The 121896-nt window shown below is 48.3% G+C and overlaps 16 protein-coding genes across 18 annotated transcripts; 10 read left to right on the plus strand and 6 right to left on the minus strand.

Annotated features, from left to right (window-relative positions):
- Positions 1-1980: 1980 nt before the first annotated feature.
- On the plus strand, positions 1981-5327 carry LOC112884034 (squamosa promoter-binding-like protein 4). Its single transcript, XM_025949339.1, has 4 exons — positions 1981-2408; positions 3016-3152; positions 3482-3712; positions 4667-5327. Exons 1-4 carry the CDS (start codon positions 2089-2091, stop codon positions 4972-4974), a joined length of 996 nt encoding a protein of 331 aa, XP_025805124.1. The 5' UTR covers positions 1981-2088; the 3' UTR covers positions 4975-5327.
- A 544-nt stretch (positions 5328-5871) lies between these two features.
- Positions 5872-8718, minus strand: LOC112884026 (serine/threonine-protein kinase STY13-like). Its single transcript, XM_025949326.1, has 3 exons — positions 8559-8718; positions 7293-8313; positions 5872-6512 (listed from the first exon to the last, which is right to left on the minus strand). Exons 2-3 carry the CDS (start codon positions 8219-8221, stop codon positions 6173-6175), a joined length of 1269 nt encoding a protein of 422 aa, XP_025805111.1. The 5' UTR covers positions 8222-8313; positions 8559-8718; the 3' UTR covers positions 5872-6172.
- A 2489-nt stretch (positions 8719-11207) lies between these two features.
- LOC112901580 (trihelix transcription factor ASR3) lies at positions 11208-14621 on the plus strand. Of its 2 annotated transcripts, none has more exons than XM_025970524.1 (2): positions 11208-12216; positions 13958-14621. In XM_025970524.1, the coding sequence occupies exons 1-2, from the start codon at positions 11334-11336 to the stop codon at positions 14254-14256; spliced, it is 1182 nt and encodes a 393-aa protein (XP_025826309.1). In that variant the 5' UTR covers positions 11208-11333; the 3' UTR covers positions 14257-14621. The 2 variants fall into 2 exon arrangements, with proteins under 2 accessions (XP_025826309.1, XP_025826318.1); XM_025970533.1 differs by having other exon boundaries at positions 13961-14621.
- A 596-nt stretch (positions 14622-15217) lies between these two features.
- On the plus strand, positions 15218-17347 carry LOC112884863 (pollen receptor-like kinase 4; the record flags this gene model as incomplete). Its single annotated transcript, XM_025950479.1, has 4 exons — positions 15218-15702; positions 15766-15845; positions 15963-16631; positions 16734-17347. Coding segments are annotated over 4 exons (1848 nt in total), but the record flags the coding sequence as incomplete, so codon positions are not given.
- Positions 17348-40266: 22919 nt separating this feature from the next.
- Positions 40267-53351, plus strand: LOC112884871 (pumilio homolog 3-like). The gene is made up of 9 exons (XM_025950491.1): positions 40267-40399; positions 45314-45642; positions 49954-49984; positions 51584-51638; positions 51754-51895; positions 52039-52146; positions 52374-52592; positions 52706-53017; positions 53139-53351. The coding sequence occupies exons 1-9, from the start codon at positions 40267-40269 to the stop codon at positions 53349-53351; spliced, it is 1542 nt and encodes a 513-aa protein (XP_025806276.1).
- A 3625-nt stretch (positions 53352-56976) lies between these two features.
- On the plus strand, positions 56977-58765 carry LOC112894243. Its single transcript, XM_025961887.1, has 2 exons — positions 56977-57721; positions 58358-58765. Exons 1-2 carry the CDS (start codon positions 57243-57245, stop codon positions 58515-58517), a joined length of 639 nt encoding a protein of 212 aa, XP_025817672.1. The 5' UTR covers positions 56977-57242; the 3' UTR covers positions 58518-58765.
- A 3348-nt stretch (positions 58766-62113) lies between these two features.
- Positions 62114-64230, plus strand: LOC112894233 (probable cation transporter HKT6). Its single transcript, XM_025961875.1, has 3 exons — positions 62114-63313; positions 63589-63807; positions 63883-64230. Exons 1-3 carry the CDS (start codon positions 62262-62264, stop codon positions 64079-64081), a joined length of 1470 nt encoding a protein of 489 aa, XP_025817660.1. The 5' UTR covers positions 62114-62261; the 3' UTR covers positions 64082-64230.
- Positions 64231-68328: 4098 nt separating this feature from the next.
- On the plus strand, positions 68329-71086 carry LOC112873446 (bZIP transcription factor RISBZ4-like). Of its 2 annotated transcripts, none has more exons than XM_025936401.1 (6): positions 68329-68688; positions 69240-69342; positions 69725-69881; positions 70052-70127; positions 70258-70383; positions 70515-71086. In XM_025936401.1, the coding sequence occupies exons 1-6, from the start codon at positions 68533-68535 to the stop codon at positions 70815-70817; spliced, it is 921 nt and encodes a 306-aa protein (XP_025792186.1). In that variant the 5' UTR covers positions 68329-68532; the 3' UTR covers positions 70818-71086. The 2 variants fall into 2 exon arrangements, with proteins under 2 accessions (XP_025792186.1, XP_025792179.1); XM_025936394.1 differs by having other exon boundaries at positions 68332-68688; positions 69722-69881; positions 70515-71083.
- A 483-nt stretch (positions 71087-71569) lies between these two features.
- LOC112884902 lies at positions 71570-74063 on the minus strand. Its single transcript, XM_025950535.1, has 5 exons — positions 72913-74063; positions 72619-72761; positions 72314-72537; positions 72064-72206; positions 71570-72021 (listed from the first exon to the last, which is right to left on the minus strand). Exons 1-5 carry the CDS (start codon positions 73796-73798, stop codon positions 71570-71572), a joined length of 1848 nt encoding a protein of 615 aa, XP_025806320.1. The 5' UTR covers positions 73799-74063.
- A 4399-nt stretch (positions 74064-78462) lies between these two features.
- LOC112893092 (V-type proton ATPase catalytic subunit A) lies at positions 78463-84399 on the plus strand. The gene is made up of 19 exons (XM_025960256.1): positions 78463-78655; positions 79372-79498; positions 79616-79671; positions 79758-79814; positions 79895-80006; positions 80125-80162; positions 80286-80387; positions 80596-80652; positions 80735-80806; positions 80958-81059; positions 81153-81348; positions 81595-81701; positions 82245-82439; positions 82548-82634; positions 82918-83022; positions 83303-83400; positions 83486-83564; positions 83833-83921; positions 83996-84399. The coding sequence occupies exons 1-19, from the start codon at positions 78584-78586 to the stop codon at positions 84108-84110; spliced, it is 1866 nt and encodes a 621-aa protein (XP_025816041.1). The 5' UTR covers positions 78463-78583; the 3' UTR covers positions 84111-84399.
- Positions 84400-88659: 4260 nt separating this feature from the next.
- LOC112876596 lies at positions 88660-93969 on the plus strand. Its single transcript, XM_025940742.1, has 11 exons — positions 88660-88858; positions 89513-90016; positions 90139-90237; positions 91223-91323; positions 91406-91477; positions 91843-91933; positions 92119-92199; positions 92697-92753; positions 92847-92969; positions 93059-93097; positions 93463-93969. Exons 2-11 carry the CDS (start codon positions 89642-89644, stop codon positions 93589-93591), a joined length of 1167 nt encoding a protein of 388 aa, XP_025796527.1. The 5' UTR covers positions 88660-88858; positions 89513-89641; the 3' UTR covers positions 93592-93969.
- A 181-nt stretch (positions 93970-94150) lies between these two features.
- On the minus strand, positions 94151-97984 carry LOC112872689 (putative clathrin assembly protein At5g57200). Its single transcript, XM_025935764.1, has 15 exons — positions 97888-97984; positions 97451-97520; positions 97240-97337; positions 96983-97121; positions 96745-96872; positions 96563-96655; positions 96419-96469; positions 96255-96320; positions 96100-96165; positions 95923-96003; positions 95672-95743; positions 95437-95595; positions 95259-95337; positions 95060-95178; positions 94151-94707 (listed from the first exon to the last, which is right to left on the minus strand). The coding sequence occupies exons 1-15, from the start codon at positions 97966-97968 to the stop codon at positions 94288-94290; spliced, it is 1722 nt and encodes a 573-aa protein (XP_025791549.1). The 5' UTR covers positions 97969-97984; the 3' UTR covers positions 94151-94287.
- Positions 97985-98382: 398 nt separating this feature from the next.
- On the plus strand, positions 98383-100649 carry LOC112878805. The gene is made up of 2 exons (XM_025943024.1): positions 98383-98797; positions 100423-100649. Exon 1 carries the CDS (start codon positions 98487-98489, stop codon positions 98760-98762), a length of 276 nt encoding a protein of 91 aa, XP_025798809.1. The 5' UTR covers positions 98383-98486; the 3' UTR covers positions 98763-98797; positions 100423-100649.
- A 505-nt stretch (positions 100650-101154) lies between these two features.
- Positions 101155-104381, minus strand: LOC112878829 (proline-rich protein PRCC). Its single transcript, XM_025943059.1, has 2 exons — positions 102765-104381; positions 101155-101455 (listed from the first exon to the last, which is right to left on the minus strand). Exons 1-2 carry the CDS (start codon positions 104052-104054, stop codon positions 101294-101296), a joined length of 1452 nt encoding a protein of 483 aa, XP_025798844.1. The 5' UTR covers positions 104055-104381; the 3' UTR covers positions 101155-101293.
- Positions 104382-106525: 2144 nt separating this feature from the next.
- On the minus strand, positions 106526-107789 carry LOC112878940 (B-box zinc finger protein 32-like). Its single transcript, XM_025943220.1, has one exon. The coding sequence runs from the start codon at positions 107478-107480 to the stop codon at positions 106824-106826; it is 657 nt and encodes a 218-aa protein (XP_025799005.1). The 5' UTR covers positions 107481-107789; the 3' UTR covers positions 106526-106823.
- Positions 107790-113441: 5652 nt separating this feature from the next.
- On the minus strand, positions 113442-120468 carry LOC112892191 (protein STRUBBELIG-RECEPTOR FAMILY 3-like). Its single transcript, XM_025959321.1, has 17 exons — positions 119813-120468; positions 118701-118830; positions 118553-118621; positions 118331-118396; positions 118182-118253; positions 118016-118087; positions 117867-117938; positions 117724-117789; positions 116986-117051; positions 116413-116819; positions 116264-116320; positions 115777-116156; positions 115428-115696; positions 115177-115315; positions 114621-114760; positions 114342-114498; positions 113442-113882 (listed from the first exon to the last, which is right to left on the minus strand). The coding sequence occupies exons 1-17, from the start codon at positions 119928-119930 to the stop codon at positions 113796-113798; spliced, it is 2367 nt and encodes a 788-aa protein (XP_025815106.1). The 5' UTR covers positions 119931-120468; the 3' UTR covers positions 113442-113795.
- Between the last annotated feature and the right edge of the window lie 1428 nt (positions 120469-121896).

The raw sequence follows: 121896 nt of genomic DNA on the forward strand, positions 1-121896 counted from the left end.
CTCCCCCATCATCATCCAATAGAACTCAATCGACGGCCATAAATTAAACAGCTGTCCGGTTGCTGGATGCTCGCGTTGAGGCATGGGCCCCAGCACAGTTTTTTTGTTCGTCAGTTCTTCATCATGCATGCCCTGGCCTACCGATTTTGCTGGCCTCCTCTTCCTCACCTACCCGTTTCATTTTGATGTGGCTTTGGCAGCTGGTATGCTTGGTTCGGTAATTTCCAGGCAAACCCCTTGCATGGATCGTGTGATTAATTGTCGGCATGCTTGTGTTGAAATTATAAGTAGCAGTGTAGCACTAGAGCTTGGGAGACAGGTTTGGGGCAGCACACATCGTCAGATTCTTTTTTTTCACGACCGTGCCTGAACATGTTTTTCATTAGAGTACGACCATAAAAACTTTTAGCACGAATCATGTGATTAACAAGCCTGTTCCCCGTGTAACAAATAATTATTCTTGTTTACTCCGTGAAAGATTATTGCTTGGGACTTTCAAGTTTCAGGGGTTGTGATATATGTTATACCCATGGCAGCATATATATCACTTCGCTATATTCTTAACACCTTCACGTATTGAATATTTTCAATTCTCCCCTATGCTTGTTGACCATTCAATATGCAGATAAACGTGAATTAACGATGTAACATTTGGGGATCATAATAACAACCAAGTAATATCTACTCTCTTTTCTTGTAAATCAATGTCTCTGCTTGTAAATAGAAGTCGTTTTGGATGATGATATGATCTCTAACGCATAACTTTTGACCTTTCCCATCCTAGAGCAACGCAACGCGACATTTTGTCTCCTTTTGAACGTTAAAATTAATAAAAGTTTTTCTTTACTTCATATACTAAGAGTCCGTTGAGGAGAATTCTAGCCGGCTCCGGCTTCTCTGATAAAATACTGTTTACTGGAGCTCAGAAGGAGGCGGAGCTAGCCAGAGCTCCCCCGAACGGGCTCTAATTTTTTCATGTAAATTTCTTGCACTCCAAAAGACCCCACATGGCCCACATGCCAGAACATCACTCCACAACTGTATGTCTGAGATCGAAGCTGCACACTCCGATCGTGCAGCACCATTAGTGAGAAGGCCACGTTGACTTTTCACAAAACCGCATGAAAAAAAGACAAGAAGATAACGCAGGCAGCAATTGCCAGCTCGTGAACAAAATGGGGGTTCAGGACGCAGGGTCGGAGTCACAGCCACCTCACCACCGCCGCATCGCATCACTCATCTTTCCTTTCCATGTCCATCAACCAAAAAGGAGGGCAAAATTTTTATTTTTTTTGAAGGAGGGAAATGAAGGGGCCAGCAGGAAAACGACCTCTGACCTCCCCCACTTCTTTATGCTAAAAAAATGCCGCAGAAGGGAAGATGCACAGCTAGCTCCCACAGCACCTCACGTCTCAACTAAGCATAGTTAACTAAAGTTTAATTAAGGGGGCCATTAGCAGCTTATTAGCACACTGATTAGCATTATTACCCCAGCAACCATTTTTAAAATTATCACAAGAAAAGGATGTGCAGTGTTCATGAAATGAAAGACCTGAGCTTCTGTTGGGCCTCCCCATTTTTGGTTGCTTCTTTACTTATTTGTATACGTATATACACAGTTTTGTCTCACATCCACGAATCTGCTTCTAATTTTTAATCTTCATGAATGGTGGCAATTTTATGTCATTTGATTATCTCGGTTCTTGCCCAAAAATAGTAGTTTAGGTGTTTAGCACCGGTGAGTTTTGAGCAAATTCATTTGGAATGGTTTGCAAAAATTTACGCTTTCAATTACTTTTGAATTAGCACCTTGTTTGATTACCCATTTTTATGTGAACCCTACCGCCAAAATAGAATTTTTTTTCTGGACAAAAGCACACACGAAAAAGAGAAAAGACATTACTCCTATGCAAGGAAAGGAAAGCGAGAAAAAGAAAAGGAGGTCCAAATATAAAAAAGACTTGCCTTTTTCTATTCCAAATTCTCTTTCCCCCATCTCTTCTTCTCCACAGTCCACACTGTTCACCTCGTCTCCCCCCTCTCCTCGATCCCAAATCCCGAATTGACCAGCCCAAATCGGCGCCCCGCATGGAGTGGACGGCCCGGAAGCCCGCCGCTTCGCCCTCCTCGCCTCCCCTGCTCTGGGACTGGGGCGACCACGCCGCCGCGGGCTCAGGCTCCTCCGGCGACGCGCCGGCGCGGCGCGGCGGGAAGGAGCGGGAGGCGAAGCGTACCAAGGGCGAGGAGGGCGGGGGAGCGGAAGTTAGGTGCCAAGTTGAGGGGTGCGGGCTGGAGCTCGGCACGGCCAAGGACTACCACCGGAAGCACCGCGTCTGCGAGGCCCACACCAAGTGCCCCCGCGTCGTCGTCGCCGGCCAGGAGCGCCGCTTCTGCCAGCAGTGCAGCCGGTCAGTGGTGTTCTTGCTTCCGATTGCTCCCCGGAGCTTTTGCTCTGCTCTCGCTTGCTCTGGTTGACCTCTGCGGAGCCGCAAGATTGCGGCTCTCTGCGATTGCCCTCCTTCCTTCTTTGATGATTACTTCCTGCGAGGATGGGTCGCGCTGTTACGCTGCAATAATCGCGTGATTAGTTGATTGATTTGCGCAAGCATGTGTTTTACGTGCTCTTTAGTTTTGCGGCTATGCTGTGCGCGCACGGCGTGTAAAGACTGCGTGTGCTGTTGTGCGTTTTTTTTGGTACGGAGCTGTGTGTTTCCTGATCTGACAACGGAAGATGCTGCCTTTCCACTATTAGTACTGCTGTACGTGTGGAGAATCGTACGCATGGGTAAAATGGCTGTGCAGCAATGCTTGTTTCCCCTTTCCAGTTTTGGTATGGCTCTCGATATATGTGTATGCTTTTGGGATGAGCTTTTTGGTGGCCTGTGTCTATTTTGATTCTGTTACTGTATCTAAATTGCAGGCATATCTTCTGTTTGCGCTTTTACATGGCAATTAACCATATGTCCTAGAATGTATGTTTGGTTTTTGCTGATTGCTTGGGTTTTGGTAATCCAGGTTTCATGCTCTGTCAGAGTTTGATCAGAAGAAGAGGAGCTGCAGGAGGCGTCTGTCTGATCACAATGCCCGTCGGCGGAAGCCTCAGCCAGATGCGTACGCCTTTGCCTCTGCAAGGCTGCCTTCATCATTGTTTGGTAATTCTTCACGTCTTAATAGTGTTTGGCATTTGCCATCTGTGGACACCGGCTGAGTTTCATCTGCAAGTACAACTTTGCAACTAGATGTGTGAAACTTGTGCAAATGGAAAGCTTTCTATCTTTGATATTTGATAATAAGTTCTCTGACTGTTGTGCTTCTTAATGGAATTGAATACAAATTGGGCATGAGACTTGAGAGAACCATGATTCATAATGTATATCGTGTATTATATAACTCAGATTGTCAGGTTTCAGCTAATTCTACCTTCTTACCTCCTGTTTATAAAACTAAATGTTCTAATCCCTGAATTTTTCTGCCACTGCAGATGATAGGCGGCAAATAAGTTTTGTCTGGAATAAAGCTCCTCTTAGCCATATAAGACCTTTCACTTCTCCATGGGACAGCTCATCTGACTTCAAGCTCCCACATGCCAAGGAAATAAGAGAGCTATCAACAAAAGTTGGGACAATAACTGGACAAGTTCATTTCGATAAATCTCACCTGTCCAATGCCATTCCAACACTTAGCCATGGCAAAGAGCTGTTGCCAATGAAAGGTTTGGTTTTCCAGACATTATCCTTACCTAAGGCAGAAATGTGTTCGTCAATGAAGAAGCTGCTGTTTGCTTTGTCAAGTGGTTCACCGCATTTGTTTACAAGATGTAAAAAAAATATCTGGCTTAGTGGGACCTTACTTAAAACATCTAGGACAATTGACACATAAAAGGAACTATTTGAGCGTTCCCTCATCACTTCTAAGTCTTGCAGAGATAGTGGTGAATTTTCGTTTCCAAAGTTTGTGAATTAAAAGTCAATATATTTGTAGCTGATCATATGATTTAGCCTACCTAGAACAGTTGGTGGAACAAAGAATGCTCAACGTGTTGCCATAACTCTACTCATGCTGGGCTATTGGATGTTTTATTGTTGATTACAGTATTCTTTAGTCCGTAAATGTACTCCCAGAAAAAGAACATATTAAAATTATTGAATTATCAAGTGTATTATCCAAACACTTGATTGAGTTAGACTTAAGGAAAATAGAATATCAATATCATTTTCTCTGAAACCGTATTGGGACTTGATTATTAGTGACGATGAAGTTTGAACGTCAAGAAAAAGAGTAGTCCATTTTTCACCAATACCATATTTGGTAATATAATTTTGTTTGTTCAGTTTCCTATGTCATATGTTACTGAAGCTCTTGATCACTATTGATATAAGCTAGTCCTTGTTCTGCATATGTATAATGTAGAAACTTCATTCTGCATTTGCAGGTCTTTCATTGGAGCCTCTTTCACCTACATTTTTCTGGGATGCTAGTGTTTAGTGTAGCAATATTGAGCATTAAAATTAGAAATCCTAATTGACCTGAGTTCTGCTTAATATCCATGCTAGTTTGGTGAACCATATGATTTCATTTGCCATTCCAGAGACTACTGCATCCTAATGTTCTTTGTTGTCCTGATTTCAATGGGAGAATAACATGGATTGAACAATTGGTTGTGCAGGTCCGGACACATCAATAACTGCTTCAAAATTCGATGGAGCACCGGATCTTCAGCGTGCTCTCTCTCTTCTGTCAGCTGGCTCTTGTGGATTCCCGGATCCTGTACCGCAAGCATCTTGCCTTATCCAGTTCACTGGTGCCAGCGAGAACAGCAGTGACCTTCATTTATCACATGGAGGGAACTCTGGTCCAGCTTCATGTGCTGATGAACAGCATATAGCACCTCAGCCTCAGCTGGTTCGTTTTACCATGGATGCCAGTAGCAATGTCTATGAGCCCACTTTCTTCGGTGTAAACCAGATAAACTAAGGCGTGAAAGACGCACACCACCTGATCATTTGGATAAATTGCCACAAAGATGGCCTGGGGTCTTGCAAGTTCTTCAACCAGCTGCTGGAGATCAAGATCCTCTGTTAATGTTATCTACATATTTATTGGCCATCCCTGAACTAAGTTGAACTGAGCGTAGGCCAGCTTATGTTGAATATGCAGTTCCAACCTGTGATTGACCCATTTTTTTCTGTTCCTTTTTGCCCCCAGTGATGTGACTACTTAAAACTTTTAAGTGTGATATTGTAATTTTACACTTGTATAATCCTACTGTCAACTGTTGGATATTTTTTAAGATGTCCTTGATGAATCTGGACATGTATTTTCGCGTGTATAGTTTCTACATCTTTTTTCTATTAAAAATTAGCTGTTGCTTCAATACTGGCTTGATTCAAATATTAGAGTGACTTCAACCCCAGCCGCAGATACTTGTTTTTTTAATTAATATCATCGACGAACAAATTATCGTAGTCCAAGCAAAGAAATCAATCTTGTCCCCTCGAATCGAACAGCTATTTTGATATCAGGAAAAGAAAAATCGTATTGGACATGTTTGCAGAACCTAGTCACGATCACAGTTGTCTCCATACAAGCCTGCTTGTCCCACATGAGTATGTGGCTGAGATCTGATGTCTCAGTGCAACTAGCCAGACTAGCCACAAGACAACTTGGCATGTTCTGGTTTCCAAACAGGAATCACCAACCGAATTGCTCAGAAATAAAATTTCTCCATGGCCGGCACACGATGCACACAGGTATGGACCAAGTCCATGTTTGACTTCGGCAACATATGACGACGCAGACACATGATAACCAAACCAAAGTCAATGTCATTCGGAAGCGCAGAGAATAGCAAAATTGTAATAAACGCAGGTCAACACCGAAGAAGGGTGCTGAAACTTGAAATCAGGCAACTTGTTCGAGTACAAGAACAAGCAGATGTTATTAACATAGGAAAGCTCCATTAGATCTTTGTTAACATACAAGGCAACATCACCTATACTTTCAGAAGAGAACTTCAGCTGTGCAGCATACACAGGATATAATGCAACAACACAGAAGCTCAAATCCTAGGGGCTTCAGCGCAGACCCCTAGCACCGATGCGGTGAACACATTGAGATAGGCTCCTCCTCCTTTCTTCCATCAATTCTCCTCATCTAGCCACCAGTTTCCACTTCAATCGGTTGTCATGGGCTGAGACATACAGCAGCGGAAGCGTGCTTTACGCACATTGCTCACAATCTCCATCTCAGCACTCTCAAGCATGCAGACGATCTCAGTAAATGGTGGGCGAACTTCAGGGTTCGCATCCCAGCAGCGAGTCATGATGTGGGTCAGAGAAGGCAGGCAGTCTTGAGGGATTACTGGACGAGCACCCTTATTTACAACAGCGAAAGCTGCCTGAACAGCTGTCATGTTTGTGAAGGGAAGCATGCCGGTTATAAGTTCCCACAAGACAATCCCAAAACTATAGACATCAACTTTATGATCATAGGGCCTGTGCTGGATCATTTCCCTGCAAATAGGAAAAAAAAAAAGCCAAACACCAAATCATTTACTATACACACAGTATAACACTGAATTATTGCCAAAAAAATCCAAATTACAGAAGCAACAGTCTGCTAGAGAGGCAATGGTAAGCTGAATGCTCATCTCCAGTTTTTTTATGTAAGCAATAACATTTAGACCACATATACAAAAGAAAAACAACTTTCTGCTATTATTGTTGCTCACCCTCCCCCTGCTGTGGACAAAATATATGCATGTGTGCAACGTCAGCAATAGTTTAGCATTAAATAAGATGACACACACTCTGTACAGAAAAAGATGGAAACTGGGCACACCAGTCTCACCGCATTGATAGCTATGAAGTTAGTCTGTCTACGTTAGTCTGTCTACTGTGTCATGCGTAAGCATGCAAGTCAATGGCACAAATATTATTCAATTGATTGGATATGCAACAACATATTGATGATCTAATGAAAAAATTGGACAGTGTTGCATAATTGATAGATAAATAATACAGTTCAAGTGACCCAGAAGGCTGCTATGAAGCATATATAATTGAGTGCAATCAGTCAGACTATCCACGTAAACACACGTCAGGAATTGTAATTGCGACTATACGACTTAAACAGATTATCAATCTACAGTGATGTTCTAGAGTGAAGGCCTGGTTTCCTGGCAACTTATGAGCTACGAAAGGTTGTGTATGGAAATAATCAAATAATGATAGACAGATATCAACAAAATTCTCAATAGGAAAATCTTCAGTAAGGGAGATTTTATAACTTACGGTGCCATCCAGCGGTAGGTTCCTGTCTCTGGTGTCATCCCTTCAGTTTTCACCTCAATACGAGCAACTCCAAAGTCAGCAATCTTAATGGATTTGTCTGCTGCAATCAGAAGGTTATCTGACTTTAGGTCTCTGTGAATAAATCCCAATGCATGAACATAAGCCATTCCCCGGGCTACATCAAGCGCCTGTTTCACAGCCAACCTCAAAGGCACCGACTTGTTCTGCCTTCTCGCCAGGAACTGCCGGACTGAGCCGCCCTTGGCATACTCTGTAATAATGCACCATACAATCGATTTCCTACATGCCCCTATGAACCTTACAATATTTGGGTGACTCAGCCTTGACAACATCATAACTTCTTGCACAAATTGCTGCTCCATCAAATGGGCTCTTTCCGGGTCATTCTCAGGCTTCTCCAGCAGCTTAATGGCAACATCTTCTCCATTGTATGTTCCCCGGTACAGCTTCCCAAAGGCTCCTTGAGCAAAAGGATCCCCCATGTCCAACCTCCCCAGATCAATAGTCCACTGCTCATAGTTGTTTAGTATCTCTGTAGGATTATTCGGGTCCATCAAGACACGAGCCAATGCATCCTCACTCAGCGTGTGCGCAGCCACACGGTTGGGGCGGAAGACACTATTGCCAACTGAGTAGCTTGCCGTCGGGGCATCACGAAGGCCTGGGTGCTTCAGTATGACCGTGCGGGACTCATTCGAGCCCACACTGCTGTTGTCCACAGACATGGCGACAGAACCGCCGGCGCAGTTGGCCAGGTTGAAGCCATCGGCGCTGTCCACAGACATGTGGGAGCCCTCCCCAAACTTCTGGTAATAAGGCATGTTGTAGAAGCCATTGATCTCATTGTCTTGCATCCCCTTGCCTCCGCCACCGCCAATCATACCATGAAACCTCGCCCCCTCAGCCATGTCCAAGGATCAAATCCTAATAGTAGAGCTGCAGCTGCTGCAGATTGCCCATACTCACACGAGAAACGCCCTCCCCTGCTCCCTCGCCAGCTCTGCAACAAGAAGAAATTAATGAGATGAGCTGGCAGACACTAAACAGCATGAAATTCTAGCTTAAAACAGCAGCACAGCATAGGACAAGGGTGTACACATGTATACCCGATAACTTTTGCAAACGAAATCGCAGTTAGTAGGTGATATATCGTAACTGGGTCAGATCCGAATACAAATAGCTTGTGTTAGGGTTTGGGGTGCTCCGTTTCGCGCAGCAGGGAGGGAAGAGAAGGGGCGGGCATACCTGGCGGACGGATGCTCGTCGCCGGCAAAGGGCCGGGCGAAGACGAGGCGAATGGCGCCGCCGCTCGCCCAGTCGTCGCCGGCAGGAAGGGAAGACCAAGGGAGGAGACTGAGAGAAGGGAAAGGGGGGAAGAAACACAGATGACCCTGAAGGCTGAAGGGGAGGGGTGAACCGTGAACAAACTGAACACCCAGCAGGCAGCTAGCCGCGACCGCGACCGCGACGCGCTCAGGCTTCTCGATGGCAGCCAATTGCTGGTTCTCTTGACTGTTATTTCTTTTCTTTCTGTTTTACCGATCATCCTTCGTACCGCTCTCCTATTTATTTATTTTAAAATTATATGGTATAAATTAGATACTTATAATGCACGCTCACTTATTTCTATAAACACACGTACGCAAATTCTAATATAATAGCTGAATAATAAAATTGGTTCTTCATCCCTTTAATTTAAACAACTAAACCCATTCTGAATTTTTAAATGCTTTGGTGAGTTTTCTTCTAAAAATCTAGTATTCTTCTTATTTTTATTTTTCCTTAATTCCTTGGAAAGGAGATAAAAAAGAAAAAAACTATTTATTTACTCTTATAATAGGAAGCATGCATGTTTTTCTAATCTATAGAAGAAAATCTAGAAGGAACGACAAGATCTGATACCGAAAGAAGGATGAAAAGATGGGAAAAGAGCCAAAGAGAAGATAAGGAATTATAGAGGATGCACAAACCGGTATACACGCTTTCTCAATCTATTGCAGACTCTACTCACTTCTTTAAGGTTGCTTGGTTCCATACATCAATCTCTTAATTATCTTTTCCAAATCTAAATATTAAAAACATAAACAAACAATTTGTTCAACACATTAATCATAGAGAAACGCAAATATTTTTTTACAAAGCCAAACGGTAAATTTTATGAATAAATACATAGTTTTTAAAAGTGTTTGTAACATTGTTATTGGATCGAACTAGGCTATGCCTTGAAAAAGATAAGGAGAAGTGTTGGATATGATAGCCGATTGATTAATATCAAATGTACATCCACGACTTCAACCCACAAAATTAGAGGACTCATTGCTTGTATTGCTAGTTTGCGTAAATTAACATAGCTGAATAAAGAAGATTGAAATGGGGAGTAGAATTTTATATCTCTTTCAAAATTATGCGTTCAAACGCACTCTGTCTTAAAAAATTACGCATATATGCTCAACAGTTTATGAAAAGACCATCTAGCAATATTTATGGCAAAAAAACATCTACCTGATAAATAATCAAGCGGAATCATATAGTTACTGATCCATAGGGGCTTAGAGTTCGTCATTAGATGAGGTCAAACTTACTTGATTTGAAATAGCGAGTTGATGGAAGCGTGGTGGTGAAAAAAAAAAGGCATAGTTGTGGTTGAAAAGCCCAAGGCAAAGGTGGAGAAGAACTTCTTAGCATGTAAATTTCAGATCTCTTCTCTTGGTGTTCTGCTTGGAGAACGAAGAGAAGACGAGACTTAAGATCAAGACAGAGAAGGATGAAGGCGGAGGTAGGAAAGAGGCAAAGAGAAGGTAATAAACTAGAAAAGATACGAAAACCGTCGTGAAAACATTTTTGTCAATCTATTGCAGACTCTACCCTATTCTTTAATCTTTAGATATCCTTAATTGCAGACAGCAATATCTTGATTATTCTTTTTTCATCTACAGAGATTAACATAAATCTATACAAAAGATCTGCCTAGTATATAGAAAATGATCAAGGAGCATTAATCATTAGAGAAGGGGATTTTACATAACTAAAAGAGCCGGTAACTTTTAGGAAAACTAAAGCCCTATCTATTTTCCCATAAGATTATATAATTCAGCTTAAAACCTAAAAAAATAATCTAACAAGGAAACAAACACTCTAGCTTATTTATCAGATTATATAATCTACACCCTTTAGACTATAATAATCTATAAGCTGCTGAAAATATGCTTATTTGGGATTATATAATTCATCACCAATAAGCTAGATAATATAATCTTGCTTGTAAACAAACAGGATCTAAGTAAATATTATTTTCTCCCTAAACCATAAAACCAAGTAAGATCGTTTGCGCGAGGTAGACGCGTCTTGAAATCAAAGGACGACGGCTAATTTGAACTCTGAAGGTGTTTCCACTCCACCATGTGTTTCACAGTCTGTGATCAGGAAAGAGAGAGAGCCGCGCCTGCCGTCCCTTTCCCTTGTTCTGTTCATAGACAAGCCGGGGGCAGTCGGCTCGGCCACCCAGTCAACGGAAGCGCTCAGTTGGCACGTTCGCAAGATCCCAAGCCAGTCTCTGTCAGGGAGGCTGTCGTCTGACACCGTCGCAGCAGCACGTTTTTTTGCTAGGGGCAGAAAAGGAAAACTGGACGCAGCGGCACGCGACCGCGACTCGGCGCGGTCGTGCACACGCGCGGTGGATGTGGTGATGGGGCCGATTGAGGATGAGGGTCTCGACGACTTGCTGGTGCCCCCGGCCCAAACGCCCGCCTAGGCCCAAGATGGCAACAGATGGGCTGGACCCATGCGGAAGAGGGAAACCGGGCCGGGCCCAGGGGACGGCGGATGGTGGAAGTGGAACTGGCTGGAACTGCTGCCTGTCTGCCTCTGCCTGCCACTGACCGCGCCGGGCTCCACGACAACACACGCGCACCAGCGAGTACACTCACTCGGGTCTCGAGCTCGCGTGTCGCCTCACGGGCACCGGCGCGCCGCCCTCGACGGCCTCAGCCTCACGGGCACCGACTCACCGTCCCCAGCCCGATGGATCCCGCCGCGGCCGACCTGCAGTGCGTCATCCAGGCGCTCCCGGCGCACTCCAAGGCCGTCCAGCCGCCGCCACTGGTCCAGGCGCTCCCCGCCCACCACTCCCCGGCCAAAACCCACCCGCCGCCCGCCCCCGCCTCCTCTCCCGCCGGCCCCAAGCGCCGCCCCCCGCCCACCCCGCCGGGACCGGCGCCCCCGAGCCCGCGCCGCACCCGCTCGGGCGGCGCGCCGGAGTGGACGCCCGCCGAGACGCTCGCGCTCGTCGCCGAGGTGGCCGCCGTGGACGACGGCTGGTCCCGCTCCGTCTCCGCGTTCCAGAAGTGGGCCATGGTCGCCGAGAATCTCGCAGCCTCCGAGGCCCTCGCCTCCTCGGGAACCGCGAGGCGGCGGGGGAGCAAGAGGGCGGCGGCGGAGTGCCGCCGGCGGTGGGAGGCGCTGGCGGCGGAGTATGGGGCCGTGCGGCGGTGGGAGGTGCGCACGGGCGGGAGGTACTGGGAGATGGGCGCCGCGGCGCGGAGGAAGGCCGGGCTGCCGGTGGAGTTTGATCTGGAGTTGTATGGGGCCATGGACGCGCTCATTCGGGTCGAGGAGGCGCTGCTCGCGGGCGCGGCTGGCGGTGGCGGGGGAGGGGAAGAGGTGGAGGGATTGGTTGGCAGCGGTGCCGGCGTTGAGGTGGGTGAGCATGACGGCGGTGACGACCATGAGGTTGGAGAAGACGAGGTGCAGGAGGATGAAACGGTGGAGGAGGTGAAAGAGGAGGGAGAGGCGGAAGAGGAGGGGGAGGAGGAAGAAGAAGAAGATGATGATGACGACGACGAAAGTGAGGAACATGAGGAAATGCAGGTGGATGATGGCAATGCCGATGCTTCAAATGACTTGGGTACATGCAACTCATTGCCTCCTTTCGCATGTTCCGATTTGGCGGTTGTGTGCTTATGATCATAGTAAGTTGGTGATACTTGAAACTTGATTGTGATGTTTTCTGGTAGTGAAACTTATGTCACAACTAGATGCTTCTACAAGTCTGCAGTGATGTGGCATTCTATGGATGCAAAATGTGTGCACGAATCCTGGAAATGGGTGAACATGTGGCACAGAAAATCAAGGGGATTTTTGCGGTGCATTTGCTATGCGGTGATTGACCAAATATGGTTTTGTTCACCCAGCTATAGGCTTCAGAGTTAGGTGTCAATAATAATGTTAGGAAACAATCATAAGGTGACAGACTTCTGAGAAATTCAGAGATGGCATTCCTGTTTTGCTAGTTATTGAGGAAATGAGGAGTCTCATAATCTTCATTTCTCTTGATCCATTACAGTGCCTGATTGGCGATTACAATAGGTGTTTCTGTCTTGTTAGGTTCACTCCATAGCTGTTCATCAGGCTTAACTCAGGCTATAGATCCTGCATTGCAACTTCTTCACCTAATATAGTTTTTCGAAATTTTATATAGGGGAAATATGTAGAGGAACCAGCTGAATGTTGACAAACCATGAAAATGAGGGATGAGAGTTCTTGAAAATTCTAAAAAAATTTACAGACTATCTGTAAGGGAGGGCATGTTCTGTATCTGCGCAAAATTCAAGTTCAAACTAAAAAAACATTGGCTAGAGATGAAAACTTACCTCCTGTTTTTTACCCAATGTTTAGCCGATTTTCACTAGAATTTCTACCTTTCATGTATTTTGATATTGAGATACCATCCTTTAGTTATTTGTGTCTTGTCTTGTCATCTTGGGCCTGTTTGGATACGATTATAATCGGCTTTTGGGTGAGAAAAATCGAGAATCGAAATTAATCGCGCCAAACGGTCCGCGCTTACTTCGATTTCCTCTGCCGCTGCTTCAGTTGGCCGGCCTCCTTTGCACGTAAAATTGAAAATCAGAAAACGCGGTCGCAATCACGATTCTGGAGGCCGCCGATTCGCTGCGCAGCAATTCCGCATGCCGCGGAGACAAACAGGCCCCTTAGCCACCAAGCAATTTTCTGTAGTCAGTTCATAATGTTGCCTGAAGAATGTTGTTGTTTTAATGGCATGATGAGGTGATTTCTAACTGAAAATGATCTGTTCTGATTAAGAATATTATTTATATCTCTGTAAAGTTGATTGGACTACCATTTCTCGCTTACGCTTAGAAGAGCTAGAACTATCTATATTACATTTATAGCTATCAAGTTTTTAAGTATCTCCATGAATTTCTATCTGATGGAATTTTTAGCATGAGTATCATTTCATACGCAGACAACAAGATATCATCTATGAAGAATAATACTACTTTTCCATTTTCTCATGAGATAATAATTAATATGCAGTAAAATCTAGCAACGTTGGTGGAAAATTAGAGTCAACCATCAAGCAAGACAGAAATGCACTATGGTGTCAGACAGATAGTTTGCTCTAGGACCTGATTTTATGTTCATTGAGTGTACATAGTAACCTTGATATCGAGCAGGTTGATAGTTTTTTGGGCAGTGAATAGGATGATAATAGACGTTGCAATGAGCCATTGCCTAAATTTGCAGTTCTGATTGATCCTTTATACTGCCAGCTTGTATTCGTGTTTCTTTTGTCTTGTCATATTCTGCTGCTGCCTTACTTTCTTTGTAATCTGTTTTGGCAGAAGGCCATGAGGTGGGAACAAACAGCAAACCCGAGAAAAGCCAAAACAATGCATGGGACCTGGCCAACAAGTTACAAGAGAACGCGCAGCATATTCACACCATACTGAATGACGAGACTGATGAAGATGCTGGCCAAAACCATGCTCTTGCTGGTTTAGTTTCACCTGATGCCATGGCGACCACCCGCCAAAAGGCTGATGAGCTCATCAAATCGCTCGGCGGGCTTGTCAGCTACCTGAACCAGTTCACTGAGCTGGTCAAGGAAAGCGGGTTCGAGAACATCGTCGGAATGACCTGATGCATGGGATGCAGGTTTCCTTTGGAGGATTAGATCACGTAGCTTAAGATTTCAGCACTGTAGTTTCTGTGTCCATCTTTGTGAATATTGGGGCACTGTATGACCTTGTAACCCAGGGGATTTGTAGCGGAGATTGTTAGGTGCATTGGCATCGCTCAGGGCCATTGGTTAGATCAGATGCTCACGTCTGTTGTCTGAGGGTTATCTTCCCCCTCCGGCCCCCAATCCCAGATGGTGAGAGATCAGTCGCCTTGCATTTGGAAGTAAATAGTAGCTGTGTATTAGTCCCATGATGTTGCCAGATCCATCGCGTTAGCGATGAAGTGTTGCTTGTGATAATGTTATCAGGCTTCATCTGAATATCATTGACGTGCTGCAGCCCAGCCATGGTGTTTTCTGAAGCGCCATCCAACCTTTCGAGGTTCAGGCAAGAATGCTGTTGTTGTTGGTAGGTATCTTGGGACCTGGCATTTCTTGATGGCAAGGCATCCCATGGCTCAAAATTAGAGCACCATGAACCTGACCTTAAAACCTCCTCTCGCATCCAACCGCGAATGGCACAGAGAAACTGCAGCAACAGACGTCTGAGCTGGGAGAGGCGCTGCTGCGTCTTCTCCCGGCTATTCTTAGCGCCCCCTTCCCCGACCCGGCGTCGCGACCCCTCACCGCATTTCCTCCCCGCCACCTCCTCCCTCCCTTCCATTTCTTCACCCATGCACACGCGGTGCGCCTAGCTTCGCCCTCGCCTCCTCCCACGACGACGCGCCCGGGCGTGCGTGCGTGCATGCTGCGCGCGGCCACAGCCCCGACTCCGACAAGTCGACCACCGCGCGCGTGAACGACCAGCCCCGCCGGACGACGAGCTCGGCCCGGCCCGACCGCGCGCTTCCCCATGGCGCGGCCGCGGCCGCCCGGCCACATCCGCGTTGCCCTCGCCGTCGCCGTCGCCGCCGCCCTCTTGTCGCCGCGCCCCGCCGCGACCCAGGGCGGCGGCGTCACGGAGGCCGACGTGCTGATCGCGTTCCGGAACACGCTGCGCGGGCCGGACGGCGCGCCCCCGGGCCCGCTGCGGAGCTGGGGCACCCCGGGCCCGTGCCAGGGCAACAGCTCATCGTGGTACGGCGTGTCGTGCCACGGCAACGGCAGCGTGCAGGGCCTGCAGCTGGAGCGGCTCGGCCTGGCCGGCGCCGCGCCCGACCTGGCCGCGCTCGCCGTGCTCCCGGGCCTCCGCGCGCTCAGCCTCTCCGACAACGCGCTCACCGGCGCGTTCCCCAACGTGTCCGCGCTCGGCGTGCTCAAGATGCTCTACCTGTCGCGGAACCGCCTCTCCGGCGTCATACCGGAGGGCACGTTCAGGCCCATGCGCGGCCTCCGCAAGCTGCACCTCGCCTTCAACGAGTTCTCCGGGCCCGTGCCGGGATCCATCACCTCGCCACGGCTGCTGGAGCTCTCGCTCGCCAACAACCGCTTCGAAGGCTGCCTGCCGGACTTCTCCCAGCCGGAACTCAGGTTCGTCGACGTCTCCAACAACAACCTTTCCGGCCCGATCCCGGCAGGGCTCAGCCGCTTCAATTCGAGCATGTTCTCAGGTACCCTACCATTCTCTCCGTCGTGCTCGTAGCGATCGATCCTTGCCTCATATCCTGCTGCATGCATGAGATTTCCCGGCGTGACATGAAATCCTCCGCGTTCTTGGCGACGTGCAGGCAACAAGTTCCTCTGCGGCAAACCGCTGGACGCCGAGTGCAACGGCTTGGGGGTGCCGACCTCCGGCATGTCGACCATGATGAAGATCGCCATCGCGCTCATCGTCCTCGGCCTGCTCCTCTGCGCCGTTGGCATCGCCACGGGCGTCCTCGGCCGCCGGAGAAGAAAGCCGAGGCGCGCGGCCGCCGAGTCTCTCGGCGGCGGCGACCAGACGCCCTCCAACCCGAAGCTCAACACCGCGCCGGCCGTCAACATCGAGAGCGCCGCCAGCACGAACCAGCCGCGGGCCGGCGCCGCGACCACGGCCGGGGGCGCCGCCGCGGCGAAGCGCCAGCGGCGGGACGAGCACGGACGGCTGGTGTTCATCCAGGAGGGCCGCACCCGGTTCGAGATCGAGGACCTGCTCCGGGCGTCGGCCGAGGTGCTGGGCAGCGGCAACTTCGGGTCCTCGTACAAGGCGACGCTCTGCGAGGGCCCCGCCGTGGTGGTGAAGCGGTTCAAGGACATGAACGGCGTCGGCCGGGAGGACTTCTCGGAGCACATGCGCCGCCTCGGCCGCCTCGCCCACCCCAACCTCCTCCCCCTCGTCGCCTACCTCTACAAGAAGGAGGAGAAGCTCCTCGTCACCGACTACATCGTCAATGGCAGCCTCGCCCAACTCCTCCATGGTAAACACACAGTATAATCTCAAAATTAAATCTCTCTTCTTGCATTGCATGCGATCTTGCTGCAGGCTGATTAATCGATCGATGTGCTTGGAATTCGATCAGGTAACCGAGGGTCGTTGTTGGATTGGGGGAAGCGTCTGCGGATCATCAAGGGCGCGGCGCGGGGGCTGGCGCACCTGTACGACGAGCTGCCGATGCTGACGGTGCCGCACGGGCACCTCAAGTCGTCGAACGTGCTGCTCGACGGCACGTTCGAGGCGGTGCTGTCGGACTACGCGCTGGTGCCGGTGGTGACGTCGCAGATCGCCGCGCAGGTGATGGTGGCGTACAAGGCGCCCGAGTGCATCGCGCCGCAGGGGAAGCCGTCCAAGAAGAGCGACGTGTGGAGCCTGGGCATCCTCATCCTCGAGGTGCTCACCGGCAAGTTCCCGGCGAACTACCTCCAAAAGGGGCGGCAGGGCGGTGACCTGGCCAGCTGGGTGCAGTCCGTCGTCACGGAGGAGCGCACCGACGAGGTGTTCGACAAGGACATCACGGGGGCCCGGGGCTACGAGGCCGACATGGTCAAGCTGCTCCAGGTCGGCCTGGGCTGCTGCGACGCCGACGTCGACCGGAGGTTGGAGCTCAAGACGGTCATCGCGCGCATCGACGAGATCCGGGAGCCCGAACCCGCCGCCGCCGCCGCCGCCGCTGACTCGACGTCGTCGTCATCCTAGGCGAGCACCACCGCTCCTGATCGCATCGTCACATACACCCGCGTAATTAACCAAGAAAATCCCAGTGATCGATCAGCGCAGTGCATGTATGCAATGCACGAGATGCAACAGAGACGAGGATTTACATGGCAAGCATGGACATGCATGGCTGGATTCTTGGTTCGTGAACTAAATTTGGATGCGTTGTCGACCGATCGATTTGATGAACAAATACAGTTGAGATGGGATAGATCATGGTGATGCGGTTTCTGATATGGTTCATGGGGAATTTCGAGCGTGTAAATTGGCTTAGCTTAATTTGTCAAAAGGGATAAAAGGTGCTAGTGTGTAAGGTACTTTTTATACGTTTTGTTCTATTTTGTGCCCCTTATTCGTACAAATCTTTACATGTCATACCGGAAAATGATGTTAGATTAGCGTGTAGATTGTTTTGTTGTATAATCTCAAAGGCATTATCAGCTGGATTTCATGTGCGGCACGTGTCTTTTCGAAAAGAGTGTATGTTTACGAGCTGTATTTTAACTTTCATTTTTTAAACACGATATTGATGCACGTACACTCAACCCTGTAGACATTCCTGCACAGACTTAATTTTAAAAGCACATCCGATAGACTGGTTGGCAGATCTTGAAATGAAGTACTCAACGGTATTTCAAATTTCAACGTTTTTTAACGTGGTACAAACGCACGCACATTCACTGAATCACCTCTACTAAGGTAGATTGACGAAATTGTCACATGCATCTTGCTATTTTAGGGCACATCGTCTATTGTTGAAAAAAATTATTGTTAATTCCTATGTTAGTCTAGTAAAATGCTAGAAAAATATATATAGTAGAAACCACATCTTCGATGGAAGTATAAAAACCAGTTCAAAAATTATATTTCAATTGCTCAAAAACATATGAAAAGATGCACATCACTACAATAGCACAATATTTCAAAAGATTTATGACCCACTAGCAAGCTATCCTTTCAAGCTATTTTGTTGCGTTCGGCCCAGATTGTGTCAAGGCCAATGACATACTAGCAAAACTTCCCTCCCAAGATGGATATCCTATAGTATTTGGCCTAGATGCCCTCAAGTCCAGTTTCAGTTTAGATCAAAATTACGTTAGTATAGGATAGACCCAACTAATACAAACCTTAGCCCAAGCATAGATATGGCAAAAAATGCTTAACTCAATACTACGTACTACCTTAAATAAATAAGATTTTTTCTATATAAACAACTCCCTACTCATCCATCAATCACATCGGCCCCCTTTCTCCGCCGACACCCCTACCTACTCCCAAGGCACCGCTCGTCGTTGCCCTCCTCCTCTTAGAACATGGCTAAGAGCAAGTATAATGGGTTCAGTCAGCCGGCGAATACAACCCACCACGTCAGCTCAATCCGAGTTGGAGGAGCGAGAAACGCTGGACGGGCGGCTCGCAACTCGCTCGCTCGAAGCGGTAGACCCGAGACGGAATCGCCCGCTCCCAGACCGTCGTCGGCGATTCTGCTGGCGATTCGTTCCTCCTCTCGATCTCCTGCTCCGCCCGCCTCCCTCACGCCAATCTCCCTACCAAAACTAGCTCACGCACGCCAAATCGATTCCCTTCGCGCCAAATTGTTCCCGCACGCACTGAATCGATGGATCTAAGTCCCCCAATTCCGCCAAGCTCATCCTAAATCGTCATATCCAAACCCTAGATAGCCATCGCTCCTCTTCCCTGCAAGATGCCTCCGTCCAAGACGACCTCTGCGCCGGTGCCAATGGAGATCCCGCCGGCGTCTAGGACTCAGTCCGTTCCTCCCCCTAATCGGTGCCCAACTTGTTCCACCGACGACCACCCCTTCTATGTTCGCCTCTGGTACTTGGTGTCCTCCGTATCCACAGCAATCCATGGCGCCCTCCTCCACTCCGTACTGGATTCCCGGGCTACAGCATCCATGCATGGCTAGTTCATCGGCTCAAGGCCCTTGGTGGGCACCTCCTTCATCCATAGATATAGAAGACTCTGAGCTACAAGTTTGGTAAGTGTTCAATGTACTCTTAGTTGGTTGAACATTGATGAGTAATCAAGTTTTTGGTGTTGTTGTCGGTACATACAGATAGGGGTACCTCCTGCTAGGGTGTCCAGGCCCTGGTACTTCTCATAATCCACGCTCCCCCTCGCCTCTGGGCCACGTGGCATACGGCCTCCGGGCCTGACTGCTGGGACCACGGTCTCCGGACCCTCCCCGAGCTCCGTGAGGTCCGGGGCCTTTGCACACCCACGTGGGTGGGAGAGCTCTCGGGTAACCCCTGCGGACCCGGCCACCCCTGGGAGGTCCGGGGCCGCCACGTGTGATGGCCAGACCATCACAGGTCAGCCCGCTCCGGCCGGCCACGGGGGCCCCGGACCCCTCTTTCCCCCGGGAAGGGGTCCGGTGCCGCCATGTGCTGCCCGGCGGGAGGAGCGGGGCTGACCCCGCCGCGTGCCTGCGGCCGGAGGCCCCTTACGGGTCGCCTCTCCACCTACCAGCATTCAATGCGGTAGGTGAGTTGGGCGCGCCAAGGTCAAAAGGTGCGGCCTGCCACTGACACACGGGGCAGGTAAGCTGACACCACGGTAAGCCCGCCTGATCTGAAGGCGGCGCGTCGTATCACCGCGCACAGTGCGCGGACTGTGTGCAGTCCCGTCACGGCGCTGCGCGTGTGATGATGGTCTATAATAGGCGTGCTAAGGCTTGCGCTGTAACAGTGCGCATGGCACGAGTCAGCGCTGGCTCGCCCCCTGACTGGAGGTTCGATCCCAACAGTGACAGCACGGCTTCACTGTTGGGCAACGCTGACACCGAACACTGTACAAGACAAGGCTGTACACGGCCGTATCCCGACTGTGGATACGCACATCAACTCCCCGATCGAGAGGACTACGGAGAGGAGCTCGAGGAGATGACCTCCATATCTCTCGTAGAACAAGCTCCTGTTGGCCGAACCCACATGTCGGGGTCCCGCTCAGTGTAAGCATCCCCCTTGGACTATAAAAGGGAGAATGCACTCGTTAGAACACGGGATCAAAAACACTCACGCTAGACGTTCTAAGTTCAAGGTTGCATAAGCACAAGCTGTATGCTAGGCTTCACCCAGGCTTCTTCAAGCAAAACAACACCAAAGTGGACGTAGGGTGTTACGCTTCGGCGGCCCGAACCACTCTAAATCTCTGTGGCCTTCCTGCGTTCATCTGTTCGCCGATCGAGCGCTCCTAAGTCTCCTCCAAACCCATCCTTAACTAGGATTAGGCGGGTGCTTTCCGCCACCCGGCTGGAGAATTCCTCCGACATTTGGCGCGCCAGGTAGGGGACTTAGGTTTGGTTTGCGCTCGGTCGACCTTCGCGACTTCAATGGCGCAGGAAAATGGTCACCATGACCTCCTGATCGGTGAAGAAGTGGCGTCGACAGCGCCACACGCCTCGCGCCGTCACGCCTCTAGGGTGGCTCCGCGTGCTGCTCCACCACGCGCAGCGGAGCGGGACTCCGTGGCCCAATCGGTGCTCCCACCGAGCGGGCCCCTCATGGCAGCCAGGGAGTTGCTCCGCAACCCCCCTGGCGAGGCGGCGTCGCCAGACGCGCACAGACAATGGCGTGACGACGTCGACCGCCTCCTCAACCTGGCACAGGCTTCCCCAGGCTCAGCGGGGAGATCTGTGTCCAGGCAGCGCCGTCGTCAAGGCGGCGCATCCGGTTCTGTGCACTCACCATCAGTGAGGAGTGCACGGACCGAGGATCTCCGGGCGGAGCTCAACCGCAGGCATGCGGGAGAGGATGCCAGGATCTCCATCGAGCGAGCACGTAACCGACGGCTCAACATTGAGGGTCGGAACCTTGCCCCTGAGCTCGATGCGGCTACGGTGAGGCCGCAAGGACTCACCCAGGTACCGGTATCGGGCATGGGCTGTGCAGCGCTCGCAGACCACCTTCGTGTGGTCGCTTGGCCGTCCAAGTTTCGGCCTCACCTGCCGGAAAAATATGACGGGTCCTCCAACCCGTCAGAGTTCCTGCAGGTCTACATCACCGCCATCACGGCGGCTGGAGGTAACGAAGCCGTCATGGCAAGTTACTTTCATGTAGCCTTGACCGGGCCGGCCCGGACCTGGCTCATGAACCTTACCCCGGGATCCATCCAGTCCTGGGGTGAACTCTGCGCACAGTTCACGGCGAACTTCGCCAGTGCGTACCAGCAGCATGGCGTGGAGGCCCACCTCCACGCCGTGAGGCAACAACCCGGGGAAACCCTCCGGGCCTTCATCTCCCGCTTCACTAAGGTACGTGGAACCATCCCACGTATCTCCGATGCATCTATTATCACGGCCTTCCGGCAGGGGGTCCGAGACGAGAAGATGCTAGAGAAGCTGGCGACCCACCAGGTGGAAGCCGTCACCACCCTGTTCGCTCTGGCGGACAAGTGCGCCCGGGCTGCAGAAGGCCGTGCATGGCACTCTGCAACCCAGGCGGGACCTGCTCAAACGAGTGGGCCCAGTGTCGCTGCGCCGGGCAGCGGCAAAAAGAAGAACAAGAAGAACCGTGGCTTCGACAAGTCACGGATTGGGGGTCCGGCCGTTGCAGCCGCGACGACCGGGGGCCAGAACTCCCGTGGCAAGCGCCCACGACAACAGCGCACCGACCCAGGGTCGTGCCCTGTCCATCTTGGGGCTCGCCACAGCGCCGCTGAGTGCCGCGAGATCCAGAAGCTCGCGGAGCGTCTCAGCAAGAGGCGTGACCAAACCTCTAAGGAAGGCTCCTCCCCTCCGCGGCGGTCCGGCAAGGAGAAAGCCTCTGATGCCGACGCAGCTGCGACTGAGAGGGAGTTGGGGTATCAAACCCCCAATAAAGACCTCAAGGGACTGTTCCAGCAGTCCGATTCCGAGTCCGGCGGGGATGAGCGCCGCAAAAAGTTGTACGTTATGTACGGTGGCAGTTCGGAGCTCGTCTCCCGACGGGACGTGAAGGCCCTTCGCCGGGAGGTCCTCTCGGTGAAACCAGGGGTGCCGAGGGCGGCGCCCCACCAGCGGTGGAAGGGCATCACCATCTCCTTTGGGCCATCCGACTGCCCAGAGAACATGGCGGGTGCAGGGGTGCTGCCGCTCATCACGGCACCCACCATCGCCAATGTACGCCTTCACCATGTGCTGATCGACGGAGGCGCCGGCCTCAACGTCATCAGCTATGCGGCGTTCAAGCACCTGCAGATCCCGGAGTCCAAGCTGGCTCCATCACGCCCATTCTCAGGAGTGGGCCCCGATCCCGTGTACCCGGTAGGGACCATCACCTTACCGGTTACATTCGGGACGGAGGACAATTTCCGTACCGAGAACGTGCAGTTCGAGGTCGCGGAAGTTAACCTCCCCTTCAACGCTATCATCGGCAGACCGGCCCTGTACCGGTTCATGGCCGTTGCCCACTACGGGTACCTGGTCCTAAAGATGCCCTCTCCGGCGGGCGTCCTCACCGTCCAAAGCGATCGGGCCGCCGCTGTTGTAGCGGTCGAAAAGCTCCATACGCTGGCTACGGGGCTTACCCCTGCAGCTAGCACCCAGGGGTCCGACCCCTCGACCTCACGTGCCAAGGCCCTGGCCAAAGCACCGAAGGTCCGTCCGTCCGACACGGATGATGTCCCTGTGAAGACCGTCCAGGTCGGAGCGGAGACCTCCCAGACCACCCGCATCGGTGGCAACCTGGGAGAGAAATAGGAAAGCGCGCTCATCGCCTTCCTCCGGGCAAATGTTGACGTGTTCGCTTGGGAACCGTCACAGATGCCCGGGATCCCTAGGGAGGTGATTGAGCATCATCTGAGGATCCACCCTGACGCCAGGCCGGTCCGGCAGAAGCCACGCAAGCAGTCCATCGAGCGGCAAAACTTCATCCGTGAGGAGGTCCGCAAGCTGCTGCAGGCTGGCTTCATCGAGGAGGTCTACCATCCTGTATGGTTGGCCAACCCGGTTGTAGTCCCAAAGGCCAACGGGAAGCTTCGGATGTGCATCGACTACACCAATCTTAACAAGGCATGTCCAAAAGACCCTTATCCACTCCCGCGTATAGATCAGAATGTGGACTCCACCTCCGGGTGTGATTTGCTGTCCTTCATAGATGCCTATTCTGGTTTTCATCAAATCAAGATGGCTAGTGATGATAGGAAGCATACAGCTTTTGTAACAGTGGATGGTCTTTATTGTTATATAGTGATGCCTTATGGGTTGCTTAATGCTCTACCCACCTTTGCTCGAGCGATGAACATCACTCTAGGTGATTTGGTTAGAGATATAGTCGAGGTGTATGTTGATGACATCGTTGTCAAGACTAGAGAGTCGAATTCCCTCTTAGAAAACTTAGCTCAAGTCTTCGACAAGTTACGGGCGACTTCCACCAAGCTTAACCCCGAGAAGTGCGTCTTCGGCGTATCGGCGGGAAGGCTCCTTGGTTTCCTGGTCTCCCACCGGGGGATCGAGGCCAACCCGGATAAGGTCCGGGCGATCGAGGCAATGAGGCCTCCTGCACGCCTCAAAGATGTGCAGAGGTTGGCGGGGTCCCTTGCAGCCCTCAGCCGTTTCATTTCGAGGCTGGCGGAGAGGGCGCTTCCCTTCTTCAAGTTGATGAGGGGGTCCGGCCCGTTTGTATGGACTGAAGAGGCAGAACGTGCCTTCCAAGAGATGAAGCAGTACCTTACCTCCTTGCCGGTCCTGGTCGCTCCGGACCCAGGTGAGACACTGTTTCTTTATCTTGCAGCAACGACCGAAGTGATCAGCATGGTGCTGGTCACCGAGAGGTCCGAGTTTCTCTCGCAGGGGGCCCCTGTGGACCCCCCTGCGGGAGAAGGAGGTCCGGCCTCCTCCACTCCAGTAACCGGCTCTGCTTCGGAGGGTCCGGCCGGGTTCCGACCCGGAGAAGCACTGAGCAGCTTGGGGGCCGAGGGGTCCCCAGCCCAAATTGAAGGATCCAGTCCACCTGGCAGAGTCAGGACCGTCCAGAAGCCGCTCTACTACGTCAGTGAGGTCCTTCATGAGACAAAGGCCAGGTATCCTGAAACGCATAAGCTCCTTTATGCTATACTTGTTGCGTCCAGGAAACTCCGCCACTACTTTCAGGCCCACAAGATTGTGGTGGTGACCGCCTATCCATTGAGGGCCATCCTCCACAACTCCAACGCCACAGGCAACATTGCCAAGTGGGCTGCAGAGCTCGCGGGGTTCCAGCTCGACTTCCAGCCGCGTCACGCCGTCAAGAGCCAGATCCTGGCTGACTTCATCGCGGAATGGACGCCGGCACCAAGCGCCTCCAGGGGTCCGGACCAAGGGACGGACCCCCCGCGTCCGGAGGACAGGGCTCCGGTCTTCACCAGGCCTCACTGGACCCTCTTCTTTGACGGGTCCGCCCGCAGCAAGAGGGCCGGGGCTGGTGTGGTCCTCATCGACCCACGTGGCGAGCAGCTAAAGTACATGGTGCACCTTGATTTTGAGGCCACCAACAACATGGCGGAGTATGAGGCCTTAATCTTCGGACTTACGGCGGCTCTGTCCCTGGGGGTCCGAGAGCTCCTGGTCAAAGGGGACTCCCAACTCATCATCAGGCAAGTCCGGGGGAGTGTTGCTGCAACAACCCCCAGCTCGCGGCCTACCTCATTCATGTGAAGAGGCTCGAGAAGGACTTCGTTGTGCTGGAACTGCAACATGTTCCACGCGAAGGCAACACAGCAGCTGATGCACTCTCCGCGAGCGCATCGACCCAGGCACCCGTGCCTGAGGGCGTCTTCCAGAGACGTCTGCTGAAGCCTTCCGCCCAGCCTGCCGACCTGGGCGAAGGGGGTCGGACTAGCACCTCGAAGCTGGCGGTCCCGGCGGCGCTCCATCCGTGGAGCCCGCCAAGGGTCGTATGCTCCCTTGAGGGTCCCGGAGACCTCGGGGAGCCACGCCCAGTTTCTCAGAAAGGTCCCGATGCATGGATCTCTAAGGTCCGGGACTACCTGAAAGATAATTACCTTCCTGAAGATCAAGCATCTGCTGAGCGCATTGTCCGGATGGCTAAGCGATACACAGTGGTAGAAGGGGATCTCTACCGCCGTGGCGCCAACGGCGTCCTCATGCGGTGCATCACCCAGTAAGAGGGCCGCGACTTGCTTGCGGAGATCCATGGAGGCGAGTGCGGAAGTCATTCTTCATCCCGCACGCTGGTTGGTAAAGCTTTCCGGCATGGCTTTTACTGGCCGACAGCACTCCAGGATGCAGCTGAGTTGGTAAGGTCCTGCAAAGCGTGTCAGTTCCACGCAAAGCAAATACACACTCCAGCTCAGGCTCTGCAGATGATTCCTCCCTCTTGGCCCTTTGCGGTATGGGGGTTGGATATCTTGGGACCTTTCCCTAGGGCCGTTGGCGGGTACCGGTACCACTATGTTGCCATTGACAAATTCACTAAGTGGCCGGAGGCAACCCCAGTGGTCAACATCACCAAGGCGTCAGCAACTGCTTTTCTGAAGCGTCCCCCCCATCAGGGAGACTTAAAAGTGTCGAATTATCAGTCCCAGGAGGCTGATAACACTTTTATTACATCAGATGGTACATCACCGTACAACTCTTCGCGGTAATGGGCAGTGAAGCGCCACTATCGCGAGGATTACAACAAAAACCCACACAACTACACTAGCTACGAACAAAGGATCATCAGAGTCTTGCGCCATGCGGAGCTCCAACGGTGACCTCACCCACAGGCAAGACTGGGTGCAGGACGGGACCCTACTCGTCGTTCTCGGGGTTGTAGTCGGGATCCTCCACTGTAAAGTAAGAACGGGGTGAGTACAAACATACTCAGCAAGTCCAATCACACCCACGGGGGGGGTTATAACAGAATTAGATGCACGGAATAATCCAAGGATAAAGTTACGGTTCTTTTGCGGAAGCACAATTATATGCAAGGGTTCGTTTTAAAAGCATTTTTCAAAACAAGTTTTCAAGTGTCTAAGAACGCACAATGCCGATCCTCACGGATCCAAGTTTCAAGCCGCTACCGGACTCCCCGTCCGTCGTAGCACACAGCACTATTGCCGGATACTTTTCAAACAACTCACACCAGATCAACCATTTCCCAGAGAGAAACACTAGTTATGTGACCACACCGTAACTTGCCCAATACCGTGGGCACGGCTATTCGAATAGATTTTCAACTCTGCAGAGGTGTGCAACTTTACCCACAGGTGGGGTACCACAGCACGAACACCTTAGTGCCGGTGCAGATCCCAACAAAGCCATTACCCACCTTAGCTAGACCTGACTAGCCACCACGGGATCCATCAAGGGGTCATTCGACCTATCACCGAGGTTTAACCGGGGCATAAGTCACACAGAGCTTATCCCGTCTCCTTGATCACCCGTTGCTCTCAGCTCTCCTGATGGCTATCAGGCTAACTAGTGGGATTTATGCTAAGCCGTTGCCCATACAACGGTCAAGTGGTTCGCACGACAAGAAGCTAGGTGAGATGTCACATCAACTCGGTCCTTAGGGGTGACAGGACGGACATCTCCCTTCCTCGCTCAACCACACAGGTACGAGCACACCAACGGCAATTCACACAGAAATGCCATCCATCCCGTCCGACTCGTTTCTCAAATCCACACTTTACCCTTTCCCACACACACGCATTTTTCTTTATAAAATCAGGTATTCAAGGTATGGCTATCACGGCAAGGGTGGCTATCCTACCATGTTTTCATCACGCAAAACAATGCAATTTTATAAAACAGGCCACTGGGTTGTGTTTATAAAAACTAGGACAGAAACATGCATCAAAGGGCGGAATTGAACTTGCCATCGTCAAACCCTTGCGGGAAGTCCTGATCGAAGCACTGTCCTTCGGGTTCGGGGTCGCAGTACTAGTCCTCAGTTGCTTGGTCACGGCCGGGAACCTCGTCGTTCACTCCGTGTCCTACGACGCAAACAAACAGACACACAATCAAGCGAAAGAACTAAAAGCTTTCACCGATAGGCTTGAATCGGAAATAATTTGGTTACGGAGTTAGGGGCAATATCTCTGGGTGGTTTCTTAATGGCATGGCTAAAACTATACTAGAAAGGGCGTGGTAAAGTTTCGGGTCAATCGGAGGTCGTTTCACACATAAAATGACGCGCTAAAGGTGGTTTCAGGGCTTAAACAGGGGTCCAGGGGCTTGCTCGTAAACTTTCTAGAAACAGAAGGGCCTTTTTGTAAATCTTGGAAATATAAGAGGCATAACATAAAGTGCGAGGGATCTACTTGAAATTAAATTTATATCATGGGGGGTCTAGTTTTGGAAATAGCAAAAGGAATAGGTTCTTTTCGCAAAGGTGTCAAAGGGTGGAGGGTTTTTAACCAGATAGAGGAGAAAGGGGGGGGGGGTTTGGGCAAAACTGCCCTTCTTCTTCCTCCCCTCACCACGTGAAACAGAGGAGGGATGGGGGGCTCGGCCGGCCCCAAATCCGGCGGCCCTAGGGCCTAATCGGCTCGGGCGTGTGGGGGAAAAGGGGGAGGAGGAAGAGGGGGTCCCTTTTTGGGGTTCACCTCGGGCGGGGGCTGCGCGAGGCGGCGGGCCGGCGTGGGGCAGGCGGCGGCGGCCGTGCGGCTCGGCGGGGGCGGCGGTGGAAGCTTGGGGAAGGGAGCTGGTGGTGATGGCGCGATGGTGGGGGTGCCGAGGTGCGGGGAAGGCTATTTATAGGCCGGGGGAAGGGCGGTGGAGGGGGTCTCGGCCGGCGGCTCCGCGGGCGCCATTAATGGCGGCTTGTCCGTTCGTCCGTGTCGCGACGCGGTGTGCAGTGCGTGTCCAGGACGGCGGCGGTGTGCGGCAGCAGCGGGCGGCGCGGCACGCGGAGGAACAGGGCGTGCTCGTGCGCGCGGGGCGCGGTGGAGAGCAGCGGCGGGCGGCACGGCTTGACGACGGGCGGCGCGGCCGCGTTCCGGGGGCGGGCACGCGCGTGCGCGAGCGGCGCGGTACGGCGCGGCCAGGGCGAGGGCGGGGCTGGCGCACGGGCACGCACGCAGGGGGGGAAAGGGGCTGGCGTGGCTGGTGCGGCGAGCAGCCAAGGCCGGCGGTGTTCAGGAGCAGGAGGAAAACAGGGAGGAAGGGAGGAGGAAGAAAAGGGAGGGGAGGGAGAAAAGAAAGAAAGGAAAAGGAGAGAAAAGGAAAAAGGGAAAAAGAAATAAAGGGAAAGAAAGAAAAGAAAAAGAGAGAGGGAGAGGGGCCGGCGCCGGTCGCGGCGGTGACCGCGGCCGGTCGGCCACGCGGGGAAGCGCGCGGTGCGAGGGGGAACGGCGAGGGGAAAAGAAAACGCGTCAGCGCCAATCGCGGCCGCAGCCGCGGCCGATCGGCCACGCGCGCGCGGGATTCGCGCGCTGCGCGAGAAATGACTTGCGCCGGCGCTATTCGCGGCGGTGACCGCGCGCAGACGGCAGGCTTCCGAGCGGCGCGGGATGGGATGGCGATACGGTCAGGGGTTAGGGCTATGGTCTGGCGACGAGTGGTCTTTAATCGAAACGTTCTAACGCGTGATTTGATTTTGGTAAATTTTTAGGGCGTCACAAACCTACCCCACTTAAATGAATCTCGTCCTCGAGATTCGGCTGGCCCCTAAATAGATGGGGAAACTCCTTCTTTAGCGCCTCTTCGCGTTCCCAAGTCGCTTCCTCCACCCCATGTCTGCTCCATTGAACTCTGCATATTCGTACTTCGGAGTTTCTCGTTCTCCTAGTGACGGTGTCCAGGATTCTGACCGGCACTTCTTGATATCGCAGATCCGGTTGCAGGTCTATTGTTTCTACCGGCACGTGTTCTCCTTCGGGTACTCTCAAACATCTCCTTAATTGCGAGACGTGAAACACTGGATGTATATCTGACATTTCTTCCGGTAACTCCAGTTGGTATGCCACTGCTCCTACCTTCTTTAGAACCCGATACGGCCCAATGTATCGAGGGGCTAATTTTCCTTGTACCTGAAATCTTCGTGTCCCTCGAATGGGTGAGACTTTGAGATAGACAAAATCTCCCGGATTGAAGCTTATCTCCCGTCTCTTCTTGTCCGCATAGCTCTTTTGTCGGGACTGAGCCGCTTTTAATTTCTCGCGGATTTCCGCTACTTTTTCTTCTGCTTCTTTTATGAGCGCGGGTCCTACTAGTGCACGCTCTCCAACTTCCGACCACATCAAGGGAGTTTTGCACTTTCTTCCGTAGAGGGCTTCGAATGGCGACATACCCAGGCTGGCTTGGTAACTATTGTTGTACGAGAATTCTGCATAGGGCAGACTCTGTTCCCAATCGTTTCCATAGGTCAGGACACATGCTCTCAGCATATCTTCCATGATCTGATTCACCCTCTCGGTTTGACCATCCGTCTGTGGGTGGTATGCGGAGCTAAAATCTAACTGAGTGCCCATGGCTTTATGTAGGCTTTTCCAAAACCTAGATGTAAATTGGGTCCCTCTATCCGAGACGATTCTGCTGGGCACTCCATGTAGCTTCACTATATTTTCCACGTAAAGTTTTGCCAGCTTTTCTCCGCCATAAGTGGTCCTTACGGGTATGAAATGTGCCGATTTAGTGAGTCGATCCACAATTACCCATATGGAATCGTGTCCCTTCTGTGTTCGGGGTAGTCCCACTACAAAGTCCATTCCTATCTCATCCCACTTCCACACCGGAATAGGCAAGGGTTGCAATAATCCTGCCGGCTTTTGATGCTCGGCCTTTACCCTTTGACAAGTGTCACAATGAGCCACGAATCTTGCAATATCCGCCTTCATTCCGTTCCACCAATATTTTTGCTTTATGTCCATATACATTTTGGTGGATCCCGGGTGGATAGAGTAGGCCGAGTTATGGGCTTCGTCCATGATCAATTGCCGGAAATCTCCATTCTGGGGTACACAAATCCTATTCTCGTACCATAATGTTCCCTTATCGTCCACTCTGAAGCCCGGTGCTTTGTTTTCTCCAGTTTGTTTGCGAATTTTTACTAACTCTTGATCCGAGCTTTGGGCTTCTCTAATCTTATTCTCTAATGTTGATTGGACGTTTAGCACTTGGCTGGAACCTTGAGGTATAATGTGCACATTTAATCGTGCCATTTCCTCTCGCAGATGGTCATTCGTGGGCCCATAGGATTTCCGACTTAAGGCATCGGCTACCACGTTCGCCTTTCCGGGGTGATACTGAATTTCCAGATTATAGTCCTTGACCAACTCCAACCATCTTCTCTGCCTTAAATTTAAATCTGGCTGAGTAAAGATGTACTTTAGACTCTTGTGGTCGGTGTAAACCTCACACTTATTTCCGATCAGGTAGTGTCTCCAAATTTTAAGGGCATGTACTACGGCCGCTAGTTCCAAATCATGGGTCGGATAGTTCTGCTCATGAGTCTTGAGTTGGCGGGAGGCATATGCAATGACTTTCCCGTCTTGCATCAGTACGCACCCTAATCCTTGTCGGGATGCATCACAATAAATGACAAAGTCCCGATGAATGTCCGGTAGGGTCAGCACTGGGGCGGTTGTCAGTCTTCGCTTCAATTCTTGAAAACTCCTCTCACAGGATTCTGTCCAAGCGAACTTTTTCTCCTTCTTAAGAAGTTCCGTCATGGGTCGGGCTATCTTAGAGAATCCTTCAATAAATCTCCGATAGTATCCGGCTAATCCAAGAAAACTCCTGATCTCACTAACGTTAGTCGGTTGCTGCCAATTGGATACGGCTTCAACCTTCTCTGGGTCCACTGCTACTCCTTCCGCGGTCAGAATGTGACCAAGGAAAGCTACTCTCTCCAGCCAGAATTCGCATTTGCTAAATTTTGCATATAGTTTGTGTATCCTTAATTTTTCCAATACTACCCGCAGATGTTGTTCATGTTCTTGAACACTCTTGGAGTAAATAAGTATGTCGTCGATAAAGACTACGACAAACTTATCCAGCTCATCCATAAATACTTTGTTCATGAGGTTCATAAAGTAAGCAGGGGCATTGGTTAGTCCGAAGGACATTACGGTGAACTCAAACTGCCCGTAGCGGGTGACAAAAGCTGTCTTAGGGATGTCGCTTTCCCTAATCTTGAGCTGAAAATATCCTGACCTTAGATCGATCTTGGAGAAGTACTTGGCTCCCTTTAGCTGATCGAACAGGTCATCAATCCTGGGAAGAGGGTACTTGTTCTTAATGGTAACCTCATTCAGTGCCCGGTAATCTACACATAGCCTCATACTCCCATCTTTCTTTTTGACAAACAGAACTGGGGCTCCCCATGGTGACGAGCTTGGTCTGATGAAACCAATTCGTTGCAGTTCTTCTAGTTGTTTCTTTAATTCTGTCAATTCGGATGCCGCCATCCTATAGGGTCTTTTGGCTATAGGGGAGGTTCCAGGGATAAGGTCAATGACGAACTCTATATCCCTATCCGGTGGCATACAGGGAAGCTCTTCGGGGAAGACATCTGGGTATTCGTTTACTACCGGGACTCCTTCTAAGGGCTTGGCTTCCATGCTAAACACCATTGGGTCAAACTTACTATCCCGGGTATGACAGATCACTTGTATTCCTTCGGGGTTTGTTAGGTGTACCACTTTGTCGGTGCAACCTATGAGTCCATTGTGTCGACTTAACCAGTCCATTCCAAGGATTACGTCTATTCCCCCAGACTTAAGTACTACCAAATCTGCTAGAAATTCTACCCCACTTAAATTGATCCTTACCGGGGACACCCTAACTGACAATTGATGTCGCCCCCAGGCGTCCGGGTTAATAGGGGTGTTTTTAGTAGTACTGTAGGTATTTTGTGTTTCTCCACATAGCTCGAGGATATAAACGAGTGTGATGCTCCAGAATCAAATAATACTGTCGCCAGAGCTGAGTCGACTAAGTACTCACCGAGCACTACGCCCTGAGCTTCTTGAGCCTCCTGCGCGTCCGATGTGGTTGACGCGGGCTCGTCCAAATGATTGCTGCTTCACCTGCTGGTTGCCGTCGTTGTTGCGGACGGGCACTCGGTTGGCACCGGTCAGGGCTGGTCTGGGTCCATTCACCGAGTTGGAGAAGGCCGATGTTGCCGGCTTATTCTTGGCGTAAGGGCAGTTGGCGATGAAGTGCCCTGTCTCCCGGCAGTTGAAACAGGCCCTAACATTGCTGTTGTCGGAGGCGGCCAGACTGGTGTTGCTCTGCGGGGCCCTCATGGTGTTTTGACTCTTGGGCTGTGCTTCAGAGGCTCGTGACCCGGTCACTTGGGGCTGAGTCCTATACTGCATTGGGGCCTGGGATCTTGGTGCAGTGTAGTTGGAGTTCCTCGACTTTTGGAAGCGGTCCTGCTGGCGAGCCTTACTTTCCAAGAATTTGCGTTTGTTGTCCTTTCTTTCTTCGGCCTTGGCCCTTTCTGTGAGGATGGCCTTGTTCATCAGGGTGTTGAAGTCCGGATAGATCTGGGGAGTAAGCAAGGTCCGGAGCTCTGGGCTTAACCCTTTCTTGAACATGTCTTGCTTTTTATCGTCGTCATTCACCTCTTCCGGCGCATATCGGGCCAATTCTATGAACCGGTGGGTGTATTCTTCCACCGTCATACTCCCCTGTTGCAGTGCGCGGAATTCATCCGCCTTGCGCTTCATAGTGGCTGAGGGGATGTGGTAGCGGCGGAACTCTCTTACAAATTCTCCCCAGGTGATGGTAGAGGCGTCTTCGGCTGCAGCACAATAGTTTTCCCACCAGGATAATGCCGTTCCGGTGAGCTGGTGGGCCGCCAGAAGGACTTTATCCCGGTCCTGGCATTCGAATGGTTCGAGCTTTCTCTGAATTACTCGCAACCAGTCGTCAGCATCCAACGGGTTGCAGGATCCGGCGAAGGTTGGTGGCTTGGTCCTTAGGAAGGCCGTCAGCTTGTCGTTCATATTCTGCCCTCGTGGCTGCCGGTTAATGAGGGCATTCGCCAGTGTCTCCAGTATGAGGGTCTGGTTATGGATGATCTGCGCCAGGTCTCCGAGGGGTGGGGGTGGTGGTAGTTGTTCTCCTTCTTGACTTCCCCTCGGTTCTGGCTTACTTCTTGTTCTCCTTGGGGAAGATCTTGTTCAAAGGGATGTGCTCCGACACTAGCGGCTACGGGGTTCCGGCCACGGGAGGCCCTCGCGACGTTCCGGGGGTCACCTGTTGATGGGTAAACGGGTTACGATTATGTGATGTTTAAGTTGTTTAATTTGTATATATAAGGCAGAATCTACCTTCTGCCGGTAGCTATATAAACAGCAGCATACAACAACACAGCACACAACATTACAAGCAAGAGCACAAACATTTTATTACTACAGGAGGTACAACTTAGGGTGAGACTAGGTCTCGTGCTACTCGTCCAGGGTCATGTAAGGCACGACTTAAACAAAAGGCTGGGTGACACCGCTAGGGTGGCGTCGGTCATTCTACTCGCGGGGCAGGCCTTCTTCTGGGGCGGAAAGCGTGAGTGATCCCTGCTCGCCTTCCTCTGGATTTCCATTGGTCGAGGGTTGCGCCGCAGCGTCTCCCTCGACGGCGGCAGCAGAGCTTTCAGGGTTCTCGGGTGGTGTTGGTGTGCTTCCAAAGAGCGTTCCCCATCCTATGACGGGTGTCCCGAGTAAAACATGGTCTTCTCCAATTGCCGGGACTGGCGTTCCGCTACGGGTCCAATCTTGCATACGCCGGTCTCGAGCTTGCCTGAGGCTTTCTTGGGCTACGGCTTCACTGCTAACCGCGGCTGCGGCTCTTGCCTCAGCATGGGCGGCTCGAATCTGCTGCAGTCTCACTGCGAGCTCTGCTTGCTCGGCTCGATGGGTCTGCTCCCTCAGAAGGTTGGCTTGCTCATCAAAGAGATGGTCCAGGGCGGCTAGATAAGTAGCCACTTGGTACAGGGGACTTTCTTCGTGGCGGCGTCGTTCCAGGTTTCTCATGCGTGCTTCCCAAACCGGGGTTCTGATGGCCGGCGGGAAGAACTTCGCTGGCGTGGGGGCGAGGTGTTCTTCAAAAATCCGGCACAAATAACGGAGTGCTTTTCTGATGGCCAGGGGGTAGGTATCTTGGTGTCTAAATCCTGTGGCGGTCGCTCGCCAGGGCTGGATGTCGGTGTAGCGGTTGCTCCTGGCGATGACCAGGATCACCCTGCAGCGGAGGGTACCATGGTGCTCGTACTCTCGGCTGTAGTACCTTGGGCGCTCCGTAACGCCAAGGCCTTCCAGGGTGTCGATCAAAAGGCTGGGGAAGCCAGGTGCAGCTTGGCAGTCGCCCTGGGTCCATCCTTCCTCAGCCATCTGAAACAGAAGCAGGGTAAACAATCTGGTACAGGTGCAAAAGGGAGTAGATGATATTTATTATTACAACGAGGGTGGTACAGTTCTCATGGATACGTGGTCAATAGGGTAGGGTTCTAGCTCGGGTGCTAATCCTATCATGGGGATTCTTCTTCGGTCCTGATAGAGCGCTTCTTTATCGGAAGGAACCGATCCATCTCATCTTCGGTCTGAGTACCCTTATCCCAATGGGTTTCCATAGGTTCTTCTTCTTCTTCTTCTTCTATCCATCCACCTATTCCGTTGCGGCTCTCGTACTCTTGCATCTGGGTTTGGAGGGCGGCTAAGGAATACTCGGCGTTTGCAGCTCTTGTCCGTTGTTCCTCCAGCTCCTGGGTTATCTTTTCAATCCCCTGGATTAGCTTCTTCAGTTGTGCCGACTGTTCGCGGCAGAGTGCATCCAAGCCAGTAAGGTAGATGGATAGGTGGGAGACCGCATCTTCTAAGTCTTCTTCTTCTCGTCCGAGTCCTCTCATTCGGGCAATCCAAGTGCGGCCTCTTCCTCTAGTGGGTGGGAAAAATCCCATAGGGGTCCGCTGAAGGTGGTGCTTGTAGAGCACACGCAGCCGTGGCAGGGCTTTACGGGCGGCTTTTCGGTACGTGTCGGGGAAGCGAAAGCCAGTGGTGGAGACGAACCAAGGGTCCACATCAGGGTAGCGGGTGCTTCTCTCCACAAAGATCATCGTGTCGCACCGAAGGGTGCCACCGGAGATGTATTCTCGGTAGGCGTACTCCGGCGTTTCCATAACCCCAACGCGTTCCAGGCTGAGCAACAATAACTTAGGGAGGCCAGGCTCTGCGTAGCAGACTCCGTTGACCCATCCGTTGTCAGCCATCTGGAACAGGGTAAAAACCAGTGGTGAGTGTCAGTGTAGAAAAATATCTAAGTCCGAACAAATCCTAGGGCTTGAAAAGGAGTTTCGTTCCTAGGGTCACGTCCTACGGCCTGCCTACGGCTCTGATACCACCTGAAGCGTCCCCCCCATCAGGGAGACTTAAAAGTGTCGAATTATCAGTCCCAGGAGGCTGATAACACTTTTATTACATCAGATGGTACATCACCGTACAACTCTTCGCGGTAATGGGCAGTGAAGCGCCACTATCGCGAGGATTACAACAAAAACCCACACAACTACACTAGCTACGAACAAAGGATCATCAGAGTCTTGCGCCATGCGGAGCTCCAACGGTGACCTCACCCACAGGCAAGACTGGGTGCAGGACGGGACCCTACTCGTCGTTCTCGGGGTTGTAGTCGGGATCCTCCACTGTAAAGTAAGAACGGGGTGAGTACAAACATACTCAGCAAGTCCAATCACACCCACGGGGGGGGTTATAACAGAATTAGATGCACGGAATAATCCAAGGATAAAGTTACGGTTCTTTTGCGGAAGCACAATTATATGCAAGGGTTCGTTTTAAAAGCATTTTTCAAAACAAGTTTTCAAGTGTCTAAGAACGCACAATGCCGATCCTCACGGATCCAAGTTTCAAGCCGCTACCGGACTCCCCGTCCGTCGTAGCACACAGCACTATTGCCGGATACTTTTCAAACAACTCACACCAGATCAACCATTTCCCAGAGAGAAACACTAGTTATGTGACCACACCGTAACTTGCCCAATACCGTGGGCACGGCTATTCGAATAGATTTTCAACTCTGCAGAGGTGTGCAACTTTACCCACAGGTGGGGTACCACAGCACGAACACCTTAGTGCCGGTGCAGATCCCAACAAAGCCATTACCCACCTTAGCTAGACCTGACTAGCCACCACGGGATCCATCAAGGGGTCATTCGACCTATCACCGAGGTTTAACCGGGGCATAAGTCACACAGAGCTTATCCCGTCTCCTTGATCACCCGTTGCTCTCAGCTCTCCTGATGGCTATCAGGCTAACTAGTGGGATTTATGCTAAGCCGTTGCCCATACAACGGTCAAGTGGTTCGCACGACAAGAAGCTAGGTGAGATGTCACATCAACTCGGTCCTTAGGGGTGACAGGACGGACATCTCCCTTCCTCGCTCAACCACACAGGTACGAGCACACCAACGGCAATTCACACAGAAATGCCATCCATCCCGTCCGACTCGTTTCTCAAATCCACACTTTACCCTTTCCCACACACACGCATTTTTCTTTATAAAATCAGGTATTCAAGGTATGGCTATCACGGCAAGGGTGGCTATCCTACCATGTTTTCATCACGCAAAACAATGCAATTTTATAAAACAGGCCACTGGGTTGTGTTTATAAAAACTAGGACAGAAACATGCATCAAAGGGCGGAATTGAACTTGCCATCGTCAAACCCTTGCGGGAAGTCCTGATCGAAGCACTGTCCTTCGGGTTCGGGGTCGCAGTACTAGTCCTCAGTTGCTTGGTCACGGCCGGGAACCTCGTCGTTCACTCCGTGTCCTACGACGCAAACAAACAGACACACAATCAAGCGAAAGAACTAAAAGCTTTCACCGATAGGCTTGAATCGGAAATAATTTGGTTACGGAGTTAGGGGCAATATCTCTGGGTGGTTTCTTAATGGCATGGCTAAAACTATACTAGAAAGGGCGTGGTAAAGTTTCGGGTCAATCGGAGGTCGTTTCACACATAAAATGACGCGCTAAAGGTGGTTTCAGGGCTTAAACAGGGGTCCAGGGGCTTGCTCGTAAACTTTCTAGAAACAGAAGGGCCTTTTTGTAAATCTTGGAAATATAAGAGGCATAACATAAAGTGCGAGGGATCTACTTGAAATTAAATTTATATCATGGGGGGGGTCTAGTTTTGGAAATAGCAAAAGGAATAGGTTCTTTTCGCAAAGGTGTCAAAGGGTGGAGGGTTTTTAACCAGATAGAGGAGAAAGGGGGGGGGGTTTGGGCAAAACTGCCCTTCTTCTTCCTCCCCTCACCACGTGAAACAGAGGAGGGATGGGGGGCTCGGCCGGCCCCAAATCCGGCGGCCCTAGGGCCTAATCGGCTCGGGCGTGTGGGGGAAAAGGGGGAGGAGGAAGAGGGGGTCCCTTTTTGGGGTTCACCTCGGGCGGGGGCTGCGCGAGGCGGCGGGCCGGCGTGGGGCAGGCGGCGGCGGCCGTGCGGCTCGGCGGGGGCGGCGGTGGAAGCTTGGGGAAGGGAGCTGGTGGTGATGGCGCGATGGTGGGGGTGCCGAGGTGCGGGGAAGGCTATTTATAGGCCGGGGGAAGGGCGGTGGAGGGGGTCTCGGCCGGCGGCTCCGCGGGCGCCATTAATGGCGGCTTGTCCGTTCGTCCGTGTCGCGACGCGGTGTGCAGTGCGTGTCCAGGACGGCGGCGGTGTGCGGCAGCAGCGGGCGGCGCGGCACGCGGAGGAACAGGGCGTGCTCGTGCGCGCGGGGCGCGGTGGAGAGCAGCGGCGGGCGGCACGGCTTGACGACGGGCGGCGCGGCCGCGTTCCGGGGGCGGGCACGCGCGTGCGCGAGCGGCGCGGTACGGCGCGGCCAGGGCGAGGGCGGGGCTGGCGCACGGGCACGCACGCAGGGGGGGAAAGGGGCTGGCGTGGCTGGTGCGGCGAGCAGCCAAGGCCGGCGGTGTTCAGGAGCAGGAGGAAAACAGGGAGGAAGGGAGGAGGAAGAAAAGGGAGGGGAGGGAGAAAAGAAAGAAAGGAAAAGGAGAGAAAAGGAAAAAGGGAAAAAGAAATAAAGGGAAAGAAAGAAAAGAAAAAGAGAGAGGGAGAGGGGCCGGCGCCGGTCGCGGCGGTGACCGCGGCCGGTCGGCCACGCGGGGAAGCGCGCGGTGCGAGGGGGAACGGCGAGGGGAAAAGAAAACGCGTCAGCGCCAATCGCGGCCGCAGCCGCGGCCGATCGGCCACGCGCGCGCGGGATTCGCGCGCTGCGCGAGAAATGACTTGCGCCGGCGCTATTCGCGGCGGTGACCGCGCGCAGACGGCAGGCTTCCGAGCGGCGCGGGATGGGATGGCGATACGGTCAGGGGTTAGGGCTATGGTCTGGCGACGAGTGGTCTTTAATCGAAACGTTCTAACGCGTGATTTGATTTTGGTAAATTTTTAGGGCGTCACATTTTCTCAGGTCAATTGTGTGCCGGTTCGGGGTCCCGAACCGCGTCATCACAGACAATGGGACCCAATTCACGAGCCAGTACTTTCAGGAGTACTGTGAGGATATGGGCATTCAGCTCTGTTTCGCCTCAGTGGCGCACCCCAGGAGTAATGGCCAGGTTGAGCGGGCCAACGCTGAGATCCTCAGAGGGCTCAAGATCCGGACCTACTGTGACCTTGAGAAGCATGGCGCAAGGTGGATTGAAGAACTCCCAAGTGTGTTATGGGGGAACCGGACCACACCTAGCCGGGCAACAGGGGAAACCCCTTTCTTCTTGGTTTACGGGGCCGAGGCGTGCCTTCCCCCGGAGATCACCATGGGCTCTCTGCGAGTCTGGTCTTTTGATGAGGGAATGCAGGAACAGGAGCGTCGTCAAGATGTGGACCTCGTCGACGAGCGCAGATGGCGAGCAGCAGTCCGAAACGCACGGTACAACCAAGCGCTCCGGCGCTACCACCAACGGTTCGTGCGTAGTAGGGAGCTCCGGGTCGGGGACCTAGTCCTAAGGCGGATCCTGAACCGAGAGGGCATGCACAAGCTTTCCCCCAGCTGGGAGGGGCCCTTTAAGGTGACAAAGGTGTGCCGACCCGGATCTGTTCGTTTGGCTGCGGAGGATGGAATGCAACTGCCCAACCCGTGGAACATTGAGCACCTCCGTAAGTTCTATCCCTAGGACCTGATTGAGTGGGAATTTTCCCTTTGTAATTGGTAGCATCAACGTGCGGACCGGGGCGGTGGAGGTCCGCCCTCGTAAACCCGGCCCCTGGCGTACATCGCACAACGCTCCTGTACCAATTCATTAAGGGAAAGTTTGTTCTCGAATACGTCCTTGGAGTCTACATTTTTTCGCTTCTTGATTACACTAACCCCCCACATGTTCTCCGCGTCTGTGTCATAGCCGAGGCCTTTCTTAAGTTGTGTAGCTACGTCCCTGCCCCGGACCTCTGTTTCAAAGGAAAAAAGGAACCGGACCCCTGTTAACTGGCTCCAGGGAAACGCGCTCGCCCTTTGCTAGGGTCCAGGGCTGTGTAGCCGCTTAGCCTGGTTCCGCACCCTAAGCCTACACGCCCTGCCCTCCTAGGGTGAGCGCCGTTGCACCTTGAACCATGTACCAGGGGACCGGGACCCCTTCTAGCCCTTAAACATGGGTCCTAGAGCTCTGACTCGCTTCGCAACTTAGGAGGCCTCTGCTCGCCAGACCGAGAACCTGTGGGGATGTCTACTAAACGTCGATCGTAAGTTATGTGCAGGACCTCGGTTCTATGGCAGCTAGTCCCATCCTATCGCGACTACCTCCCAGGGGGCCACACGGGACCTCGGTATGCACAAGAATACCTTACAAACCGACAACAGGAAAACAGCTAAGTTTTTCACAAAAATTACGTTGAATACGCGTAATATTATAAGGTTATCTTACAATAACAAAAGTTATATTACAAAAGAAATAACTAAAAAATACTAGCACTACTGTTCTGGCGGTCCGGAGGCACTTCCACTCTCTGAAGGTTCGGGATGTCGTCGGAGGCGGGCCGCGACCATGTCCACCGCTTCCTGGACCCCTTCTCGCGCGGCGGCCGCTGTCGCCCGGAGGGGTCCGACCAGGACGGGCGTCGGCTGGACGGCAGGATCATGGCTCCGGAAGCTGGTGAGGATGTACTCCGCCACCCCCCGAGCGACTGCTCGTCCCTCTGTCTCCAGGAGGTCCTGGAGGCCGGCCTTCGCATCCTGTAGCCGCCTGGCGGTGGTGTCCAGCAGCTGGAGTGCGGCGCCGAATGGTGAAGGAGCCTCCGGTACCCAGATGGGGTTGACCCCGAGCGCCTCTAGCAGAGGGTTCACCGCGCCAACCCATCTTGTTAATCGGTTGGCGCCGGCGTGCTGCTCTGCCAGGAGCCCCTCCACCTTGGCCTCCCTCTCCTGGAGCGCTGCCTCGCGCTCCTGGAGCCTCTGGTACCCGGCTGCCAGCTCCTTCTCTACGGCCTCTTCCCGCTTCTGGAGCTCCTGCAGCCGGGCCACCTCCTCTGCCTCTCGGGCGGCCAGCTCTTCTTCTTTCTTCGCTGCCGCCGCCACCTGTTCTGCGAGGGAGGCCTGTTGCGCCTCGGCCGTTGTAAACGCCTCCCTCGCCGCCTCCGCCAGCTCCCGGGCAGCCCGCTCCCTGGCCGTCGCCGCCTCCTTCAGCCTCTCCGCGACGATTTGCGCCTCGAGGGCCTCCTTTTCCCGCCGGTTGGCTGCTTTCTCCCGCTCGAGCGCTGCTGCCTCTCGATAGCGCGCCTGCTCCAGCTCCTCCCGCAGGAGCTCGTGTCCCTGTGCGAGCTTGGCGCGCTCTTCAACGTAGCGGGCGGAGACAGTGTTGATGCGGTCCCCCAGGCGGACCTCCCAGTCGGAGAGCCGCTGGCGCTCCGCCTCCAGCTTCTCCCACTCCCGTCGCATGCCAGCCTCTAGCTCCAGTTGAGCTTGTTGGCATTTGGCTATGAGCCGGGGGAGTGGGACCTCCGCTGTGCTCGGGAGGAGAGGCCTCCCCAGCACCACCTCCGGTTCCTCCTCCTCCGCTGGTGGGGCGGCGCTACTGGCGACTTCGGCGGCCTCCGGAGCCGCAGCCTCTGCTGCCTCCGGAGCCGCCACCTCCGCTGCCTCCGGTGCCGCCGTCGCCGCTGCCTCTGGCCTAGCAGCCTCCGCCGTAGCAGCGACCCCCTCAGCTACCGGTTCGGCTGGGGAAGGCCCGACCTCGGCGCCCGGCGCTGTGGCCGGGGCCTCTGCCGTCGCAGTGGGCCTGATCGCCTCCTCCTGGGGGGCGGCTTCTGGACATGGCGGCATGGTAGCCTCCAGCTCCGGACCACTGGGTCCGGAGGCTTCTGGGGCTGCTCCTGGCGGAGGCCCTGCTGGAGCCGATGCCGAGGACTCCGGCGCTGGCTGGGGGCCGGGTCCCCCAGTTGAAGCATTTGAAGGTTGCGGCCTGCCGTACCACCTGTTTGGTTAAGCACCAGAAGCTGAGGAAGAAAATGAAAAACCTTGATAAGACCACTTACGGGAAGTCGTACCACTCCCATCTGCCCCGGGCGGCCGGGGGGACCTTCCTCCCTGCCGAGGACCCCCCGGACCTTTGGGGGCCGTCCCCGGCCTTCGAACCTCCTGGCGGCAGCGTTGGGGACGGAGGTCTGTTCTCGGGCGGCCGCGGTGGTGTCGCTGGACGCGGCCCTGGTGGTGGTGGCGGTGGAGTCTGTCGTCCCGGTGGAGGCCGGTGCTGTGGGAGAGGAGGAACAGCACCGCTCTGCTCCTCCACTCCCGTGGTTTTCTGGCGCTTGGGCGCCGGCTCCCCCACCAAGGAGCCGTCGCCTCGCTGGAGCCTCCGGGACTTGCTCCCTTCGGATTGGCTGCGCCGCTCGGGTGCCGCCCCCTGAGCCTCGCCGTTCCTTTGGGCCGGGGCAGCACCCGCACAGTCTTTCTGCCGGTGCTCTGGCACCGGCGCTTTCTCTTTTCCCTTCCCGCCGGGGGCCGGACCTCTGGGTCCCGGCTCCCCGGCACCTCCGCTGGGGCGTTGCTGGCGGTCCGGTGTGGCGCCAGGGATCTGGAGCCCGCGGTTGGGGTCCCCCCCCCCAGTTGCCGGACCGCCAGGCCGCCCTCGTCCAGGGTCGGCATCGACGCCAGGACCGTTGACCGCAGAGCCTGGTCCTCGCACAGGGCCTTCACCCCGCTCGGGAGGACCAGGGACTCTGGAACGAACGCCTCGCCGGTCATCGCCCGGATCGCCGCCTCCAGCTCCGCCCGGGTGAAGTCGCCGCCGGGCCCCCGCGCGATCCTGCAGCAGTCGTTTAGCCCCGTGTACACGTAGGCCATCCGGGACCGATGCTGCAGGGGGGCGATTCGTCGCTTCAGGAAGTCGCCCAGCACCATCATAGAAGTCAGGCCGCTCCTTGCCAGCTTCTTGATCCGGTTCAGGACTGGGTCGAGCTCTACCGGAATTGACGGCCTGGCCTTCCAGGTGCTCCGGTCGCTCTGGGGGCCCCCTTCCGGCAGTTCTAGGCGGTCGTGGGGGTCCGTCACCGCAATGACCCAGCCTTCACGCCAGTCCTCCCACTTGGAGCTGGAGAAGGCGGCGATGTAGGCGCCCGACATCCCGTGCCGGAGTTGGAAGTAGTAAGCGCCGATCTCGCCACGCTTCTTCCCGGTCCCGACCAGGGAGTAGAAGTGCTTGAAGATGGTGGTGCAGGGGCGCACCCCCACGAACATCTCCATGAAATGGGCGAAGACCGCCGCGAGGAGAACGGAGTGGGGGGTGAGATGATGAAGTTGGAGGCCGAACTCCTCCAGGAGCAGGAGGAAGAAGGAGGAGATCGGAGGAACCAACCCGCACATAATGTACGAGTTGAAGAGGACGAACTCCCCCGCGGCAAGCTCGCGGAGGGGGACCTCGCCGGCCTTGACCTTCCCGACATTCGCCGGCGCGGTCCACCCTAGAAGGCGCCGCACCGCGTCCAGCTGATCCTGGGTCTGGAAGCGGCGCGGGAAAGGAAGTGAAGCCATGGAAATTGTTGGGGTGGATCGCGAAGGAGCAAGGTAGAGAGAGGTGCCGGGCGCAAGGAAGCTGATCGCGAGAAAGGATGCGGAGACGAAGGGGCGCTACGGCGTCTGTTGTTGGCGAGAGCGAAAAGATAGCCGTTCCCTTCGGCGCATACCTTTTATGCAAAAGACTGCTCCTCCCTTTGTGTCCCGCGGCGACCGAGGGGAAGCCGAGCGGTCGCCAGCGCCGCCTTCCCCTACCCTCACACTCAATGACCGGTGGGCTCGGGTCCACCAGTCATTGGCGTGGGCGCTGGAGGATCGTGGGAAGGGCGGAATCCGAACCGCCCGAGCCGCGCGGCGGGCTCGAATGAGACAAGAATCTGAACCGTCTGACGCGCACGGTGCGCGCGGAGGACGGGTCCCTCGGGGTTCCCGCTACGGGCGAAAGGACATCCGTGCCCTCGCCTGGCGGGAACGAGCTGTACACCCGGCGCGATGCTGGGATTTGGCCCCACCTGCGGGTTCATCCCTCTCCCGAGGTGGGCCCGGGGGCCTCTGTCGGTACATACAGATAGGGGTACCTCCTGCTAGGGTGTCCAGGCCCTGGTACTTCTCATAATCCACGCTCCCCCTCGCCTCTGGGCCACGTGGCATACGGCCTCCGGGCCTGACTGCTGGGACCACGGTCTCCGGACCCTCCCCGAGCTCCGTGAGGTCCGGGGCCTTTGCACACCCACGTGGGCGGGAGAGCTCTCGGGTAACCCCTGCGGACCCGGCCACCCCTGGGAGGTCCGGGGCCGCCACGTGTGATGGCCAGACCATCACAGGTCAGCCCGCTCCGGCCGGCCACGGGGGCCCCGGACCCCTCTTTCCCCCGGGAAGGGGTCCGGTGCCGCCATGTGCTGCCCGGCGGGAGGAGCGGGGCTGACCCCGCCGCGTGCCTGCGGCCGGAGGCCCCTTACGGGTCGCCTCTCCACCTACCAGCATTCAATGCGGTAGGTGAGTTGGGCGCGCCAAGGTCAAAAGGTGCGGCCTGCCACTGACACACGGGGCAGGTAAGCTGACACCACGGTAAGCCCGCCTGATCTGAAGGCGGCGCGTCGTATCACCGCGCACAGTGCGCGGACTGTGTGCAGTCCCGTCACGGCGCTGCGCGTGTGATGATGGTCTGTAATAGGCGTGCTAAGGCTTGCGCTGTAACAGTGCGCATGGCACGAGTCAGCGCTGGCTCGCCCCCTGACTGGAGGTTCGATCCCAACAGTGACAGCACGGCTTCACTGTTGGGCAACGCTGACACCGAACACTGTACAAGACAAGGCTGTACACGGCCGTATCCCGACTGTGGATACGCACATCAACTCCCCGATCGAGAGGACTACGGAGAGGAGCTCGAGGAGATGACCTCCATATCTCTCGTAGAACAAGCTCCTGTTGGCCGAACCCACATGTCGGGGTCCCGCTCAGTGTAAGCATCCCCCTTGGACTATAAAAGGGAGAATGCACTCGTTAGAACACGGGATCAAAAACACTCACGCTAGACGTTCTAAGTTCAAGGTTGCATAAGCACAAGCTGTATGCTAGGCTTCACCCAGGCTTCTTCAAGCAAAACAACACCAAAGTGGACGTAGGGTGTTACGCTTCGGCGGCCCGAACCACTCTAAATCTCTGTGGCCTTCCTGCGTTCATCTGTTCGCCGATCGAGCGCTCCTAAGTCTCCTCCAAACCCATCCTTAACTAGGATTAGGCGGGTGCTTTCCGCCACCCGGCTGGAGAATTCCTCCGACAGTTGTAATGATAACAAGTTAAAGACCTAAGCAAGTTTTTGATCTTTTTGGATATCTGGAATGCTTGGATGTCCTCCAGCATTTTTTCTAAACATTGATGTCCTACTGCATTTTTTTCTAAACATTGATGTCCTCCTACAATTTTTGTTCTAATAATTTAATGTTATAAAGATAGGGGAGTGGATTCTATCCCACCTGGTGGCATGTTTAATTTTTTTGACTAAAAGGAGAAGCCCCTCAAGTTTATTTTTCAATCAATGGTAATGAGTATAACACAGGTTACTATTTTGCTGATGATATATACCTGGAATGGGATGCCTTTATGAAAACTATACTGGTTCCTCAAGCTGAGAAGCATAAGGTTTTTGCCAAGCAGCAGGAAGGGGCTAGGAAAGATGTGGAGCGTGCTTTCGGGGTACTGCAGTCACGTTTTACCATTGTTCGTCAGCCTGTACAATTGTGGAAGCGCAAGAGCGTTGGGAGAATCATGTTAGCTTGTGTGATTCTCCACAATATGATAGTGGAAGATGAAAAAGAAGAGGCGACCATCCAGACTGACTTGAATGAGAGTCCAGGGGCATCATTTGCTCTACCCCCTGAAGTGAATGTTGGTGGCAATTTATGCTTCGGTGATGTGCTGCGTAGAAAAGCTGCTCTCCATTCACATCCGCAGCATACCCAACTGAAAAATGATCACATCGAGCACATATGGCATAAGTTTAGAAATAGGCATCATAATTAATCATGGTATAATACTACTGCACATTTCTATGTTTTCCAATTAACATTTCGTCAACATATTTTCTTACAAACATCTGTTATTTCAGAACCTTGCCATGATATGGTCATTGCTGGTGGTGCTACTGGTGTTCCTTGTTCTGTTCATTAAGTGAAATTTTTTATTTCAGGTTTATTCATTTTTCCACTTTTCAACTTGCAGTGTTGCTATTGAACTGCTGATACAAAACAACTTGGCTGCTCCTTTCTACGGAAGATCCAAGCATGGTTGTGCCTTTATTGTCGTCATTTAGATCAATAACCAGTGTCTTGTGTTGCCTAAGAACTTATTTAGTATCACTGTTGTTTAATTATATTTCCCAAGGCTTTTGTATTGCTTATTGTCAGTGTCATGGTGATATCTGTCATCATATTATCTACTAGTTAATATGAATTATATTTTCGTTGATGTGTTTGGTATATCCCAATGGTCCCTAGATAAGCATGTGTGGTTTCTGTATTGTGTTGATTCATACATGGCCACAAAGTCTTGATCACATCAGATTGTATGTACATATCTGCATTACGTGCTTGCTCTTAAATGCTATGACTCTCTTAGCCAACCTAATAGCCAACTCTATTATACGGACCGGCTGTGCTGAAGGCTCAATGTGACGTAGCTTGCGCCGCCATCGACTGATTTGTTTCTTGTTTGAGGTAACCATCACCTGATTTATTACTTTCTTATTATCATAGTTGGTGTTTCCTATCGTATATGTGTAATCTTGCTCTTTTCCTTGCTAGCGCCTCTCCACTAGATCTATGGTCTGCGCTACAACGAGCACATCATCCTATCCGTACAGCTTAACACCACTACATGTTGAAGATTATCATAAGGTAAATCACTATCTTCTAAATCGGCATCCTCAAGGTTGAGCCTCGAATTTTCAAGTACTTTTTCTGACGAGTGGTGATCTCTAATCTTGCTTGTTTAGGGCCAATAGGTGCCCTAGGTTTCCCATTGGCTATTGGCAATATGATTTAGGTCCCGTATACTCCTAAATTTTTCCTACCCTGAGGATCATAGATTTATTCATGAGGTGGAGGAGCTAACAACCCCACTGGACTTTAGATCTAAAATGTGGTACGGTATGCCTACAAGATTTTTTTATTTCTAAGAATGTGGAAAAGAGATTTCCTGTTTCTCAAAGGTTTAGCGGTTGACACTAGGCCTAAGAACATCTAGCTCGTCTTGGGCCCATTGGGCTAAGCCCAGCCCACATGGTTATCGAGCATGGTGCTGGTTTTGCTGGCTCGAAGACAAACCGAACTGGGTGAGCCTGTCCTAACTATTTATTTTTATTTATTTTACATGCAAAAATGTGTGGCGGCCCCACGCGTTAGGTCTGAAACACCTTGGACATTTTATCAGTCCGCCTGCATTTTCCTTAGGTTTAGTTGATACACCTCTAAGGTTCTCCCATACCACAAGGATCTTAGTGCTAGCTAGCTAGGTAATGGAGGTAACCCAATTTGGGGTCGGTTAGGGAGGAGCGGTGTGGGCTATGGCGAGTTTCACATTAGACCCAGAGGAACAGTGTGCGATGCGGAGAAGCCATGACCGCTAGCAGCCTCCAAGGAGGAGTGACATCACGATGAGCAACACAAAGGGCGAGCGGCCGCCAGCAAGCTACTCGTATTTAAAGTTTATCTTTTTCCCTTAAAATTTTTCTTTTATCCCAAAAGTTGTTAAATAATTTTTTATAAAACCTTTTCATTTTAGGAAATTTTATTTGGAAAAGCTATTACCAAACACTTTTCTGGAAAAATATTAGAAGTTTTTGAAAAAAATATTCTAGCATTTTTTTGGAAAAATATTAGAATACTTTGGGTAAATTTTGTTGTTAGAAAAAAATCAACTGAAAGGTCATTTCAGTAAATTTTCTAGTTGAAGCTTTTTCCACAATATTTTGTCCTAAAAGTTATTTTATTAACGTTTTCGGTAAATGTATGTTCAAACCTTTTTATAGTAACTGTGCTAATTATATTTTTGTAAAAAATAGAATAACTTTTGTATGTAAAGTTATTTAAATATATTTTTTCAGATAACTTTATTATTGCTTGTGAGTTGTGAGCGAAGCTTTGAGATTGGGGGTGGGAGGCAGGTGGGACCTCATTTGTCTTGTAGCACAGAAGGCAGGCGCCAGACGCTTACCAAAGAGACTGCCGGAAATCGTGCATTGTGTCCGTAGGGAGCAGCCATAACAAAAATGCTCATTAGAGTTTACATACAAATTTTACTCTGATGCTTAGAGTTTACAAACAACGATATTATTGTCTCTTAAAAGAAAATGCTATTTTTATAATAGGGTAAATTACTTACTATGGGCATTGCACTTTGATTTGCATGATACAATTCTTAAGCAAGGATTTACCTTTGTTCCATTATCGGTAGATCTGTAGAAAAAATTTACTTTGAGAAGCTTTCCTTTGACGCAGCACTAGCTATGACTCATTGTCCATTTAACCTGTGCGTGGTAATGCACAAGAAGTATCCATGTTTTTTTTTTGAAATAAGGTATCCATGTTAGTATGCTCATTTTTTGTTTTCTAGGAACTATTCTGTTGCACTTGCTGCTAGTACTTGCTCTTCATTAAGAAGTAATTCTCTCTATGTTACTGAGCCTTGCTGTTTCCTCCTCAGGTGGATCCAATCGGTGGTGACCTTTTGACTCCAGGTCATCTAAAGGAGTCTAGCAGTATAACTGCAACTCTCTATTCAGGCAAGGAGACACCAACAGCCTATGTGTACCTGCTACAGGGACTGGGAGATGTACAATTTGACCTCTTCTTCATAAGCAATGGATCATCAGGACAACAACGAAAAAGAAACTACTATTGCTCAGGTCAAGATGAGCAATGGAGAAAGCACCGTGTGTGATTCTGGTGGTCTTTTCTCAGGGGCTCAGTCTTTCGGTGCTCCAGGAAAAGTTGTGCAAGACTTCGAAGCTACACTGCTGAGACAGCATGCCAGCATGAAGAGAAATGGACATTTATTTGCGTTCCAGGTGGCATATCATCGTGCACGCAATGATCATAACCAGGCCAATTGTGGGAGAGTCCTTCAGCATGATATGAAGTGTCATTGTGCTACGGTTGCTCCAGTTGCATATTATAGGGACAATTCAACAAATACAGATACTTCGGTTATTCAGAAACAAAGAGTTTCTTATGGTTCCTCTCAAGTTCAGCAGTTTGGAGCAGGGGCGAAGCCAGGAAATTTTATCAGCGCAATGTAATTAATCCATACTTTTGAAACTATAATTTTATGGATAACACAATGAAACCTAAATGATGACATTTTATTTTTTTAGTCAACGGGGGGGAGAGCATCCCCACCTGAATCATTTTATTATGGCCCCTAACAGCCCGCATGATAATCAAAGTTTTACAATATTTGCCTAGCATAAGGCGATTTGTGGCATGACCACGTATAACAACACGTCCTAGCTCAAGGACTCAAACATGGCATAACCACTGATAGAAGAACTACAACTCACGACATCGGGCATCGAGTTTGGAAGCGGCGAGCCTGCAATTAACTTGATGTGCGGAGGTGGGCACCTCCCTGCGCACCGGGCGCAATGCTTTTGCTGCACATCAGGCGTCGCTTTCGAAGCACCGGCCAAGTGTAGGAGGGATAGAACCGCAGCAACGAGTCGTCGTCAAAACCGGCTAGATTCCGGCAAGGCTTTCGCTAGCGACTCCATCGACCATGTACCTCGTTGCTTGAGCCCTCAACGGCTAGTGTGATGTAGCGAGGCACACTACCATTGACCATTGTCGGCATGACGAGCAGGGTCGCCCTTGTGCTGTTGAGAGCTCACAAAGACCAACGCCGTTGTCGCGCCGCCCCACGGAAGCCTCTTCAGAGGGGCATCGATGCACCGGTTGCACGTGATAGCCGCAAAGCTGTGTCGGCCACCCCCTCCAACCAGGCAGCATATGGGGCCGGACCTAGCTGCACCGCTCATGTTACACCGCCGCACCTCGAGGCTGTCGCCGACCACCGCCGCCGCCGTACCTTGTTGCTTTGAGCCCTCAGCGGCTTGCACTATGCAACGTGGCACACCACCATGGGCCAATGTCGCGCCCAGATGTGCACCCTGTTATATGAATCCTTGATGATTCGTACGAACAGCAAGGCACGTCATCGCCAATGGTTGCCGTCTGTTGCTGACCATATCGTCGTCGAAGAGCAGCACGCATCGAGCACCACGGGGACGTCCTGCAGCAGCCCCTCGGTGCGCTTCCAGAGGCAACCCCAACAGGCCTTAAGGCGCTGCAACGCGTTCCTCGCCACGGCGCGCACGCCGCTGGCCTGCGCCGTGGACGGGCGCGGCACTAGGGTTAGGCTACGCCCGAGTCGCTCGCGCGGGCCCGGGGGTGCCGGATCCGGCCACCACGGGCACCCGCCTGCACGCTGCCCGTGTAGATCCGGCCCAGGGGACGCCGAATCCGACCCCCAAGACGCCAGATCTACTGCCCCAAGGCGTTGCCGCCGCCATGTCCAGCACCGGCGCCCGACGCGCATAGGTCTAGGGCGCATTCGCGCAGTGACCCCTGCACCGGCAGCGACGTGGTGCAGGAGGAGGGGCAGGGTGCGGCAGGAGGGGCAGCGCCTGCGGCAGCGTGGAGGGCGGTGGTCGCGGCGGAGTGGAGGGGCAGCGGCCACGGTGCTGAGGTAGAAAAAGGGCCCAGCCGTCGCCATCCTAGCAGCCGCGCGAACTTCCGGCGGCGGCGAGGGGGCAGAGGGGGCCGGGAGGGGCCGCGGCGGCGGCGGGATGCGGGTCCGCCTGAGTCGCCCCTGGAGGACGACGGGGGGGGGGGAGGGGGAGGGAGGGGGATGATGACATATTATGAAATTGTTAAAGTTTACAATAATAATTATGCTTTACAATTGCAATTCCTCACTACCACTATGGCCATCCATCTTATAAAAAGCGAACACTAAGGCCAGTCTCGGTGGGGGTTTCATAAGAAGTTTTATGGACATTAAATATTTTTTCACATTAGGAAATTTGCTAACATGATAGGGTAATTATGAGGAGAGAGGAGGGAGAGTTTCATAGGATGAGAGAGAAGTTTCATCACCGTTACAGTCTTCTAGCACAGTTACCAAGTTCTCAATCTTGGTAACTATATAATGAAACTATGCACTGCAGTCAGTCTCGATGGGGGTTTCATAAGGAGTTTCATGGGTATTAAATATTATCCATATCAGCAAATGTGCTGACATGGCAGGGTAATGACATGGCAGGGTAATTATAAGGAGAGGAAAGGGAGAGTTTCATATGATGAGTGAGGAGTTTCGTCACCATTACAGTCTTCTGTCACAGTTATGAAGTTCTCAGTCTTGGTAACTATGCAATAAAACTATGCACTGCGGTCAGTCTTAACGGGGATTTCATAAGAAGTTTTATGGATATTAAATATTATGCCATATCAGCAAAATTTGCTGATATAGCAGGATAATTATGAGAGAAAAGGGAGAGTTTTATGGGATGAGAGAGAAGTTTATCACCAGAACACTCCTCTAGCACGGTTACCAAGTTCTCAGTCTTGGTAACGTGCACTAAAATAAAACCATGTACTGAGACTGACCTAGCATCATCATTTGGAATATTACGCAAGAACCACTATCATGAGTTATCAAAACAATTAGTCGCTTACTTGACATTTTGCATTTGCTAAAAAAAATAGGTTTGGAGGCCCACCGGACAATGACCATGCTTATGTTCAGCTCCTTCAGCAGAAGATGGGGACTCCAGTGCACACTGCTTCCCTCAGGCTCAAGCACATTAGGGGCCAAGTAGTTGCTTTCTGGTACGCAAACCATTTAAAATTTAAAAACCCTTGATTATATTTGCAGCTAATATCAACTTGTGATTAATGAAAAATTATGCATATGCAAGGCTCCTTACTGTAATTTTTCATACAGTGCTAATGCCAAGGGGAGCCGCTTTATACAGCGGGCAGTTGACGGGGCAACAACAGAAGAGATCATTATGGTCTATAAGGAAATCATGCCTTATGTTCGCACGCTCGCTGTTGACATGTTTGGAAATCATGCAGTCCAGAAGGTTAGAAGGTTAAGTTTCTCCAACTCTGATCCAATATGTGCATGCTTATTTTTTTTTCTTCTTTTACTAGAATTCTGAAGCAGCAGGGCATAAATTGATCTTGAACTCCCATAGTAACTACTAACCTGTCAATTTTCCATCAGATTCTTAACCATGGCCAACGATCCTACAAGAGGATATTCATCCGCCATCTGATGGGTGATGTGTTAGGTCTGAGCCTTCATATGTACGGTTGCCGGGTCATACAAAAGGTAAACTCAAGAATAGAATTTCCCTTTATTTAATAGCAGCTCAGATTGAGAAATGCTTTAGATGGCCTATAGCCTCTGTTGTTTTTACTGTTCATCATATATATGTTTTTGCTAAGTTTGTGCTTGATATTCAGATAACTGATAGCTCTGTAATTTCCTTTCCTAGTTAGTCTGTCAAGTGATCGACCCAACGTTCTCTTTTTTTATGGATTTGCTGTCTTGTTTAGGCTTTTGAAGTAGCAGAACACGACCAGAAATTGGTCATGGCCATGGAGCTCGATCGGAAGGTGCTGAGATGTGTTCGCGACCAGTACGCGAACTACGTGATCCAGAAATGCATCGAGTGTGTGCCATCCAAGCATATCCAGTTCATCTTCCGGAGCCTCTACGGCGTCGGCAAGGCCAAGATGCTATCCACCCATCCTTATGGGTGCCATGTTGTTCAGGTTGCTCATTGCTTATTCTGTCAGTTCCAGTTTCTGCCATCTTCATTACTACTTATCATCAGCTCATCACTCGCTGCTTCGTGTTCGTTTGTGTTTGCTGATCATGTTCCCAGAAAGTGCTGGCCTACTGCAACCCGGAGATCCATCACGCCATGACGGCAGAGATCATCGAGTCCGTTCAGATGCTATCTGCAGACCGATTCGGAAACTACGTGGTGCAGCACCTGCTGGAGCACGGAGGCGCCGCTAGGAGGTCAACGATGGTGGAGAAATTTGCCACGCAGATCGTGGCCATGAGCTACCACAAGTATGCCTCGAATGTGATCGAGAAGTGCCTGACCTTCGGCTGCCACCATGACCGGCAGCTCATCACGAGCGAGATCATCGCCGCTGGCGGCGGCCAGCACTTGGACGACCACTTCATGGTTGGTGATGGTGACCTCTGATCCATCCATCGATTTCCCTTTGCTTGCTTGTACTGCTAATAGGAATTGCAGCATCAGAAAATGACCAAAATGTGATGTGAATGTCGTGATGAACTTGCAGGACATGATGATCGACCCGTACGCCAGCTCGGTGATCCAGAAGATGGTGGTGACGGCGGAGGAGCGGCAGGTGCGCGTGCTGGTGGGTGTGGCCAGGAGCAACGCGGCCAAGCTGATGAGGTACACGCACGGGAGGCGCGTCATCGCCGCCATTGAGAGGTTCCTCGCAGCCAGGGGTACGCACGCCATGCCTTGTCCTGGTTACCGTTGCTGATGAGGAGGTTCGTGGGTCCTGCTGTCTGCTGACTGCTGCTGCTATTGTTGTTGTTGAAGCGAGGGCCCAGTGCAAACTCCAACCCGTGGCCCAGTGAAAGAAGGCCCACCAGTCAAGTTGGCTGGTGCCTGGTGGTCGGTGAAGAAGAGGTGGGCTGCCAGTAGGGAATTCTTATGTGAACAAAGCTTCGTCGATGAAAATTCTTTGTGGTGGAGCCTTAGATTCAAGTCTTAGACTTAGTTTGGCTCCTTGCATTTTCGGCTATTTGCTCAGTAAGTGGTGACTTCATTCAGTGAGATACTTATAACGAGATACTTACAGTGACTTCGTTAATCTCAAGATCAACTAGCTCATGTGTCGTAGGTCTTCATAGATGTGTTTGCCTGCGGGGGTGTGGGTGAGACAGCATATGTACCTGTATTTTGTTTTCTTATTAGAAAAAAGAGAAAAGTCTTTAAGCTACTGTTGTTGCCGTTCATCAGTACCTAGCAGGTCCTCCGCAATTGCGCAGCTAGAATGCGATCCATCGTAGTGCAATTTAGCATGTACTTTCCTCACCCTATTCTCTCCCTTCCCTGATCTCGAATCCATATTTTTCATCAGTTCTTTGTCGCTAGAAGTAGCTGTTCTACCATCAGAGATCTGCGAGCTATGTCTTGCTTCACTGCTTGTTCACGCCATAGCCTCGAGCTACCGAGTTCAAACCTGCTGCAGCAGCTCATTCACTTACGTGTCCTGCTTCGGGATCAAGAGATTGGTCAGTTGGTCACTGTTCCTTGTCGCTCCGGGCAGTGGGGACACACTTCCTTTCCTGTCAAGGACAACATATTAGTGAAATAAAAGGTCCCTTTGCAGGGGTTCAACAGCGGCAAAGAAAAAAAATCTGATTAATACGAAAAACACATTTATAAGTGCAAAGGAAGTTGGTTACATACTTTGCTCATGTGAGAGGCGGTGAAAAGATTCCTGTAGTACGTATCAGATTTCACATGACAGAATCGGCTGTACCCTGCGGCACTTTTTTTTGGTTTCTTGAGAAGTGAGTGCTCGATCCATTGACTGTCGTATTGCATTGGTGCGTGCATGCACTACACCTATCCTGCAGAAAGACACAAACTGCCAAGGCGAAGTTGGATTGAGCAGGCGAAATTCATCATCATCTATGTCACACCACAAATAATAAAGTGTGGAACCATTATTTGGCGTAAAAAAATCGCCATCACTTTGTTAAGTGCAATATGCACGGACCATGCGTATGGAGACACGTCCCAAGATGGAGCATCACCTGTCAACTGTCATATCTGACCATCATGCCAAGTGTAGGATATGTTTCTTATAAGTTATGTATAATACCAAAATAATTGGTCTACAACGAGTATCATTGTAATTGAAAAAGATCAATTATTGGTGAATATTCCACACTATCTACACTCTCAAGCCTTTATTCGAGCACCAATTAACACGCGCATATATAGGTATAGGCTCCGGCATGTGGATTTTTATAAATCCTAATGCTATACATGTATACCAGTACAATTATTTATAAATACGATAAATAGTTGTACTAGTCAAGCCTTTTTATTGTAAGGTTGAGCACTGTGCACCGTCACCTTTTTTTTGTTCCTAATTCTATTGTAGCTAGGAGCGAGCCTAGGAAACCTTTTCTGCCCATAGGCAAACGCATGCACATATGTGGCTGTCGACGTCGTGTACCTTGTCTGATCGACAGGGAAAAGGGGGGGGGGGGGGGGGGGGGGGGGTTCGTTCTTGATGGTTGGTTAGGAGTGACCTGCGTCCCAGGAAACCTTTCTCAACCATAGACCTTCAAGTGTATTGGGCATGCACGATACGGGCGTGTATTAATTTGTTCGGTATGCCGGCCATGAGAAGTTCGTGGCAGACAGCGGAAAATGATTTTTAAAAGTGTCCAATGGTATAGCCAGTAATAGTTGTTTCTTTGCTAAAACTGTGAATTTATCACCGTAGAAAGTGGGGTTTGATTTTGAGTTTTGAGGGGGAAAAAAGAGAAAGTGGGTGGTCTTTCAGGATTTCCTATTCCCGAGGCTACACAAAAGAGAACGATGTGCATATATGATCGACCTTTTTCCCATGTAAAAGTCTGTGTTAAGAGTAAAGGCTTGATCATGGCTGGAAACAGGTGCAGCTAAGCTCATCTAGATTGGTCCAAAAGGGTATAATAGTCATTTCACTAGTGTTACAATTGATTAAAACATGAGGGTATAAAGAAAGTAAAATGGCCAAATGATATAGTGGCAGCAAATCGTCAATTGCGCTGGCACGGCTAGGATCCTTAAATGCCACTCTTTTATCAAGACTCTTTTCCATAGTACTCTATTATTTTCAAATTATAGTTCGTTCTACCTTTGTCAAAGTTAAACTTGTATAACTTTGATCAAGTTTATAAAAAGAGAATCAACATTGACAACTCGAATTAGTTTCATTGAATCCACCATATATACGAAATGTCTTATGCATTTATTTGGTATCATAGATGTTATTATACCGTTCTATATACTATATACTTGGCCAAAATTATACAAGGTACTTTGACTTAGGGTAAAAATAAAGTGAACTATAATTTGATGAAACGAGGGAGTAGATAAAATTTACAGCATTGCAAAGAGTTCACTCGTAAAAACATTATGGTACGCATTGCCTTTTGGTTTTAGTGCATATTGGCATATATATTACGATGATGGGGACTTTAAGCATTGGGTTCCGGTTGTGGATACATCCAATACTTTTTCTCCCAGCTGGGTTGATGATAACATCTGCAAGTGACATGAATAGAAATTTGCCTCTATTCTTTTCATGGCGATCGTGACACAGAAATTGAGACCCGTCCACATTGGATCGATCACAAGAAGATATCCTTTCTTAATCTCTCCAAGTGGTTTCAGAAAGTTTGCCAGTCCTTTATCTAAAGAACAAAGAAACAGTACGGTACTAGCGGTAGAGTACCAAGAAAAGGAGTGGTCATTTTGTTTCAAACCCATAAATTAAATGGGAGGTGATTGGGGACTTGCCTTTTCTTTGTGCGCTTCAAGTTTAATCACTTCATGCTAAGTGGCTAACCATATGAAAAGTAGATGCCGCCAAAGATGGAACAAGTACTGTAGTCTCCATTCCACAAACATGCAACCAGACGAAAGTTTAGAGGAACGGCCTAAAAGCATGTTTGGAAGTAATCTCTTGCACATCACATTCAAGCATCCATATATGCTTAGCTGAACACGGTAGCAAAGGCTGAGCAAACAGTAGCTATGCATAACACTTTCTTGCACATCACATTTAAGCATCCACATATGCACATAGCCACACAATCTGTTCAAAAATTCATAAAGGAACCAACCTTGCCAACCATTGGTAGATATGGAGACAGGAGAGTTATGTTCCCTAGCTAACAAAAAGACAACTATCAACTGACCTTTTTTTTAACCATTAGCATCTTTAAAAATTCTCCAAAATAATAAACAAGGACAAGCCTTGATCTCATTCTATTACAAAATGTTACGGAATATTCTGCAATTATGAAGAAATGAGCTAGCTCCCACATGCGAAACCCCACTACTATTACTAATCTCTCATAAAACCATTTCTTCCTAACTCCCCCACTTCCCGTTTCCCCCTTTATAGTCTTCCCACCATCACCACCATCATCTCTCTCTCCATTCCTCTCTAGGCCTCACCCATATTAGCGTTATTGCAAAAGAGAGGGGGAGTAGAGAGCAGAGACGAGGGAGTGAAGAACAGCTCTCGCTCTCCCTCTCTCTCTCGCTCTCTCTCTCTCTCTCTGCGTCCCGTTCAACTCTGTACAGTTCACTCACAGAACCACATCGACGCGCTTGTTGAACTGAATTTGGTAAGAGGATGATGTGGTCTCATGAGCCGGCAACCGAGCAGAAGGCCTCGCCGACTCGGCGGAGCTCCGTCGCCAAGCTGACGACGACCTCCTCGTCCTTGGTCAACCTCCTCTCCGTCTTCCTGGGAGCCAACTCCCCGGAGCCCAGGCCGAGGCGGAGCTTCGACGCCGGCGGGGTCGGGCTCGGCATCGTTGCAGACATGAGCCGAGCCTGTCTGACCGGGGCCGAGCCGATCGCCATCGGCCCCGCGGCCAGGCGCCGCGCGCGCGAGGAGGACGAGCTCTCCGAGAGCTACACTTGCGTCATCACGCACGTGGCCGGCGCTGGCGGCGGCAGCGTCCGCAAGCGGGTGTACCGCGGGTTCGGGGACGGCGACGGCTGGCTTGTGGAAGCCGATGATGAGGTGCCTGCGCAGGCGGCCGACTTCCTGAGCCGCTGCTGCCTGTGTGACAAGAGGCTTGATGGGCTCGACATCTACATGTACAGGTGAGTAAAGTTTCATTGTTAATTTCTTGCAAGAACTAGACATACGGTTGACGGGAACATGAGTGCCCATTTATTATATCTATCTCTTAAAAATCATGAGTAGTTCAGCATTCATTAGCTCCTAGAACTCAAAGAACTGTAAAAATCGCTGTTATTTGTTGCGAGTTGGATAACGTGTCATCTGACTGTTAAGTACTACATCCAGTCATGAATACATGATGTTTTGGACAAACAAAACATCATGTATAATCAGATACAACTAGGGGAGTTTGCCGTGCAGCTTTATTTAAACTTTCCCCATTTTATTTAGCAAAGATGACCAAATATATTTTATCTAGGTGCTGTGTCATATAAGATAGCTAAGCTGCGATATAGGTACATAATATGTCAATTTATCTAACAAACTAGATAAATTTGTAATCCTCAGTGCTCACAACTATTGTCTGAAAATATATTCCCCCCTTTTAGCTCAACTCACCAAGAATGTAAATTATAAACTTTTTTGTACCACAAATATAGTTCCAGTCATCTTACTTTTAGAAATCTCAATTTTTAGGTTTTTTATCACAAGCAGCAGTTGAAAAGATCAGTTCCTTAAATACTGATTACCTGCTTGTTCTTGGCCTGGAACTGCAGGGGTGAGAAAGCTTTCTGCAGCTCGGAGTGTCGATGCCATCAGATGCTAATGGACGATCGTGCTGAGAACTGCAGATCTGAAGCGCTCAGGGCTACTGATTACTCAGTATCGCCGCACTCTGCCCCGATGGCCTTATCACCAAGCGTAGCAGCGGCATAGTTGACCTACTCCATGATGCTGCTAAGCTGCTCCCCAATCAACAAAGAGTATAGAGATGAAACAGCCCATTTAAACGAATAGAACATATAGAGTAATTTCTTAAAGTGCTTCTTAATCATGACATGAATAAAAGAGAGGAAGAAAATTTTGAGATACTGCTCACTCTTTTCTGTATGAAGTGGAAGTGATTAGCAAAGAAATTTGATACCCTGTCTCAAATGATATCATGCTTCAAGAACTTTGTTTTATACCGTGTCCTCTGAAGTTCAAGAAAGATAGTTTTGCCGCTGGAAATATGGTTAACTGCTCAGTTATATTCCTGATTCTCAATTAAACTTTCTTGAAATATTGCAAATTGCCATATAAACTGTTTTTTCTGGCAAAATTTCGAACTGCACACACTTGTATATTGAAGTGGCTCATTTGAAGAGTACAGTTCGCAATCTATCCAGATAATAAGTGGTCATAACTACGATATATACATATGAATCCCAGCACATTGGATGTTTAAATTTGAATCTTTGTTTCTTGATGATGACATTCTTTGGTGACTATCCAGTTACAAAGCATGATAAGCATGAAATAAAGCTCATCAAGTTGTCAAACCTGAATATTTTTCTCTATGTTCAATTTTCCATTTTTCCCACTGAGGTTTCCAGTGGTGTTTACTATTTTACCATGCACAGTGTCAATTTAAAGTGGCCATGGTAACAGTGGTGCCCTAAACTGTCTAATGTCTGAGCAGAAGGTTACTAATTCTAGATAGGCTGATTTCATACTGACTAGCAATAAAATGTGCATAGGTTATATTATTAGATGGATCAAATATATCACTTCCCAACCTTACTATCTCGCTCTGAATCTTGACCTATGTCAATTGGCAAACAAAAGCTTAGTGCCGACAGGAGAGCAGGGTATGGTAGTGGTACAATGTGCTTCAGTTCCATGGTCACTAATTTTCTTTGCATCTAGGAGGATGAATATCTGAAAAAAAATCAGGATTGTTGTCATTTCTGCAGGTAATGAAATTCAACAAGAATAAAGTAGAGTAATATAGCTCATGAGGTCCATAAGTAAATTACATGCAATATGTACAGGATCTGATAGGTTAAACTTTTCTACGTGACTTGCTGTAAAATGAAATTAATGCCGCAATAGAACCACAGACACATCAATTCACTTATGGGGTTGATTATCAGATGAAGGGAAGCCATTATGGTATCATATCTCTGAAGGCTCAGTAAATTCATCATCCTTCACGCATGGAAGGTCTGCCAATGATACTTTCTTTTGGGACATATCAACTGATGGATATGGCCCACCCAAAAATGGATATATCAAAGTTTATCACTTGAAGCTGTAAATTAAAAGAAGCATCCACTTTCTATTGTTTGAATGTTGAATGAAACCAAACAATATTGAGCAAAGTAAATGAGCCCCAAGTTGAAGAATTCCAACTTCTAAGTGCTCTTGAAAATAAAAACTGTAAAGTAGCAAGATAAGTCTGCACGATCTTGCATGAAAGGTACACATCACCCTGAATGCCATTCTGTGATTTTGTTCAACATATGTATGTGTTTGTACGTTGGCATGTTACCACATATGCACTTACATATCTCCAGCTTTCAATGTGTTCTATCCAGGGACGAAACAAGGACTATAGGATATGGCATCCTGGCAACAACAGATAATGACATCTGTTTTCCTAAGAACCCAGTCTCTTTGCATCACAAGTCCGTTTTGGTAATTCGGGTTGAAAGACAGAATTTAGGTAAATAGTTTTATGTATTCCTTGAGAATGATGCCTCAAATCTTTTCTTTTGCTATGCATAATAAACATAGAATATCAAAAGTGAATAGTCATGGGAATTAAGTTATTATTGTCATGCTAAAAAAATGGTGTGTGGAATTTGTTCCCTGTTATCAGGCATAAGAGAAAAGTGGTACAGATTGATGGCACTTGAACATTAATTGCATGCAGAAATGCACAAAACGTTTAGTTAGAATCTGTGAAAGACTGGCATGGAGATGTTATTGCTTGAATAAGTCAAGCAAAGCCAATGAGCCAATTGGCAGCAGAGTATCCAGAAATTGAGTATGAATTTATACCACTCATTCAATTGAACTGTATGCAACAGGAATGATGGGTAAAACAAGTCATTCAATTAAAATAGTATATTTAACCTAGCCCTCATAAAAAGTATATGCTCCGGTGGAGCATCTGCATAAAGTATTCCAAAGAATTTATTCCATATCTAGCTCAAAGAATTAATTCTACTAGAGTCTTGTCCACAGAACAAGAAGTGATTCACTTACACTGAATGTTGTTACTGTTCTGACAAATTACCTCATTATCATTGTGGACTATGGAGATTGCCCATGAAACCATATGAAAAGAAAGTACATGATGTTACACAGTATAGTCAGATAGATATATCCAGTATAATACAAGAACGAATCAGTACATCTAGATGAAAATGAAAAGAACAAGTAGGAATCATAAAGATTTAATACTTTATATGTATTGAAATTGTGGGTGAAATTCCCATTATCTGTTTGTCAATTAGTTTTGTTCATAATTTGCAAGCTGTGTGTGAACAATGTGAAACTCCTACTTTTACAGTATTCATATTTTCATGGGGGAAAGGAGATCACAAGATTATAAAATCACTACTTATCATGTTTCATAATCTACCCCCACCCGCTAACAGAAAGGAAATATCAACTTCACCCACAACAACTGGCATAACAGCTACTGAGCCTTCCCATCTGTTCGTCTCAAGAATTTAGTTCAAAGGTACTCAACATAAACCACCTCAACCAATAACTTATCAAAGTTGCATAACTGGTATTTGCACAGTGCTGGTAAAACCGTATATGTGTAAACAGACTTAGCAATGAGAATGGAAAAGGTATTGTTTATGGCATTGACATTTAAGTCCCAAATTTTTCCTGAAATCCTAAAATTTTGCTTAGATTAACCGCAAAGATACACATCATATAGCTTGGTCCTAAGGACATCTTTAATTTTAATGCTTCAGTTCTACCAAAAAGTATCTTATGCCAGCAACCTTTGTGTTCCTCTAGAAACAGACAGAGATAAATTTTGATAAGAGGACATCAATCGCTGTCTGTACTAGTATTACACACCACAAGCAAAACTGACTCCAGTAATAGCTGCAGCGAATGCAGACGGCATATCAAATACCCATGTCTCATAAGACCAGTTCGTACTTGTGATTTGTAAATACATTAGTTATAGTCATTAAGATGAAAGTACATTTGATGCTTAAATGAAGAACATGGTCTGGAACTGGAGAAGAAAGCATGTTTCACATGAAGAGCACATTGCAGTTGCAGGGCACAAAATGTAAATTCTCCGGTGTGTGAACATATATTGTCATAAATCCTGTAGAGAATATAATCTCTTGGCATGTTGCCTTATAATACACTCTAACAAGCTATGGAATTTGTGAAGTGATCATGATTCTTCAGTCATCGTGGCCCACATCATATGCCGAGAAGTTTTAGATAGATACGTACGGGCACGTTGAAGCGGGGAATGTTTTTCTATATAAATGTGCGCTTATCAGCCAAGAGCCCCCTGAAAGCATTCGACTTGGCTCCAGACACAACCCAAACAGATGGTTCGTAGTCCTTTAGTGATCCTAAAAAAAACTCCAAACCTATTGTACTTTTTCAGCCAGCAAGTTGATTTCTTTTACAAAATCTGCACCGCAGACCATGAAACGCTCCAGGCAGTTCATCTGTCCAAATAATCCACTATTTGTCCAGGTCATTTATTTCACAGCAATTTCATTTGCTGGATATGCAGTTCTCAAGATCCTGAAGCCGCATGCTCTTAGAGACTTGGATTTATTATTTACTTCTGTATCTGCATCAACTGTCTCAAGCATGGGTACTGTTGAAATGGAGGATTTCTCAAGCACTCAGCTCTGGGTGTTGACTATTTTAATGCTGATTGGTAGCGAGGTATTCACTTCAATGCTTGGTCTTCACTTCATGAAGGCCAAATTTGATACAAAAGGGTCAGTCAACAAAACGGATCACTCATTTTATGTTGATGTTGAGTCTATTAATTCAGAAAACCCTGGTTCCAACAGCAACCAGGGAACCAAGGTTATCTGCTTGGAAGACAAAGATCATGTTGAGCCCAAGACAATTGAAACTTTAGGTTATGCATTGATGGTCTATCTTCTTGTGACAAATTTAGGCAGCTCACTAGCTATTTACATTTACCTTAGACTCGTACCAGATGCACAAGAAGTTCTGAAGAGAAAGGGGATTGGGTATGTCATATTCTCTATATTTACAGCCATCTCCTCAGTTGGGAATTGTGGCTTCACTCCAGTAAATGAGAACATGATCATCTTTCAGAAGAACACCATTCTGTTACTACTAATTATTCCACAGATTCTATCAGGAAATACATTATTTGCCCCATGTTTGAGATTCATGATGTGGTCACTTAAGAAGATTACTGGAAAAGAAGAATACCATTTCATTCTTCAACATCCAGAGGCAGTTGGATACAAACATATTATGAATAGTAAGGAGTGTGCCTACTTGATGGCAACTGTTATCAGCTTCATCATCACACAAACCATACTGTTTTGCTCTTTAGAATGGAACTCAGAGGCACTGCAGGAAATGAACAGCTACCAAAAGATAGTGGGAGCTCTTTTTCAGTCAGTCAATGCAAGGCATGCTGGTGAATCCATTGTTGATCTGTCAAGCCTATCTTCATCAGTCCTAGTACTATACACCACCATGATGTAAGTTCATTGCTTGACAAGCCCCCCACGCACACATAAAAATCATAATTAAGAAATCTCTCAGATTTACTAACATATTAACATATGGAAATAGCATGGTCCAGTTGTGATTCTTATTTACTATGTTCACTGACCTCCAAATTATACAATAAAACTAAAGCCCAGAGCTCATATGGTAGGACCTTAACCTACAGATACATCAGATGATCATGTCATTTTGTACTCATTTTTTTAAAGCTGTTCAGTCACTCCATATATATGCCAACTTGTTGTAGGTACCTCCCTGGTTACACTTCATTGTTACCTAAAGATGATGAGCAGCATTCTAATGTGGGGATGAAAGACAAAAGGAGAAGTGTGTGTGAGAATTGGATCCTCTCCCAGCTGTCTTATTTGGCTATCGTTGTGGTGCTAATTTGCATCACTGAGAGAGAAGCAATGACCACAGATCCACTCAATTTCAATGTTTTCAGCATAACCTTTGAAGTTATCAGGCAAGTCTCAAAAGTAACTGTATTATTCAGTGCGTCCAATGATTATAATTGCTAACTAGTCGCTGATCGCTGCAGTGCATATGCAAATGTGGGTTTCTCACTTGGTTACAGCTGCCAGAGGTTACTGAATCACAATGTAAACTGCAAGGATGCTTCATATGGGTTTGTAGGAAGATGGAGTGACAAGGGGAAAGTGATTCTGATTATTGTCATGGTTTTTGGTAGGCTTAAAGCATTGAATATGAAGGGAGGAAGAGCTTGGAAGCTTAGATAGCATCGGTTGTGTGTTTTCCTAAACTTCCAGCACTCTATAGTCCATAATATGGTTTTGAGTATGTTACATACAACTTTACTAGCAATCTAGCATAGCATACAACTGCGTATGTGCATAAGAAAGATGACCTTGACAGACCATTGTCAGCATTGTTGGGGTGAATTATATTTCCATAAGCAGCTTAAAACTATGTTTATCACCATGGTTTTATATAAAGAACGCCAATCATCTTAGCTCTACATTATGTTTACTAACCAGAACAGGGTGCCACCGTGCCAGGAAAAAAAAAAGCCCTTCACAGCTCATTCAGGCAAACAAGACTATTCGAAACAGCGAGCATTGTTACGAGACTTGAGGACATCAAGGATGTGAGTCTGAATATCGCCACTAAAAGGTAGCAAAAACATGACCACGGGGTCGGAGAGGCCGAACCGGAAATGGAATGGCTCAGTTCAGCTATGTGATCAACCGACGCATGCGCCTAGATGACAAAAACCAGCCATCATCCTGAGATAAACTAGATCAATGCGCTCCCGCTCAGAAACCTAGCCAGTCTCTTCCAATCGAACAACCACGCCCGGTGGCCACCGGGCAAACACCGATACGAGATCGAGACGATTAGCCGTCCACTAAATCAATCCATGACGAGTTCAGGGGACGTACGTATACATTTCGCGAGGTGGATGAGCGGGCGTCGACAAAGCTGGCAGAGGCAGGCACCCAAGCGGCCGGGGACGGAGCAATCGCAGCGAGTCGCCGCCAGGCCTGCGTCGGGATTTTTGTTTTTCTTTTTTCCTTTGGATTGGCACGGCGGCGCGGCGGCGGGGGGACGGGGCAATCGCCGGCGAGTCGCCCCCAGGCCCACGTTTTTTTTTCTTTTGGGAAAACGAACCTGCCGTCCAGCGTAATGCTTGGGTTTATTGGGCTGATGGGCTCTTAGGCCGACTTGGTTCCTCGGCCCATCTTCCTGGCATTAATGGCCCATCCGCTAGTTTCTTTCGGCCGACAAGCGGCAAGTTTCCAACGGGAGATTGTTTTAGCCAAGACGAAGAGAGCCCTACAAAGGCTATCTTTTTTGAAATTCCTAACCATTTCTGTCAAAAGATGATGGTCAAAGCGCCACTAATTTTCCTTGCCATATTGTTTATCGGCACGCGCGCAAGCGGACAACGCCGCCGACTCGGCCAAGTGCGTCACCTGACGCGGACCGTCCCGGGGGCGCAACCCCTCGTCGCACCGGATCCTCTGCGGCCACTGCCCACGGCTCCCACCGCGCCTCCGTCTCGCAGCTCGCAGCGCGTGCGGCGGCGGCCACTTGGGGCGCGACACGTACCGGTCCGCAGAAGCGGGGCCCGTCCCGCGGGCACCGCAGGGGATCCCCGGTACGCTGACGCGGACGCGGCTTTTCCAGTGGGTGGCGGCCACACGACGGCGAGACACGTCCCGTCTCGCCTTGGTCCCATCGGGCCCACTGACGCGGCTGCCCCACGGGTGCTCGGCCCCACGCGTCGGTGGCGCGGGAGGTGGAGGATCCCGGGGTTGGAGGGCGTTGCCCACGTGTTGCCCGCGCTGCGTTCCAGAGGTCAGTGCGGATCCGAATCAGTTGCCATTAGTGTGAGACTGAGAGAGCGGCGAGTTGACAGAAATGCCCTCGCGGGACGGGCTCTTTTGAGAAAATTACGTGTGTGCCATTGAAACCTGTAACAATCCGAGCCACCAATTCTAATTTAGATTCCCTTTATCTAACATTACCGTCACATGGCAGTCAAGCTGCTGTTAAGTGGATCGTCGAAAAACAAAACTAACCCTAAAACATTTTTATAGTCTCTCATCCGTCTCATACCATTATACTAAAGAGCAACACAGTATAATAATAGAACACAGTATAATAATAGCAGTTCCATCCAGTATCGGAGAGAGGTCAGTGCATGACTTTTAGAGAACATCACTTTGCTGCATAAGTGAAATAAACACACTTTTGCTGCTGCCTGCGCACCCCTATTCGCCATCAGCAATCGTCGAACACCACGGCGACCCACCTCCACCGTCGCGGCTGCTGCTAAGTCCGTGCTCACTTCCCTCCTCTTCTGATGACGGTAGCCGACAGCCACCTCCTATTCACGCTCCTCCCCGCCGATAACGCCGGTGCCACTGGGTGCCGCAGGTACATGAGCGAGTGTCTACCGGCGATGACAAGCTGGGAGTCATCGGCGAAGCATGCCTTGACCACCACGGTTACGTCCTGTATGGTTGTTGTCAGGCAGATGTTTACGCACATGGTCATCCTGGTCTTTCGGTTTGAAAGATACACGAGAGTTGAAATTAGCTGCTGCTAATGACAACGCGACTAAGCCGAGCGGGAAGGCGACGAATGGAGATTGGTTGCGGCCGCTTCATCTCACGCAGGCCTTTGCCATCGTCCTGTGCCACAGGGGCGCTACAAAATAGGTGGGCGGGCACGGCGGGCGCTCCCCCCGAGCCGCTCGTGTGCCTACTCGCCCACTCGAGCGCCGCTCCGAGCCCGCGCGCTAGCTGTGGCTGCGCGCATGCTCTGCTGCCGTCCAGGGTTGCCCCCTCTTCCGACGGCTGCAAGCAGGCTAGAGCTACGGTTTGGAATTGAGTGATTTGGGGAAAGAGGAAGTAATCAGATGACCAGTGTGTCCGGCGATACAAACAAGGTTGGGGTAAAATCGGGATAACGGAGAAATTTATATGCATTTTAACGGCGTGATGGTGTGATTTGTGCTAAAAGTAACAGTAACAGCAGATAAGGGAATAAAAATTAGAATTGATAACAATGAAGGAAACTTCTAATTTTAGATGGTAATAAAGAAATTATTATAGATTTTAATGGCATAGAATGAATTTTCTCCTCCTCCTTCCGGTGGCTCCGCTGGAGTGCTGGTGGCGCGAGGTGGTTTCGGGAACGGCGTACCCCCTCCTCGGTCCTCGCCCTCGCGCTGTCAGTTTCGCGCCGGCCTCGTCTCCCGTTGGGCGGGGCCCCGGCGATGCGAGGCCGCGAAATGCGATTGCATACGTGGGGTCGAGGGGTGATGCATGTTCTCGGAAATGCCCCCCGCATCTTTGATTCCCGAGATGGATGCTTCCAGAGATGCCCTCCGTGTGTCGCGCCCGGATTAGAGCATGACGATCGCTTCAGATTTCTGCAGCTGCTTCGGCTGGCTTCACAGCTGAGGCGCTCGGCTGCAGGCTTCCAGCCGCTGCAGTCTGAGCCAATTTTACACGGTGAAAGGAACAATCTTGCAGCTGCTATAAACACGCCACCAGCCACGACACAGGATGCAAATTTGCTAATAGACGGGCTCAGAATTAACTCCACCCATTGAAAATCGTTTTCTTTCTGGCTCGTCTTCAACTCTTGATTAAACTCAAATTAGACGAATGGATCCTTTTTTTATTTATTACCCCTATATATATAGTGGCGACTTATCTATCTAGAATATCAATTATATTTCCACATAACCTGCAAAAAAATATCTTTCCACATATGTCACTGCAATGTTATCAAGACATGAGTCATCGAGTTTTGCCACTGTGATCAAGGACCAATGATGTAAAATAAGGCCTATATTTAACCTTTCAAAGAATAAAGCATGAGTCATCCAGTTTTCCACATATTTAACCTTTCAAAGAATAAGGCATGAGTCATCGAATTTTGCCACTGTGATCAAGGACCAATGATGTAAAATAGTTTGCTCATTTTCTAATGCTTGGCTGTATGAGTACCAAGATAAACTGGTATTGTTTCCCATTTTTCCACCAAAGTGAAAACCAAAAAATATGCAATCTCTTTTAAGTTTAGATACATCAGTACCAAAGCTCTTGATGTTTTCTGCAAAGCTGATAGGAAAAGTTCGAACTGCCAAGAATTTTCAGTTTTTCTGGTAGTGCATATGTACCTTTAGCACATGACTTCTCATTCATTTGCAGTATGTGAGAATTCACCAACAAGCTGAACTTTCTGTGGTGTCGTAAGTTTTGTACCTCATAATATAACTGAAAAAAAATCCATTAGTGTAGATGCCTCCGATCTCTGTCTGCCTCTGTGTCGCCGCATAGGCCTGCAGCGCCGGCCGGGCCTCCTCTCTCCTACGCAACCAGCACGGACCGCACTACGGCGGCGACACGGCGGCGCCGCGGAGTGGCAAACTCGTAGATACCCCGCGAAAGCAGGCCCGGAAGAAACCGCAATCTGCTTTCCACGCCGGACTCCGTTCGCAGCCGGCCACCTTTCCTCCCTCCTTCCTCTGCTTTCGCTTCCGATCACCAAAAAAGACCTTTCTTTCCCGTCGCCCCTCGGTGCTCACTGCGGCGCCCGTGTCTAAAAGCAAGGCCTTGTGGGCGCCGACGCGGACGCAGCAGCAATTTCGGGAGTAGAGGATCCGAGTAAGATCGGTCGATCGCTAGCTACCTGCCGGGGGGACGACGGGATGAAGAAGTGCGCGTCGGAGCTGGAGCTGGAGGCCTTCATCGACGCGGCGGCGGCGGCCGAGCACAAGCCCGGGCACGACATCGCCGCGCAGGCGGCGTTCGCTGCGGGCGTGTTCTCCCCAGGCGACCTCTCCGGCTTCAGCTTCGCCGACTCGGTGAGTACACAGCAGATGAATTTGATGTTGTGTCTGGATTATAAGCGAACTGGTGACCAAGAGGAGTGTTGAATTCTGTGGGTTGTGATTAGAATTTTCTTTTGTAGTTTTATTTTGTTTGTATTGTTAGAATTTCGTCTTTTTGTGACATGAAAATGAGATCTTGTTAAGCTAGGGTGAATTTTTCACACTGGTACATCCCTTCTTCCACTGATTTTGCTATAGTGACATGCTTAGCGTTTTTAATAATTGATTAATTTGATCACAATTGAGTCTTGAACCACAAACGAGTTAAAGCAAAGCCGGAGGCTTAACATAAATACATACTTATCATGCCAAGGTTCTAAGAACTAATTATGAGTTTTGTTCTAAAATTTGCATGGAAAATCGGTTTTAGATCTTCAAAGACTTTAGGCAACAAAAGTTCTAGGTTTCTCCAAACCTAAAACAGTCACATAGCAGAGTATTATTGTATTTTTCATTGTTGTAGACCTTGACATGTGTGGATGAAGATGACTCCATTAAGTTTGCCTTTTGTTTTGTCCGAGCAGAACACCCTCAACGGAAGCATTCCTAATCACCTATGGTCCCATAACCACAACGTGAGGCATCCTGCAGTCTCCACGACAATCGAGTCGCAGTCATCAATCTGTGGTATATATTGCCGCACATGGTTCCTCTTCAACATTTTCAATCTCTTCACTAACGAATGCAATTAGTAGTCCAAAGCAAGAAAATCATCCAGAACTGTGCACAGTGCTTTTGTGCTACATTTTTGCTACCTGATAAAATCAGCTGCAGTTACTACTTACTAGGTAACTAGTTAAAATAGATAGAATTTGGGCACTTGAATTGGATCTTTTGACAATTTACTAGTTAAATAGATAAAATTTTGGCAATCGGAGATTTGATTAATAAGCTAGTGATAGAAATAAGGTGTTGTAACATACAAATTGAGCTTAAATAATTGTAAGGCATAATATTCAATTCTTTCGCGTTTTAGCTAGCTCACACCAAATTCAATCATTTGCAGCAGCAGCAAGTCCAACATCAGCGACCAACCTATATCTGAAAGAGAGCCAAACTCTGGGGGGCACAAGCGGTTCAGATTCCGATAGCGAATCACTGTTGGATATCGAAGGTGGTCCATGCGAGCAAAGCACAAACCCACAGGATGTGAAGAGAATGCGACGGTATACCATGAGCAAGAACAATGCTCTGTCCGACCTTTTTTATTCAATTATTTTCATCCCATAATTGTATCATCAAGAAGAACTGGAAGTTGATTTTTTGCAATGAACGTTGAGCAAAGATGCTTATATAGGAGTCCAGTATAACCTAAACTGATTGCCTCAAATCACAGGATGGTGTCGAACCGTGAATCTGCTCGACGGTCGAGGAAGAGAAAGCAAGCCCACTTAGCTGATCTTGAGACACAGGTAAACACTACTACACTGTATTGCTAATTTACTACATGTGTTAGTTTTTCATAATGCTGATGCAGATGTTAAAATTGTGGTACGTTCCTTGAGTTTCATTCTGACTTACAAGTTATGTCCTTGGAAACAGGTTGACCAGCTGCGAGGCGAAAATGCTTCACTCTTCAAGCAGCTGACAGACGCCAACCAGCAATTCACAACTGCAGTCACGGACAACAGGATCCTGAAGTCAGATGTCGAGGCCCTCAGAGTCAAGGTGATCGTTGTTCACTGCAGAAATTATCATATTATTTGTTCGAAAAAAAATATCATATTGTTCATCACAAAACCGCACTGAATATTCAGTTCCAGATCTCTGAAACCATTCCGTTTCTGGCCGCCGTGCAGGTGAAGCTGGCGGAGGACATGGTGGCCCGCGGCGCTCTGTCGTGCGGGCTGGGCAGCCTCGGGCTGTCGCCAGTCCTGAACCCGCGGCAGGCGTGCCGGGGCCCCGACGTGCTGTCCGGCCTGGACTTCGCCGGCGACGGCGCGTGCTTCGCGGGGCTGTCCCCGACGGAGCAGGTCCAGAACTCGCCGCTGCAGAGCATCGCCAGCCTCGAGAGCCTCGAGAACCGGATGAACAGCGAGGTGACGAGCTGCGGCGGCCCCGGCGTGGACGTCTGGCCGTGGGACGGCGGCCTGTCCAAGTGAAGAGAAGCCGAAGCGTGGAATGCGCACGCCGATGGCAGCTGCTGCCCTGTACGCGTATCGATATGCATGCTACTATGAACTGCAAGTGTATGTCAGCTGCCATTGCTATGTCAGCTGGAGTGGTGAACTGAACGGACTTGAGTTTTTCAGAGTCCTCGTCTCGGTCGGTATATTGCCTAGTTCTGTAATACACTAATACTAGAATTGAGTGGCTAACTAGCTACTCATATATAATTATATATGCTAAGAGACTGAACTCCGCAGCATAATTAGTACTGTGATGTGTGATATTATTTGTTTCTAATCTGATTGAAGTAGGCAGGGGCGGAGCCAGGGCCCGTGGGCGTGCTGCAGCACGGGTCTGGCCTAGCTTCTTCCATGTAAATCTGCAATAATTAGATCCCAAAATAATAGAATTTAATTCGATTTTAGTTAGCCTAGATTTTGTCCACTGATCAGCCTCGGGTGGAAACTCTTTCTGGCTCCGCCCCTGGAAGTAGGTGTTCTGAATTCTGATGGATTGCATTACCCTGTTACCTTCTGATCCATCTGATGAACACAGAGGCACATCCATGGAAGTTCAGGTAAGTGACCACAGTTCTCTGGCATGGCATCACAGTAATATCTCTAATTAGCAGGCTTCTAATTCTTCAAGTAATGGTGATTTATGAATGGTGAGATCTGTACGCATACATTTACAGTTACAGTCTTACAGATGATTGTCACGGCTTGCAGGTTCACAACCGCAGGTTTTAGTTTTGGATTGATTCGTCGTCCCTTCCCGCCAACTCTCTATCCCGTTCCCCCCTCGCTTCCATCTCCATCTCCAGCAGCAGCTCGTCGTACGCCAAGACGGCCCAGCCGCCGGCCTCGGCGATGGCCGCCAGCGCGGTGGTGAGCCCGAGGCAGACCTTCTTCTTGGCCTCTTCCTCGTTGAACCACTCCTCGCTGCCGCGCTGCCGTTTCGCCGCGGACGCGATGGCGGCCGCCTCCGCCGCGACGGCGTCCACGGCCCTGGTCGCCGCGTCCACGTCCACGGACTCCACCGCGCGCGCCCAGCCCACGATCAGGCGCGGCATGTCCTCGCCGTCCTTGACGCAGCTCCGCGCCCAGCCCCAGAGCGCGGCCGCGTACGAGCGCTGCGACTCGGCCCAGGCCTCCAGCGCCGCGCGCCAGCCACGGAGCTCCGCGCCGAGCGCGCCCGCGCCGGCGGCCGCGCGCGTCGAGCTCGGAGGCGGCGGCGGGCCCCTGATACCTCCTTCGCCTACCAGAGCCGGCCGCGCGGCTGCTGCGGCGGCCGCTGAGGACGTGAGCAGCGCGGTCGCCTCGTCGGCCGTGCGCTTCATCACTCGGTGCGCGTCGGCGATCACCCTCCACATCCTTGCCAACCTGAGCAACGAACAGAGATGAAACAGAGGTTCTTCCATGATTTCGTCTTTCCCCTGCCAAAATTCGTTCAGATGGCCCTGTTCTTGCGAGATCGAGCACGTACGTACCCTCGGACGAGCTGCATGAGCTGCGGCAGGAGCTCGTCGTCGCGCACCGCGGTGATTCTCTTCGACACGGCGTCGACGGAGGTGAGGGAGATGTCCAGCTTTGTCCGGAGGTCCCTGATGGCCACTCTCGTCTTCTCGATGGCGAACGGCTCGGCGCCATTGGCGTCCTGGCTCCTCAGCAGCGCGCACTTCTTCTCGTACGCCAGACGGACTCGCTCCCCTGCCTTCCGTTCATGTCAGGAGACTGTCAGTTCAACAATTCCAGAGCAGGAATTGAATCGATGGAGAAGAATATAGGCACGTACCCTGACTTCCTCGTACAGCCTCTTCTCCCACTCGTAGAGCCTGTCAAGGCTCTCCTTGTGGCTCTGGAACAGCTCGAACGGCTCCGGCGGGATCTCGGGGGCGCCCTGCTCGTCGCCGTCATCCCTCGGGGCAGGTGGTTGAACTGTCTAGAAGAGAGCAATGGTCAATGCAATCGTTCTCCATGACAGAAACTCCGTACAATTCAATGAGACACTGACATAAACTCTGTACAGTTCACTAACAGAAACTGAATTTCTCAAGAGAGATTTGCAATGCAGAGAAATAGCACGTACCTCTCCTATGGTAGGGAACAACCTCCAGCAACACGGACACCTCACTGGCAGTGTCAACGATCTTCAAGAAATGACCCTGGATGTCCTTCATGGCCTCCGCCATGCTCGTCGGAGGCCGGTCGACGTACACGGTGAAGCCGGGGGTGCCACGCTGCTCAGCATCAGCACTGGCCATCACTCGCAGCTCATTGTTCACATGACCCACCTTTCTCTCCTCCTCCTTACGCGGCGCCACCTCCGGTGGCGCTGCATCCGCCTGTTCACCCTTCTCTTCCTCCTCCTCCTCCTCCTCCTCCTCTGTTTCGCCTTCTGGGTGATCATCGCCATCGTCGTCATCGCTCTCCTCCTCCAGCTCCGGTATATGCTCGTCTTCCGCCTGACCAACCTTTATGCCTTCGACGCCGTAATCCGCATACAGGGGATGATCGTTCAGCGAAGAGAAAGGGTCCCAAGGGAGTTCCCATCTTGGCGGCCGCGGCGATATCGGTGTGTCGTTCATCGAATCAATGGATGAAGGATGGATGAACTGGTGATCCAGCCCGAAGAATCTGTCGATCGTGGCGGTCTCGACGGCTTCGGGGTCCCACTGTTCCACCACCGGGTGCACCGGAGCCCTCGCCGGCCTCAGGCAGTTGATGACAAGAACCTTCTCAGGCGAGCTCGGGTGGTGTAGACACGACGATTGCTCCTGCAGGAAGTAGAGGTGCTCGTCCTCGGCGAAGTAGTAGAAGAGGGCCATGGAGACGCGGCGGAGCGACTGGACGTAGGCGACGTGGGAGGAGGCCAGGAGGCCCCGCTGCGCGATCGCCTTCTTGACGAAGCTCTTCCGGTCGTGGCAGGTCTTCACGGCCGCCTCCTCGTCCAGCTTCGATGAGGAGCAGCCCATTGTTGCCTCCTGCTCCTGAATTGGAGCAAGAACAGGGGGAGATTCTGGGAGTAGTAGTGGTTTCCTTTTCGTATCGAATGCATGTGGATCAGGTATTGGGCCATTGGGAGAGGGTTAAGATGCTTGGTTGTTTTGAGCTATGAAGAAAAGAACATTTCTTGGGCGAGGTAACTGAGAGTGCTTGCTTATCAAGACCTCTTTTCTGACTTGTGGATCACGAACAATTGAGTATGAAGTTTTATCAGATTCTGGACTTCACCGATGAGGTAGGGAAACAAGAAGAGCTCTCAAGCTGCAAGGAATCTTGGCATTACTGCCTTCACATTCTTTCTTTATATGCTCCGTGCAGTAGTATGAAGATAATCAAGAAAAGAAAGCCGTTCAGATCAGATACTTTTGGTGAGTTTCAATTTGTTTGCCTGCTACAGACTACAGAGTAAGGAGGCCAAGTTATCATGCCGAAAGGGAAAATTTAGTTTTATCGGTTTGATATAATCAATGTTTTGTATAAAAAATCCGAATCAAATACTTCAGCATGAATCAAAATGCTTGTTTTTTAGCAACCGAAATGCGCTTGTTTTTAAAAACTTAGTCTCCTGAAAAAGCTAAGATCAAATTTAACCATGAATTATATGCTTCTCCTTTGTTTATCTAAAAAGAAAGATTGGTCATGCCATGGGGCGACGACCGTTGCTCATGTCGAATGGCCATGATGCTCTCAGGCTCTCAGGTAAATGAAATCTGTTGGGTCCACCAATACTTCTAGTCAATGTGGGATAACAACTAAAAGAATGCAATTCAACGTTATGCGCGGATTGTTCTTGTTTGGAATATTGACCCGTTGCAACTCATACACGTAGCTTAGGGTGTGTTTAGTTTTTTGGCTAAACTTTAATCCCGTCGTATCAAATGTTTGGACATCTATTAGAAATATTAAATATAGACTAATTACAAAATCTATTGTATAAATAGAGGTTAATTCACGAGACGAATCCATTAAACCTAATTAGTCCATAATTTGATAATATTGTACTACAGTAAATATGTGCTAATGATGGATTAATCAGAGCTTAATAGATTTATCTTGTAAATTAGTCTTCATTTATGCAATTGGTTTTGCACTTAGCTCATGTTTAGTTCCCTAATTGATATCCAAATGTTCGATGTGATTCAGACTAAAAATTAGTCTCCGAATCCAAACACCTCCTTATTGTATTTGGCATGGTGGCTGGTGCATATGAAAAATGCTTATATATACCAAAGATAATTAATGTAAGAAATTACTTGCCACACAGTCCGATCGCCTTAGCGAAAATTGGCATTGGAATTCAGAATCTTGCAGTTGGAGGAAACCAAATGGAACTTTGGTGATAACAAGTTGAGACCGTTCTACTATTCCAATCAGGTACGCTTTAGCCATATTCTTACAAAATGCGCACCTTTTGTCTTTGTCACTGCTAAAGTCAAATCGAACTTTGAGGTAATGTCTCGTACAAGCATCCTCATGTCAATGTAAAACATAATCTCTCACGAATGCATCATCTTTAAAAAAGTTGGCAGCAAAGAAAATAAATAGAACTTGAAAGTAAAATGAGGCGAGAATATTATATTCTCATGGGGGCATACACATATATACTGCCAACAAAAGCTTAACCACTCATGTTGTCATGCAGAAGAAACTAGAAAAGGTAAAAGTACAAGTTAAATAAAATACTCGTTCCGTTCCAATTTGTAGGTTATTTTGGCAAATTTTAATTTATAAATTTTGCTATGCATCCAGATAATATTATATCTACATACATAGTAAAATTTATATATTTTAATTTGCCAAAACGATCTGCAATTTGAAACGGAGGGAATAGCTAAATAAGGCCACCATGCCCATCCACTATCCACATAGAGATCTACTTATATTGTGCTTATATATATACACAGAGAGAAGACATCATCTTCTTTGGCCACAGAAGAAACTTTTTGTTCCTAAGCTCGCTCAATGGCAAGCTTGGTTGGCCTTTGCTGCCGCTGGTACCGAGCAGCTGCTGAGCTCTGAGAACTAAGGACCGTCCGTGGATGATGGCCGTGTGTGAAATGAGGCGGGGAGCGAAATGCAGCCAAGGATGACTTGCCAGGACTCCGCCGGCGGCCGGCCGGCAAGCGCGCGTTACACACAGTTTATTTTATCGAGTGTATATGTGTCTGGTGTTGATCCCGGCAAGTTTGTCCATGGCTACTTTTCGCTCTCCTCCTCTTACGCCAAGCTTTTTTTTTCATGTGGCATCACTAACGTAGCGCCGGCTCGATCTTCAGATAGGTATGGTAATTTTAGTTGGTGGAGAATCGATGTTGGCGATTTAGATTTCTAATCAGATGTAATTCAAGCCCCTGTAACCGTTACACCGCTGCTCCGTCGGTTATCAACTAAGCACAACTCGATTAACCTCGCTAAGAAGGTTTTTCCCTGCAAGAGAATCGAAGAACACAAGCAAGAAAAGATAAACACGCAATCTGAAATTACAGATACGTATGAAGTAAAGATGAATATGAGGTTCAATCTCTGACATAAAAGGACTGATCGCCACCCACCGTGGTGTAAAACACGAAAGGGCCCCAATTCGCAGCAATAATTCACAACAAAAGGACTCGGTGTCACAAGTACAATGAAAGATGTCCGTTTCTCGATGGAAAACTAGAAATAAACAAAACCCCAAGCGGCGGCTACTGAATATATGAGGCTGACTCCCTAGATGCGCCTGTATAGGCTCCAACACGATACACATACCAAGGATCCAAAAGACGGTAGCGTAGCATCCTGACAGATTCTAAATGTCCACTTATTTCGACGATTCCTATTAACTCAGATGGAATTTTAAGGTGGGATCGGTGTCATTGGAAGCTCTATAAAATTCCCTTTCCATACATATAAAAAAGTCCAAAACGGACTCCATACGTGATCTGGACGTCGTTTTTGGTGCGTGCTGCTCTTTAGACTCCGAAGTAGGCTTGATCTTCAATTGCTTTGGACTTTCACCTTGACGACTCGAACTGAATTTGTCTCCAGTCTCCTTCTTACATATACTGGACTTCTTTTCCATGCCATGCACCGACCATGCACCGATCATAGTTATATATACGGGTGTCGTCATATCCTCGTCAATCAGTCCCAAGTTTGAAGCTTCTGGTTAGATATTACTGTTCTTTGTTTGTTTTTATTTTAGGAGAACTTGCCTGAGCAAGCATTATCACTGTTCTATGATAGTTCGATGTCTGCGCGCTATTGTTACTGGTGTTTCCGTGTTTGTAGTTGTTGGAATCAGCACAGAGTGTCAGGGAATTAAACCATTATTGTCAAAAGATTAACAAATCTTGGGACTTCAGACTAGGTCGGGTAGCTTCTAATGTAGTTGCGAGGAGTGGTGTTAATATGATTGTAGAAAAATAGTTTCTAATCTACTGAATGGCAATTCAGTTAAATGGAAACTATTGTAAGCTCTTGACAAGGAAGCGAAATTGAAATACTTGGGCTGAGATGAAACTGGGCCTGATTTGCTGCCAGTTGTATAGGCCAGATATACTTGGGCTGAAATGTGTCGTTTTCACAGTTCCCTTGTGATTTTGCTACACAAAAATCATGAAAAGGTACCCCCGAGGTCCTGTCACACTGAAGTATCATCAATTTTATTTCTCATGTCTACATGATAATTTGCCAAGCAGATCGCAAATCCTACAGGTACATGTCACGGACATCATGTCTAAACTTTAAGCAGTTGGCCTTATTGAATGGAAGATTGTGACCTATACATGGGACATGCTATGGAACCATTTTTTTCTCTGAAGGAGCAATGAACCATTTTTCAAAAAGAGTATTTCCTTTTTCAACAGTCAATATGAGTTCTTCTCTCTCATTAAATTAAACTATGACAATCAAGTTACAAATTTCATTATTTATCTGCACAATTTGCTTTCTCTGTAATTTGCAAAGGGAAATCATATAGTGTTTCCACAACATGTATTCCGTGAAAACATAAATAGTTTGTTCATGAAAGAGAAGCAAGAACAATACTATGTTGCATCTTTACCCTTGTGTGCTCAACGGTTCCAACATCGCAAAGTGAGGATGGAACTACTCTCTCTGTTTCAAATTATTAGTCATTTTAATTTTTTTAGATATATAGATTTTGCTATGCACCTAGACATAACATATATCTAGATATATGGTAAAATCTATAACTCTAGAAAAGTCAAAACGACTAATAATTTGGAACGGAGAGAGTACTTGATTTTATGATTATGAGTTATGCTAGAACTAGTAGAACTAGCAATACAATACAATTGAAACACTCCTTTTGTCATAAAAACAACCTTAGACGCTTTGAACTCATTACCTTGTATATAACACAGCTTCAATGCTAAGAAATCCACATCGTTTTTATTTTTTAAAAATTCAAAAATTAAATAACCTTTTGAAGACTTGCTCTTTAAACGCCATGTCCCCACATGTCAGCGTCCGCATCAGCCAGTCCAGCCGCAACACGTAGTAACCGTACCAAAATACATCGTTCCAACGATCCGATCACAAATCACAACTCAGCACGATGCGCTATTAAAAAACAGAGCGAAATAAAAATCGACGACGGCATTTATTTAAAGCCTGAATCCACCTCGCCTGCGTGGCCCTCCTCCCCATCGCTTCCTCTCCGCTACCCCCCTCCCCCGACCAGATCGCGACGAGGCGCCGCGCGATCCGACCCAGGCCGACGCCGACGACCCCACTCGCAGCCGGCGGCCATGGCGTACGGCGACCGCGTCACCACCTTCGAGGACTCCGAGAAGGAGAGCGAGTACGGCTATGTCCGCAAGGTCCGCGCCTCCTCCTCCCCTCCCGCTCGCATTGCTTCCGTCTAGATCGCGCTGCTCGATTCCGCGCGATCTCTGGTGGCCGCGAGCTGTAGGGTGTAGCGGCCGAGTCCGCCGCGCCTCGCATGCTCGGATCGAGCTGAATTTCCGCCAGATTTGGTTTACATGCGAGGTCTCGTATGGGATTTGGGTGGTGTTGACGGTTACCTTAGTGGATCTCTCGGGCCTGACTGGCCTTGTCAAGTCGGCGCTGGGATCTAGCCCGCATTGGTGAGGAGTTAGCTTGGTTCACTAGTAGATTCGTGGAGTGGTGTTTTGATCGCTGCTGTGCTATCGGTTGATCCGCGGTGTGTGGTTACTGCCAGTTTATTTTGTTGCGATTTGGAGACTCTGATGGGTTTTGACTACTTGCACGCTTATGAATTGTAGGTCTTTGGTTCACGTCACCATGTAATTAGTTGAATAAATGTAAGTTGTTGTTGTTCATAAGTTTTCCGTTTTGGGGGAAGCTAGGTGCGTCTTTTGAGCTTCTGATGCCATAGTGCACCTGCTTCTGCTCGTACCTCTGATGCCATAACCTCCTACCTAGCTTGGCTATTTTTTTCTATCTTTTTGCAAGACATGCATCTTCTGCTAATGTTTTGCTCTACAATTTTATGAATAACAGCAGTTACCTTGTTCATTACATATTGACCGACCTTGTTGCTGGTTTATTGTAGGTATCTGGACCTGTGGTCGTGGCTGATGGAATGGGTGGTGCTGCCATGTATGAGCTTGTCCGTGTCGGCCACGATAACCTCATCGGGGAAATTATCCGTCTTGAGGGTGATTCAGCTACAATCCAAGGTATGCAACAGGGCGGATCATCTATCTAATATATTAAATCACCCATGGGAAGTTTCTTTCCAATTGAACAATATATAGTACACTAACCTTGCAAATGCTGTCACTTGTGTATTACAGTTTATGAGGAAACAGCTGGACTTATGGTTAATGATCCTGTTTTGAGAACAAGAAAGGTGCATTTTAGTTACCTTCTGATATCACTGTATCTTTTAATGCCATTGCTTTGCTATCTTTTGACACAGTAGTTATTCCTATGCAGCCTCTTTCTGTTGAGTTGGGACCTGGAATTCTAGGAAACATTTTTGATGGTATCCAGGTAAGCTACAAGGCTTTCTGGTCTCTTACTTTTGTTGCTTATTATCTGTTGTCCTCACCCTTCCTGTATTATGTTTGCAGCGCCCTCTAAAAACCATTGCTATTAAATCAGGAGATGTGTACATTCCTCGCGGTGTTTCAGTTCCTGCCCTTGACAAAGATGCATTGTGGGAATTTCAGCCAAATAAGCTAGGTAATGCCTTAGTGTAGCATATGCAGTATCCAAATGGTCTTGCATGCTGTTTTTGTTACTTCTAAGCTGCATGTGATCTGTGATGCTATCTAAATACATTTTCTTGTGTTGTGTCCAGGTGTTGGAGATGTCATCACAGGCGGAGATCTATATGCTGTAAGTTCTTATGACGTTGAATTCCATTTATGGCCATTTTTCTGAACAATGCTAGCTGCTTGTGATATCTAGATGCATGTTATCGGCCCATGTTTACAGCCTAATGATTGCCGATTATTGCAGACTGTCTTTGAGAACACATTAATGCAGCACCATGTTGCTCTTCCACCTGGTGCTATGGGGAAAGTAAGTTACATTGCGCCAGCTGGTCAGTACAGCCTGCAGGTTAGTTGATGCTCTTGCCTTATACTAAGGCCCTGTTTGGGGCCGAGTGCGGAAGAAGCGTGTCGACCAGAATCGACCCCACCTGCATGGTGTTCGGTGGGATTCTCGGCTCTTCTTGGCCGCCACGGTCCCAAACAGGCCTTAAGTCTTATTGATTTAATTGTTCTGCTCAACTTTATTTGAAACCTTGTTATTTATTTTTATGCAGGATACAGTGCTAGAATTGGAATTCCAGGGCATTAAAAAGCAATTTACCATGCTTCAGGTAAAAAAAAACTAATTCTTTTAATATGGAACTCTTAAGGATTGAAGCATTAGTTTAATATTCTCCATTCATTTCTCTGCAGACATGGCCTGTGCGATCACCAAGGCCTGTTGCGTCGAAGGTTGCTGCAGATACACCTCTTCTGACAGGGCAGGTTTGTATAGAACTTCCCATGAGCTTTGTTGTCCATAACAAAACGTTTAATATATTTTAATCAATACAAGTGAAAAGTTTGAAATCACAAATCATTGTCAGATGCCTTTATTTTTTATGTCTTACTCTTCTCCTCTTTCAAATGGTTCCAGCGTGTACTTGATGCGCTGTTCCCCTCGGTTCTGGGAGGAACTTGTGCTATTCCAGGAGCTTTTGGTTGTGGGAAAACTGTCATTAGTCAGGCACTTTCAAAGGTACCCCCCCCCCCCCCCCAACGTAACTACTACTCTTCCTTTTATTGTCTGGATGGCCCCTCATCTTTAAACTTTGCGAATTGATATCTGCAGTACTCCAATTCTCAAGCTGTCGTCTACGTGGGCTGTGGTGAAAGAGGAAATGAGATGGCTGAGGTTCTCATGGACTTCCCCCAGTTGACAATGACATTGGATGATGGCCGTGAGGAGTCAGTCATGAAGAGAACAACCCTGGTGGCTAACACATCTAACATGCCTGTCGCTGCTCGTGAAGCCTCCATTTATACAGGTAAAACCTTGTTGCTTTGATATTTATGGCCAAGTAGGTGCAGGTATCAAGTATGTGAAACTCTTATGTGGTATTTCAGTAGGAAATGTACAAATATCAGAATTATGACTTCATAGCAACTTGTCCATGTATTCCCAAATTACATGGCTAGGAGACACCTCTCTGTCAGTCTGTCAGCTGTGTCTGCTTGTTGCTGTTTAGTGTAGAGTTTCTGAAACAGTCTTATATTGTATCCTTTTCCTTCAGGAATTACAATTGCTGAGTATTTCCGTGACATGGGCTACGACGTCAGTATGATGGCTGACTCCACCTCCCGGTGGGCTGAGGCATTGCGTGAGATCTCAGGGCGTCTGGTACGTTACTCATCTTGCATCCTAAAATGGATTTCTTTCAAAATAAGTAAATGAGAATGAGAAACGAAAATTAGTTTCTCCGGTTTGTCAAGTGTTGTGCCAACATGATCTTTTAATGAGCTTGGATTTTCTCCATCTTTTCATTTCTAACTAGCAAATTTGACCTAGGATTTTGATGCTAGCTAATCTGCTGTCACAGTTCACTATGATCACCGGGAACATTGCTAGCAAATTTGTGGTACTACTGTAGTCATGTATGTACTGTGTCCATAAACTTGGATATGGGAACATTGCTACATTAGTTCAAATGTAAATGCTATGCTATTAATTTGTGATTCAAACTTACACAGTGGTACTGAATTAAGAGATAAGAATCACTCCGATGACCAAAATAAGTTGTAAACAAGCATATATCACTAGAGCAGTTGAGTCCTGAGATATCGTACAGAAATTCTTTCAACTCTCGCATTGTGTTGATCACGGATCATTTTCATATCCTGTCTAATTGACTTTATAACTAATGTTGCACTTTTTTTGGTCCAGGCTGAAATGCCTGCTGACAGTGGTTACCCAGCTTATTTGGCTGCACGATTGGCATCCTTTTATGAACGTGCTGGTAAGGTGAAATGTCTAGGAAGTCCAGACAGGACTGGCAGTGTCACAATTGTTGGAGCTGTCTCTCCTCCTGGTGGTGATTTTTCAGACCCTGTTACCTCTGCAACCCTCAGTATTGTTCAGGTAAGGAAGCTGCAGATTACTCCACAAACTGTTCTGATCCTTTGGTCCATCCTGATTTACAGTGTATTGTTTCGTTATTGTTAAATCATGCGTTGATCTTGTTTGCAGGTCTTCTGGGGTTTAGATAAAAAGCTTGCTCAAAGGAAGCATTTCCCATCTGTGAATTGGCTCATTTCCTATTCAAAATACTCTAAGGTTATTCCCTAACTTGCTTAAACTAATAAATTGTAACCTCTATTAGTTTCACAAAATATGGAGCATAAGAGAAGAAACAAAAAGGCTGCTGAAAATGCCACATTGTTTGTGTTAAGGGCAAGAGCACTATTAGTTGCATTTCTGCTGAGGGGATGTTTGTTTACTATATCGCTTGATGTGTCTGTTCTCTTCTGATTCTCTTTGATATCTGCAGCTCTTACTTTCTGATGTCAGCATTCTCCATTGTTGATGTTTTGTGACCATGTCATTTTCTGCCTTGCAGGCCCTTGAGTCCTTTTATGAGAATTTCGATCCAGATTTCATTGATATTAGGACAAAAGCACGTGAGGTGTTGCAGAGGGAGGATGATCTAAATGAAATTGTGCAGGTATATTTGGTTTTTGGATACACAGAATCCTATGATATCTCAGCTTTCGACCTTTTCTTTTTATTATGTTGCCTTGTTATGCATGGTATTCCGTCATGCAGCTTACTAATGACTACAATTCTATATGCCTGAATATACTTTTCACGTCCTTAAGTTTACTGATAATTGCCATGCGCAACTGTGTTTGATATTTTGTCTGTACAGTAATCCTGCTAAATCCTTTCCAAAGAACTCATTTGACTCCATGGTCATGATTGCTGACTTATTCCATATAATTCAGCTTGTTGGTAAAGATGCGCTGGCAGAATCTGACAAGATTACGCTGGAGACAGCAAAGCTTCTAAGAGAAGATTATTTGGCACAAAATGCGTTTACCCCGTGAGTGTTGGCCCTAGTTAGTTCTACACATTTTGTTGCTTGTTTGTCTCTGTTGATTCTGATCATGTTATGCTGCTTAATATAGATATGATAAGTACTGCCCATTCTACAAATCTGTTTGGATGATGCGCAACATTATTCACTTCAACACATTGGCAAATCAGGTAAGCTCTTGACTGGCTGTATTAATATGTTTTCCCCCTGCTTGCTTTGGCATGATCTGAAAATCATATTACACTTTTGAATATTTTCTAACCATGTATTGTCACTGATGTATGTTGTTCCACCCTCTGTTAGCCTAATTTTTTGTTTATATGTCAAGATTTTTTTTATGCTAATTGCATTTGTGTGCAAGAATGGAAATGAATAATCAGAGCTGAATTAATATATAACTTGTGAGATAGCATATTTATATGTTTGTATCATTTGTAGGCTGTGGAGCGGGCAGCTGGTACTGATGGCCAAAAGATAACATACAGTGTCATAAAGCACCGCTTGGGTGATCTGTTCTATCGCTTAGTGTAAGCATTTTAAATCTATTTTCGATACTAATTTTGATGGCATCATCACTGATAGTCCTTTATATTCATTACAGGTCACAAAAGTTTGAGGATCCTGCGGAAGGCGAACCAGCTTTGGTTGCCAAATTTCAGAAACTACATGATGACCTTACCGCCGGGTTCCGCAATCTAGAAGATGAGGCGCGGTGAACTGTTGTAGATTTTGTGTAAACAATAAGGACTGCCAGATGTTTCATAAGATACGGAAGTTGTAGATTGAGATCATGTATGAGATTTTCCGCACTGCTACTCCATCCCTTTGCCATTACACTGTTTTGGCCATCAGTGCTCGACGGACACCCTGTTTATTTCTATGCAGCATTTGCTATATCATCATTGTAATAAGCGATGGGCATGCTTGTAGTTGAATAAGTACAATGTCCATGTATTTAAACATCGATGTCATCTTGATTTGTTTGTTGAAAAAATGTGTTGCTTACTTTTTGGGTATTTATTTGTGCTGATTAAGGACATTTACCTGAGCCATAGGTCATGGACACCTGACCTTGGTTTTATAGCAGATGATTTAGCCTACCAGAGGTAAAGAAGCGATGACGAATATATATGTGGGCCCTGTAAAACTTGAACAGCATGAGGGCATAAGGTAGTTCCGAACATGTACAAACTCTGTTTGCACGTTTTACGACAGAAATGTTAACTCCTTTTTAAGACACGGCTTTGGTTAAACATGTAAGAATTAAGGTGTTGGATTTGTTCACTAATAAAATGTTGAATAGAGGACGTATGCATTTCTCTACGAATGCATGACTTGAGCATCAGCAGAGCTTTTAGATGTCCATGCATCACATGGTCATGGAATTTACAGTGCCTTTATGACTTTTATCTCCAACTATAATTGCATAGGGTGGCAAGATAATAATACAATAAACAAAGCGAACATAATCTGGGTGCATGACTTTGCAAAAACAATTCAATTTACGTCATATTACTGAATTCTTATTGGATTTTCTTTTTCTTTCTGGCTGGGTCAAGAGAGATGCCAGATCTGAGTGGATGACTAGGATGGTCTGTCTTTTAACTCTTCTGCTCCCCATTTTTCTAATCGTGTTTCGGAAACTACCTTTAATATGCCTAATCATTGGGCATTTTTAATGTAGTGTACATGGCGCGTTCGACCTGTTCCGGCGTGTTGTTATTTGGATCGACAGGTTGTTGTTGGACTAGATCCATGTGAAGGGTTTCCACAAGAATTCCACATCAAATATATAGAAGGAAAAAAAGTAAGACCTCTTTGGAGGTGCGTAGAGAGTTAGTAGCATCCTTATCCCGTGCCTCAGTTGGCAATTGGTGTATTTGTATTGTAACTACATTCCTTCAATCATTCCTGTTTGGTTGGATTCTTCTTTTGTTATGTGCATTGTTTGAGGACTCTTGACCTAAAATTGCATTTGTTTATGGATTTTGTGTTCATCAAATAGAGCACTTGATTTAGGGCCGGACTAAAGTTTAATCCCGTCACATCGGATATTAGAATACTAATTATGAGTATTAAATATAGGCTAATTATAAAATCAATTGTATAAATGGAGGCTAATCCACGAGAGCCTAATTAATTCATCATTAGCATATATTTACTGTGGCAGAACATAATCAAATCATAGACTAATTAGGTTTAATGGATTCATCTCATGAATTAGCCTCCATTTATGCAATTGGTTTTTATAATTAGTCTATATTTAATACTTTTAATTGGCGTCCAAACATCTGATGTGACGGGACTAAAGTTTAATCTCCCTCATCCAAACAGGCGCTTATTTTTTTCCTGAGGGTGGAAACTCTTATTGACCATTATTATGTTAACAGGATCAGTCCTTAAATTTATATATTGATATCGACATCTATGGAGAACCAACAAACTATTTTATATGTACCATATTCTGTCTTCCACGCAAGTTGTCTCTCTAAAATTGAACATGTACAAAACAACAGTCAAAGAATAGCGAGTAGTGGTCACATCAAGTGATCCAACTATAAATTGCTCCAACAAAAGTCAAGAGCAAGCATGGGAACATTATTTTATAGGCATGGCTTTAGAGATTAGAGATTATATGTAATAGGAATATATAAAGCTATAATACCTACCTTTCATAGAATAACATGATCATGTATGCCATGTTACATATATTGGATCTTAAAATTAGAGTGTCATAAAGCCACAACATTATACGAAATCTAATTATTAAGTCTCGGCAAATAAAGTTTTATCTAATATAGTGGCCAATACGACTCTAAATGAGAGTTTTGTTCCTTTCAAGATAAGTATGTTGTAAATATTTTTTCACAACGTATACCTTACTTAGAGGAGAATCTCATGGCTCAATGTATACCAAATTAGTTTTTTCAAGAGGTATATCAAATTGATTTTATAGGCGTGTACTCCTAGGATTTAAAACGGCAACAGAGAAAAAAGTTTCCTACACAAATATTCAAATTTGAAAACAAAACATTTTCCTACAGGGGCTTTGGCATTTTTGCTCCTGTTTTGAGTGCCAACGGTGATTTTGCCCCTCCTTTTTCTTTGTACGATTTTGCTCACTTTTGAAAACGAAGCTTCAGTTTGCCCTTATTCTGTTAGAAGAAGTTAACGGTGTAAAATATATAGAAAAAGACAGATATACCCTTCTTTTGACATCAAGCACTCCTAACCCCTAAGAGCCTCTGACCAGCGGGCCCCACCGGCCAGAGGAGGCCTGAACAGCCAAGCTCGAGCCATGGCCAGCCCAGGGGCCATGGCCGTCATCTCGGCCAGCAGCTCCGGCTAGCGGCGGAACGGGGCGGCCCACGGCCTGCGCACCAGGGATGACTGCGGCGCGCGGCGACGGCCTACGCGCCAGGGGAGCCGAGGTGCGCGGCGGTGGCAAGACGGGGCAGCGAAGGCCTGTGCACAGGGGAGGCCATATAGGGCCGCGACGAGCATGAGGCAGCGACGGCTCGACGAGTGGCTCCGACCGGCGGCGAGGCCAACCCGCGGCCAGGGGAGGCCGTGACACGCGGCGATACGGCGCAGGGCAGTGTGAGGGCGGCCTGCGACTAGCGCGCGGCAGTGGCGCCTCGGCCAACGGCTCCGACCGTCGACGAGGATAGCAGGCGGCAGGATGGGTTGGCCCGCGGCCAGTGCGCCCAGGGGAGGTTGCATCGCGTGCGAGCCCCCCTCTTCTGGTGCCGCCACCGCCGCCTGCCGCCGCCGCCCACCTAGCCTGCTGCCCTACGGTAGGGTTCCAACGGAGGGAGGTTCTGGGAACGTAGAGTTTGGGATGAGAAGGGAGAGAGCTTTTGGATAGGGTTAACAATAGGTCTTTTTCCATTGCTCTGAATTTTTCTCTAATTTGTTTTTATTTTTTAGTGGGCATCCAACTAACAGAGTTAAAACTAGGGATAAAACCAGGGGTAAACGGTGCCTTCATTTTTAAAAAATAGGGATAAAATCGCATAGTTGAGAAAATGAGAGCAAAAATCATCATTTAAGTTTAAAACTGGGGCAAGAACGCCAAAACCCCTTCCTATAAACTTTTTTGTGACACCTAAAACCTCCAAGTCCCGACATCCGAATTCATCCGGCTGCTGCTCTCGAGTTACGAGCGGCCGTTTGGTATGGTTTCAGATTCTCCTAAAACGGCTTCACAAGCAGCTTCTCTGGTGAAGTCGCTTCTCTGGTGAAGCTGAAGCTATTTTGAAAATTGTTTGGCGAAATAACTTATTCCGGTCAAAGCTGGTTGAAGCTATGATTTCTGGCTTCTCCTCCCCAGTGTAAGCTGGAAATAGCTTCACCAGGTGCTTCATGGATGAACCGCTAGCAAATTACCCATTTGGCTCAGCTTCAAATAAATCTCAATGTGAAGCTATCCGTGAAGCTGTGCCAAAGAGGATCTAAAGTGGAAACCCAAACCCAAACCCCCATGAAGATATACTAAAGACTGTGGAGGCCGGGGTGGAGCCAAAATTTCATATTAAGGAGGCCAATAAGAATTTAGACAATTTTTTAGAAAGTGAATATAGTGGACGAGCATCTCCAGTGAGCTCCAGTGAAACGAGGCTTGAGGGGTACGTTGGCGAGCAGCTCCAACTTAGGCTTCGGTGAGGTAACATTTGATGGTGCACAAGCGAGTACCTTGGCCTGAAAATCAATTCATATCGGATGCCCAGCCGCATCCAGTGTCATGACTAAAAAGGCAGGTGTCAAGAGGGGCTGCATTATGGGTAGATGGATTCATATCATCGTGCCTCGTTCTCCAATCAAACATATATTTAGATTAAAACTAGATTTTTAGATTTTTAAAAGAAAGTTGTACCAAATCTTAAATGATAAAAAATAAATATGCATTAGAGTAGTATAATTATATTCAATTTCAATTTGAAATATTGGATCATACTAAACTTTTCTCTGAAAATAAAATTTTAAATTATGTACTGTAATTTAATTTACTTAGAGCATATTCGTTTCATTCAAAGTATTTATTTTTTTGCTAACATTCAATCCTACCCGTTTTACAGCCTAATTTGCAATGGAAGTGCATGATTTTAATTAAACATGCAAATTTCTACTGCTTATTAGAGTTGGTGTGAATGCATAGGAGGGGCCATGGCCCCTGCCAGCCCCCTTGCCTCCGCCACCCGTGCAGGCCTTGCCGTTAACGCCTTAACAAAATAATTAACCCCACTCCGCCGTTAATTAATCCCACTGCTTAAATCCCATCTCCTTCCTCTCCCCTTCCCCTCCACCACCTCCAGCTCCACCTCGTCTCCCACCACCGCCGCGCGCGAGCCCTAGCCCGATCTCGCCGGCGCCGCGCCCCAGATCCCGCCGCCCGCGCCACCCCGGGACGCGCCCCGCCGGATTCGCCGCTCCTCGCGTCGCAGCACGCCTGGACCGGACCAGGGTAAGTCTGCCGCGCCGGTTGAGCTCGACCAGGTCCTCCTGCCACCCTCCTCGCATTGGGCTGGAGTTGCTCCGGGGATGTGCTCGTCCTGCGGTGGCTTGATGCTTGCTCGTGTTTGTCGTGGTCGCGGTGTTTCGGTTTCCGCGTGAATTCTCGAGGCGATTTTTGGCATGGGCGTGTGATTTGCTGTGTTTGGGGGTTGTGGTGCGTGGGTTTCGATTTGGAATGCGGTGCCAGTTGCGGTTGGGGGCATGGGATTTGGTTAGGAGTTGACTTTTGGGTGCCGCCTGGTTGGACTCTTCCACCGGGTTTGGTGGGCATGATTTGATTTGGGCAAGAGGGATCGCCAACTGTTTTCGTTGTTCTGATCGATGAGACAGTTGAACGATTCGGAATCATTTGTTTGTATCCCGCTCAACTCGTTTTAGACGGTACTGTATGTAGTCACGCAGTCAAGCAAGTAGGAGCATCAGAGTAGTTACAGAAGTAAGACAAGTAGCAGATTTCGTAGGTTAACATTTGGATTAGCAGGTGAGGTGATTAGCTATAGGCTTGTAGTATTTCGTCTTGCTCAAATTGTTTACTGTTCATGATAGCAGTGTGATGGAGATTTCTCAGTCCGTGGACTGATGCTGTGTATACCTTGCATTGCAGCAAAGGAGGCTACACTGGAGGCATAGCGTAATTCACCTTGGAGGTTGCTGTGTGGCATGTAGTGTTGCAGTATTGGTGGAGGCTGTCATCACAAGGCATATTTTGTTCTGATTTGCCGATGGCAAGGAGATGAAACAGGTGTGGCAGCGGAGCAGCAAGGACATGACAGCCATGCCCCCTCTGCGCCACCGAGGCGCTGCTAAGAAGCCCATGTGGATCATCGTGCTATTGTCGTTGGTTTGCGTTGCGCTTATGGGGGCCTATGTCTACCCACCACGGCGTTACTCAGCATGCTACTTCTTTGCTTCAAGTGTCTGTACTCCATTCAAGGATTGGTTACCTAATGTTGCTCGGGAGAAAACTGATGAAGAGATTATTTCATCAGTGGTTATTAGGGACCTCCTTTCGATGCCTATGCCTGTGTCAAAAAATCCTAAGATTGCCTTTATGTTCCTGACACCAGGTTCATTGCCTTTTGAGAAATTGTGGGAGAAATTTTTACAGGTTTGGGCTTATATACACCCATCATTTAACTTTGGAGTGAATAAATATGAATTTTGTCTTATGTCTGCCTGTACTGTCATCTTGCAATGGTTCATTTAATTTGCTCCAAATTCTGTGCACAGGGTCATGATGGGCGATATTCCATCTATATCCATGCATCTCGTGAGAAACCTGTACATTCCAGCTCCCTATTTGTTGGTCGTGAAATTCACAGTGAAAAGGTACTCCCTCTCACCCCACTTTGCACCTGCTTTATCTTAATTAATGCCTTTAAATCTTAATTTGTTTCAGTCCGTAAAAATATTATCATATATTGACTGTTTATGTGATTACTGATAAAGAAGAAAACAACGTTATGTTTTTTTTGTTCGGTGCCCTTTTATTGAAAATCTTGCAATACCAATAGATCAACTAATTTGTTGCCTGAAACTTTATTAGAGCCTATCTATCTAGGGATGCCATTGGGTAGGATATGGATAACACTAAGCAGAAGGAACCACACTGATGGCAGTTTCTAGATTACATTTGGTGTGATTTCAATTGATGTCTATTTAATAGTTGAACATAAGTATGCTAGGTTGCTAACAATAGTAACAGAAATCAACCAGATAGTTTCTGATCTTGAATCAAGATAGCTATCAAGGGTATAATTTGAACTGTTCAAGAGGTACTAGGAAAAATAGTTTTATGCTGGCCATTGTAGCAGCCAAGTTTCTTTGCCTGAAACTAACCATATATTATGACACATAGAGCAAAGGTTTCTTTTTAAGTTCATACTATTAGGAGTTTGTCTCCCATGCTTTTATGGAGCTACTTTGAGACATAAATGAAATAATGGATCTGGTTTTGTGAGACAGGGGAAGAGTAGGTAATTTAATACTGGGAGTTGGGACGCCATTGAGAAAAGAAAAGAAAAAGTTTGCAAAGGCCAATGTGAGAGTGGAAACTGTAAAGATCTCAAAGCCGTTGTTAGCTTTCAAGGGCTATAACTGAGGGTGTTTTTTTTAATATGGCGTTAGCTTTTAATCTAGCTTTGACTTTTGTTTTAGGCTTGACCTATGTCTTCTAAAGTTTCACTAATGCAAGTTATCCCTGTCATTTCTTTTACATCTACCTTTCCCTTTTCCTGCTCACCATTCTATTTGTTTGTGTTACATTTTTTTTGTTTATATGAAACTGAAACACTAATATTTCCCTGAATTGCAGGTAGTATGGGGGAGGATTTCGATGGTTGATGCAGAGAAGAGGCTGTTAGCAAATGCATTGGAAGATGTCGATAATCAATTTTTCGTCTTGCTTTCTGACAGGTTCTAAATGATTTTACATGCAAAGGAGTTTTTTTTCAATCTTTTGCTAGTGATTTTAATGAAAATTTTCTTTGTATGACAGCTGTGTTCCACTGCATACATTCGATTACATATATAATTATCTGATGGGAACAAATGTCAGCTTCATTGATTCGTAAGAGTTCTGTAACTGTTATTTCAGTTCTTATGTCAAGAGGAATAAACAGATACATCAAACTAGTGTTAAGAGGACATAGTTCTCAACTCCCCATATATTGAGGACTAGACATCTATTTCAAATTCACTTGGAATCCTATTTTTGGTGGTAATAGTTGTGAATCTGGTAATTGGGAATACTTCTATCACGCCCATTCATTTCAGGGAAATTAGTGTTCCTGGCATATGTTACTATAAAGGAATGCACATATGATATAGCAAGGATAGTCTTGATAAAAAAAATAGATCAACGAGTTATCCCAGTTTTATTTAACTTCGTTAACTGAAGTGAAAAATGCATTCTTCTGATTTTGTCCATATCAGCTTCCTAGATCCTGGCCCGCATGGAACTGGAAGGTATTCCACGGAAATGCTTCCTGTAATAGAACAGAGGGACTTCAGGAAGGGTGCCCAGGTACATGTTTGCTATACTAGTTCTGTATTTTACAGAACTGAGTATAGTCATTCATATATATATATACACATAATTCTGCCTTGTCATATAAGCCATGTTATAATCAGGACATGGTAGTTCATTGATATGTGGTTCACATTTTTTTGATACTTTTGCTGAGTATAAATCTTTTGTGCTTGCTGTAGTGGTTTGCTATAACACGAAGGCATGCTTTACTGATTCTGGCAGACAACATTTACTACAATAAGTTCAAGCTATATTGCAAGGTATGTCCCCTCAAGTAGGTTTTTTTCAAATTAATGTAACTGGATCCAAGTTACGCCTTCCAAATAACATGCTTACATTATTTTAGGTTTGTAATTCATACCTATCATCATGAAACTTCAGTATAATAATACTCGAAATGACCTAAAATTAGGAAAATCGGGAAAAAAAGACCTTTGTCCCATAGTTCCAACTGCTTCAGGCCATAAGCCTCGTGAGTGAAAGGGGGAGAATGCTTTGAGCATACCCTCACAAATCCTTTTCATTTCTTCTGTTAGTGTGCGACTACAGCACAGCTTGATTTATAACTGACAGAGCTTGAGCATGTTTTACATCTCATACAATTAGTCACATGATAGGTTGCCAGTATTATGGCCATGCTACATAATAGCTGTTTCCTGAACCAATGATCATGGGTTTATTCAACCTTATCACAACAATTTGTGGTTTCTTAGAACCTGGTTTTAGCTAAGCAGTGCCTTGCTTTTGTGATTCGCAGCCAGCAGAGGGACGCAACTGTATCGCTGATGAGCATTATTTGCCAACCCTCTTCAACGTCAGTAGTTCTTTTGAACTGATACTTGCCTTTGTTTTTTTTTCTTGCTCCCTTGCTTTTCGTTTTCTGATATTGTTGGTCTTTAATCTTCAGATGGTGGATCCTGGTGGAATTGCTAATTGGTCCGTGACTCATGTTGATTGGTCTGAGGGAAAATGGCATCCAAGGTCATATAGAGCTGCAGATGTTAGCTATGAACTTTTAAAGAACATAACGGTGTGTTTTTATCTTGCTAAATGGAAAACATATTTTGCCACTTGTCCTCTTTTTGTTTCATACTGATCCGTTTGCTTTATCTTGTGCAGTCTGTCAATGAGAATTTCCACATTACAAGTGATGATAAGGTAAGCATATCAATTCGTCCTTGTCTCCAAAGCACTACTTAGGGAGATCTGCTATTACTTCTTTGCTGGGATTTGGTCATGGTCACTTACTGTTGTACCACACCTATCTGAGAGCACCTGAAAATATATATTTTTCCCCTCATGTGCTTTGCACTCAAGTTATCAGTCTTGACCTTAGTTTTTGGGGAGTTAAGTGAGTTGTGACCTGTTTCGAAGTAATGCATGTAATTACTCTCTTCTGATAATGTGTTATTCCAATAAGCTAGCATGCTGAAGAATGTTCACTCAGATAATTCTTTGAAATTGAAAATACTTTGTTGTACCATATGTATGGATTTTAACTTATTTCTTTATCTTCATTGCAGAAAGTTGCGACACTGACCCCATGTATGTGGAACGGAGCAAAAAGACCGTGCTACCTTTTTGCTAGAAAGTTTTACCCAGAAGCTCTGAACAACCTATTGAAGCTATTCTCCAGTCATACAGCCGCTTGATTCTACATGATTTTTTGCCTTTGGCCTAGGAGATTCCCTAGGATCCTTTTTTTTCTGTTTCATGTAAATTGTGAAATTGATACTTAGCGGCTTAACAGAGTCACAGATCCAGGGCCAGAGACTTGTAATTCTGAGTCCCTTGGTAGGGCTGAGGTGCTCTTTGTTTAGTATTGACACTGCCCTCCCTGTAATTCGAGGTGCCCTCTGTATGTTTCTATTAGCCCTTCACTTCACCTTTCTCCCCCTCCCTCATATTCTTAGATTCCTAGCGCCCATTGCCTGAGTAACAGGGTTTTTGTCAGTTCAAACTGTTACTATACAATTAATTCTTTTGTAGACACGGAATGCTTATGAAATGAGTTACACTTTATAGTTTAATCCTGTCTTGTTTTGAGTTTCCGTGACACTTGCACCATTCTGAGATGCACAATCATTGTGGCTATTATTTTTTGTTTAGTGATTAGTATCCCTTATTTCTGTTAAGCATGGTTTCAGTATAAGCTGAACTTGTTCCTGCAAAACTATTCAGTATAGTAAACAAAGCACTATAGAACTGGTACCAATCATGTTATCTTCCAAAATGTGGATATTGCAAAAGAAAGCATTAATATACAACATCTTCACTCAGCAAAGGAACTCATGCTGTACAGGTTTGCTGCTCTACTCAAGTTAGAATGGTCAGAAGTAGCAACCAGTTCAGAGAAAGCTTGAGTTGCCCTGTTTTCCCGGAGCACCCACTGCTACAAGGTCACTGAAAGGATCACCAAATGGATTTGGAGCTCCGGAGGGAGGTGCAGCGTACTGATATTGGTGGTGGTACATGTTTGGTGTCGGCATCGCCATTATCTGTTGTTGCTGCTGAAAATACTGATGCTGCTGTGGCTGGAAATACTGCTGCTGCACCTGGTAGTACTGCGGTTGCTGCTGGGTCATCAGTGCCAACTGCACATTAGACGGTGGCGCGAAGCTGCTGGACATGGCGAAAGGGTCATTCGCATTGGCGTCGGAAGGGTTGGCTGTTCCAAGGCTGCCAGCGTAGGTCACACTGGCGATCTGCTGCCTCCTCGCCTCATCTTCGTAGAGGCTGTCGAGTAACAGCTTGTCAAAGCCTCCACCCTGTTGATCAGATGAGATTATATATATATATATATAAGTGATTTATCTCTGATCTATTTTTAGTTTGCAGTCATGACTCATAAGCAATGTCTCTGAACTTCCCCCCAAAAGGTGGATATCTGAAAAGCTTTTTTTTTCCGAAAGGATGGCAAAGCCGAATTTTCATTAGACGGAAAGAAAAAGAACAACGACCAAGAAAAACCTTACAATTACAACCATACTCACTCCGACTACACACCACCTCCACTCAGAAAGAAAACCACCACGCAAGCAGCATAAGTAGCAAACCCAAGAAAAACCACAACCTAAAAAAGACACACCACTATGAGGTTGGAGTAAGGATTGCACATACCAAGTTGGTCTTAACTGGCTGGCTTATATGAGTGCTTGGAGCAGTGACAAGTGCCAACTCCCACCCAGATGAGTTTGCATCAAACAGATTTTGAGATGTTGACGTCTTGTTTTGGTCACCTACAAGCAAGGCCGGAGTTCTGGACAGGTTGGTATCCAATGTTTCAACAATAGCACCTGTACAATTGTGACATATATACCTGGAGCTACAATGGTAAGTGCTAATGCATTGCATTCTTCGAGTTCCACAACTGAAGGGTTCACCTCTGCATCCAGGTTCTGCATGCATCGCAAACCCAATAAACGTAAAGGGATTCAGAAAAACATACACTAGATTTATTTTAGCATAAATGAATCAGGTAAAAGACTGGAGAATACTAGGAGATCTCCAGTTGTTTGCTGTGGCTGGGATTCTAGTTCAGGCTCAGGTTGAGATTCTGGTTCTTGTTCAGGTTCTACTTTCTCCTCTTCTGCTGGCTTTTCAGGTTCCTTTGGAGCTTCTTTGTCATAAGTCGGTAGCTTTGGTTCCTCACTCTCCTGCTTTGGCAACATCAAGAGTCACAATACAGAACAATACATCCAGTACTTGGTTCTCAAAAAGTTCTTCACTAACCACACTCTTGACTGAGGGGCGGGGTGCTTCTCTGATGTACTCTTCCATTGTTGCAAGGAATGAGGGGGGTGGCTACAGAACAGTCGTGATGAGCACATATTAGAACTCGGTAATCATGAGAGTTTTGCGGCTCATTTGGTCTAAGCCTGTCCCCTAATATCTCTGCCATTTCGTGCCGATTGAGACTTTTGAGTGTTAAGCCTCGTAACACCTCTGAATCAAGATGACAAGATGCAGACAAAGTAACTAACCTGCCTGAGAGTAGGAAGCTGGAATGTCCTGGCCAGCTCAAGCTGTTTGCAGAAGTCATAGAACTCAGCAAGGTTTTCTGCCTGTGAATTTGATAGATCAAAGCCATTTTCTTCTGACAACCATTTTGCTAAGCTTCAATTCAGTATAACAAAATGTAGTTACAAAGATTGAGGCACCTGCAGGCCAGCTCGTTTGTAAATAGTCAGAGCCTTGGTAGAATCATACTTTGGCATATCAAAAAACTGCACCAGATTGGTTGGAGTAAGAAATGTACGATTGTGATTCAGCAACAAAGAAAATCTTGGTTCATATGGTAAAATTGCTACTTCACCATATCAACAAGATTGATGATGCCATCATTAATTGCACAGTAGATCTTGAAGCTCTCCTTCACAACCTAAGAAATGCAGGGGCTCCATATAATATCGGACAAGCAAAGACATCTTGCAAAAACGGGACGAACCTATGCCAGAAAAGAAAATACTTGCAGCTTACCAGGGCTAGTGCGTACTGAATGAGGTAATTTGAGCAGGCAGAACCTTCCGGCTGCAATGGTGAAAACAAGGACGCAACTAGTGAACAGCATGCATTCAGCAAGCTTACAACTTACAAGTGCTTGGCAACGTGGCCGTCTCAAACCTGGACTCCAACAACCCTGAAAAGCAGTTGCTGCAGTGCAGGCAACTGCTCCAAAAGCTCTGGGCAAGGTAGGGTCCTGGTTCTACTATGTCCCTGTGTTGTCAGGATCACAGAACACAACCATGAGACAGGCTCTATATCGTTAAACATTCGAGTACCGAAATCGAAAGAGACAAAATTACCTTGGTAGAACACTGGGGCGATTTCATGAGGCGCTCAGTTTCGATATCGTATTTGAGAGCCCTAAAGCACTCGAGCCGTTCCTCCAGGAAGAGCGCATAGGTGCGAACCCATGCGGAGCAATCCCAGGCTGTCACACCAAAAACAAAACAGACAAGTTGAGGCATCATGTAATGGAGGGCATATGATTACATGAATTAGAGCTTCCCCTGTAGTTCACAGCAATGTAGAAGAACTAACCTAATTGGCTGGAGTCATCCTTGAAATTTGCCATGTGTAAAATGTTTCCCCTGTATGTGTAGGCCAGGAACTCTTCTTTGAATGTGGGATCACCTTCTCTCAGAAGCCTATGCACCACTATTAATGTCTTCAATTTAACCTGTAGGACGCTATCGAACATGATCAACTAAGGAAATGAGAGAGGCCAATGGCATGGATTCTACGCATGATGATTGGAGAGGAGGAATCAATAGGCGGCAAAGAGGAGCAGCACCCACTATCCAGTTCTTGGTCTTGGACATTCTTCTTGACAATGCGTATATGCAGTATGTGACGTCAGCGCGAGGGCGATTCGCGGAGGTTGCGATGAATATTTCTGCGGTGTGAGATGGATGGAACTGTAAGAATACTAGGGAAACTGGGGGGCGTGGGAATAGATTGGAAGATTCTCAAGATGCAAGGTGAAGAAGGAGCAGGATGACTACTCACTTCTGACATGCCGCTCCTTGGGAGGGCACTCTACATGGTTGGTTGCCTTCACAATTGCAATATCCAATTCCTTTTCTCAGACAAGCAAAGAACATCAGACAATTGATGAGGATCATCAAAGAGAACATTAACAACAGCTTTAAGTGAATCAGAGGAGAATTCAGAATCCACACAAATCGGTGCGGGGTGGCCGTCAGAGCTCACACACTAATCAACCGTAATAATCGAACACTAAAATTCTAGTCAAGGTTACACAAATTGGATGATCAAGGATAAGACAGCCCATGAAAGTAGACAAGCCTAAATTCCCCATCCTGATCACCATTTTTGCATGGTCTCATACTCTCATGTCAGAATCAAAGAGAAACGGAGGGCAATAAACACGCATCAATGCTTCCTGATCGTGACCGCTCCGCATCGCCATCGCCACGGCTCACCTTGAAGTCGCTGTTGACCTTGGCGAGGCCGACCCTGGTGGAGTCCTTGAGGGCGCCGTAGGCCTTGCGCCACGACCCCATCAGGCCGTGATCACCCAACCCACGATGCGCCCCCTTCCCCTCCCACCTCGCCTCCTCTCCCTTCCTTCCAATCGACAATGCCACCCCGCCGCCACGCCCCCCCTGCTTCACCCCCTACCCTGCCGTCCACACACCTCTCGCTAATTTTAGCCTGTGGTCGGTGCTCCAGCAGAGACAGAGAGAGAGGCGTTGCCGCCATTGTATCTGCCCGGTATGCGCGGGAGGACGACGAAGACGCCACCCACGCTCTCTGCCTGGTGGGCCCTCACGTGCACCTAATGGCCCAATGAAGCCCATAGCTCTCAGGCAGCCACGAGTCTGATCGGTGGGCCCTCACTGCACTAATGGCCCAATGAAGCTCATAGCTCTCAGGCGGCCACGAGTCAACAGCGGCCCAGTTTGGCCCAAGAACCCCTGCTCCCATTTCCCCTGAACAAATTCCCCCTCCCCTTCCTCCCCACTCCACCCACCCACACGCCGACGAGCAAACCCTAGCGAGAGGCGAGAGGAGATCAGCCATGGCGCTGCGAGCCCTGTACAACGAGATCCGGGGCATGAAGGTCCGCGAGGTGCCGGCGTACCTGAAGCCGCGGCTCACCTGGGAGAACGTCAAGAAGAGCGCTGACCAGGCCGTCGACCGCTACATCGAGAAGTACATCGAGACGAGCAAGCCGGACCCGCTCTTCCACGTCTGCTTCGGCGGGATGGCCTTCTCCTACCTCGTCGCGCTGCCCTGGGAGCGCGCCCATCTCGCCCACCGCGAGGAGATGGAGAGGACCGGCGGGAAGCACTAGATCCGCCGCCCCCGTCCGTTGCCGGCCGCGCCGAGGTGAGTCCGCGGCTCCCCGCGTCGTCCTGTCCGATCTGATCCGATCCCGTCCTGCTTGGCGAACGTGGGTCTCTCCGACCGGCTTGCTCGCGGCTAATTGCATCTGGATGGACTAGTTCAATGCCGTGTATTTGGCGTGTTAGGCATAGATGCGGAGCACTGTTGGCTGTAGATCGGGCCCTTTGTTGTGATTACTATTTGCCTGTGGTGACTTGTGACAGTGATGATTGTTTGCCTGTGCTCATGCTCGACTGATTGAAACGTGAAATGGGACAATGCCACAATGCCCCTGTGCCTAGAAAATTTTTAGCTACCTTAATGCGTTCACTCTTTTGCTTACCATGGGCACAAAGATTTAGGGGATGTTTGGATCCAGGGACTAATTTTTAGTCCGGGTCACATTGGATATTTGGATGCCAAATAGAGGGATTAACATGAGCTAACTATAAAACTAATGGCATAAGCCGGTGCTAATTCATGAGACGAATTTATTAAGCCTAATTAATCCATCATTAGCACATGTTTACTGTAGCACAACATGGTCAAATCATGAACTAATTAGCTTAATGGATTCGTCTCGCGAATTAGCCTCCATTTATGCAATTGGTTTTGTAATTAGACTATATTTAATAGTTCTAATTGGTGTTCAAACATCCGATGGGATGGGACTAAAGTTTAGTCGCGGGGAACCAAACAGGCTTTGATGGATGTAGATACAAGTTTAGATTGAGCATTCCTTAGATTACATGGAACTATTGGCTTGTGATTTCATCGGGGTTGTCTTTTTTGTCCATATATATTGTCCATTATTATTCAGGAAATTTAGCTGTCTGATTGCATCATCACATTACATCATTGAAGTCCTACTTATTTTGTCCTGATCTACAAAGCTATTTCTTTTATTCAATTCAAGGTTTATTCAGTAAATTGTAGTTGCATATGCATTGTGGTCTATTGGTGATGTAAGGTAACTAGTTCTAATCGTCATACTGATGGGGTGGGTTAATGATGAAAGATATTCTGTTGGTATGAATAAATTGAAATTACTAAAGTGGCTACTGCTGTTTTGATCCAGAAATTTTTCCCACGATTCTTTTACAGAATTGTTGGCTCGCTTCCAATCAATTTACCCACTGGCTTTAATTTCTTGCTACTCTCTGGAAGTGAGAAAATGAATCTGTTTATGGTCGTAACTCATAACCAAATTTCTTTTGATCTCGATTAGTGATAGCCTGATAGGGTTATGAAAGAAGCTAGCTTGTAGCTGAAAATGCTGCGCCATTGTGTATGTGAGATGTCTTGGATCCATTGCTAAAGATAATTTTGGAAGTACTTCAGAGATTGGTAAACATGATTTAGAAATATTTTTTTATAATCATTTAGAAAATACTTGAGAGATTGCTAAATATGATTTGGAAAGTGCTTCAGAGATCAATACGAGATTATTTTATTAGTTAAACTTCGAGAGGATCTCACTATAGTGATGCGAAAATGTACAGGTTTTGGCAAGATATGGTATTTACTGTGATTGTCTGTGCCTGTTACTAGTTCACCACTTGATTTCTTTTTTTAGTTTTAGCTTCCTTCCAATTAAAAAGTGATACCCTTCTTTCTATGTATTTCAGGGCAGGTGGCTTTTCTGGGGTCCATTCAGGATAATGGCTTATATTTTTGTTTTACTGATGAGCTTCTGGAGTCATGTTCATTTGATGCTTTATTTTGTACTCAGACAGCATGAAACTGTCCAGCTTATGTCCCTCAGCATCTTGTCATAAGCAACTTCAAACTGAGAAGTGCATGCATTGTGATTAAAAACGTTTTCAGTAATTGAGTACAAGTCTGTTTCGAAATACATAGTCCAGTAATCTTTTTGCTGCATTGATGAACCATTGCTGTGTCTATTCGTCTCCCTGACACAGTTGCGATCTGTGCACTTGGTTGCTGTAGTACGCTTGTATCTATATTTTATATTCTGTTACCCGGTTGCATAATTTCTTTATGTTCACTTTGTTCGTGATTGGAGGCGAAATATAAACAATTAAACGTTTTGATGTGATGATTCACGTACACTGCTTTAATCTGCCGAGCCAAATGAGCCTAGATATCAAGAACAATGTGCAAGCACTATTTAGTGAGATCAAGGAGCGTCATCCGTTTGACTCCTTGCTTGTTTAAATCGAAGGAAATTATGGATGCCAGAACGCCACCTCAGCAATCAATTCGAGACGAGGCAGATGACTGGTCAAGCGATATGGAGGCGGGCATTTCCGAGTGGGATGGGGCGTGCAGTCTTATCTGTATGGTTCTTCATATTCATGCCAACATCACAAATTACTAGTATAAAAAAACATCACAAATTCACAATACAAAGCTGGCAACACCGATATCGACTGATCATTGAACTATTTGTTATATCGTCCGTAGCTCTTACAACAAAATTTGCAACAAGAATCCACAAACACTTCAATTCCAACACATCCTAAAATTCTTACATGCTCACCAGCCATATTTTGCTTGAGTCTCTGCTTTCGTAAGAATGCCCTTCGAGCGCCTCTCCGCAAGCTCCATCTCCTTTGTCTTCATGTCAAAGTACAGAGAACCAATCTGGTGCTTCCTTTTATGCAACTTGGATGGCTTTCCTTTCGCTGATGGGGCAGGCTGTTCACAAGGTAGAAATCTTAGGTAAGGACAATAACTACATTGATGCAGCACAGTTTTTATGCAAAGGATGCATTGAGTGGCAGTGTTTTTCATGCAAAAATATGCATTGAATGAACACTGATGAAGTTGGTAGTTATAGTCATTCAATAAAACAAGCCTACTGTTGTACTAGGGAATGCTGGATCTGAAAGAACATGATTGTCATTGGGAAACCATGGGATCCTATAGGCCCTGTGACTACGTGCATATGTTTCCCTGAACCCCAAGTACCATATTACTGAAACTGCAACCCTATGATGATACATGCTGACACACCATACACACTACCTTCAGTTCATGAAGTGAAATAATATTTGTTCAGGCAACCAAGCCCATTCATTTTGCTACGGCGACTAGCCTCTGCCCATTGACCAACTAAAAGAAAATCAAATCTACATCTTGCCTGTTCTTATTTAAACTGTATGTTGTATAGCCTACACCTAGTTTGTCTTGATGCATCATCAGTTTCTCCATGTATCCAAAATTCCATATAGGAAGAAAAATGTAGCAAAATCATTAGATTTGGGTAGTTAGACGCAGTCAGACCTACAAGGTATTTCACTCCTACACCCCTTAATACTTGCAAATATCGTAATTCACAAAGCAAGAGTAGATTCCAGCTTCTTAGCCCTATGAGTGCTTCAAAATTGTGCAAATCAAGGGGCGCAGATCAAATCATCACTCGCTCCTTTTTCTTTTTTGTGATGGGGCAGCTTACTAGTTACTTAAGCATAAAGCTGTGTCGTCAGTAAAATGAGGCATAAGACACAAACATAAACACCTTCTGACTCTAATTTTGTTTGAACAATAATCAAGCTTACCTATTTACATGCCATGTTTTCTAAAATAAAGTGCACAGAGAGTGACCATTCACTCATTAAAGTATAAGATGTAGCCATTTATTCCTGATGAATTAAAATTGCAACAATGAAAAAAGAAATCCCAACATGGCATGTCTGTACCAAGAATCAGACCCATTATTGCTTCTGATCATGAGGAATAAATACTATTGTGTGATTGTGTTTCTGTCCTTTAAGCATCCAGCCAAATTATTTGATACTGCTCACAACTCACTGGAGTAGCTATAGTGTTCAGGTGTTTGACCAATGAGCATAGTGTAAATAATCTGGCATTGCTATCCCATTATATCTACACGATTTGGTACTAAGCTAGCGTAATGGTTTGAGCATAATAATAGGCTAATAAGTAATAAACATAAAAGTGTTCAACAAAAGTACAACGTTAGCACAGGGTGATGGATCTGTACCTGATAACTAGGACCAAAGGCCAACCCAGTGAGCTTGGACTTATCCTGCTTTGGTCGATTCTTCATCAGCTCTGCTTGATCTACCTCTAAAATCTGTGCTGGCATATCGTTCCTACCTCTCTTCCCTCCAATCCTACCCATCTCAGGTGGCAACACTGGTTCTTGCACTGGTGCTGCCACTTCATGGCCATATCCTCCAGTATAATCTACTCCATATGGTGCTGCCGCAACATGCTCGTATCCACCACCATGCTCCCCTCCATGTGAATGAACATACCCACCACTTTGCTCTCCTCCATATGTGGCATACTGTTCTCCAGCCATATAATTAGCATTGACACTAGGATCCCAGCCATAATTCGCGCCGTATTGAGCATAGTAGTTTGGATCCCACGCATAGGCTTCATATCCACTAGTGCTCCCAGCTCCAGCATCATAGCCTTGCTGTTGCTGGCCTCCAGCTTCGGCATCGAGACCCTGCTGTTCTTCTTGCCCCTCCTCCTGCTGCTCGGGCACAGGCATGTCTTCCTCACTGCCGCTATCCTCTGAATCATCATCATCCGAAGCGCCAGTATCAGGCCTGTCTGGAGCATCAGTGTTGGCAATGGATCCTGAAGGAACGGCTGCCCCGAGATTCGATCTCTCCGGCGCAGCCGTGTCGATAGCCGACCTCCTGGCGCCGGCGCCCGCGCCGGAGCCGAGTCCGAGCGAGCGCTTCGGCGGCGGGAGAAACGAGGACACAGGCCCCGAGCCAGCAGACACGGGCGGCAAGCGCGCCTCCGCGGCGCTGGCGCGGCGCTTCCTGGCGTCGTCCTCCTCGTCGTCGGAGCTGTCGCCTGTGGGCTGCCGGATCGGCTGCGGGCGGTACTGGACGACGCGCTTAGGGTTTCCCGAGGACTTCGGGGCCGGGATTGAGGAGAAGGTCGGGGCGGGGGCTGATTTGGGCGCCGGGAGGGAGGAGAAGAGAGCCGCGGACTTGGGCTGCTGGAGCGAGGAGAACATTCCACCGCCGCCACCGGAGGATGCGGTGGGGGGCTTCCCGCCGGTCGCCTTGCCCCGGGCCCCAGCGGGGGCAGGGGCAGATTTGGGCGCCGGGAGGGAGGAGAAGAGATCCGCTGACTTGGGCTGCGGCAGCGAGGAGAAGATTCCTCCTCCGCCGCCACCACCGGAGGAGGCGGTGGGGGGCTTCGAGCCGGCCTCGCCGCCCCGGGCCGCGGCGGGGGCGGGGCCAGGTGGGGCCTCGTCTGTTTCGTCGTCGGAAGAGGCGTAGCTGGCGAGGAGCGAATCCATGGCGGAGCTGGGGCGGGGGGCTAACGGTGTTCGCTCGCCGGGGACGAAAGGGGAAGGAGAAGACGGCGGCGGAGGGAAGTCGGGGTCGGGTACGAGGGCACCAGGCCGAGTCGTAGGCGGATTCCTGTTGCGGTGGGTGGCGGAGCCGGCGGAGGTGGTGGGTGCTCTCCTGGGCCGTATGCTAATTTACGGCGTTTTGTGGGCTGCAGGGCCTTTTCACTAACAGGCCTGGCCTTCCGGGCCGCTGAATGATTCCCTCTCTACTTGGGGCTGGATAATTTGGAATCCATCACTTGAAGCTGTCTGTTGTGGACGTGAGGCCCAAGACGGCTCCGGCTTCTAGAGAATTTTTGCACACTGTAGTAAGGACCAATGTCCGAAATAAACAATAAGCCGTTAAAGCCATTTTTTTTACAGGCTTGAGCCTGAGCCCTACCAAATGAGGTCTAAGAAGTAAACCAAGAAATGCCAGCATCTTGTTTTGGGCAAGATGACCGGTCAATGAAGTGGCAGGCATTCGATGTGGAAGCTCTTCCGACTCAATGCAAGCAAAGACGAAGCCGAGGCCATCATCTTGTAGCTGGCTCTGGCTGGCAATGGATTTTTTGCTTAATAATCACAATATCAGTTTGCTTAATCCACAATGAAAGGGAGAGGTGAATTACCATGACCACTTTGACCAGATGCAGAACAGTCGAAGATGCACCCACTTTGATCACAATATCAGTCATGCTGTTGCAGCTCACTGCAGTGGCAAACTGGCAACTGTCTGAGCCTGGATGGCTGGAACTGGATCGGAAGCACAGAGCTAGCAGTGGGGCACAACAACAATACAAGTCAACAAGATCACATGTGTATACTCCTGCGTGAGAATTGAGACAGACAAGACATGCCAGTTCTAGAGCCTGTTTGGAGGAGCTAAAATTGAGTGGTAAACTTTAGCATATATTAGCACTCATATGCATACTAAAAAACTTTTAGTCTTAGCTAAAGTTTAGCCCACCATATCAGTACACTCGTTTAGATATACTAGTGCTAAAGTTTAACACTTCATCCATTAGCACTTGGATCCTAACAGACTACTAGGATGCAGCATAAGGCCTTCTTGGGTTTTGTGGCGTCCATCTTAACAAGCGTTTCTCGATCAGCTTCAGCTTTAACTCCGAAGATGTCTTAGATTGAACTGTGTCATACATGACACGCAATTTAGCGATGCAAATTGATGACAACTTAAAACTCCAATGCCATGTGGATTCAGAATGAATGCGGAAGGGAGATCCTTCAGAGCAGTCAAATAAGGCGTCTGGACATAAATAAATTCGCATGCTATATATAGCTTAAAGGTTCTACCTAGTGTTTAAGCCCTGGCATTGGTTGTTACTACTTCACGATACTGAATTGGTGTTCATGTTAATAGCCTAACGAACTCAAGAGATTTCGCATGAGAAATTTTTCGCCAGCAAACCAAGTGTTTGGGGCTTTGGGCCTCCCAATAATCCAATATATACTGTGGAGTAAAATGTCTAACACCAAGCAAACGATCCAAAATTTCCTGAATTCCTTGCATTTGCAGGCTGAAACTGAAATATAAGCTGAACTAGAAAAGATGAGAGAAATGGGAAAGGTGGGCTGGAAAAGAGAAAATAATAATGATAAAAAAGAAAGAAAATTAGAGAAGTAAAAAAGAAAGGGGGGTGAAAGTGGACTGGGCTGCCAAACATTCTATATATAGGCCGAGGAGGAGGACGCAAACGGCCGAAGAACTGAACTTGGGCCAAGTTTGAGCGACATATATGCATACGGGCTGCAGTTCGTACGTGGGCTGTTGTGTGGCCGGAGGAGGACGCAGGCCGAGCCGAGTGAAGCCGCGAGACGCGACGCGACTCGTCCGGTCTGGCGACGCGAGGCGGGTCGTCGACGCGTTCCCCACGTCCTCTAGTCGTGTGGCTCTCCGGCCGTCAGCCGCGGGCCCCCTTGCGTGGACGGAGCCCACGCCCACCAGTGCACGGACGCCTCCCGTGCGCGACGCGTCCCGGCGGGGGGTGGTTCTTCGACGCTCCCGCCCCCGTGCGCACGCGGTCGGCGCCGGCGTCTCGGGGGCGAACGAGTGGCGGGCGCGCCGTGATCTCAGGCGGCGCGCGTCCGGGGGCTTGGCCACTCCTGCTGCCCCGCACCGCACTGCTCTGCTACGTTGGGTCTCGCATCGAATTCGAAGTCCACGCTGCAAGCCTCCAACCACTACCGCCTCAGGGGAGAGGAGGATGGATGGCAGACGACAGCGACGTTTCTTCTCTTTAAAAAACACATGGATGGGATGAGACCTTGCCATTGAAGCTAGCACACACGGTCCACATGTGGCTCTTAACCGCGATTGACAACGTCCATGCGTGCACATTGGTCACGCGATTAGAAAAACAAAATATCCGGCCGCGGCCTGGCCCCACCGCAGCGTCATTCCAGACCACATGAGGTGAGAGCAAATCAGATCAAATAGTTGGTCTAAAAAAATCAAATCAAATCAAATAGTAGCCTTTTGTTAACCAGCCTTACACTCCCACGGCCCCATCCGTCCGGAGACCTCATCTTCCTGGCCCTACTAACCACAAGATTTGCTAGTTAATTAGGGGAGGAAAAGAACAAACGAACGTTGCCCACATGATGCTGCTAATGCTACGCCCAGAACACCTCTGATCTCTCCCCCGGACGCGGCACGCGCTCGCGGGCTCAGCGGCAGCTCGTACAGTGCAGCAGCAACGGATGAGCGGTTGGTCAGGAGCACTCGGCCCAGCCCTCCTCGTCGTCGGCCTCGGCGGGCGGCGCCCGGTGGCGGCTCGCGGCGCGCGCCATCCACGACGCCACGGTGAGCACCAGCCTCGCCGGGACGTGCGCCGCGGCCTCCAGCCGCCGGAGCAGCGCGGCCTCCCCGCCCTTGCACGCGGCGGCGGAGAGGGCGGACGTGATCTCGGCCCAGAGCGCCGCGGCCATCGCGACGCGGAGCGGGACGCGGGCGGCGGCCACGCCCCGGCCCAGCGCCCGGAGCGCCCCCGCGGCCGCCGCGGCGCGCCGGCGCGCGGGCCCCGCCGCGAAGCCCATCCGCCCGGCCCACCCTTCCAGCACCGCCTCCGCGCGCGCCCGCTGCTTCCGCGCCGCAGAAGGCGCCGCCGCGGCGGCCGTCGACTCCGCGGAGTCGGCCGTGGACACGCAGGAGCTGCTCGACGCGGACGACGCCGAGGACCCCGACCCGGCGGCCGCGCCCGCGCCCAGGCGGCGCCTCAGGTGCCTGGACGCCAGGAAGTTGGCGCCGTGCACCTTGGCGTCGCAGCGCAGGCAGAGGAACGCCGAGTCCGCGGCGCAGTGCACCGCCGCCGCGCCCCCGCAGAGCTCGCACCGCGTGCCGCGCTTCCCTGCCGCGCCGGCGCCGCCCATTTCCTGATCTGCACCTATCTCTTCCTGCTGCTTCCTCTCTTCGGTCTCTTCGCCGCCGCCGCCGCCAAAGACCTCCGCGGATGACGATGGATTGGTGATCACCTCCGGGGTGGGATTAGCGAAGGACACGCGGCTATATAGATGTCTCCGCGGGCGGCCAGCGGGGCGTTTGGGGGTTCGGGGAAAGCGGCCGGCGCAAGTGGCGCGGGAGTGTGAGGCGGTGGAGACGGGGCGGGGTGGTGGAAACCGCGGGCGCGGGAGGAGAATCCGGGGGGGAAGAACCGAAGAAGCGGGGGCTGGGTGTTTGGGCGCGCGTATGGCCGGTATTTAAAGGGGCCCCGCCCCGCCTCGGCCCGGCCCGCGGGCACACACCGGCTGGTGGGTCGGCTCGACGCGACGGCTAGTCGGCGACCTGACCGTGTGTGTGCGCTGGTCGTGCTCCGCTCACCGAGCGGCCACCACATGTCCGAAACGGAGTCGCGGTTGGACTTTTCTCTCTGACTCTCGCTCGCTCGCTTCGTTGGTGGAGAGAGACAGAGAGAGAGAGAGAGAGAGAGAGAGAGAGAGAGAGGAACCGGGAAAGAATGTGCCGCCTCCATGTGTGGTTAGTTTTGGGCGGCGTCCGGTGAGCCGGAGGTTGAACGCTTCTTTGACACCGTGCAGGTCGTGCTCATCACCGGCCGTGTGCGGTACGATATTTCCGCGAGACTGGCGGAATGTTTTGACTGTTTTACCATGGTTACTGGTACCCGTATCGTATGCATGCGTGGGTAAACTTTTGCTCAGTAAAGAAACTGAAACCTCAGCCCATCTGAACACACTAGTACTGTACAAGGCTTGTGATTGCAGCTGACGGCACGAAGAGTACAGTAACCTCGAGCTGCACCTCTAGCTTATCCAACTCCGTTCCAGCCGTTCCCTTGGTCCTTCTGATTGAGAGATCATAAAAGAAACCGCCACTTGCGAGCGGCCAACAGACCGGCAATTCAGGTGTGCTTTTCACATGGGCACTTGGAGTTTAATATCCCGCCGCTCCGTGGCCTCTCGCGCCTGTAATGACCCCTCGATTATATTACTGCCGAATCGATAAGCGGCCACGGTTTAACCATGGGGGAAAAAACTAGTATACTTGGCGTGTGGTTGGCGTAACGAAGGTGAGAGAGAGGCACAGGAGCCGTTGGTTGGGGGAGGCAGGCAGCGATCGTCGAGCGATCCCCGTCCACAAAACCTCGTCCCACTCGAAGGCCCCAGCGGCCAAGGCTAGGCTGCTAGCTAGAGCTTCGTTTCGCTCGCCTCTTCTGGAAGGCCTGCCAGCTCCCCCACTTCCTTCCTTTCGGTTTCTTTCTAAAACCTATCCCGTTTGGGAATCTCCCCCTGCATTATTGCTTAGAAAACGTTCTCTCCCGTGCGATCATCATGCGCTTTTGGCTTCTTCTGTTTACGTCTCGCTAATCTCGATCTTAAAAAAAAAGGTGATCTCGATCTCCTCCTGATCATGCGTGGTCATGCTTCTTTCTGGATAGGGCTGAGTGGCTGATGATACGATGGTTTCTTAATTGGGGTGATCGTCTCTTTCCGTTTTAGGTCCGGTTGCGATGGTTTAGAAAACTTGCAGGTGTAGTTTATTACAGGGAGAATATGCAACGAGCAGTTCTCTGTCAGTTCAGCTCTGCCTCACCATTTTACTGTAAAAAAAAGAGTCGTCTTCAGAAGATTGGGCGAACCGGCAGTTTGTGGTACGATCCATGCCATGCCGTGGTGAGTTAGTGAATTGTGTCCTTCCTCTGGTAGCTAACCAGTTTACGTACATCATGGCAAGGAAGAGCAGAAATATCTAGCCGAAGAGGGGAAGGTCGTAGCTGCTGCTAGGAAGGCACGGCGATCGGCAGTGCCCGGCCGGACACCATGCCATGGCCGAGATCGACCAGCCAATGGCGCGCCGCGAGTGTTAGGCACGGCGGCGATCGATCGTGCGGTGGTCGTCGTGGTGGCCCCAGCATGATCCCCTGGCCAACTCTCAAACCAACCTAATCTACTAGTAAACTAGCTTGTGGACAATAATCTCGAGCTCATCACCGTAATGCAACCGCCAAACCATGTGGTCGACTCGTTCAAGTCCCGGACAGAGAGAGAGGCCCGGCCGGGCCTCGTGGCGTGTCGCGCGGTCACAGGGCTTTTGGAGAAGCATGACGTGGTTCCTCAGCCTGCACGAGGCTCCGTAGCGAGCCAACCAAACTCTCCCCCGGCCCGGCTGCTCTACGTACGCTACGCATACGCCAAACGCAGCGGCTTTCTTTTTTTTTAAAAAAAAGGTTGGACCTTGATGTGTAACAAGACGGGAATGAGTTGACACAGATTCCCGTGGTTTGATTGGGACGCGCGGATCAAAAGTCGATGGCGAAATAGTTTCTAACCGTTGATGTATCTAACGATCTAGATAGATGGCGCCTTACGATCTTTGAAGACGTATCTGGGAATTAAGCTAGCCAAGTAGAAGGTCTTCCTGCCAGTTACTTTAATTGGTTCAGGAGCTGCAGCACATTCTTCTCCTAAAAAAATCAGGGAGGGTCGGTAAAGCTGGTAGTCTAGAACCGGACGAGTTTTCACTGAATTTTGTAAATTTGTACGAATTTTATCAGAAAAAAATTACCGATATATATTTTTACGGGGCCAGCGGACACAAGAGCAATTGTCTGTTTAGTTGAAATTATCAAGCTAGTTAAAAGGGATTTAGCTGGGAAGCTGATTCCTTTTGGATAGTTTCAAATTGCAGATTATTTTATCTTTTCTAGATTCAAACGTACCCCCAAACGAGCAATCTAGCCAACCTGCCCTCGAAGAAAAATGGAGCCGACAACCAAACAGCACGGTACACGTCGTACTCCTCTCATCATCATCGCCACAGCCGTACGTGCGGGCGCGTACCCCGCCGCGACGTGGATCACGGCTTCCCCATGCACCCGATCGAGGCCCGAGCCCGTAGCCGTCCACACGACGCGCAAGTTGTTCCGCGAGCCGCGGGGCGCGCCCCATCTTGGTCGTAAAAGGAGGAAAGGAGTGAGCGCCGCGGCGGCCAGGTGGGCGCCGAGGCAGCCGCTGGTGGCGCCGCTGGCAGTGGCAGGCGACGCGGACGGGTCCTCGTCCGGTCAGGCCGCGCGCGCCGTGGGCTCGCGCCACGTTCGTACGTTGCTCTCGGGTCTTGGCTGTGCGGCTGGCTCGGACTCGAGCGTACGTGTGGCCCGGCGCGTCGGTGCAACGGCTCCCGGTCCCGGTACGGTGCCGCAACTGGTCCGGTCTCCTCCACCTGTTCGTCTGGTACAGCAAGGTCGTTGTGGCGTCAGCGGATGGAGGAACACTGGGCCCGGGAATGTGAGGTCAGACTGTGTGAGGTGGTGGTACGAGCTAGTGCTACTGCACTGTCTACTGTATGCAGTATACGCGCACGTGCGTGGGCAGCGGAAGTGTCAATTATACCCTCGCGTTTCTGCAGCTACAGTGGCGCACTACGTACAAGTACAACCTCTCTCGTGCCAGAGAACTTTTGCTTTCTTTGAACAGTCCGTGTGTCTGACTTCTCCTTCCCTTTTCCCCCACCTGCTCTTTCCCTCTGTTTCGCGCGTCTCCAAAATGATCGGAACCTTCTGCTAAAAAAATCGACCAGATAGAAGAGTAGACAGGCGAGGTACAGACAAATTTTCCCTGCTTTTGTTTTCTGGACTCGACAAGTCTCACGTATCTTGCTCTTGCTGCCTCCATTTTTTTTTTGAAAGACGCCTCCAAAATTTTTGTCAAGTTGCCTCGCGGTTGCGCCTGCATACACCTTGGAAAGATGGGTATCTTGTGGATGTAATGCCACATATCTTGTGGATCCAGTGCTAGTTTGAATGTCCAAGTCCTTATAATTCCATTAAAAAAATCCTAAATTCCAATCCCCGTCAGCTTGACAAGTCAGGAATGTATTGGCTGGTGGTCTTGCGCCAGATACATCTACCATACCGACCAACCAGATAAATTCAAAAAAAAAAAACTCAGCAGCACGATGACGACACTTGCAATTTGCCAGGGGTTGATCTCGCGAACAGGGCCACACACAGCCCCGGAAAACCAGCCACCCAAAACCGGCCACAAGAAACTGGAAAGGAACCGGCAAGAAGTTTTCAGATTCATGTCTCGCCCGATTCAATGCATTGCTCACCACAACAGCGACAGGTTTCATGTGGGATGCATGCAGTGAAAGCATGGCAAGAACAGGAACAGGACCACCAACTTGTGCAGCAACGGGGGTGACAGGTCGGTCTGTAGATCAGAGATTCGCATGCCGTTCCACATAACTTTCGGCATGGAACTTCCCTGTGCTTACCGTATCGGCAAACCATCATGAGCCAAAACCGGGTGTAAGCTCGACGCCATAGCTGGAAGTGGTTCCTGCCGTCCTGCCAAATCACACCGAAGATGTGAAGGATCAGGATTCCGATATTTGGCAACCAAGTGTGATCCACAAAGATATGTTATGACAGCGAAAGGCGAGCTGATACCCAGATTCAATGCTCAAGGGACTAATAATTCTTATAAATGAAATTTAGTTACATTTTGGTCAAGAATGTAAAGAAATTCATGAAATTTAGTTCTCTGATCTGCTATGAACTGGCCACTTAATCAGAAATGCATATGATCACATTTGTTCTAGAATTTCTCAATTATTGGATGCAGTTGAGTGACTCGGATACTTTTTTTTTATGGGACTCGGATACTTTGCTGATGGGAAACTGTTCAATGTATCCTGATTCATTTCGACGGCAACCACAGGATAATGTGATAGCTGTGGACCAGCACACATAATTCAGGAAGGCCGTGTCAGACATCCTGATAAAAATATGGACCACTAGAGAAACAATATTATACTCCAATTCTATTTTCCTGGCTGAGGTTTAGATGGCGATAAAGCTGAGGGGATGGCAATTGGCAGAGCCTCTGCCTGAGAACTCTTGCCAGCCTCACAAAATGGTGCGTGCATTGCACATTTACACTACTTGCCCAATTGCAATCAGCATCATGGCAAGATGAACTGCTCCCTAAAACCAGGTACAGTTCTTGACTCTGTGCCCAACCGGCAACTAGCCTTTCCAGTGGCCAAACAGATGGGCGCTTGTCACTGTCCTTGCGGAATTTGTGAATTTTCATGGTTGTATAGTGCACAGATCAAACCAAATCGTGTTCAAAGTTCAAATAAATCATTTTCCTAGAAAAGTGACCTGAAAGCAACAATGCCTAGGGGTCATAACTCCTCCAAAGTAAAAAAATAAGCTTTGGTCACCGGGATATTTCCTGAACAGTACAGGAAGCAGGGCAATGCTTTCGCAGTTTTATTATATATATATTTTTTGTTCTTCCATAAGGCACAAGATGCTATGCTATTCGTTCAAGCATACAAAAATCAAAGCGAAATGAACTTTTGGTACTAGAATCGACTTCGCTGTTACCAGTGTAAGCTGGAAAGAGAAGAAAAAGGGAAAAGCCATCCAAATTGTTGCACGGCCAGAAGTCCAGAACATTTAGCATAGAGTGCTAAATCAACTGTAAAATGACAGTATATACTACAAGCCACCATGACATATCAAACATAGCGTGCCATCTATCAATTAAGAACAGATCAATACAAAAGTTTATCTAATGACACTCAGCATGATTGAGCACAGACATAATTTGTTCTACATCTTGAAGAAATAACAGGAAGGAAAGATAGCAGGAACTGAGTGCATGATACATACCTTGCTTCAAGGAGAACTTGCATGTCCAGGTCGGCAGAACGCAGAAGACACCATGAACATGTCTTTTTTGAAAGATTCCATGTCAAGTAGTTCAATTGCCTTTGCCTCTGTAAAGAATCTCTCTAACAGTAGGTTTCTAAGATCAACAACCATATGGCGTTAGCAAAGCCAGTTTTTTTTTTCTCCCAGAGAATGATAAGGTTGGAGACATGCTAAAAGCATCATATTCAACATAACTAGCTATAGTGTAATAAAGTAATAAAAAATAGAATTAGTTACAAGAGATACTGCCTACAGGTGGAATTATCATGCCTTGCGGAGCACAGGAATCTGCTTGGCAACAATGTGAGCCGCATCTCCTCTCTGGTTGTACCATACTACTATAACTACCAGTCTACCACCTCTCCAGAAGTGAGGCTCCAAAATGGCATGTACACTAGCTGATAATCTCGCCAGTACAAATTCTGATAGAGTGCCCCACCAATGTGCTCAAGATGTATTCACTGAGCGTCTTCATTGGCTGGCCTTGCTGTTCTTCCTTGATTTATCACTCTGAACCCTCACCAGTAACACCTACAATCCTAGTTAGGTCTTGGACGATCGCAGACATTGCCGGCCTGAACTCTGGTTCCGTCTGCAAAATGAAATTTGAGATCAGTAACATGATCCTTAAAATTCATCCCAGGTTGGTGTTCTTAGAAAAAAGAGTTGAATACAACTGGAATGCAATAGCGAATAGATAAACAAATACCTCATCTGAACATGACGAAATATCAAAAATTACAAAACAGATACATGCAGTAGAGTTTATTATATGGACAAAGTCACGGCCTCTGCAACAAGGCGATACACGCAGCGATATACATGTAACAGACTAAATGACACATGACTTAAAGATGCTTCTAACCTTCATAGTATGATTAATTCTAGTACAAGTAAACTGCTGCAAGTTAACCTGATTGATTATGATGGCTCTGCCCTAAGTAAACAGCTTTGAACGGAAATCTGAGAATTTAAAATCTGAAAGGCGTGCTACGGAAGCAGCACGTACATTATTCCGTATTAGCCTAAGAAAATAGAGGCTTAGAGTTACCTGAATACATTGACTGATGATGTCTGCAAAACGTGACAACAGTATGTCGGAACACTCTCCTCGAATAGCAGGATCAACCATCTTTGATATGGATTCAATGTCATGAAGCTGAGAATCAGCCCATCTTACAAGATGTTGTTCAGCACGTGGGCGAGAACTGCATATTTCCAACATAAAGAAGTAGTCGAATCAGATAGTTAATTCAGACATCCTTTTAGGAGAGAAGGTTTAAATAATTGCAAACGACTCCTGATTAACAGGTTACAGTGAATCTCTGACCTGTCAAATGGTCTACGGCCTGTGAGAAGTTCTAGCATCACAACACCAAAACTGTAAACATCGCTTCTGTTAGTAAAAGGCCCAGATTCATGGATTTCAGGTGCTTCATAATTGAGTAGAGCCCGCATGCGACCTGATAGCTGAGATCAAAAGGAATACTATTATAAGGAATTTTGTATTAATATCAAAAGCAGTAAAGAGGCATGATCACCAAATAATCTAGACCTGTGGATAAGTCAAATATTTCTTCCAACAGATCATGGCATACAGTAGTTAAAATGTGGCAAAGGTATGCAAGTTTGGAAGGAAATCACTGACTAGACATGATAGCTTTCACGATTTTGGAGCTGCTAGTTACACATGCATCACTATTCTCCACGTTTGGATGGTATGCAAGCACGGTCATGCACCATGAAGTTGTTACATATGCTCCGCGAGTTCATGTGTTTCAGTCACAATTTATAGTATGATTAAGACGTTACATAAAAAAATAGTATGATTAAGACAAAGCTGAAGCATTGCAACCACCAGATCTACATTAGACAGAAGAGATTACCTGTGTAACAGAACCTGACAACATCAATTCTGCCAGTCCGCATTCAGCAACATGTACTGAGCATCTATTGTCAAGGAGCACGTTGGCTGGTTCAAAATTCTGGTGCACTACTGGAGGTTCACAGGTGTCATGGAGATACCTGCAAGAAAAGCGTAATTAGTAAATATGACGATTTTGACTCGCCGTTTCTTGATGAGTAAGTCAAACACACATAAGGTCATGAATATAATATTTAAGTTGATACAGCTTACTCTAACGCCTTTGCTGCATGAAGAGCAACTTGGAGGCGAGCATTCCAGGATAATGCATCATCTAGCTCCTCCCCTTCATGCAGTACATCATGTAGTGTTTTTCTACTGAAGTGGTTATAGACGAGTAACCGCTGTTCATACTCAGCACAGTATCCAACAAGCTCGAGAATGTTAGGGTGTCTAATATCTGATATACGAGCAACCAGTTCTAGAAAGTCATGTACTGGTATTCTTCCATTAGCATTGTCAATCTTCATAACTTCTAGTAACTGCATAGGACAAAAGAAGATCACCTTATATTTCAGCATAAATCAACCCGTGAGTAAAAGAAGCAATACTTGATACATACTTTGCCTTCAGGAAGTTCTGCCAGATACACTTTTCCCATCCTACTCTCCCTTATCAAATTTTGCTCTTCGAAGCTATTTGTATATTGCTGAAGTGACGCAACAGAAAAGGATGTCGCAGATGTTGAGGGACCAGTCCTTGGCGGAGTGCTAACTCTTTTTTCTGGCCTGACAATGGGATTTACGGTTACTTTTTCAACACGAGGGGGTGATGGCATTGGCGGCAACGGCGGCCGAGTCGGAGGCGGAGGCGGAGGTGGAGGTGGCGGAGGTGGAGGTGGAGGTGGAGGTGGTGGAGGTGCTGTAGCAAAGATCTCCGATTCTGTTCGCTCCAAATTAATTACATGCTCTTTTCTCTTTTCAGGAGGCTTCTCAAGGGCAGCTGCCAACAGTTTATAATTATTATATGCATCTATACTTCGACAGGAAAACAAAATCACAGAAATAAAGAACTGATTGATCAGATTTGCAGCTTGCAAGCATATATACCTGGTACTGTTAAATTTATTTCACGAGGCTTCTTTCTATCAGGATTTTCAGCTGAACCTGTTAATGAAAATTAAAAATCATGTATCATGATACGAAAACAACAGAAGAAAACACAAAAATAAATTTCAAAATGACAAATGAATTTTGACCTTTTTTGGTATCATTTCTTGACTGCACCGAAGCTTGCTTGATTTTTGGCTCCTCAACCCTCTGTCGCGCCCTCCCTAATTGACTTGTGGAATAATCACGTCTCTCTTGTCTCTCTTGGTACTTGGACAGGCAAAATATTACCAGCAGCACTATAACTATGAATAGCACAATGGCAAGAAGAACATATCCAACAGTTCTGAGAGTTGAAGACTTGTGCTTCTTGAATGATGGAGAGCTGCTATCCCGTGCAGTAGATCCACTGGAGTTTGAGGCTGTATTAGATGGTGGAGGAGGACCTGAAGGGGATGAAGGGGATGATGGTGTTTGCGTTGGTGTAGAGCCTGTAGGTGTTGAAGAGGGTGAAGTAGAGGGAGCTATGCTGGTATTAAATGGGTTCCCGTCATTTCTGTAGGAAAAGCAGTTAAGTCACTTTATGATTATATGTAATTGATCCAATCATCAAAGTAATGAAAAGTATAAAGGATAGGACCTAATGTTTTATGTAGAAGAAACAAGGCACTGCATGAATAGCATCGAGAAATCTGAAATAGGTAAAGCGAAGAATTTCTTACTTGAAATTTGGTATGTTCAGCAGTTTTGGAGGAACTGGTCCAGCAAACATATTATTCTCTACATTTCTGTTTCCAGGTAAATAAATTATCAGAAAGAGGAACACATATTGGATCGTGACAGAAAATTGAAAATAATGAATTATTTGGAAGATGATTTCATCATAATTTAGATTTTGACTAAAGGTCAATTATATAGCATTATATATTGCATTATGTGAAACAGATGTCGGTATATGATTCATGGAACATGCTGCTGTTTGTTTGCAGAAATCTGGTAGGCAGAAATAAACATGTGTCCTGAAATAACTGGACGCAAAAGCAGAACTGGTGCAATTATATCAGCTAAGACCCCCCTTAAGAAAAAGTGAAATAACTAACTTTGTTGGCAGTTTTTCTTTCCCGACTAGCAAAACAATGCTAAAGGTGCATTATTCTATTATTATATTTAAATGACTATATGGTAAAATAAACTTCCAGAGCATGAAAGCCTTAAGGAATACTAAATTGCCATGCCAAGGAAATTCAAGGTGACTTCAGCAATCCTAGTCTTTGCATCATAACTCGTAGTTTGAATTCTATACAGTAGGTCTAAAGAATAGTACCGTGAAGCAGTCATTTTTAATTAAAACAACAGCAAACTGACCAAATAATTGCAGGTTTTCTGTTTAATTTGTGAATTCTTATGACTGAAGTGAGCGAACCAGTTAATTAACAACAGATAAGAGGATGTGGACATACAAATCTTTGAGGGGGAGATCCTGCAACACATTAAGGGTCCCAGTTAGTTGATTATCTTGCATGTGCCTGCGAAATAGCAGACCATGAAAGAGTAAGTACAAGGTAAGGGAGCAAAAAATAAAACAAAACAGTTGTAGAATTACAATGTAGTCAGTGATGTCAAGCTTCCCAATGAAGGTGGTAATGGACCACTGAAGTTGTTGGATGATATATCACTGTGAGTAAAGGCCAGATGTCATCAACCAGTTTCCAGAGACATAAGTGGGTTCTAGGGGGTGGGCTGAGTTCTTACAGATTTACAAGTCCTGTTAGCGAATCAAATGCATCTGGCAATTTTCCATCTAGATGGTTACCATTCAGTGACCTGGGAATGAGACGGATCTTGAGTCAGTTCAATGATGAAAGTATAAAATACTGAGGTGAGGTTCCATTTGGGAAGGATACGAAAACGAAATTACATGGCTGATAGACTCTGGAGTTTTGATAATGACATTGGGATGCTTCCGGTGAGTTGATTGTCTGAGAGAAAGCTGCAGCAGCAAGGAACAAAAATCATCCATCATCTAATCACAACTTAAGAAATTTCAAGGGTAAGGATAATACATACAAATTTTGTAGTGTGACAGGTAGATCTTCTGGTATAGTTCCACCAATATTATTGTTGCTAAGATTTCTACAATGACAAGAAAGTAAAAACCACAAAGCTCGATCAGAATACGAGTACACATAACTTATAGCAGTATATAAAATGTTCTCTGTTCGCCTGTTGAAACAATACAATATAAGCCATCAACCATGAGCATGAAAATTGCAAAGACCATGCCCTTACATTTCAGTTATTGAAGTGAAGTTCCCCAGGCTGCCTAGCTGTCCTCCCAAATTCGCAGCATTGAAAACTCTGCAAACAATGCATTAGTAAAAGAACAAAATATAAAGGTATTGCCGGCAAAAGGCGTCATATAGAATAACTAGCATACATTGAGGTTATACTTGAGCCGATACATGTGACGCCCTGCCAACCCTCACCACAGGGATCTCCACCACTCGCAGACCATCCAGGCAGCTTTGGTGATTCAAGTGCAACATAAAGTCCATTTATAGCAGAAACTGCATGTAAGTAAAGCAGACAAGGTATTAGTAACAGAATAAACTACCCTAAATATGCATCCACATCAAACCAATACACACTCTAAGATAATCAAATGAATCTGCAAATATATAATCTGCTTTATGTGTTAAAGCGCTCTGTCAATTGAACTACTTCAGAGAATGCTGAACTGCACAAAAACAAGTATGAAGCACATTGCCATGAACTCGTTTAGTCATTTACATCTAGTATTCACTCTCTGCCACCACTCCTCTGTATAAAACAAGTACTGAGCACATTGCTATAGAAGCAGTCATCTAGTTGTTTCACATTCACCCAGGCACCCAGCTCTCTGCCATTCTGACCTCAGTCTGTGTTACACAAGACTTACAAATCACTGAGACTGTAAGGTCAACCAATATCAAAGTTCCGATGTACACCGAGTAACATCAAAATCATCCATCTATTTCCTGCACTATTTTCAACAGCCACTGAGTCTGCAGGGAGCAGCCGTGCCCCGCCCACATTGCTATCCACGAATGCTGATAAATTGATAATTACGAAGCTGATGGCATCAATTCCCACAAGGACCATAAACATCGCTCTCAATCCCCAGAGCGAAAAGCACATCCCAATTGCCGCGTATCATCACTTTGGTTGCTTCCACAGCCTGGCAAGCACGAATTCAACGGCATCATCAACTCCTCGGGCACGAAACTAGTACGCCGTGAATCCGCACTACCAGGATGGTTCAATCAACCAGCGCAAACAAACCAATCCGCATTTCTCACCACCTACCCCAATCCCCAGTGCAATAGTACAGCACCAAACTAAAACCCCCCGGACTTCTCATGCCAGTACACAGATGAAATCTCATCCTCCTCCGGAACAGCAAACTCCAATCATCACCACACGAACAGTAAGCAAGCACGAGTCCGCGACCTGTGCGGGAGAGCTCAACCAACTTGAGGGAGGCGAGCAGAGCGAAGCAGGGCACATTACCGTCGGCGGCGTCGGTGACCGCGAGCGCCCGGCGCGGCAATGCCGCAGCGGCGATCAGCAGCAGGACGAGCACCGGAGCCCCGGGCCGGAAGCGGCGGCCGCCGCCCCCCGCCCCCATCGCTCGCTCGGTGGGGAGTCGGGCTCTCGGAGACCAGCTAACAGCGCCGCACCAGGTCCGCGGAGCAGCACGGTAGCATCAGCCGCCCCGCCGGCGCGGACGGACGAGCAGCCGCGAGCGATCGCGGAAACCGAGGCGGCTTGCGTAGATCTAGAGAGAGAAGGGGAGCGGAGGTGGATACTCTGAGGCTTGCTTTTCCGGAGCACGATTCTCCCCTCTGCGCTCTGCTCCAGTCTGTTTTTGTTGGCTTCTAGAATCTAGCTGTAAGGAGTGGAGAGGGAGGGAGGATGAGGAGGGGGAGAGAGAGAGAGAGAGAGAGAGAGAGAGAGACTGGGAGTGGCGGCGAAGTGAGAGAAAGGGGGTGGAGAGAGGGGGAGGGTGAGCAAGCAACGAGCGTGAAAAGGTAGGGAGAGAAAGAGTGGGTACTGTGTGCGAGTGCTGACTGGTGAGCAGCGGTGAAGGGGAAAGCCGCAAAGGAGAGGAGGAAGAGAGAGAGAGAGAGAGAATTTCTTTCAATTTTTCTTGAGAAAGAGAGAAAAAGGGGTTGGGATTTGTGGGCGAAAGGCCCGGGGAGAAAAGGGAAATAGGCTTCTGGCTTTCCGGGTCCTCGTCATTTTTATGCTCACGGCACATTGAATGGAACTGGGGGCAGGGGGCGCGGGGGTGGGGCCCCGCTGACGTGGTGCTCCGCTGGATCCGTTGGGAAAATTTGGCAGCGTCTGCGTGCCGCGCGCGGCTATCTATTATCCACGTTTTGCAATTCTTCTTACCGTTGCAGTAAGACACAGCAGGAGTAGTTTAACTAACAGAGATTTAGCTTAAGTGAGCTACATGTGTTCACTGTTCAGATTCACCGAAGAGCCGTTACATGCTCCAAAAAATAACACTGCTGCACTAACTAGTGCCTGTCTCTTTGAGCCGTTGCGCGGTAAAAAAGATAACCATGTTGAGAGAAAAATGCTAGGAACCGCCGCAACGAGGGAGAGATCCCGCGCGCCCAGCACGCCTCGTCAGGTGGCCGAATGCGCGAGAGACGATTGGTGTGAAAGGAGCAGCAGCGGCAGTGCGGCGGCATCACGTCACATGGCCTTCTCCCCGCAAGCAGCCAAGCAGGCACACCTGAGACCTAGACGACACTGCACACCAAACGGTCATCCCTGACCGACCTGATTCGCGAGAAGAACACCTCCCCGGCCGGGATTAATCAGTCAATAATAACCAAGCGAAATTAGCCACTGGAGTAGAAACCTACCAAAGCAGCATAATCCAATCCATGGTGGTGGTAGACCGGCAGCCTGCAGCTCTGAAAGCTTTTGCCTTGGCCGTCAAGCTCGCGGACCTGCCGCTGTCAAGCTCTAAAAAAAAAACAAACTGAAGAAACAGTGGTCGACAGAGACGCATCCATGGCGCGTCGCCGTCTCCCCCTACGAAAAAGCCCCCCCTCCCGCTAAGCACGAGACAAGCGATCATCTGCGATCCTTATCTGCAAACAAACCCGGCGGCCGCACGCACGAAAGCGGCCCCGTGATAGGGCGACCCTGTTAGGTCGGGGGGGACGACGGCGATGGACGAGGGGTGATTAATAAATAATTAATAATCAATCAGTGGTGGTGGTAGTATAGTAGCTGTAGTTGCCACACCCGCTTCTCGTAAAGCAAAACGTGTTGGCGGCTGATGGCAATTAGCAAGCATGCTTTATGATGTGTGTGGCGACGTGACGTCACGCGGGTGATTAGCTACCACGAGTAGGTGCTATCATCACACAGTCAAAAAATAAAAGAAAATAAAACTTTATAGTAAATGGTAGTTGGAAACATTGACCTCAGGTAGCTAGTGACCAAGGGTGACCAAGGAATTGCAGCTTTAGCCTTTAGGAATGCTACCGGGATTCAGACGGCGGCGCATGGGCGCTTGCTGACTGGCAAATTGGCAATTGCATGAGGTCGCTGCTGGGCAAAGCTAGTGA

This window comes from Panicum hallii, chromosome 1 (assembly GCF_002211085.1).
Source record: "Panicum hallii strain FIL2 chromosome 1, PHallii_v3.1, whole genome shotgun sequence".
Classification (NCBI taxonomy): Eukaryota; Viridiplantae; Streptophyta; class Magnoliopsida; order Poales; family Poaceae; genus Panicum; species Panicum hallii.

Coding starts and splice junctions, on each gene's coding strand:
- LOC112878805 (XM_025943024.1), top strand. CDS start 98,487: ATGGCGCTGCGAGCCCTGTACAACGAGATCCGGGGCATGAAGGTCCGC.
- LOC112884034 (XM_025949339.1), top strand. CDS start 2,089: ATGGAGTGGACGGCCCGGAAGCCCGCCGCTTCGCCCTCCTCGCCTCCC. Junction 2,409..3,015: donor TTCTGCCAGCAGTGCAGCCG/GTCAGTGGTGTT, acceptor TTGGTAATCCAG/GTTTCATGCTCTGTCAGAGT. Junction 3,713..4,666: donor AGAGCTGTTGCCAATGAAAG/GTTTGGTTTTCC, acceptor TTGGTTGTGCAG/GTCCGGACACATCAATAACT.
- LOC112878829 (XM_025943059.1), bottom strand. CDS start 104,054: ATGGATTCGCTCCTCGCCAGCTACGCCTCTTCCGACGACGAAACAGAC. Junction 101,456..102,764: donor CCTTTGGTCCTAGTTATCAG/GTACAGATCCAT, acceptor CCTTGTGAACAG/CCTGCCCCATCAGCGAAAGG.
- LOC112878940 (XM_025943220.1), bottom strand. CDS start 107,480: ATGGGCGGCGCCGGCGCGGCAGGGAAGCGCGGCACGCGGTGCGAGCTC.
- LOC112884026 (XM_025949326.1), bottom strand. CDS start 8,221: ATGGCTGAGGGGGCGAGGTTTCATGGTATGATTGGCGGTGGCGGAGGC. Junction 6,513..7,292: donor ACCTACCGCTGGATGGCACC/GTAAGTTATAAA, acceptor TCCTATTTGCAG/GGAAATGATCCAGCACAGGC.
- LOC112872689 (XM_025935764.1), bottom strand. CDS start 97,968: ATGGGGTCGTGGCGCAAGGCCTACGGCGCCCTCAAGGACTCCACCAGG. Junction 96,873..96,982: donor GGATGACTCCAGCCAATTAG/GTTAGTTCTTCT, acceptor TTGGTGTGACAG/CCTGGGATTGCTCCGCATGG. Junction 94,708..95,059: donor AGCCAGTTAAGACCAACTTG/GTATGTGCAATC, acceptor TCTGATCAACAG/GGTGGAGGCTTTGACAAGCT.
- LOC112873446 (XM_025936394.1), top strand. CDS start 68,533: ATGAAGAAGTGCGCGTCGGAGCTGGAGCTGGAGGCCTTCATCGACGCG. Junction 68,689..69,239: donor GCTTCAGCTTCGCCGACTCG/GTGAGTACACAG, acceptor TTGTCCGAGCAG/AACACCCTCAACGGAAGCAT. Junction 69,882..70,051: donor GATGTGAAGAGAATGCGACG/GTATACCATGAG, acceptor CTCAAATCACAG/GATGGTGTCGAACCGTGAAT.
- LOC112876596 (XM_025940742.1), top strand. CDS start 89,642: ATGAAACAGGTGTGGCAGCGGAGCAGCAAGGACATGACAGCCATGCCC. Junction 90,238..91,222: donor GTGAAATTCACAGTGAAAAG/GTACTCCCTCTC, acceptor CCTGAATTGCAG/GTAGTATGGGGGAGGATTTC. Junction 92,200..92,696: donor AGTTCAAGCTATATTGCAAG/GTATGTCCCCTC, acceptor TGTGATTCGCAG/CCAGCAGAGGGACGCAACTG.
- LOC112894243 (XM_025961887.1), top strand. CDS start 57,243: ATGATGTGGTCTCATGAGCCGGCAACCGAGCAGAAGGCCTCGCCGACT. Junction 57,722..58,357: donor CTCGACATCTACATGTACAG/GTGAGTAAAGTT, acceptor CTGGAACTGCAG/GGGTGAGAAAGCTTTCTGCA.
- LOC112884902 (XM_025950535.1), bottom strand. CDS start 73,798: ATGGGCTGCTCCTCATCGAAGCTGGACGAGGAGGCGGCCGTGAAGACC. Junction 72,538..72,618: donor GGCTGTACGAGGAAGTCAGG/GTACGTGCCTAT, acceptor CATGAACGGAAG/GCAGGGGAGCGAGTCCGTCT. Junction 72,207..72,313: donor CTCATGCAGCTCGTCCGAGG/GTACGTACGTGC, acceptor TTCGTTGCTCAG/GTTGGCAAGGATGTGGAGGG.
- LOC112893092 (XM_025960256.1), top strand. CDS start 78,584: ATGGCGTACGGCGACCGCGTCACCACCTTCGAGGACTCCGAGAAGGAG. Junction 80,388..80,595: donor CTGGTCAGTACAGCCTGCAG/GTTAGTTGATGC, acceptor ATTTTTATGCAG/GATACAGTGCTAGAATTGGA. Junction 82,440..82,547: donor CAACCCTCAGTATTGTTCAG/GTAAGGAAGCTG, acceptor TCTTGTTTGCAG/GTCTTCTGGGGTTTAGATAA.
- LOC112892191 (XM_025959321.1), bottom strand. CDS start 119,930: ATGGGGGCGGGGGGCGGCGGCCGCCGCTTCCGGCCCGGGGCTCCGGTG. Junction 114,761..115,176: donor TGTCAGGTTCTGTTACACAG/GTAATCTCTTCT, acceptor TTTTGATCTCAG/CTATCAGGTCGCATGCGGGC. Junction 114,499..114,620: donor GGCCGTAGACCATTTGACAG/GTCAGAGATTCA, acceptor GGAAATATGCAG/TTCTCGCCCACGTGCTGAAC.
- LOC112894233 (XM_025961875.1), top strand. CDS start 62,262: ATGAAACGCTCCAGGCAGTTCATCTGTCCAAATAATCCACTATTTGTC. Junction 63,314..63,588: donor GTACTATACACCACCATGAT/GTAAGTTCATTG, acceptor AACTTGTTGTAG/GTACCTCCCTGGTTACACTT. Junction 63,808..63,882: donor ATAACCTTTGAAGTTATCAG/GCAAGTCTCAAA, acceptor TGATCGCTGCAG/TGCATATGCAAATGTGGGTT.
- LOC112884871 (XM_025950491.1), top strand. CDS start 40,267: ATGTCGTCGGAGGCGGGCCGCGACCATGTCCACCGCTTCCTGGACCCC. Junction 40,400..45,313: donor GATCATGGCTCCGGAAGCTG/GTGAGGATGTAC, acceptor AGTATAACACAG/GTTACTATTTTGCTGATGAT. Junction 53,018..53,138: donor ACTTGGACGACCACTTCATG/GTTGGTGATGGT, acceptor ATGAACTTGCAG/GACATGATGATCGACCCGTA.
- LOC112901580 (XM_025970524.1), top strand. CDS start 11,334: ATGGATCCCGCCGCGGCCGACCTGCAGTGCGTCATCCAGGCGCTCCCG. Junction 12,217..13,957: donor CGATGCTTCAAATGACTTGG/GTACATGCAACT, acceptor CTGTTTTGGCAG/AAGGCCATGAGGTGGGAACA.